The 135243-nt window shown below is 42.2% G+C and overlaps 1 protein-coding gene across 5 annotated transcripts; it reads right to left on the bottom strand.

The window, feature by feature from the left end:
* Window positions 1–19629: 19629 nt before the first annotated feature.
* On the bottom strand, window positions 19630–123411 carry PPP4R4 (protein phosphatase 4 regulatory subunit 4). Of its 5 annotated transcripts, none has more exons than XM_043556927.1 (25): window positions 123148–123411; window positions 121663–121736; window positions 87623–87725; window positions 67519–67666; window positions 66940–67013; window positions 64027–64133; window positions 63103–63210; window positions 56227–56348; window positions 53429–53551; window positions 52211–52380; window positions 51755–51874; window positions 49367–49444; window positions 48571–48654; window positions 47794–47976; window positions 44456–44561; window positions 42792–42939; window positions 38836–38980; window positions 36589–36630; window positions 36427–36501; window positions 30264–30333; window positions 29746–29832; window positions 29345–29438; window positions 28200–28270; window positions 23920–24067; window positions 19630–20778 (listed from the first exon to the last, which is right to left on the bottom strand). In XM_043556927.1, exons 1-25 carry the CDS (start codon window positions 123265–123267, stop codon window positions 20754–20756), a joined length of 2625 nt encoding a protein of 874 aa, XP_043412862.1. In that variant the 5' UTR covers window positions 123268–123411; the 3' UTR covers window positions 19630–20753. The 5 variants fall into 5 exon arrangements, with proteins under 5 accessions (XP_043412862.1, XP_043412865.1, XP_043412863.1 ...); XM_043556930.1 differs by lacking the exon at window positions 87623–87725 and adding an exon at window positions 70858–70960 and having other exon boundaries at window positions 123148–123175; XM_043556928.1 differs by lacking the exon at window positions 36427–36501 and having other exon boundaries at window positions 123148–123384.
* Between the last annotated feature and the right edge of the window lie 11832 nt (window positions 123412–135243).

The following is a 135243-nucleotide window of genomic DNA, read 5'->3' as shown; positions in this document are numbered from 1 at the left end:
CAAAAATAAATAAACGTTGAAAAAAAAAATTAAAAAAAAAACGAAGTCAAAAATCAAGATTTTTTTTGGGGCGCCTGGGTGGCGCAGTCGGTTGAGCGTCCGACTTCAGTCAGGTCACGATCTCGCGGTCTGTGAGTTCGAGCCCCGCGTCAGGCTCTGGGCTGATGGCTCGGAGCCTGGAGCCTGTTTCCGATTCTGTGTCTCCCTCTCTCTCTGCCCCTCCCCGGTTCATGCTCTGTCTCTCTCTGTCCCAAAAATAAATAAACGTTGGAAAAAAAAAAATTTTTTTAAATAAAAAAAAAAAATCAAGATTTTTTTTTTATTGTTTAGAGAAACAAAAGCTGAGAAAGTTTGCCACCTTCGCTAAGAAAATTTTTAAGCAGTTCTTTAGGCTGAAACAAGATTCTAAATGGAAATTTGGACCCATACAAAAGGGTAAATATGCAAATATATATAAAATATTGTTTAAACATCTTTAAAATATAATTAACTGTCAAAAGCAAAAATAGTTACCAATTTCATGCTGCAAACTCCAAATGCTCGCTTTATCGCGGCTCTGCAAAAATGGATCTGGACAGGATATTAAGCTTTGTCAGTAGAGGGCGCTAGAGAAACGTTGCCAGAGGAAGAGGTTTACCCTCCTGGTTTGGGGCAAACAACATTAAATGAGATAAAAGATAGATGATAGATAGATGATAGATGATAAATAGATACATAGATAGAAGACAGCTGGACAGATGATTGATGATAGATAACGAATGGATAGATAAGTATATATCTTGAGAAATAGGAATACTTCCTTAAATATGCATATTTATACCTTTCATATGCATATGGAAGGTATATCTAGACCTGAATCCTCAAGCCATCATCTTAATAAGAAAACACTAAAGGAGCACCTGGGTGGCTCAGTCGGTTGAGCATCCGACTTTGGCTCAGGTCATGATCTCACAGCTCGTGAGTTCGAGCCCCGTGTCAGGCTCTGGGCTGACAGCTCGGAGCCTGGAGCCTGCCTCTGCTTCTATGCCTCCCTCTCTCTCTGCCCCTAACCCACTCACATTCTGTCTCTGTCTCTCTCAAAAATAAATAAACATTAAAAAAAAATATTTTTAAGTAAATAAACATTTTTTTTTAATTTAAAAAAAGAAAAAACATGCCTACTTGCAGAAGGCATGTAATGTACCTGCATTACCCTAGTAAATCAGGGATAAAAGAAACTCACGTAACAAAAGAATTCAGCAAGCTGTCAGGATATAGAACCAACACGCAAAAACAAGCACCTTCATATACACAAATAACCAGTTAAACAAATAACAGAGGAGGAAATCCAGTAGCAACCAAGAAAATACAAGACTTAGAAATAAACAAGGGGCGCCTGGGTGGCTCAGTTAAGCGTCCAACTTCGGCTCAGGTCATGATCTCAGGGTCCATGAGTTCAAGGCCCGCGTCGGGCTCTGTGCTGACAGCTCAGCCTGCTTTGGATTCCGCGTCTCCCTCCCTCTCTGTGCCTCCCCCGCTCGCCCTCTGTCTGTCTGTCTCTCTCTCTCAAAAATAAAAACAAACACAAAAATTTTTTTAAAAAAGAAACAAGAGGGGCGCCTGGGTGGCGCAGTCGGTTAAGCGTCCGACTTCAGCCAGGTCACGATCTCGCGGTCCGTGAGTTCGAGCCCCGCGTCGGGCTCTGGGCTGATGGCTCGGAGCCTGGAGCCTGTTTCGGATTCTGTGTCTCCCTCTCTCTCTGCCCCTCCCCTGTTCATGCTCTGTCTCTCGATGTCCCAAAAATAAATAAAAAACGTTGAAAAAAAAATTAAAAAAAAAAAAAAAGAAACAAGAAATGTGAAGAATCTACACTGAGAAAATGATGACACTGCTCCTTAAAGATGCAAAATTAGACGTGAACAAATGGAAATAAGATGCCTCAATCACCCAGCTATCAGTCTTCCCGAAGTTAATGCAACAATTCAATGGTATTCCAAAAAAATAACAGCAAATCTTCTTTTTCCTGGAGATAGACAAGATGACCTTGAAGCCCATAGAGAAAGATAAAATGCGATAGCCAGGAAAACCCTAAAAAGGAAAGTATATGGGGGAGCAGGGGATGGGGAGCATAGGGGACCAGCTCGAGCAGAGATTACAGCAAACCACACGGATTCTCTAATTAAGTCTGTGGCACTGGTACATAAATACGTGGGCAGCCCAATGACGTAGCTTGGAAGGCAGGAAATAGACTCCAGGCCCCGGGAAGGCCTTTTTCTTGTAAGGATGGCTGTCATGGGAGTTAGGGCCTAAATCCGGGATGATCTGATCTGAAGATCTTTGCCTTAATTACAGCTGCAAAGACCCTTTTTCTCAATAAGGTCACCCTCACAGGTACCCGGAGTTAGGACTTGGACGTAGCTTTTTGGGAACCACTACTCAACCCAGGACATGTAACAAATATACAGATTTGCTTTTGATCCAGAAATTCTAGGGATTTAACCATAAGACAAACGTCTCACAACTTGGAAAAATAACCTGCACAAGGTTATTGATGGGAGCATTGTTTGTAATTGCAAGATACTGGAAGCTACTCCTAGAGGATGACCCTTCTCTCCGGGGACCTTCTTACATGATTTAGACTACTGGAATAATGTTAATGTTCGATATATTCAAAAACAAAATTAAGTGAGCCACACGAGGAAAGCCCTAAAAGCCAATGAAAAGAAAAACGAATGAATTCAGACGTATCGCAAACAGGGAACACAATCACACTGAAGGTGAGAAAAAAGGACTCGCCCAAGGAACTTCCAAACACAGTACTTGGACAATATCCCCCGGTCTGAAGAATAAAAGGAACACATCTTGAAGCCTTCTTTCCGCGCTTGTTTTTCAAAGTGGAGCGGGGTATGGCAAATATAACATTACGTGTATGTTTTGTAGGGTTAAGCAAGAAGAAAGGTGCACATATGGAATGGGGGAAGCCGAAAGAATCCTGCGGGCTAGGGTGTGAATTGGACGTATAAACTCATGGTTTCCAGTACGTTTCTAACATCTACGTATACCTGGGACAATTCGAACATCTAACTAAATACACACATGAATACATCTCCATATATAATAAGACCAGTACTGTATGAAAATGCATGGAATAAAACTGAGCCCGTGAATCTATCCTCAGAATGTTAATAAATATGAAAGGAATAGTGGATTTAGACTACCATCCTAAAATAACCGATTCGGGCAAGGACGTTCAATGGATACACATCTGGGGGCAGGAGGAGTCTGGCGAAAAGCAGGATATTTAAACGTGTTTCAAAGTATCTCCTCACAAATCACTTATTGCAGAAGGAGCCACGGTAGGTAGATATTGGGAGAAGTGGACATCACCTCAACCAAGTTACAAAAATAAACATGGCCGGGGCGCCTGGGCGGCTCAGTCGCTTAAGCGTCCGACTTTGGCTCAGGTCATGATCTCGCGGTTCGTGGGTTCGAGCCCCGCGTCGGGCTCTGTGCTGACAGCTCAGAGCCTGGAGCCTGCTTCGGATTCTGTGTCTCCCTCTCTGCCCCTCCCCCACTCACCCTCTGTCTCTCTCTCTCTCTCTCTCTGTCAAAAAGAAACATTAAAAAAATTTTTTAATAAAAATAAAAAAATAAACACGGCCAATTAGGGACACACAGACAGCAGGTGCCTCTGGATGTGATATTCTGAGAAGGACCCAACATTTTTTTTTATATTCCTGCCCCCAAAAATGTATCATCAGAGGCCGATCGAGGGGCTCCATGAGACCAACCCAAACTGGGAACCCGGAAAATAGCCGAACTGAGCCTTTCAAAATGTCAACATAATGAAAGGCACGGGGAGAGCTGAGGAACACTGTCCCAGATTCAAGGAGACCGAGACTACACGGCGCATAAAGCAGACAGCCCTTGATGGGCTCCCGCACTGAAAATAAAAATGTCACAAAGGACGTTGGGGGGGCACCCGATGAAACTGGAGTATGATGGCAGCTTCAGGTACTGTAACAATATTAAATGTTTTGGAGTTGATCATTTTGCTGCCATTTACATTAGACAATATTCTCCCTCTCCGGGATACCTAACCATTTCAAATGGTTCAGTATAAGACAGTGGGGGTGGGTCACATGCAGATACAGACATAGAGAGAGAAGAGAACCGTAAAACGTCCGTGGAAAATGTCTAAAACTCAGTGACTCTGGGTGAGGGGTTACAGAAGGGCCGTGTAGCTATTCTTGCAGTAAGTTTGAAATTACTTACAATAACTGCTTAAGTTAAAAACTGAAATAAATAAGTAACGGCCAGCAACATAACCGAAAAATACAACCAGACAGGTCACAGTCAAGAACAGGTGCGTGCCCACATACGTGGTATGTGTGCGTGTGCAGGGGTGGGGGGTGGAGAGGGGCCAGAATCACGGTGAGCACCTAGAAGTATCCTACTTTTAGGCAGTCTAGCTCCCGACCGACCTAAAGGCTCCCTCCTCCCCCAGCCCAGAGTCCAGCCCTGTGTCCCCGTGTCCTGGGTGCCGAAGGCTGGACCAGAAGCCATCCCCTGGATGGGGAACTTCCAGCCGCCCTGGGGAGAATGTCTGTGAGGTCCTGAGCCTGCATTTCTACTGAAGCGAGCTCCCTCAAGATCATTCGGTAACTAGGCAACCATTCCTTCCCAACTCCCACCCCCACCTTTGCACGTAGCCCTTGGACTCCTGGACAGGCTATCAGTCCATCCCTCTGCCCGGGGCCGGGCCATAAATCATGCCGACGGCAGTTCCCATGGCCATGCCAGGCCCTGGGCCAAGGACTTGCCACAGACATCCCATTTACTCTTAGAACAACCTGACCGTGAAGCCCGTCCTAGGATTCTCTCCATTCTTAAAATGTGTGCCTGTTCCCACAGCTGTTAAGATCCTGTGTTTGACTCCAGCCTGACTCCCAAGTTTGTGTGCTTCGTAACGAAAGCAAAACTCCATTTCCAAGCTGGACCCACCGCTGGGGTTTAGCCAGGACGCCGGGACGGGGTCACCTAGAGCTGACAGGCGTGTGCCGATCTGGGGAAAGAGGCGTGGGCAGAAGGAGGGTGAAGGAGCGTGGGCTACGAGCGTCTGCCTGCCTTCCTGGCACAGGACAGAGGCTCACGGGCAGGGACGGTGGGAGCTGTTCCAAGCACCGGGCGGAGAAGGAGGTTGAGGCTCAAACGACAAACGGCACCGAGTGGGGAGGGTCGTCCCCCCGCCTCAGCTGGACCTCAGGGTAGCAGCATCCCCATACAGACTCCAGACACCCGGCTCTGCATGGCACCCGGGGACTGGGAGCTCCGGGAGCACCTACAGATGGCACTTGGGCACCTGCACCCGTTTCCATGGTGGCAGAGCAGCTGTGGGGTGCCGGGGCATCTAACACCAGAGACCCCAAGCAACGGGAGACCTCACCGAAGGCAGACGGGGTGGTGAACGGGAGAGGGGCCACGGGGCAGACATCACAGCACAGCGGATGGTTGACAGACTCACGTGACACATCCCTGGGGAGAGACCTGGGACCGGAGCTGCCCAGGAGCAGGTGGGGGTGGGGCTGGTGAAACGTGAGCGGTGTCTGTCCGTGACCTTGACCAGCAAGGACATATTCCACCCCACCCAGCCATCTGCCCTTCTTCTCCCCTCTCCAACCTTGTTCTGGTCCCTCATCAAAAAACTTCTTTTTATTTCCATTCACAACCTAAAATCCATTATTTCCAACTCAGAAAATAAATAATAGGGCTTCCAGAATCAGATCACTGAAGCCCACCTCTGATCTTACTTCTCCCCTGCTCTAGAACCTTCAGTGGCTCCCTGGTGCTCCCTGCCCCCAGATCACGGCACTCCAGGAGGAAAAGGATCTTTCTTCCTCTACTTGCCTGTACCCTAGATCCCGCCTCCACTGGGGGCCCAGTTCAAACCCTACCGCCGGCACACAGTCAGGGAGCAAGTAGCCTGAGTCCTTCCCGGGCAGAAGGACCATTTTCTTGGTTGACGTGTGTTGCCACAGCAGGCGGTCTTGCTTCCAGCAAGACCTTGCCTTGGGAGACACAGCACTGCCTTTGGAGCCGGAGGTCGAGGTTCAGATCCCGAGCTCTGTGCCCTTGAGCGAGGTTACCGACCTTTCTGAGTATCTGTTTCTTGGTGCCCTATAAGAAAACGTTATTTCTCTCCTTCTCAAAGGTTCTTTTGATATCGCCAAAGAAAAGGCCCATCTCAAGGAGAGCCTTGTTACTTAGTCTCCCGGGCTGGGGTGACTGCGGGTGCGAACCAAACTCCTAGTTATCCAGAAGTGGCTCCCACCTCGCTGACCACCGGCTCGCAGCGCCGGGCTTCTTGGGGCAACGCTGCGGGCCTTGCCTGAGCCATCAGCTTTGCAGGGCTGGGGACAGAGCGGGTCCCTCTGCAATCTTGCGAGGCGTCGCGCAGCCGGGTGAGGCAGGGCAGACGATCTGGGGCAGAAGCAGGACACCAGAAGGCGGATGGGGATGACGGAAAGAAGCCGGTGGATAAGCGGCGGGACCCTTGCCCCGTGCGCATGCGCGTCGCAAGGACTGGGGACGCCTTTCCTACCTCGTGCTACCCCCCTCCCCGAGCCCTGCTCGTGATCTGATCCACGCACAACCACTCACTGCAGCCTCTCACTTCGTTCCTGAAGCCTGATTATGCCAACAACCGGTCTGCCTTGTTTTTCAGACATTTAGCCCCTTGGGTGCCAGCATGAGTTTGCTTTACAAGCCCCCTTGATCTGGCCCTGCAGGGTGACTTCTTGCCTGAGGGAGCTCAGGAAAGGTGCTACTGTCTCCTCTGAATTTACTCATCACCAGGGGACCAGGTCAGCTCTGGCTCCAGTGCTGGCAGGAAAGGCCTTGGGGGGGGGGGGGGGTGGGGGGGGTGGGGACTGCATTTCCTCCTCTGGAAAGTCCAAATCCCGGGGCTGCATGACCTCTTGACGTTTATTCTGGCTCGAACGTCGTCATGCAAGGACTAGCGTGTATCACAACTTCCTACCAGGCATCGAGCTCTTCATCGGCACCCCCTGTGTAATCCTTACCGCGGGGAGCCCGTTTTATAGATCGGAAAACTGAGGCCGAGTGAGGTTGGGGGGCTCGGCGGTCCACAGCTGGGAAGGAAGCCAAGCTAGAGTGGTAGGCACTGAGTTTGGCCTGCTGGGGGCAGCGCAGGACTCCTGTCCTTGCCGGCGACACAGAGCTTCTGAGCCACACTTCCTGGGGGCCGGAGCTCCCTGTTTCCACCTCCTTGCTGGTTCTGGGTGCTGCTGACATAGTCGCAGGCCAGAGGGCCATTCGGGACATTTTACTGGGCGGCGGGTGGGGGGGAAGCAAGCCTGGAGCGGCTGAGTTGCATTCCCCAGTGAATATAGTAGGGGGGCCCTCACGCTCTTCACCAGTACACCCCGCTGCCTTCCCTTCTAAAGAAAGATCCATCCTGAAATCCTGGCAGACGTTGTAAGAGCCTCACGGGTGGTCAAGTGCAACACAATGACTTCCACCCTGCGTCCGAAGCCTTCCGTGGACACCCTGCTCCAAGTCCGCTGGTTTCTCTCAGACATTTGGCGAAGCTGAACTCCCCCCCCCCCCCCCCCCCACCGACCGCCAGTCTGCAGGACTTAGCCCCTTCCTCTGCTGCTGCAAGACAAGGCAGATGGGAAGGTCAAGGCTGGCTCCTGCGCTAAGCCCAGAAGCCCATCTGCCCCCCTCACTTTGACCTCATCGGGCAGTACTTCTCCACAGAGCAGATACACAGCAAGGGAATGCTGTGGAATCTTGTCAGGGCACTTGGGTTTTCACAAAGATTTGAGGAAGTGCTATTGGCATTTAGTGCACGAGGGTCAGAGACGCCAGACCTACTGGACCACGCAGGACCGTCCCTCGCAATGAAGTGACCCAGGTCCCACAGGACAGATGTCCCACTCACTGCCAGTCCCCACGGGTGAATGATGCTCACAGTTCCGGGATGTTTGATTTCGTATAAAAATGCCAGCTTCCCCCACGGCTTTCATTCCCACTGGATTTTCCGTGAAGACAACCACCGTGTAAATCAGAGGAAGGTTTAGATTTTGTGATCTGGAACTTGACCAAGTCTGACTCACACTGCAGAAAACCTTACGGGGGGGACTGGTGGGGCAGGTCTTAATCATCTCTGCCCCCGCCTCCCACGTGGTGCCCAGCCCTGGGAGGGGGATCCAGATGGCCTCCGTGGGACCCACCATCGCCTTCCTTCACGGGAGGTGCTCAGCCCCTGGAGCAGCTCCATCCCACAAGGTGCTGGAACCTACTAGAGGGCCACCTTAGGTGGAGAAGAAGATACTCACGTTGGGGGGTGGGGGGTTCTGGTCACACCCTGGGTTGGAGAAGGAGCGGGGGAACGTGGGAAGCCGGTCTCTGTGTCTTTGCATTTCCAGAAACACCACCACCTCCGAGCAGGATGTTAATCAGCAACAGTCCACTGGGGGGCGTGCTTTGGAATAGCAAACATCTGCTGCAAACCTTAACCTTTTGCGTCTCTTCTCTGAATGAAGGGCCTTCTTAGGCACCATAGGGCCACTCACTGGTAAGAGCCAGTGGATCAAAGGCCTTCAAAGGTCCAGCCGGTGAGATGTGGGGGAGAGATGTTCTCGTTGGCTCTGGGTGGGCTCCACGGTGAGGGGGTGGGTGTCGGGCAGTGCTGAGCCCTCCCCGCTAGACCGAAAAGGGCAGGGGCGGGTCAGAGGCATGTTACAGACACGGGGCTCGGACTCGTGAACTGTGAGATCGAGACCCGAGACAGACACTTAACCCACTGGGCCACCCAGGCGCCCCACCTCTCAGGTTCTATTTAGGCTGACGCTTCCCTTGGTATACTTGAGGCACCCTGGCGCCTGGAGGAGGAAGGTGCCCCCGCATACATTCTGTTCTGTTCAGTAGGACGACGTGTGTGGAGAGCGTACCAGTGGCCTCCTCCGATTCCGCGGCTCTTTGTCAGCAAGGGACCCCGCCCTCAGAACATCCTAAGCAGCGGGCGGACGGGGGAGGTCACCCCGGTGCCCCTGTGGTCTCTGCTGACGCAGGGCCGTGCACCAGACCGAGCGGCGGTCAGGGAGACCCCCATGAGGGCAGAGGCGGGGAGAGGCCCCCAGCCCTCTGGAGGGCTGGAGTCCGCCCCAGGCAGCAGGTGTAGAAGGAAGTGGGTTGTTAGGGCAGCAGCTGGTGTGAGAGTGGATCTTGTTCAGGTCCAGAACCGTGAGGGACCGGTGGGAGACCCTCCCTTGCCTCCGTGTGTGATTGCCGTCGGGCCTGTGGGTGGACGCGTGTTTTGCCGGCCGGGGAAAGAGGCCCGGGAAAAGCTGGTCTTCGGGGGGCTGATTTCGCCTGCCTGAGCTTGGTCCAAGCCAGCCGGGGAAGGCCAGGACTCCCGTAGTTGGCGCCGGAAGGGGGAGAGAAGCCGGGCCCCCTACTACTCGAGCGGGCCGGCTGCTCTGGAGGTGGGCGGCTTCTGCAGGGAGCTCTTTTCTCGCCCGCCCAAGGAAACGGCTCCCCGCTTTTGACGCTCTCTTCACCAAGGTGGACGAGTACAGGCAGTCAAGTCCACGACGTACAGGGCGGGCGAATTTGCCTCTACCTTTGGTAAGAATTTTCTTATCTGCCCTAGGGAGGAAATGCCACCATACTGGTGGGCCTTAGGGGGAAAACGGGTGACCACCTCACCCTCGAAGGTCGCCTGCCCGCTGCCCCCGTGGACGTGTGCCCCGGAAACACGAAAACCAGGGACCGCTCTGCCCTCACCCTACAGGCGCTCAGCCTTCCCATCCTTACAAGTGCTCACAACCCCACAGTCCAGGGCCCGTGTCCCCCTCGGGGGGCGGGCTCCCGGAAGCCAAGTGCTCGTTCGTCCTGTTGTCCGCTCCGACCCCTGGCACTTACTTAAGGTCGTCCTACGTGCCGGGCGCTGTGATGCGTGCACGGGCCAGCCCTCAGGGCGCACAGTCTAGTGAAGGGAGGCAAGCAATATGTACATTGTAATAGCGCAGGGAAGGAGAGGGAGGGCAGGGGCCATCAGGGCAGAGCTCACGAAGGCGGGAGCCGTAAGCAAACCCCAGAAGATGAAGCGTGACCCTGGCTCTCTTCGGGGAGAGAAGGGTCACAGGCAGAAGTGAAAGTTCTGGGGGAGGAGGGTGCCTGGTGGGTTCGAGGACCCGCAGGGCAGCCAGGGGGGCTACAGCGGCGGGAGAGGTCAGGGATGAGCCAGGGGCCCAGTCGTCCAGGAGCTACGTCACAGGCCCCGGAAGAGTCTCTGGCCTTCCTGAGGAAGATGGGAAGCCACCGGAGGGGTCGAAGCAGAGGAGCAACGCGGTGTGACTTGTGTGCAAGGGTCACGCAAGCCGCTGCACTGAGAAAAGACTCGGGGCGGGGGTGGGTGGCGGTGAGGAAGCAAGAGCGGTCAGGAGGTCACTGTGACACTTGGGCACGTGGGTGGAGCAGGGGGCACGAGGAGCAGTTAGATCCTGGGACCGGCAGGAAGCTAGAGGTGACGGGGTGTGCCGTGCAGCGGATGCGGGCGGGGGACAGCGAGAGGGAGGCAGAGATGATGGCCAAGTTTTGGGCCTTGGCAACGGGAAGGCTGGATTTGCCGTTTCCCGAAATGGAGAGACCGTGGGAGGGACAGGTCTGGGCACACGTTCATAGGTTCAGTGCGAAACGTGTGGATCCGAACTTCTCTGCATCGGGGCGCCCGGGGGGCTCCGTCAGTTGAGCGCCCGACTTCGACTCAGGTCATGATCTCGCGGTTCGTGGGTTCGAGTCCCGCATCAGGCTCTGTGCTGACAGCTCGGAGCCCGGAGCCTGCTTCGGATTCTGTGTCTCCCTCTCTCTCTCTCTCTCTCTGCCCCTCCCCGGCTCGCTCTCATCTCTCAAAAATACATAAGCATTACAAAAACAATGTTTTGAAGAAAGATCTGTAGATGCCCAGGGGCAGCTGGGGCCGGAGCTGAGGGCCAGGTCCAGGCTGGAGAGGCACTTTTGGGAGTCACCAGCACATAAACTCAATGAGGAGGAGGACCCTGGACGGGGTGACCCAGGGAGGGGCCGGGCGCCCAGAGGAGAGTCGGGAGCACAGGGAAGCCCCCCCCCCCGCCCCCCGCCATGTTTGCGGAATAAGCTGATCTGCCCACTGGGGCACAAGGCAGGGGGGATTCCAGAGCGGTGCCTTCTGTGTCCGGTCAGGCCTCGGCCTAGCAAGGTCTCGCCTTCCTTCATTCCTGTCTTCCCTCCTTAGCGCTCAGCACAGGCCCTCGCGTGTAATAAGCCAACGAACATTTGAACACACCGAGGTAGAACTCAATCTCCGAGGCAGGTCACGTCCTCAGCTACATTCCTGTCTGACAGCCCAGCCCACCTCCCACGACCTCGAGAGAACAAAGGGGATGAAGAGAACACAAGGAGAGGAATACCTACTAAGCCCCTACTAAGCATCAGACGCGGTTGGGAGGACGTAACATAATTTCATTCAATCCTCTGAACAGCCCGGTGAGAGGGGTGTGGGTGTCTTGGGCTAGATTTCACAGATTAAGAGCCTGGGACCCTAAGACTAATTTGGTATCAATTCGTATGTTCACGCATTTCCTTTCTGAGCCACGGAACTCATTTTCGCCAAACAAAACATTCTGAAAGGAAAACGCCGATACATAAAGGAGGGAGAATCGGAGATTCTCTGGCTAAAGGTGGGTAGCGGGGGTTGAGGTTTCCTTCACGGCCCTCCTACGGTCCATCCCGACTCCTAAGACTCTTCTGGAATCCGGGGCCTGCAGAATCCAGACATCGCACACAGCCACCATCCTGGAGTCTGCAGGATGGCTGGGAGCAGCTACTCGGTTGGTCTGGGCTGTCTCTGCAACACGGAAGTGGACGCAAAGCGTGTCATTCTCTGCTGAAGCCAGTGGGCGTCACCGGCGGGGAAATAAAGCAGGAGCGGGCCGGCTGAGGCTGAAGCGCTCCGCGTTTGCTAAGTCCCATCTCTTGTCTGGGCTGGACGGTTACAACAGAATGGAATAAGCCACGTGTACAGTCAACCGAGAGACACTCGGGGATGGAAACAATCTTGGAGGAAGGAAGAGAGACATCGTGACCGTTTTAGTGTTCAGAGTCTCTGGCTTTCGTCTACATTTTACCACAGAAACATGGAAGTTTTCTTCCCAAAGTTCCAGCTAGATCAGAAGTAGGAGATGCGGCGCCTGGGTGGCTCAGTCGGTTGGGCGACCGACTTCAACTCAGGTCACCATCTCGTGGTTCGTGGGTTCGAGCCCCGCGACGGGCTCTGTGCTGACAGCTCAGAGCCTGGAGCCTGTTTCAGATTCTGTGTCTCCTGTCTCTGCCCATTCCCCGCTTGTGCTCTGTCTCTCTCTGTCTCTGAATGAATGAATGAATGAATGAATGAATGTATCTTGGGCGCCTGGGTGGCTCAGTCGGTTGAGCGTCCGACTTCTACTCAAGTCATGATCTCATGGTTGGTGAGTTGGAGACCCGCCTCAGGCTCTGTGCTGACAGCTCAGAGCCTGGAGCCTGCTTCAGATTCTGTGTCTCCCTCTCTCTCTGCCCCTCCTCCGCTCGTGCTCGGTCTCTCTTTCTCTCTCAAAAATAAACATTAAAAAATAAATAAAAAGTAGGAGATGTATGAACTGCTTGAGCAGATGGTAATTGGAAGAATCTTCCAACTCCAGGCTGACCTATGTGACCTCTCCGTTGCTTCCAGAAACTGGAAAGTATCCAAGGTAAGTCAAGATGCTTCATTAGGGCCCAGTCCCTAAGTATGAAAGGTGATCAAAACCAACAAATATTTTTGCACACTGTTTAACATCGATTAAATGCCACGCTGCAGGAGAAAATTAGATTTAAAATTACACAAAACTCGAAACAGCATTCAAGTTGGATATTTTGGTCATTTTGAGCTACTTTATTAAAACATTTAACTAAATTTAATTTCTCTTATGTGGATTTCTCCCTCTTCACACTCCCAACGCTCAAGATTTCCCCCTGAAATGGAAATTGGGTCACAGACTCATTAAAATTGCACGGAGTGACACCACTTTCAAGATGAAAGAATCCCCCAGAGGTCACCTGGCCCAATTTCCCACCCCTTGGGGAAGTGCCCTCTAGAATATCCCTACAAAATAGCTGTCTGGTTTTCATTCTTTCGATGCTTCCAATGACAGAGAACTCACTAATTCTTTGAAAAGCAGCTCAATCCACAAATGGCTAACATTGTTTTTGTTATACAGCCCCCCCCCCCCCATAACTCCTCCCTAAGTAACTCATGCTCTTTGGCCTCAGTTCTGACTCTGAAGCTACTACGAGCAGGGTTAGTCCTCTTCCACATGGAAGCCCTCCTGGTTTGGAGGGGGGGCTGTTGTTCAGAGGGGTTTCGTGCATCACGGGTAACCGGTTAGCATTCCTGGCCGGTGTCACTAATGCCAGCAGTAACCCCCGCTTGTTATCGCAACCAGGAAAACGTTCCGCCATCTCCCACTACGGTCCTTCGCAGGTCTGGAGTCTGATTCGTACTCTCCCATACAACCGCAGTTTCCAATTCTGCGAGAGATTTTAAAGGGCACCTAGTTGGCTCAGCAGGTTAAGCGTCCGACTCTTGATTTCCGCTCAGGTCATGGTCTCACGGTTTGTGAGATCGAGACCTGTGACGGCCAGAGATCGAGACCCGAGTCAGGCTCTGTGCTGACAGCGCGGGAGCTGCTGGGGATTCTCTCTTTCCTTCTCTCTCTGCTTCCTCCCCCCACCCCACTTGTGCTTTCTCTCCCCCACCCCCACCCCCGTCTCTCTCAAAAATAAACTTTTTTTTAAAGAAAAAGGTAACCACTTAAGCAGGACCCAGTAGGCTAACCATGGCCTGCAATCAGGCATTACCGTCTCAGGGAAAATAAGACAAATAAACACGACCACCCTGCAGACTAGCACCTCAAAGAACTTCTGCTGTAAACACATTTAAAAATGAAGACGTGTGCTGTTTTACAGTTTAAATCGCAAGCCATTAAATATTCTCCTCCTGTTTACTCTGGAAAGTAAATTTTCACTCCAAGAAATTAGAGAATCTCTAGGTTAACCACAGATGTCTTCACTATCTTCCCTTATAGAAGTTATGTACGTACATCATTTCCATCACAGGAGGTTTCTGGACAAAAGGGCTTCCCAAACATGACAGGCAGAGGGAGTACGGGCAACCGGAGGGACCCCAGGGACCGCCTCGGTGCTGCACCAGGTGCCGGGAAGCTTCTACAGAAGAGTAACCACGCCCCTGCCCCCGCTTTGCCTGCCAAAAGGAAGGTCAAAGTATCCCGCGGTCCCAGGCAGCTTGAAAACCTTCTTGAGGGGAGGCATCAGCCGCTCAAGAGTCAGCAGCACAAAGTACATGCTCTCCAACCATTTGTGTATGTGATGCATGTGTGCATGAACTGGCTGGGCAGAGTCCCCTGGGTGCACACCCACAATGTACCTCACACTTCGGGGTCCCTGGGGTCTCCCGGTATTGTTTCGGGCTTCTAGGCCAATCCCTGGTACCGCCTCAGACCGCTCCTCTCGGCACAGATGAGCCCTGTACCATTAAACCCCGTGCGTGGGACCGTAGCCAAAAACGTCAACGGGCTCAACCAGCTCCTTCCCCTCCACTGCCACACAAACGGTCTCCCGCATCATTTGCTTTCCCAGGTTTTACAAAGAGCTGGGATTGAAGTTGATGAAAGAGGAGCTGAGGCAGTGACGGGAACCCTGTTAGAAACGACTGCTGATTCCATGCCTCCCCATCATCCGAATAGACCAGCCACGTCATTTCATGATCTATGAAGAAACCTCTGGAACGCTTCTATTTCGGGGCAGGGTGGTGAACCCAGCTCTCCTACGATTTCAGACACGTGTGAGTACACGGTGCTCCAGGAGACGCCGGACCCGAGGTAGCCGAACCCACATGGGTTATTGGCACCTGGCGGCAGAATAGAGTGTCCCCCTCGGCCTCGGCTGGTCTGAGCCATCCTCAGATAAATCCGACTATTAAATTCACTGATTTTACATTTTTTTTTCAACGTTTATTTATTTTTGGGGGACAGAGAGAGACAGAGCATGAACGGGGGAGGGGCAGAGAGAGAGGGAGACACAGAATCGGAAACAGGCTCCAGGCTCCGAGCCGTCAGCCCAGAGCCCGACGCGGGGCTCGAACTCACGGACCGCGAGATCGTGAGCTGGCCGAAGTCGGACGCTTAGCCGACTGCGCCACCCAGGCGCCCCTAAATTCGCTGATTTTAAGGAGATGTCTGGACAGTCCGTCTGGTATTTTAAGCCTGTTTCTCAGAGCCTTTGTTATGGACTCAAGACGGGTTTGGTAGAGTATCTTTACCTTTCATTGTGACTCACGTATCAGGACTTTGAAAAATGGTACATCGGAACACTATTTCAAGACGAAGCCTTTGGGAGGAAGACACATTTTCCATGAGTCATGTGCTTCGCTCCCTTTACTTCCCTCTCGAGCCGCGTTTTAATCTGTCATAGAATCATTTCTTGGTGACTAAAATGAGAACAAAACAGCTGCAGTCAGTCCTGACCACAGCACTGGCCTCAGCGCGGCCCTGGCTACTCCATGGTGCATCAGATCATTTGACAGAGGCACTCAGTGAGACACAGATCGAGTTCAATACCTTCATTTCACGTAGGGAAGAAATGCGGAACAGAGACACGGGCATGGGCCGTGATGACATTCACAAGCCCCAGGCACTTTTGCCTTCGTGGCAAAAATCTCATCTCCAAGGGGCGCCTGGGTGGCTCAGTCGGTTAAGCATCCGACTCTTGGTTTGGGCTCAGGTCATGATCTCACAGCTTGTGGATTCGAGCCCCGGGTGGAGCTCTGCACTGACAGCATAGAACCTGCATGGAATTCTCTAGAACCTGCATGGAATTCTCTCTCTCCCTCTCCCTGCCTCCCACCCCTGCTCACGTGCTCACGCTCTCTCTCGCAAAATAGATAATAAACATTTTTTTAAAATCTCATCTCCAAGAAAGGAAAGCCCTTGCCCAAGGTCACCCACGTGGTGGGGCACGGCAGCCAGAGCCCTGTCTATGTTCACCCCTAACCCCCTGGCTCATTTCATTCTTTCTGCTTTCTACCTAAATCATCGATCTGAGTATTCAACTAAACAGGCAGCATGCATTCATTCCCCGTCGGGACCCATTTTGCTTAAACAGAACATAAGCATGGGCTTTGTCACAAAGTTAAAAGGAAAACAGCAAATACTGCCCCACCCCCCACCCCCATTTTCTTAGTCATTTTCTGTTGCAGAGACAAGATATTTTAGGAGCAAATTCAGAGAACCATGGATAGACCTAGCGAATCTGGAATATTCAATGTGTCGACTAAATGCCTAATTGGATTTCCATCTGTTTGCTACCCAGTGTTGAAATATACCTAAAATTAATTTATTGTTTAGTCCTCTTGACTATAAATATAAATCAGAGTAACGTGAATTGTACTTAAGGTAATACTATCAAGCAGCAGTCTAAAGACGGACTTTTTGTCACTCTAAAATCTGCAGGTTACTTCATTCCTACATTTTTTCCAAAAGCACTGGGTGACACTTGGTAAATGGCCAGGCAATTCTAGGACCCAGAATGAGGCAAAAATAGAGGACTAACTCCAACTGATATTCTTAACTGACTCGCTAGTATTCTGTCATTCAAGTGTGTTTATAGAAAAATAGTGGAAAGAGGGGCGCCTGGGTGGCGCAGTCGGTTAAGCGTCCGACTTCAGCCAGGTCACGATCTCGCGGTCTGTGAGTTCGAGCCCCGCATCGGGCTCTGGGCTGATGGCTCGGAGCCTGGAGCCTGTTTCGGATTCTGTGTCTCCCTCTCTCTCTGCCCCTCCCCCGTTCATGCTCTGTCTCTCTCTGTCCCCAAAATAAATAAACGTTGAAAAAAAAAAAAAGAAAAGAAAAATAGTGGAAAGAGATATATATAAAAGGGAGTTAAAATGACTCCCTTTTAGAGAGGATACCTAGAAAAGAAAGTCCATGAGAACATAATAGCCTCTGAAATAAGTAGGGCCAAACCCAGTTACTGAAAGCTTCATTATTATTGAAGGACTCCTATAACATGCAGCTCAAACTCCCCCCTCCTCTCCCCATATGTGTTGAAAACAGTAACAGCATAATAATTATATCTAACACATTACCCTTAGAAGCAGAAAAATGGCCCTATTCCTTACTCCATAAAAACTTTTTTTTTGGGGCGCCTGGGTGGCGCAGTCGGTTAAGCGTCCGACTTCAGCCAGGTCACGATCTCGCTGTCCGTGAGTTCGAGCCCCGCGTCGGGCTCTGGGCTGATGGCTCAGAGCCTGGAGCCTGTTTCCGATTCTGTGTCTCCCTCTCTCTCTGCCCCTCCCCCGTTCATGCTCTGTCTCTCTCTGTCCCAAAAATAAATAAACGTTGAAAAAAAAAAAAAAAAAAAACCTTTTTTTTTTTTTAAATAATCCTGCCACATATGCTTTAAGAAATTCCTAAGACACTAGAGGTTTCAGCTTTTCCAAGGATCTATGTCTGGTGAAAAAATGCAGACCAATGAAAAATGCAATAGATCTTACAAAAAAATTTCACAGTTTCAACGGGGGGGGGGGGGGAGGGCGGAAATCTGAACGTTGTAACAAGGCTTCACTATATTTGAGTTGTCAGGTTCAAAAACTGTTCCCGCACAGACACATATACACACACACTCACCCACATTCACACGTGCTGTAACAACTGAGAACAGATTACTGAATTGATCCAATTCACTTTATCTTGACTGCAAAACTCCTACTCAAGCTGAAGAGTCTGTTCTCCTTCAGTTTGAGTATTTCGCATACGCCCACGACTGCAGGGCAAACGGACCCATCCTTCCACAGGAAGATGTCTGAACTCAGGGAGTCAAATAATGGAAATGATTTTCAAACGTGTATGAGGTTACAGAAGAACAACTCTCTGTGTCCTCTCTAATAAGTAAACTCCTTTTCAGCCCAATCTCCATTTCTGCCAGCTAAACCGAGTTCTATGGGTCTGATATTTCACTTGTAATGTTAACTAGTGAAATTTTAGAACCTGTCCTTAAGAATGCAAGTTTCTAGGGGCGCCTGGGTGGCTCAGTCGGTTAAGGGTCCGACTTCGGCTCAGATCATGATCTCACAGTTCGTGGGTTCGAGCCCCGCGTCGGGCTCTGTGCTGACAGCTCAGAGCCTGGAACCTATTTCAGATTCTGTGTCTCCCTCTCTCTCTGCCCCTTCCCTGTTCACGCTCTGTCTCTGTCTCAAGAACAAATAAACATTAAAAAAAAATTTTTTTTAAAAAGAATGCAAGTTTCTGTAATTAAGAAGACAAGGGGGCCAGCCATCTCTGTATCACTACAGCTCCAGATGTCATACAACTGGTTTAAAAGATCTATTTGATGAATTGTTACCCTGAGAACTTTTACGAAGAGCATCAATTTTGCTTCTGGTGTAAATCGAGATATATGTGAATATTCGTAACTGTCACCAATTTGTTTTTTCACCCGCTTATTTCTTTTTAATTTATTTTTTTTACATATCTGTCCTTGGAAGTATAAGTTTAGCAGATATGTCAGTGGTTTTAGTAATCACGTTCTGTGGGAAAAAAAGTACTTCTTAAAAATTTTTTTTTTCAACGTTTATTTATTTTTTGGGACAGAGAGAGACAGAGCATGAACGGGGGAGGGGCAGAGAGAGAGGGAGACACAGAATCGGAAACAGGCTCCAGGCTCTGAGCCATCAGCCCAGAGCCCGACGCAGGGCTCGAACTCACGGACCGCGAGATCGTGACCTGGCTGAAGTCGGACGCCCAACCGACTGCGCCACCCAGGCGCCCCAATACTTCTGAAAGTAATGTTGATTAGCCGTCTTAACTGACCATTTCGTAAGTGGGACCAAGACCGCAGCTGACTTCTGCACACTCCTGACATTTACACGCAGTAGTGAGTTTTCTCTGGCAAAACACTTTACCCTTTTCCCGCATGCATGGTGGAAAATAAATCCCCTAACTCTGCTATTATTATTATGAGTCATTATTGAACAAATCAAGTGAAATTCTCCATTTTATTTAAAGCAACAGAGTCAATGCCGAGTATGAATCCAAGTGCAGGAAGAACGTGATTGGACGTCACACACCGCACACGTGCTCTCCTAGTCACGTAGTCAGGTTCACGTTAGAGATGCTAACAGAGGTCACGGTCGAAACAGTTACATGAGATCCACAAAGAATACTGAATTCACTGAGTCGATACCGTCCCGTCACTCAAACCTGGTTTTTACCCGATTTTTAAGGAGTTCAACAATTCCATTTACCTGACTGTCCTTCAGTGAAAGATATTAAGAATCACTAAAACTAGCTCCAAAGAGGCCATATGAAAGGAAAAGGGAAAATAAACGTCTTGGAGAAGTCTCACATTGAGTTGCTGCCCCGGAGTAATTTATACTTGATGTTGGGGTGGTTCTCAGCCATTCCTTCAAAATGAACGGTCTTACTCTATTTAATGGTGGAATACAAAAAAACTGCAGGTAAGTACTTAAAACTTTTCTCACAAACACAGGTATCTCATTAACCTATGTTTTATTTTGAGTCAATTCATTATTCATCATTTCACATTATAAAAAGTAACCACACGCGCGTATGCATTCACAAATTAGATCATCTTTATCATACATCAATGTATTTTAAAAAACAAATGTTTTCTAATATCAATAGAGTTAGATGCGGGTTGCATTTTGAAATAGGGAAGCTGACAATAGCTTCATACAGTAGATCTCAAGAACTGACATTTTAAAATTAAGAATTGTGTATGTTCCACAGGCAAATTTTGATGGGACTATTAGCATCAGGACAAAGGAATGCTGTTGACGTAGCTTAAGCATGATAGCTTAGAATAACAGCTGACTCAAACTCGGTTCATCATTTTAAGTTCAGTAAGGACAAGTACAATCTAAAGTGTAAACAAAGTATTTATAAAATAAATTCTTCTAGGAAATGAAATCATCAATCTATTATTTTTAAGGTAGTTGTACCTAAAGTTTTCAGAAATCTTTGTAGAATTTTCAATGCCAAATGGAAATCTCAGAACGTCCAGGAACAACACCGTCGCCACCACCATGGGACCGATAAAATCGCGGCCAGCTGCTCGTACCCTTTCCAGTGTGACTTTTCAATCGGGCCTGGAGATTTGTGAGAAAATGCAGTGCCTCTTACTCCCAAGGCCCCTTCAAGTGATCAGCTAAAGCAATTTCAGTCGATTTGGACTTTCATAGAATGTTTGAATGCTAAAACTCTAGAACAATTAAACAGCTGCTTTCCCGCACAGATGAACGCAGACTGGTCTCCTCTCGAGCAGTGCCTAAAACGGACACCGAAAGTTGGTTTTCGTTGCACTTCACTATGACATTGGAATTCTGTAACCACATTATTACTCAAGAAATACATATTATACCACCTAGGGAATCTAATTTCAAATACGGAAAGTTTATCAACATCAGCTGCCATTATGGGTCTCTTTTCCATTCATCAACCAAAAAAAAAAAAAAAAAAAACCAAAAAAAACCCAAAAACCCAAAAAAACAAAAACAAAAAAAACAAAAAAACGCCCCAGCCATTGCTTTAGCTTTTGTCCATCAATCACATTATCTCCAGTTGTCTTTCTTTTGCCTTCTTCATCAAGCGGATGATTTAAGGATTGGATTTTCTCGATTTTCTTTGTCAAGACAGAAAGAAGGGAGGGAGGGGAAGAGGCAGAAAGGGAGGGAAAGAGAGAGTGAAGAGAAAAAGAGAAAACATGAAAAACTGTATCCGTTCAATGCTTACAAAGTAAATAAGAAATGTAATTTACTTTAAATAAATCTAATATATGAGGATTCTGTTTAAACGAAAAAGAAATTCCACATTAAAGATTACTTGGAACTGTCTTTAATTACCAAATCCCATGCACATCTAACAAAGCATTCAATCCCATTCATACAGCTCTTCCTGCCTTTTTTTTTTTTTTTTTTGGTAGGACAACAGTGGAAATTAACACAGGCCCAAGCATATCAACTATCTGGCTTTAAAGGACGTACGATACGACGCATCCCGATACCTCCTTTAAGACACTGGTACTCTGAAATACCAGATGTATCATCTCTAGGACACGGAAAAGCTGGAGAACGTACCGCATGGAATTTTTTGGAGAAGCAAAACTGAGATAATTAATACCTTCTGAGATCACTTCATAAGCTTATTTTAAGGAAAAAGGAGTATTTTCATCCAGATGCAGCAACGGGCACCGAATTATGGATAACACTTCACAGAAACAAGCCCAGCGTAGACACCAATCACCTGTTCCAGTCACGCGGCACTGTGCACTCATGACAAAATGCAGACCAGAACATTCCACCAAAATACAGTTACGGACTTGATATCCAGCCTCCTGCTAAAAATGCAGCTGAAGGGGCGCCTGGGTGGCTCAGTCGGTTAAGCGGCCGACTTTGGCTCGGGTCATGATCACGTGGTTTGTGAGTTCAAGCCCTGCTCCAGGCTCTGACAGCTCGGACCCTGAAGCCTGCTTTGGATTCTGTGTCTCCCTCTCTCCCCCACTTGTATTCTGTCTCTCAAAAATGAACAGATGTTAAAAAAAAATTTTTTAATAAATAAATAAAAAAGCAGCTATAATACCAACATTCCTCCTTCTTCAAAACATTCAGAAAAGAGGAAACACATGATGGGATTTTTTAGAGTGTGTCTCCATTTATTTTTTAACCATCAATTGTATAATTTGATTATATAATTCTACAAATATAATTATATATATATTGAGCAAGAGAAAATTCAGTCTATAAAAAGTAAAAACATGCTCAACAACGAAAGAACAGATAAAGACAGTAATCTGAAATAAAGGAGAGCTGGCATAAATATTAGCTTTTAGCCATCTTTACGTTAAAAAATGTCTATGGCATTTAGAAAAATAAGTTGGGAAGAGAATGAATTACATTCTGATCATTAAGTATGTTCTTCGATAGAAGAATTCTAGGGCAAGCTTTTGAGAGGAAGAGGGACTAGGCTGACAGACAGGCAGGACCAGGGCGCAAGAACGGGAAGAAGATACCTTAAGTGATGAAGCACGAGCCCACCCTCCCATTTCACAGATGGGCACAATGAGGCCCAGAGTGCTGAAATGAACTGTACGCAGTAGTTAGCTGCCACTGGAACCAGGGCACAAGGCTCCAGCTCCATGCTCTCTATAGACCATTACCCTGTCCTGCCTCTATCCTCAGGATTTCTACATGGACTTTCCATAGTATAATCGCTTGAGCAGTAATTGCTGGGGCAAAGAACATTCTCCGTAAATAAAAGTACCCTTTGTATCAGTGCTACTAATCCGTAATATTAGTGGACGCCTGGGCGGCTCAGTCGGTTAAGTGTCTGCCCCTTGGTTTTGGCTCAGGTCATCATCTCACGGTTCGAGTTCGAGCCCCGCATCGGGCGGTGCACTGACAGCACGGAGCCTGCTTGGGATTCTGTCTCCCTCTCTCTCTGCCCCTCCCCCGCCTGCTCTCTCTTTCTCAAGAATAAACAAAACTAAACTTAAAACAAAAACAAACCCTTTAATATCAGTATTACCTTTTCTATTTGCTATTGCTTTCTTCTATGATACAGTCCTACTCTTTGCTAGAGCTCCATTCAATAAATTTGTTCCTAAGTTTTAAATGAATTTTAAATACATCCATATTTGTATACATACCAGTGGCCAATTAAAATTTAGACTAAATTAAGATATAGTTCAGTTCCTAAATGGGACCAAAGCATGAAGTTTCTGCAAAAAAGATGCATTCGAGCAACTTCGTTAGAGAATATTCATGAATTCAGTGAGATACGCTTAAAAGGAAACCTGAGTCCTGGTTAAGGTCCATTCTACTCAGAAGGTCCAGGTGTCCTATATGAAAGAGTACACCTTAATGATCGTTTGGGCATCTGGGATGAATCCGTTCCACCTTGATGTGATGTCTCACCATGGAGATTATTTTTTTTTTTTAACATTTATTTATTTTTGAGACAGAGAGAGATAGAGCATGAACGGGGGAGGGTCAGAGAGAGAGGGAGACACAGAACCGGAAACAGGCTCCAGGCTCCGAGCCATCGGCCCAGAGCCCGACGCGGGGCTGGAACCCACAGACCGTGAGATCATGACCTGACCCGAAGTCGGACGCTCAACCGACTGAGACACCCAGGCGCCTCAACCATGGAGATTTTTATAGTCTACTCTCCTAAATGTTTAAACTGGAAGTACCAAAGGCTTCCACAATTCAAACAGTGGATATAAATAGCGCACAGAAAGGAATCACAAAGGAGAAGAACAGAGGCCCTTTCTAACCACCACGCTGAAGGCCAGGTACAGTCTGTAGAAATCTCCAGTTTGCGGGACCCACAGCTCTGGATCACGGGCTGCAGTAGTATTTCTCCAGTGGCATTCGCTGTACCCACCTTTCGAAGCGCCGGGTGATTAAATACTGTGTACATAAGGTGGCTGCTCGAAAGGGATGCGGTTAGCACCCAGTGTCTCCTCAGAGAAAAATCCCCTAAATGCAAACACTTCACGGAAAAATAAATGCGTCTCGGATATTAATGGGAGCCGTCTGAAGTTTCTTGCTGATTCCCTAAGGCTACGGTGTCTTTGCCATATATAAGTCATCTTACATAAAGTCTCTGAGCCGACAGAGACACACGTGACAATAACTCCTTTCAATTTATACCATTTCCTCACTGTGGACATTGTCTGTTGTTCGGAAAGCATTTAAGTGGGAAGGGAAGTGCCTGAGAAAAGCCTAGAATGGTACGCTTCGCACAGCACTGGAGTACTTACAAGGTAGCCTTTCGTGGTGGTGTCTCTTTGCTCCCACTGCTCTTTGGATCGACGGAGTTACCTGTCCCACGGGAGGTGCCCGGCAGGGAAGCGTTGGGAGAAAAGGTGGTTGGGGCACTACAGGCATTACGAGTGCGGAATGAATCATCTGAAAGGAGTTCAAGTACAGTCAGACGTACTGAATAAGCAAAGAAAGAGGCTAACCTGGGGTTAATGACAGCTGGCTTTTTTTCTTTTAAAATCAATTTTATCAAGATACAGTTTACGGGCAATAAACCACGCAGATCAAGGTCTGACAGACGTACACAGCCATGAAGGCATCGCCACCATCAAGAGGGAACCCTGTTGATCCCCACCTCCCGCACTCTGGTCGCCCCGCCTCACACCGCAGGCAATCGGCCTCCTGTCACTAAAGGTTAGTTTGCATTTTCTAGAATTTTACGTAAACAGAATCATACAGTATTTCTGTCTTCTTTCACTCGGCACAATTCGTTTGAGATTCATCCTGGTTTTTGCGTGTATCAAGAGTTCATTCCATTTTATCGGTGACAGATACGCCATTGTACGGATATATCAAAATTTGCTTATACATTCTCCTGCTGATAGACATTTGGATTTTTTCCAGTTTTGACTATTACAAAGGAAGCTGCTATGAACAAGTGTGTACAAGTCTGTGTATGGATACACGTTTTGATTTCTTGCCAAGTAAAAGACTAGGACTGGAACTGCTGGGTCACACACCAAGTGCATATTTAACTGCTTACGAAACCGCCAACTAGTTGCCCAAAGTGGTTGTACCAGTCTGCATTTCCACCAGCAACGAATAAGCGTTCTGGAGAGTTGCTTTACATCCTCACACACACTTGATATTGTGAGTCTTTCTAATTTTAGACATTTTGCTGTCTGTGCAGTGGTTATCTCCTTGTGTTTCTCACCCCTCATTGCTTTTTTAAAAAAAATTCAGAACTTTAAAGTTCTTTTTTTTTTTTTTCATTTTTTTTAACACTTTTTATTTATTTTTGAGAGACAGAGACAGAGCACGAGCAGGGGAGGGGCAGAGAGAGAGGGAGACACAGAATCCCAAGCAGGCTCCAGGCTCTGAGCTGTCAGCACAGAGCCCAAAGCAGGGCTTGAACCCACAAACTGTGAGATCATGACCTGAGCCGAAGTCGGACGCCTAACCGACTGAGCCACCCAGGTGCCCCTACAATTCAGAACTTTAAAAACATTTTTTTTTTAAATCAGTATTTTCTTGGTTTAATGTATTTGTCTGGGTCCTCGGTCTACAAAATTTTTAAAAAATGAATAAACAGTAACATATCATCTGGCGTCAAGAAATGATTTACAGCATTAGCAATAACACGTTAATTCTTTCGTTACAAGAACCTATAAGCATTTTTAAAAGTGGAGAACACGGGGCCCCTGGGTGGCGCAGTCGGTTAAGCGTCCGACTTCAGCCAGGTCACGATCTCGCGGTCCGTGAGTTCGAGCCCCGCGTCGGGCTCTGGGCTGATGGCTCAGAGCCTGGAGCCTGTTTCCGATTCTGTGTCTCCCTCTCTCTCTGCGCCTCCCCCATTCATGCTCTGTCTCTCTCTGTCCCAGAAATAAATAAACGTTGAAAAAAAAAATTTTTTTTTTAAAAATAAATAAAAGTGGAGAACACAAAAACAGTATGAAAATAAAACTTATCTATAATACCATAATTCTAGCAACTGAAGCAATAGTCTTTAACCGTCCTAATATAATTTGCTTCAGTCTCTTTTCCCTTAGCAGGCTACGTACGTGCACGCCTATGCGTATAACTTACGCAAATAAGGACCTCCTGTGCTTCCTATTTGATACCATACTTTGTGATTTCGTAAATCTTTAACTATTTTTCTATGTAATCAAGTGGGGTTTTTTTTCTTAAACATTTTAAGGAATGCACAGAATTCTATCCGTAAAACTTTTTTTTTTTATGTACACTGGACACACAATTAGCTTCAGGGTACAACACGGTGATTCCTCTATGCGCTGTGCTGTATCCCTGCAAGTGTAACTGCCATCTGTCACCGTGCTACACTCCTACAAGGCCGCTGATGATACTTCTGACTCTGTGCCTTGCTCACCCACCCCCCAAAGCCTGCACCTCCCACACCCCTGCCCCCGTCTTGCCCATCCCCCCCCACCCGGGGCAAACATCCCATTTCTAGTGATCTGTCATGAAACAGTGAGATAAAATACATAAAATGTGGTAAAACATGTCACAGTGTGTACCTTGGTATGATGTGATGAAAATGGCACTTTACCTCTGTCACCCTTCCTCCAACCCACAACCTTAGTGTAATTGTAAGAAAAACATCAGATAAATTCTAATAGAGGGGCGTCCTGCAAAATATTTGGCCACTACCTCTCAAAACTGGGAATGTCACCAAAAACAAGGAAAGGCTAAGAAACCGTCACAGCTAAGGAAAGCCTAAGGTGAGCTGACAAGTGAATTGACGTCATGTTGTATGCTGGATGGGATCCTGGGTGGCTCGGTCGGTGGAGTGTCTGACTTCAGCTCAGGTCATGATCTCATGGTTCGGGAGTTTGAACCCCGCATGGGCTCTGTGCTGACAGCTCAGAGCCTGGAGGCTGCTTCAGATTCTGTGTCTCCCTCCCTCTCTGCCCTTCTCCTGTTCATATTCAGTCTCTCTCTCTCTCTCTCTTGAAAAATAAGTAAACATTAAAAAAAATTTAAATATGCTCATCTGAAGTCATCTCCAAGAGGCTAGATGGGATCCATGCCAAGTTTGAAGAACCACTTCTATATATATATATATACATGTATATATATGTATGTATATATATATATAACATATATATTATATGTATATAATATATATATAACAAAAGTTCACAAACCCTTAATGTTCCCTTAGTATCTCCTAAAGAAATCGCTGACTTGCAAAGATAAAAGTAATGAATAGTTTTATTATTTATGGCCCTCACTTCAAGAAGCATTGCTAATTTTAGTTCAACACGTTTCTGTTATCAAATTCTTTCAGGTTTCTTATGTTACTCATAGTCTACTATATATACGGTATATGAGTATCAGTGCTTTAATATTGGGACTATTTTCTCTTCTGGCAAATGAAAACATACTGTTTACAGCCAGTGGGTGTACATTCTTCATGAGAATAAAAAACACATAGTAAGAGGAAGACAGAATACTCAAAACACAACCTGAAAAGGACATGTGACCCAACTTTTAAAAGTTTCTGACCTCTTGAGTCGATTTGCTATTCCTCACACTAAAAAATTACCATAGCTCAATAACTTTCAGCCAGTATTTCTAAGGCAAAAAGTTACAACTATACAGTCATTAGCAATTTTTTGCAATATATTTTCCCTTATCCATGGTATCATTGTGTTCTATTATATAAGACAGAGGTAAGCAAACTACAAGTCTGTAAGCCAAATCTTGCCCGCTGCCTGTTTTTGTAAATAAAACTTTATTGGAACACAACCATACCTATCCATCATGTACTGTTTATGGCTGCTTCTACTCAACAGTAGAGTTGAGTAATTGTGACAGAAACCAATTTGGCCAAGAAAGCCTAGAATATTTACTATCTGGCCCTTTACAGAAAAAGTTTGCTGACCCCTGGTATAAATATTCAAATATGTAATATTGTAAATGTGATATTTACATACATACATATGATGTATGTAAATACATATGATCCACCATGAAGCCCTACTCTTTTTAGCTTCTTTAAAAATCACTGCAAAACTTTTAATCTGTGCCTCAGGAGGGCCTCAGACTACGGAAGAACCTACTTGATTATTGCCCTTTCTTTCTTTCAAAAGTATTGAACTCTGGGGTGCCTGGGTGGTTCAGTCAGTTAAGCATCTGACTTTGGCTCAGGCCATGATCTCTCCATCTATGGGTTTGAGCCCAGCGTGGGGCTCTGTGCTGACAGCATGGAGCCTGGAGCCTGGTTTGGATTCTGTGTCTCCCTCTCTCTCTGCCCCTCCCCTGTTCATGTTCTGTCTCTGTCTCAAAAATAAACAAACATTTAAAAAAAAATAAAAAAAAAAATTAAAAAAAGAACTCTGAGTCTTGACGGTGAAAACAAAATGGCATAGTCAAGAATTTTCTCGGTTGCTAGGGAAAAGTTTAACCATTTAGGCCTTTGATAAAGATACAAGTTTAGGGGGAACACTGTCTCCAGAAATAAAGAGGTCATGTAAAGAAAACAGTAATTCATTAAATTTAGCAATTATTTTTTTAAAGAGCTCAGATTTCTACTTACCAGTTAGTGAAACCACAGAAGTCTTTCCTAACCCTGAGACGGAAGGTGTATATCCTACTGTAGAACTTTTGCTAGAAAAGAACGTGAATTGGTTTAAAATACAAGAACATGGCTTCTGTCACCCTAGTCATTAGGCACTTGGTCCTTTTAAATCTCTTTAACGCTTTCCTCTACCTCTGGTGGAAGCACAGTTGCTACTTTTACTTCTCAATTTATTGCTTACCATGCCTCACAACAACTATTCTTTCTTTACCTTAAAAGCATCTCCTGAAACTTGCTACAGCAGAATCGGTTTTTCTGTTGATGCTCAACTACGACAGATAATACGGATACAAGTTTCCTGGAAATAATTTCTCTTCAGTTGTAATCTCTTTGCCCATCTCAAGATCATTCTATTGATTAGGAAGTCCAGAGAGATCTATTGAGAACGTCCAAAAACGTAGCTGAAAAGCTAGAGTAAGCTATCTTTCACAAAAGAAAGACATATCTTTCCCATGCCATGTTATCTTTCTTGACAGATGCTTTTAAAGACATTTACGTTGACTTAAAGTTACTTTCATTGACGGATACGCAGCTCTTACATACTGTATGTGTACAACATTTATAAAAAGTCAGGGTCGCGGAATTTATGCTGACTCTCTCCTCGTCTTAACTGTTGATCATTCAGTGCGTGGGGCCAAAGGGGAAACCAGACACTCATCTATCGTCAGAAGAATTGTTGTGATCACTTTGCCACAAAAACACACTAGTGCTTCTTTACAGAAGGAAACAGTACCAACAGCAAATGGACGTCCACCTCTACTTAGCGAATGGGACACGTCCGCAGCCACTTAGAAGCTGAGTGGTGCACATGACAGACAGAGCACCGCCTCCCTCATAAAACAGCGTATGGATTCCATGGCAGAAAGGCACCATGGCAGAAAGTCCTCCTAGAATGCCAGAATACCCATTGTTATACAAACTGGCAGGCTACAATTTTTTTCATATAAAATCTTTACAGAAGAACCCTTACAATCTATTGACCTATTAAAAAAAAAAAACAAAAGTAACCCTCATTTTATATAGTGTAAATATTTCACGTAAGTAAAGATAGGTAACTAGCAAAATCAAATTGGGTTAGAACACGAATAATTGACATGCCATACCTAGCACACTTGTCTAAGTTGCCGTATTTCGCATGAAAAGCTTGATTATTAAAAGACTGGCTTCGGATCAGTTTGGATTTCTTGATTTCTTTGCCTGGAGTAAAAAGCAGAAGGAAAACGCAGCTGTTCAGTCCATCCTTGGCTGCCCTACGCCCATCCCCTGGCCAACTCCCCCCGCCCCCGCCCCCTTTCGTGAGGCACGGATTTGTCCAGCTTCCTTTCCTCGGTTGAGCTAACTGGAGTATCTCTTACCCCTACTGCTCAGCAAGAACTCCCAAAACACTGAATGATAGAAGGTAAAAGGTGTTTTAGAAGAATACATCTCCTCTAGTGGCGTGGCTTTCCCTAGAACTGATTTTATAAAAGGGGAAAAGGAGACACAAAAAGAGGCTGTTTCCTACTTGTCGACGGGGTGCTGGTTCCAGAGGGTCCGGGAACAGAGATGGGGATGCTCTTGGGCAGAGTCGTCGGTGTCTTGGTGTCTCTACCTAAAACAAACTCTGTTTTCAATGCTGCAATTTCCTCTGAGCTCTTAATCTCCATAAGCACGCAAGACAACACAGAGAGTATGTGTCCTACTAGCTAAGAAGCGCTCTTTCCCAAATACGCTGCATTTATATATCTACATATTTCAATCTCAGCTGTCCAGTGACCGATTTCACAACGGCACTGCTGTTGTCAGACTTTAAGTTTCCCTGTGAAGGATCTGAACCTTCACACGGACTCCCAGCATTTATTCATGTATTCCTAAACCGGTGCCACATGAAACAGCCAATGTTTGAAAACTACCTTTTAAAAAATGAGAGAAAGTGGACCAATTTTCTGTCTCAAACTCTGAAAATCGGCGTGGTCTGTCAGCACGCCAGGACGCGACACCAAGCGTGTAACTTAGCGGTTGAGACATGGGAAAACTACTTACGTTTCTTTTCAAAGCTTTTCTCACTCATGGGCCTCCCATCGCTCTGTTGCTTCTCTTTCTCTAACTGTTCCTGTTATCAAAACAGTGTGTTAGCAGGAAATGTTAAGCATAAGTAGATTGATAAAACTCTTCTTTTTTTTAAGGTTAATTTATTTTGAGACAGAGACACAGGAGGGACAGAAAGAGAGGGAGAGAGAGAAGCCCAGGCAGGCTCCACGTTTAGCACGGAGCCCGATGTGGGGCTCGATCCCACAAACCGTGAGATCATGACCTGGGCAGAAATCAAGAGCCGGGCGCTTAACCAACTGAGTCACCCAGGTGCCCCAAACACTGTTCTGAGAAATTACCCCAAGCATTACAGATAAAAATACAGTTCACAAAAGTGCCTTAGCAAAGAATTCTCTTTCCAAACTACTGTCTGAAGAAGTCAAGGTTCTTTCAGATTTGAGTTCTTTTAACAGGTACAGAATTGTGCCCTGGGAGGTCTGTGAAGCTAAAACAATGAGTTTAGTATCATTGTTATAATGGGCCTTTCTCTTCTAGAAGGTATGTACCAATTCTCATTGGCAAAATGTTGCTTATTAATGGTCATCTCCATTTCTGATGGGTAATGGCAAAGTAATACTTTTCTTTAAAAGATTGAGACAAAAAGAAATGGTGTGTTGGGATATTTTTTAATGGTTTACTGAAGTATAACATATGTAAAGAAAGTGAAGAGCTCAGTGAATTTTCCCAAAATGAACACATATAACCACCTTCCAGAGCCAGAAACAAAATGTTACCAAAACTCAGTTTCTCCCCAAAACAGAACAAGGAGGCAGGAAAATCAATAAACATGCCAAGTCCTGAGCAAACTTAGCATAACTGACATGTAGAAAACACTACACCCAGGGTGCCTGGCTGGCTCAGTCGGAGGATCTTGATCTCGGGCTCATGAGTTCAAGCCCCACACTGAGTGTGGAACCTCCTTCAAAGTCAAACAAAAACCAAAAGCCAAAAGACAACACTACGCTCGGCAACTGGAGAACACGCATTCTTTTCGATTGCACATGTAATGAAAAGCAGGGAGAAACCAGACAACAGATTAAAAAATTTCTTAGAACCGGTCTCCATAAGAAAGAACCAAATGGAACCCTCGCAGTGCAAATGAGACGCATAAAACTGAAAAACAAACGTCATTAAGTGGGTTGCAAGTAGTGTTGGCTACTTTCCCCACCTTTCCCTCGATTATCTTGGTCACATTAGTCACAGCTGGCTTCAAGTCCGCTAACTCCAATGCCAGGATCACCTGTGGCTCTTCTATTGCCCGATTTTTGTCTTGGGTTCAGCTCACTGAGTTCTAAAACTCAGCATTTAGAGCCTGCTTATGCTCTGAGTTTCTACTGCTGGCCATCCTGAACTGTAATCTTTGTCTCCGAAGGCTGCTGAAGTCATGCACTTGCTTTTTCAGATCTCCACTGAAGTGTTTAATCTCACAGAACAATTCTCCACAGGGAGCAAATATAAGGAAGAAGTCAATGGGAATCTGAGAACTGAAAAATGCAGCACTGGGAATAAAAACACTGGATGGGCTCAGCAGCTCAAAGAGGACAGGAAAAGAGTCAGTGGCCTTGAAGACGCATCAACGCATCAACGGAAGTTATTCGCTCTGAATAACAAAGTGTAAGGAAAGAAAAAAAAAAAAAAGGAACAAAACCTCACGGACCAGTGGGGCAAGATCAAAAGATCTAACATCTGGGACCGAAGACCCAGAAGTAGAAGAGCGAACACATACTTAAATAATGGCTCAAACCTTTGCAAATTTGGGAAATGATACACGTTTACAGATTCGGAAAGCTCAGCAAATCCAAAACAGATAAATGTGAGGTAAATTATGCCTAAACACATCAAAAGCAAACTGCTGAAAACAAAGCATAAGAGGAAAGACATCTTCAAAGTAACCAGAGGAAAGCAACATTACACACAGAACGATAATCCAAAAGAGAGCTAATATTTTATCAGATGCTATGGAGACCAGAACGCATCTTTAAAGCACAGTAAGAGAAAGGTTGTCAACCCCGAATGCCATATCCAGTGAAAATGGCCTTCAGGGGCAAAGGCAAAAAACAATATGTTTCAGGTAAGGGAAAGCTAAGAAAATATGCCACAAAATACCTGCCCCCCCCCCCCCAGAACAACCAAAGCCAGTTCTTCAGGCCAAAGGGAAAAAAATAGCAGAGGGAAGTTCAGACACTTAGCAATGAATGAAGAGTACTAGAACTGGTAAAAAAATAAGAAAGTAAACACAGGAGTTTACGCTCTTAAATTCTTCAAAGATACAGATCACAACTTAAAGCAAAGATTATTACACTGACTCGTGGGGCTTTCAATACAAATATAATTCACATAACAACTGTAACATAAAGGGCAGAGAGCTCTGTATCATCGTTGAATGAATTAGTACACTATTAACACTTAGTAGACCTTAAAGGGTTAAGTGTATCGTAACCTCTCGATGAAACCACCAAAAAACAATTCAAAAAAAAAAAAAGAAAGAAAGAAAAGAGAGAGACAGAGAGAGAAAGAAAGGGGAAGGAGAGACAGAACACCAACCACTAAGGTAAGAATGAAACAGAAGTTATCACCATGGATCGTATATATATATTAAAAGAATAATATAAGAGTATAAACAACTTTATGGGAACAAATTTGACAGCTCAGCTAACAGAATTCTGGGTATGGGAAGCAAATTATCAAGTTTACAAAAGAAGAAATAAAAAACCTGAACAGCGTTGTATCTATTAGTAGTTGAATCAATCACCAAAATTCTTTTCAAAACTAAAACTCTGGGCCTTGATAATTTCACTAGTGAATTCTATCAAACACTCAAGGAAAAATTAAAACCAATTTTATACCAACTCCATCAGAAAACAGCGGAATTAAGAGGAAATGGTAATACTACACATTTCATTTTATAAGGCCCACAACTGTAATATGAAACTTAAAAGTCCCAAAAATGACAAAAAAGGAAATTATAGACCAATTTCACTGTGAATAGAGATGCAAAAGTCCCTTTAAAAACTAGCCAAGAATCCAACAATAGAGAAAAGGATAATATATCATCATCAAGTAGAGTTTATCCCCAAAATACAAGATTGATTCAGCATTTAAAAACCCAAGGTAATTTGGGGTGCCTGGTTGGACCAGTTGGCTGAGCATCCGACTTCAGCTCAGGTCACGATCTCTTGGTTCATGAGTTCGAGCCCCGCGTCAGGCTCGCCGCATGTCAGCGCAGAGCCTGCTTTGGATCCTCTGTCCCCCTCTCCCGCTGCCCCTCCCCCACTCGTGCTTTAACAATAACTAAACTAAACAATAACAATAACTAAAAATAAAAAAAATACAGTGGCTTAACAGGATGAAGAGTAAGCAAACATCATTTCTATATATGAAGAAAGAACATCTGACAAAATTCAATAATTCATAAAAACCCTCAGCGGACTAGATATAGGAGGCAACTTCCGCAATTTGCTAAAGGGCACCCACATAAAACCTCTTGGTAACATCATGCCGAATGGTTAAAGATCGAGCTATTTCCCCCTAAAATCTGTAAAATGACAAGGGTGACTGCTCCTGTCACTTTTATTCAATTGGAAGTGTTTCGTTATACTGCAGGTCCTACACTTTGCAACCAGACGCAAGAAATAAAAGGCATAAACACTGAATAGAAAGAAGTAATCTTGTTGTACCTAAAGAGGATATAATGGCTCATGTAGAAAACCCTATTAAATCGAAAAACAACTCTAGAACAAATACAAGGTGAATATATAAAAATCAACAGTAATTGACAGCAGTGAAATTCTAGGAAGTAAGATTAAAAATTATAATTCCATTTATAATAATGCCAAAAACCATAATATGCCCAGAAATAAATTGAACATAAGACCTCCTTTAACTCTACACTTAACACTACCAAAATTACATGGAAAAGAGTAAAGATTAAATAAATGGAGTGGTAGACAATGTTCAGAGATCAGAAAATTCATCGTTAGGATAATTAACACAATTCTAACAAAAATTCCAGTGGGCTTTTTATGTAAATGGATAAACTGATTCTAAACTTTATATCAAAATGCAAAGGGCCTAGATTGGTCAAAGCAATTAAAAAAGAACAAAGTTGAAAAACTTAACCTACCTTATTTCGAAAATTACTATAATGTCACAGTGATAAAGACAGTTTGGAATTGCCAAAAAGATAAATGTGTAAATCAGTGGAACAGAATAGGGAGTCAAGAAATAAACACATACGTATATGGACATTTTTTTTTTAAGATGCTAAGGCAATTCAATAAGGAAGTTTTCGACAAATAGTGCTACAATAATTGAATACTCAGATGGGAAAAAATCATATAAAACTAATTGAAGTGGACCACAGACCTAACTGTAAAAGCTACAACTAAAACTTCCAGAAGAAAACACAGGAAAAAGTCTTTGTGATTTTGGGGTAGACAATGGATTCTTGGAACAAACAGGCATAAACAGTAAGAGAAAAAAATGGTAAGTGGAACCTCATCAAAATTTAAAACTGCTCTTCAAAATAAAATAATCTTTCACCATTAAATAAGTGAAAGATAAGCCACAGACTCAAAGAAAACATTCATAAAATGCATATCTGACAAAGGAGTAGTACTGAGCATATAAAGAACTCTTGCATCTCAATAAGAGGACGACAACCACCCATTTAAATATCTGAAGACAGGGGCGCCTGAGCGGCTCAGTCGGTTGGGCATCCGACTTTTGGTTTCAGCTCAAGTCATGATCTCTCAGTTGTGGGATCAAGCCCCGCATCCAGCTCTGCACTGTCAGCGCAGTGGATTCTCCCTTGGAATTCTCCCTCCCTCTCTCTCTGCCCCTTCCCTGTTTGCATGGGCATGTGCTCTCTCAAAATGAATACGTAAACGGAAAAAATCTGAAAACAGACTTCATCAAATAAGAGATAAGGATGGGCAATAAACAGAGAGATGTTCAACATCCCTAGACATCAGGGATATACAATTTGAAATCACAATGAGACACGATTATATACCCGGCCTATCGAGCTGAGAGGATATGGGGTAATTGAAGCTCTCCACCACAGCCGATGGGGACGTAGAATGGTACAGCAACCTTGTAAAACTGTGTTTTGTTTTGTTTTGTTTTGTTTTAAATTAAGCAAGCCCTACCATCCAATCCAGCCATTCCATTCTTAGGTATTTCTGCAAAAGAAGACTTCTTCATAGGCCCACCCAGAGACGTCTTCATAAATGGTCACAGCAGCTTCATTTCTAATATCCCCAAACTAGAAGTAACCCAAGTACTCATAAGAGGTGGATAAACACGGGGCGCCTGGGTATGTCAGTCAGGTCAGCATCCAATCCTTAATTTCAGCTCAGGTCATAATCTTATGGTTCATGAGATCAAGACCTGCGTTGGGTTCTGCACTGACAACATGGAGCCTGTTTGGGATTCTCTCTCTCTCTCTCTCTCTCTCCCTCTCTCTCTCTCTCTCTCTCTCTCTCTCTCTCTCTCTGCCCCTCCCCTGCTCACACGCTCGCTCCCTCTCTCTCTCTCTCTCAAAAGAAATAAACATTTCTTTTTAAAAGGGGTTTCTAATTTAAAATAAAAAGAGGTGGATAAACAAACGGTGGTAGGTCTGGAATGTGGACTACTACTCAGAGAAAAACAGGAATGAACGACTGAGAACATACAGCAGCGCGGATAAATGTCAAAACAATTATGCTGGTAAAAAGAGGCAGGAACAGAAAACATTATATGTAAACAAACTTCTATAAATTCTAGCTGCTAGCTATTTATAGATAGAAACTAGATGAATGGTTTTGGGGGAGCTGAGTAGAACGTATGGATTTCCAAGGGGCCCGGGGAAGCGCCTGAGGGAATGGAAATGGCTGGCATTTTGATTGTGGTGATGTTTTCATCAAACTGTACCCTTTCAATATATCCAGTTAATTGTATGCCAATCATACTTCAATAAGGTAGTTGATTTTTAAAGGTTCTCAGATGTAGTTTTCGTTCTAGTTCACAACAGAGATTTCAAAAACTCAGGAAATTATTTATTGGGTTGCATAACAAAGCACGGCTAACACTGGTCAGAAAGAAGTGTGTGTGTGCCCACGTGCAAACAACGTACCATTTCCATAAGTAGTAGTTCTTCTCTTTCTTTCTCTTGATCCAACAAATCTTTTTCATAAAACTTTTTCTGAAACTAAGTTTAAAATGAAGTTACGAAACACTACGATGAGTTCCTGCCAATTTTTATATTCTTTGAGCATAAGGTAAAGCCTGGGCTTACCGCATCCATAGACATTTCCATCCTGTCCAGCTCTAACACGGTCTAAAAGCAAAGTTGTGAAAAATTATTCGACAGTAATTAAATTAAGCCAAACAATCGTCTCTCCAAAAGACTCCTTTTCCAGAGGGAGGTTCAAAGAGGAGACTTCTCCATTCTATGGGAAGGCTACATTAGAAAACCTCTCAGATTCTTCCCAATTTTACATGGTACTTTTCGCCAACCTCCTAATGCCAGGCTCCATTTACGCTGCTTGTAAAAGACTTTAACCTTAAAGAGAGCAAGTCTAGAGGGACACGTGGGACACTAAACACACACAAATTAGCGAACTTCTAATAACCCCAGGGCCACTCTTCTCTGAATCTTCAGAAATACAAGATAATTTTTGAATTTTTTAAAAGAACTTCCAGCTAAATATATATGAAGCAAACTCTCGTTTGGGTTAAAATCCTTAGTTCCTTTCCGTAGAAATGTTTGATCATTATGACATTCTAACCATTAAGGAAGACTTCGCCCTGAAAGTACTTCTCAATTTAGCATTTCTCTTTCAGAACACATTAGTCTGAAACAAATCATTTTAATCAAACAGCGGTCCAGCTGACCCAGCATTCTGACTCTGACAGAGGACTGTACTTCTCACTATGATGGTCCAGATAAAAGTCTATTTATACAGACTCATGCCCAAAGCCAGTGTTGCACACAGAATATTTATTTGAAGATTTTTACGCTGAAATTCAGGAAGATATTGTAATTTATGCCATGAAATTATCCCTTGTAAATAAAATTGCTTCCCACCTTAAAAACTGACTAGCATAAGCCATGCCATTTTTATCCCGAAGCTTTGTAGAAGAAGCTTCCTCGGTGGTTCCCTTTCCAAGCCCTCAGTTTGATAAGCATTATACTATAGAATTTTCATGGGATTGACTGACTTCCTCATGTAACACACACTTACAGTAAGCTCTAGTCTTGTAGATTAGTAATCCATTAATTCAATCATTTTTGTGCCTATTTACGGGGTTGGTTTATCTTTTGAGTTAATAAATTCTGCCAAGAAAGTCACTCATGCTCTCATGTTTATTATTGTGAAAGTTAATTCTATTGCCTAAACTTCTGTAATTAAATGGTAAGGACAGAAATATCTGATAGAAACAAATATCTGATAGAAACATATACGTATGTACGTACACGTATGTATGTATACGTATATACATACACGTGTATACGTATACTATATATAATATGCTTTTAGATTTAGGCGCGTGTCCAGACCCTGGGTATTTCTGGTTAGTTTAGCTGGTAAAAGAGGAATTCACACTTCAGTAAAACAAGAGTATACTAATTAATACTAAATTATCAAATCACTGTATTAAAAAGTTCCTCATGTGACATCTGGCAATGATCTCTAAGAAAAAAAACGGAAAAAAAAAATAAAGGATTCTTTTTTTTCCCCTCACCATCAATGCTAAGTTAAAAGGCATTAATAAATTAATTCCTCTCAGTATAAAGAAATGCTCAGAAACTATGTATCCTGAAGTTCACACTCCGACTGAGAGTAACCACTTAAATTTGACTTAATCTTACAAAAATATGAGTTACACGTTCAGCAAAAAGTTTTGAAAGACTACCAAGTATTTTCAGGCATGACTTCACTAACCCCAAATTTTTGCTGTTTGCATTTTGTAACATCAGCAAACAATCCATGTGAGCCCATGCTAAAAACAAAAGAAACAAACAAACCCATTAGACATGATGTCACATTCCTGAAAAAAGAATGCACTCGGGGTAAGAGATCCATATTCCAGCCCCGGCTCAGCCACTTGCTAATATGATCCCAAGCAGACATTTACTATCTGTAGGCCTAGAGTTTCTGCAAAATCAAACAGATCTTGAAGGCCCTTCCAGGGCTAAATATCTATGAAGTGTGACTTTCCCAGTTGGATTATAATCACTTATAAATCGAGTCTGGTGGATGAAGTATTCATTATTAGTTGAACAGTATTTATTAAGCACCTCAAATGCGCCAAGCGCTCTCATGGTGCTTATATTACTAGTAATACAAGCTGAATGTCTAACTGCCCCACGAAAGGAACTTTACCAGCTGTAGCAACACATCGGCCAAGTCCGTTACCAACACTACTCTGGCAACGCTATGTTACCATGTTGCTGTCGTGTCAAGCTAAAACACAGAAGCTGTGATGGACACTGTCTTCACGCAAGAAACGCCCCTGGTGCGGCAAGAGCGATACTTACTCTCTTTACAATAGCCAGAACATCTTTATCTTTTTCTTGACAGAGGAGTTTCCTCACACACATTTCTAACTGCTGAAGCAGATGCTTATCTGCAGGGATCTTCAGAGTAGATTTCACTTTGGGCAACAAGTAGCAAAGTTTCATTCTGTAATAAATTAAACAGTACTTACTTTTGAATGAGTTCAATAACTAAGAATAACAGTAACGCGCGAAATGGAAAGAAAATTCAAACGTCGGAGAGCCTGGGAATTTAGCCTGTAGCAAACGCTTACGGGGTGGCTGTTAGGAGTCAAGCATTCGTTATTCTGGGTGCTGAGACACACAGTGAAAAAGACCAACCAAATTCTTTGCTCTCCTGGAGCTCACCCTGTAGTATGGGATAAGGAAGAAAGAATAAGGAAACAAAGTATCTGTCAGAGAGAGGTAAGTGCCATGGACAAAACTAAAGCAGGAAAAGAAAAGGGAGAATCAAGGAGGGGCGTTAGTTTTAAAAGATGAGGTCATAGAGAGTTTCAGCGAAGGTTTCGCTGAAGAAGACAATATTTAATCAAAGACTTATTAAAGAAAATTAGGGAGTAAGTAACGTGAACATCCAGAGAAGAGCATGATGGACAGGAGCCTGCCGTATGTGCAAATGACCTATAGGGGGAGCCTGACTTGGGTGTTACCCCAAATTGGCAAATTGACCCAAACTGGCAAAGAGGCTATAGTGGGTAGAGCTGAGCAAAGGTGAGATCATCAGGAGACCTCAAAGTGGCAACAGGAGGCCAGCTCGTGCAGGGCCTTGGAGGCCACTGCTCGAAGACTAGCCTTCACTTTGAACACCGTAAGAAGCCGTGGAGAGTTTTACACAGAGGAGGGAAGTGATCGGGCTTAACATGATGGAAGGATCACCTGACTACTGGTTTGAGAGCAGACCGTAGAGGGTCGAGGACAGAAGGGAAACAACAGAGGAGGCTCTAGCAGTCATCCAGGCAGGAGACGGCGGCCGCCTGAACCAGAGTGGTAGCGGTCAGGCAGCGAGAAGTGTTTGGATTCAACGTATTTTGCAAGCAGCAGTGTGTGCTGAGGAACTGTGGTGGGGTGGCAGGAAGGAGGTAAGGTTTTGATCCAAGCAGGTGCCAAGAGGAGATGGTTATGTGCACGGATGGAGAAGACCTCAGAAGAAGCAAGGGCAGGCGTGGGTGCGGGACACGGCGGGGATTTACTTTCGGGCAGACCGAGTCTGAGGCGCTTGTTGGACAAGCCACGGAAATGCTAAGTGGGCAGCTAGCTCAACGCGTCTCCTGTACAGGAAGGACACCCGTGCTGGAGACATACAGTCAGGAATCTTCAGCACACAGATGACATGCAAGCCAGGAGACTGGAGAGCTCGCCAAGGCCATTGAGTGCAGTCTGAGAAGAAAAGGCAAAAGGACAGAGCCTAGGCGCCATCCCAGTCTACACCACGCGGATAAGGCAGCAACACACAGGCGGAAGAATGCCAGAGAGGTGAGAGGCAATCCGGGGCAGCACAGAAAACCTTGCCGGGAAGAGGCAGTGCAGAAAGTGTTCTGCTTTGCTAAGCTACTAGTCTAGTGCTCTGCCGGGGCTGCTTTCACAGAGCGATGCCAGGCAGTGGCCTACGTTTGGGCTGCTGTATTCATTCATTCCTCTGAGTGCTCTCCAGATACTATCGTTTTTACTTCTACGCCAAGCCCGAGACAACCAAGTCCCATTCCTAGAGTTTCTAGGCCGACCTGTCCGCTGAGCCCGCAGTCGAGGATTCTCCACATACAAAAAGTTTGCTTTCTATTCAGGCGAAAAGGCGAAGGAGGCTCTTCCTCTAGAATATTCAGCTCCATTCATAGCTATAATGGTCTCGAACTCATTTGAGCTCACCATGGATCCTGGTGATGCTTTCTCTCAGTTAAGGGGCCCCAGTTACCCCAAAGAGAATCATTTGCATTTCTGGCAAAGGGGAAGGCTCCGTTGAATACCAACGGTCTTTCCAGCCTCCACATTGTCTAGGCTCCGTGAATGCAAGTTTTAAACATTGACGTAAGGAAAAACAAAGACAATCAACAGTCTAGGCACACTTCATTCTTCATAACTCAAGGCAAGTCTCGAAAACATACATTCAACAAAAGCTACAGAAGTAGTGATTTAACTCTGAGAGTCCTGGGTCCGTGAGATTATAAAGATTTTATTAGGTATCACATGCCCTTCCTGGTAAGCTAAATTCTTCATGTACATTATCTCAGGTATTTATCCCTTGGAACCCCCTATGAATTAGGTGCTAAGGAAATCCATGTGCAGAGAGATTATGTAACTTGCCCAAAGACACACAGGTAGTATAGAGCTGGAAATCAGCTCAGGCAGTGTGGCTCCAGAAACCCCTGCCCTAAGTGCACGATCCCACCACTCTTGCCTGTGATGGCTTTCGTTCTATCTACACATCTCTGCAGAGCTGGGCAAATGCTTTCATCTCCAAAAGCCAATTAGTATATGTATTAGTATTGCTGGACCCGTTTGTTTGACTGGCGGTTACCCAGGCAGAAGAGTGGAAACCAAAACAAATTGCTATGCAATGATCTCTTACCCCCAAAATAACCAAAATTCACAGAGCAATGTTCAATTAATCTTCATTTGGTTTTTGAATTGACAGGTTGCTTTCTCTTAGGGTCAACTCTATGCTTTCAGTCTCATTGACCTGGGTTAGAGATGATTTCATTTCCTTTCAGGTTTGTGTTTTTGTTTTAAAGTTTTTTTTATTTATTTGAGAAAGAGAGCGAGAGAGAGAGCAGGAGAGGGGCAGAGAGAGGGAGAGACAGAATCCGAAGCAGGCTCCTCGTGAGCACAGAGCACAACGCAAGGCTCAAACTCGTGAACCGTGACATCACGACCTGAGCCAAGATCAAGAGTCAGGGGGCGCCTGGGTGGCTCAGTCAGTTAAATGTCCAACTTCGGCTCAGGTCATGATCTCGCGGTTTGTGAGTTTGAGCCCCATGTCGGGCTCTGTGCTGACAGCGTGGAGTCTGGAGCCTGCTTAGAATTCTGTGTCTCCCTGGGGAGCCTGGGTGGCTCAGTCGGTTAAGGATCCGACTTCGGCTCAGGTCATGATCTCGCAGTCCATGAGTTCGAGCCCTGCGTCGGGCTCTGTGCTGACAGCTCAGAGCCTGGAACCTGCTTCACATTCTGGGTCTCCCTCTTTCTCTCTGACCCTCCCCCACTCACACTCTGTCTCTCTCTCTCCCAAGAATAAAAACATTAAATAAAAAGAATAAAAACATTAAAGAATGTTTAAAAAAAAGAGAGAGAGAGAGAGAGAGATGCTTAACTGACTGAGCCACCCAGGTGCCTCTCGTTGCCGTTCAAATAATTTTTGTCAACTGCTTGATAAGTTACAATTCATCACAGTGGGAGCTGCTTTTCTAGGGCCACGACTCCGATTTGCAACATGTTTGCAAGTTAGATTCATTAGTTACTTAGCCCAGATAAGATGCACAAAATACTGAAGCCAATGCAGTGGCATTTTCTGTATTTTCTTACACTAAAAATATAAAACAAAAACCAATCTCTTGAATGCCTCTAAAAATGGACAGATCTTTGCCCAAGCCAACTTGGAATTATTTTTTCTTTAGTCTTAGAAGATCCATAAATTATGAATATCTGCTCAAATCCTGATGCCAATGTGTGTATCCAAGCGGCAGGAGGAGCCTGCCAGGCTGGCTTTGACTACTGCTCTCTCAACCCAATAAACAAAAGACCTGAGACACCGTGAAAAGCGTCCAAGTCTTACTGAGGCTCATCAACTAAGACTCCTAGGAATTTCAAAATAAGTATACATTATTTACTTGTTTTCTGACTATGAAAAAGATTTTGCATGTTCTTTACAGTTGGTAAGTAGATAAATTATAGTAGATAAATTTAAACATACAATTTTTTTCAAGTATTTCCTTGGATTGGTAGCATACCTCACATTTGCCACTGGATCATGTGTCAGTTCAATAGCGGGTAGAAAGAAGTATTTACAGAAAAATGATTTGGAGAAGATCTCTATAATAAATTCACAGGTATCCAAAAATCGAAGTCTATTCCAATAGCTTTTTCCTTGGCCCAGTTCTAGAAACGACAACAAAAAAGATAAGTTTAATCTTTCCTACATGAAATTATATGTGGCAAAATTAGACACGCAAAACCCGTGACAAGTTTTTTTATAGCCACAATTTGCTTAGCAAATACAAGAGATAAGAGAAAAAAAATCATATATACTAAAGATCTGTGGACTCCCAAAAATAAGGACATCTCAAAACATCTCAAAAACCAGAAAAAAATGTATTAAACATTGCATTCTATTCCATAAGCATTTATTAAGTACTAAATAACTATATCTACTATTTTTTGATCACCCATTACGTGCTAAGTACTCTATACATATTATCACATTTAATCCCGAAAAACAATCCAATGGGGGAAGTATAGATTTATCCTCCTGAGAGGAGGTTCAGAGGTTAAAGTCACAGAGCTGGTAGGCGTAGTGCTGGAATGCAAATGAAAGTCTGTGTAACTTCGAACTCTGAACTTCTATTTGACCAATCAAATTAGTTGTTTTCTTCATTTCCATAGAAATGCTCTGAATTGATTAAAGTCATATGTAAATACTGTATTACTGACAATAATTCAGGTAAACATTTAAAGGATTGTTTTCTCCCTTTTTCTACAAATGTTCAAAAGCAAAATTCTTAATATTTAAAGCCAAGCGGAATCTCCTTTCAAAATAAAACTGATTCTGAATGTGAGATCGTACCCCTGAAAAATGAAAATTAAAACAGAGCAAAAAGAGAAAGCTTAAAGTGTACTGAGCATAATTTTTCTTAAGTGGAATTTGATACACTCTTAATTTTTTGAAAAATGGTGATCCAACTTCAAATGGTGAAGTCCAATAACCAGAAAATCCCATTACCTACTACCTATGATGGATAACAGAGTTCAATAAAAGCATTAAGACACTATGGTCAAAATAAGTATACAATAATTAAAAACTCACTAAGTATATACAAGTATGTGACACTCTTTCTAGAATTAACACGTTAACTAAAGGTTTTTCTCTCGATTTAGCCCTTAGCAAATTAAAAAAAAAATTGCATTTGTTAACTGATTTCATTCTTTAAAACATTATGAACCACACAGGCTTACCAGATTCATAGTCACGTATGCATCAACTCTATTCAAGGGAACTAAAAAAAATCCTTGCATTCTGCTAATATTTAATATAAAAGCATAAAATGCTACATTCATGGAGACTCAACTCGTATTTTAGTTCCAAATGCTATTTCATCAGGGTAGAAACTGGACTTTCACCATAAAGTAACATTACTTTCATTTTTCAAGTGTAGAAACTCACTAAAAAAGACCCAGAGTAATTATGACTTTCGTTCATCGCAGAATAATCCTCTTAAAGATTTCTAAAACAACCCCCAAAAATTAACCTAGAAAACTCAAATACAAACACACTCCAGATACTTACCAACATCAGCCTAACTATTCATGGCAAAATGATACATGCAGTAAGTCAGAACTAACTAAGGCCATTTTGCTTACTTTCCGTTTTTCAAAGTGAGAGGCAATGATTACTTACGTTCAATTAATTTTTGAATGACCTCATGTCTCTGTTCTTGTTTACGATTATAACGTAGAAAAATGCATAGCGTTCGTGAAGCTGCCTTTTGGACAGGTAAGACATTCTTAAAGAAATAAGAAAGACAATTAAACCAATATAATAATACACTTTTGCTCCACAAATCAATTTTCGATTGCGGCTAAAAGTAAGAGCAGTGTTGGGGCGCCTGGGTGGCTCAGTCGGTTAAGCGTCCGACTTCAGCTCAGGTCATGATCTTGCGGTTCGTGGGTTCAAGCCCCACAAGCCCCGCGTCGGGCTCTGTGCTGACAGCTCGGAGCCTGGAGCCTGCTTTGGATTCTGTGTCTCCCTCTCTCTCTGCCCCTGCCCCCTCGTACTCTGTCTCTCTCTCAAAAATAAACATTAAAAAAAAAAGTAAGAATAGTGTGGTCCACCTCTCAAATCACTGTGGAAGTGCCCTCATAATTTAATGTCAATACCACTCAGGCATATCAACTAATGTATCATATTACAAAGTTAATTCAGTTTGGCACAGTTTCCAAATCATCCAAATCTGATTTATAGGATGACTCTCGTTTCTTTGCCACTTCATCTTAAGTGACATTCTCCCCAAATACATCTCGGCCACCCATTCTCTTAGCCATTCCCTGGACCTTGTCACTCATTTATTCAGCAAATACTTGCAAGAACATACCCTGTGTCAGATACATCATCCAAAATGTGCCACTTCTAAAATATAAATTTAGAGATCCCATGATCAGATATACTTTGCAATCCTTCTGGCTTGCTTCTGACTCTTCGAACTCAATGTCATCACTGAGATCCCTGGTCCACACCACAGATGAAACTTAGAATCAAAGGGACACCACGTCCGTAACTCTTACTCATGTTCTATACTCCTTTGTCCTTTGAATTTCTGTCACACCGCTGGGCAGAATTCATTCATTTTAAATGAATTCAATCATCTGTCTTTACTGGGTTTGGGTTCCAACTACGTATTAGAGAAAAATCTCTCAACCAGATCTATTATGCCCAGTATAAAATTCACGTACACCATCTTGGCTTACGTATCAATACTATAATATTTAAATATTAAAGGTTCAGACTAGTACAGTGGGGATCCTTGAAATTCAAGTAGAATAAAACTGCACACTGCTGCCTTTCTCTATCTTTAAATATTTTTCACAACAAAAGTAGGGGGAAAAAAGCTTATGTCATTGCTCAAAACCTTCCAAAGACTTCCCCTGTTTCAGAGAATACAACCTGGATTCCACATCATGGCCCTCAAAGTGTGCTGTGCTGTGGACCCAGCCACCCCTCTACCTCACGTCTCTACCACTTTCTACAATGGCTTCCGTCCTCACGCAACCACACTATTCCCTTTGCCTGGACCACTTGTCCTTCAGACATCCAGAGAGTAATTCCAGTACTTTGTTCAAGCCTCTGCATGAAGCACACTTGATCAGAGAGGACTTTTTCCTGACCGCTATCTCCACAACAGATCCTACTACCCTCGGTCACATTCCTCGCCCTCTACTCTGCTTTCCCGGTCTTCACTATACTTTTCATCCCTGACATACTATATACGTATGTTTGTTTACCGCCTGTCTCCAACAGAATCTAAGGCTCTGTGATAATAAGTTCCTTATCTCTTTTGTTTGCTGCTGTATCTTGGTACCCAGAATAGTGCTTGGCACATAGTAAGCTCTCAATTAATTCTGCTGAAGGAATGAATACTATGACCATTAGTATGGAATTAAAAATACAAATTCTTTCTTTTCTCCAGAGAATACTGACACAGAATAACGTGTCCTCTTTGATCATGGAAAACGTGCTATAATAATCACGTATCTCCTTTTAAGTGTGGAGTTACTGTCTTGTAAGAGAAAATAGTAAAACGAATCTCTCAGGCTTCCAAGTAGTTTGTTCACACTCTATGTTGCAACTCGTCTCTCCTTCCTGATAAGAGAAGCTAAAACTATGGAATAATTATGTATTCTTGGCTTTGGAAACACAACACGCCTACTGAATAATCAGATTGAGGTCAACAATTAAGATCAAACTTCACAGAACTTATCGGCCCCTGTTAATAGATTTACTCAGCCTGTCTTATTATCCACCTCGCCGCCACCACCGTAGAACGCAGGCTCTGTTAAGAGCAGGACTCGGTCTTATTCACTCCTTTATCCCTAACTCTTGGAACAGGGCCTGACACATAGCAGGCACTCAAATAAGTAATTTCTGAATAAAATAATTAATAAATTCTGCTCAATTTGATGTGAAATTTCCTATGTAGCACACCCACGCGTTGTCCTCTGGTGAGAAGTCATTGTTGCCAAAATCATTTCTTAAGACTGTTAGTCTATAACATAACCTTCATCTTCTAGGCGTTGCTTTGATGAATGAAATTAACTTGTAGAAGAGGTAGTTCATGAAATGTCTGTTTTTTTTTTAACTTAAGTTGAAAATGACACCGACCATGTTATTTTTCTTTTTAATCTTTGAGGCTAAAACGGATTTGGGGTTTCTGAGACGGCTATTAGATTTCATTATCTCCCTTTTATTGAGAACAATGAGAACATAAAGCACTTTTTTTAGCAGCTTCTAAAACATATACGATATATGGAAATTTAGTATACTTCAAAAATGGTAGGAAGACATCATATTAAATGTACAGTGAACCGGGGGTTCAGCAGACCTCTCTGGAAATTTTTGTAACAAAGGTCAACAACTCACTCTCTGGGGGATTTGAGTACAAATCTTTTCTTTTTTTTCCTGCTTTTGACTCTAATTTTAAGGCTATCCGTCATAGGCCACCATGGTTTTAATATAAGCTTTATCTGTTACATAGCCATCTTTCAGAGGTACTTTAAAAGAAAAAGTAACTCCTCTAAGAATGAGGGGCTTACAAGATGCCTTGGCAACACGCCATAGTTGAGGCAGGCTCTGAGGCCAGGACACATAAAAGGTATATTATCAGAGCAGAAGGTATTTAGCAGTCAAGATCACAGTCTCCTGCCAACCTGCCTCTTGAGAAGAGCTACATCAAGTTTGAAGTGAGTCTGTTCACACTCTCCTTGGTGACATATGGACAAAGGGTAAGTGAAGGTACCACCTGTTCATTCTTCATTCCAGCTATACAGACAATGTTCAAAAGCGTCAGTGGAAAAGCACAGAGAAACTTAAGTTCCCCCTTCAGAGACCTGGCAAAAGAACATCCTTCTAGGACAAAATGGAATAAATGAAGTTTGTCGTACTACTTTGAGAATGTGAAGAATCTGGTAACTCCAAAATCAGGTGAGAGTTCAAAAGCATTAGATAAAAGGTACCGGGCTCACATTTGTCATCACGATCGTGAACATTCTTTGCAAGAAACGATAATAAATCTGATCACTGGATATGACGTGTGGCAGACAGGCATATTTCTGCAGTAGCTTCTCATGAGTTCTCCATTTTAAGGAGGCCGCAGCTCGCTGCTCGGCGGCTGTGAGTGCCGGAATCAAGTCAGGCAGAGATGACAACTGAAAAAGAAAGCCCATCAGAGGATGGATGATAATAAATCCACCACAGCATTCCAGCGAATTCTTCAGTCTTACAACACACTGGGGAGAGGGACATTCTCGCTCACTTCACAACTTAGGATCTCGGTTGTCACAGGGAGACCGTTATCCGGCAAATTCAAGTATGTATGTTTTAAAAATTCCGTAAGTAAAATGAACAGTTACTGGAAACGAAATTCTGAAATAGAGAATGGGCTCACAATCCCTCTGACAAAAGTAAAATTTGTTCTACTTCACTGTTGGAAAATTGTGACCTTCCAAATTCCTTCTCTTCTGTCCTCACCAGACGCTATTCTTGGAATAATAATTAATGCTAATAAAAACTGAAAATGTGAACGTAACCTCCAAGGGCAGGAAGAATCACGGTAATACAAGAATTGGAGAGGAAATTCAGGCTGTTGAAGCTCCAAGAGACATTTACTAAGCACTTGTTAATATGGGGCAGACGCTATTTTAAATATTTTCCATCCGTTCTCTCCTTGTTCCCTACAACAACTCTGCGGAGTGAGATCATGTTTGTCACATTCAGGAACTTCTTTGATACAGGACGTTTACCTTATTTTCTTGAACACTGCTTTCTCCACCGGTAGACATAAGTTCAAGGATTTCTGGAAGATGATCTATGAGAGCATCTAGTACCTTTTAATAGAAATATTGGTTACTTTTATGGCAATTACTGTTTTTCTAGTCTTGGATTCGTTTCATACGTCCATCTCTGCATCTGTCTCTCGATACTGTTCAAATAGTCTAGACTGGAGACAGCCACTTCTACACAACCAACATGCTGAAAACCTGCCTCTCGGCTTTTAAAAAGCAACTGAAGTTAGATAACACCCTCTGCAATGACTAAATATTGAGGAGCTGAGCTTTGACAAGCCCGTACTCATTTGAGTGAACGGGATATACTGAATGCATCATCAACATAAAGCACTGCAAAGTTTCCACAAGTCTACTCCCCAAAGAATGCTAAGAGAAAAAGAGATAACATTGAATGTACGATTCCGATGGTGGAAAATAAAAACCTCTTCACAGAAAAAAGTGGGAAAATTTTAAACGACAACAAAACAGTAACAGTGACTGGAACTAAAGGTATTCTTTTGTCTGTCTACTTTTTGGCATTTCCTAAATTTTCCTTAATAAGCAAATATATGGACGTATTTTAAAAACCTAGTATTTTTTTTTAAAGATCTCAATTTCCAGTCTATGATACGATGGTACATTGTCTTAACACTTTTGGGGATTGCCAGCTAGAAGAATTCATGCAATTCCTAAGAAGAAGGCGGGGAAAGGGCATTGAAATATTCAGACTTAACATAAAAGAAGTAAAAACCAAGGAGTAAGAAGATATTACCTCCAGTGATTCATCTTGTAATAATGTTATCAGTTCTTTATGTATTAAATATACTCCAGAATTCAGAAGTTTAGAGACCTAAAATGCAGCAATAAAGTCTCTCAGATTTAAAACTACTAGACATCTAAAGGTTATAATAATAATTTTACAAAATACATCCCTGTTAGATACTTCTTCTGAAATGAGACTAGGTTACAACATACATATAAAAATTAGATTTCTAGAAAAATTAATTGCCTACAAAACCAGCTTTTTAGTCTCCTTTATGACACTCTGGAGCGTGGACACGTGAGAATCGGCAAGTAAGTGCCCACACGGGCGCAGCAAATGTAGGAAGGATTTATCAGAGTCATAATTTCCGTATCATAAGCAATAAGCCCATGGATGGCTCCAGCTCATATTTTAAAGTCTTACAGCGGCCAACAAGGTCTCCCAGGGTAGTGTAGGCACATGAGCATTCGCCCTGGCTCAGCACCTCCTAAAGGGGGCAAGTTCTACGGAAGGTCTGTGTGACGCAGGGACAGAGGGGAGTCCCAAGCAAGCAAGACATCAAAGACTTTTCCCATCAAAGACTTTGATCAGCACAAAAGGAGCTGGAAGGGTCTAAGCTAAACTCCCCTGTGAACAGGTGTGGGTTTTTTTCCTCCTCCAGACAAAAACAGAACTCACAATGATAAATCCACCAGTTTCTACTTCTTTCCTTCTTTCTTTCTTTCTTTCTTTCTTTCTTTCTTTCTTTCTTTCTTTCTATGTATTGGGCTTCTGGGTAAGATTTCAATGGGCAGGAGGGGGTGGGGGGAAGTATTTTAAAAACCTCTGCTCTACAGGGTTTCTGACTCGTTCAGAATATTTTCAAAATACTATTTTTCTGAAAAACAAGAATAAAGTTACGATATAGGAAAGTAATTATCAGAATTTAACAACAACCCTGTGAGGAACACTTAAACTCACCAGTGGATTTTCACTGCTCAAAAGGACAAACCCAGGCTAACAATTCATTTTTGGAATAGAGGATCGTGAACAGCCTACCTACATGGTATGACTGAGGGAACATGGCAACTAGCCACCCAGCAAATAGCTAGATCAACAACTGCCAGACTCACGCCTACCAGTGAAATATTTTTATGTACCCATTTCAAGATGTTTCTCTCTCTGGTGCTAACATGTGATGTCCACTACAAAACACAAATAACGACGAAATTTTAAAGGGATAAAGATAAAAATAAGTAAAAGCTCTAATATTACATAAACATTGCGTTCTCAGACACGAACCTCATGAAACCGTCTCTGGACCATTAATCTAATAACTACAAGCATGCACGGTAACCAAGACTAAATGCTCACTTAAGGCGCACTGGAGACAGAGATTTCACTCAGCCGGCCAGTGCCCTGTGTCCCGTCCCATCCTCCAAAACATACTGTGCAACACTGGAAGTATTTTAATTAGTTACACCACCGAAAGACAATATTTCCTAGATTTTGCACAATGAACGTTTCATTCACCCCAGAAAAAGTGTTATTCAAAAGAATACTATCACCCAACAATCAAGAGTCTCAAGCAACATAATCATGATGCTACGGGCTCCTCGTGCGCTTATAGCTAATCAAACAACGCTCTGATGTAGGAACCCAGTGCAAGGAAGGGGCTGAAATATTCTCATTGAGAGTAAGAATATTTAGATACCTCTTGTGAAGACAGGAAATATTTTATTGTGCCATTTACAAAGAGACATTTATATTTGGAAGTTGATAACTTACAGTTTATACGTGCCTACTGCAACTATGTAAGCATACACGTGCTTCCTGGGATCACCCAAGACACGTATCGAGATTTCAACCTCTAGGGTTAAGAAGTTAATTACATCCATCGGAAATGTTTAAATTCACTTTTGCTTCTTCCACTCAAGAGAGTCATAATAGCTGAACCTAACAGGTATGTTCATAAAACGTGATCCATTTGCACGAAAAGCAATAAATAACCTGTCGCTCGATTTTCCGTTTACTCTCAAGTTCTTGAGTTTAGATGCAAAGTTAAATATTAATATTGTAAGGCATATAAAACCTGGTTTTACTTCCAAACCAAAGATACCCATATTCACACCACAATGTCTGGCTTAAAGTCAGCACTTAATAGAGGTACGCTGAATGAATGGATCAATAAATGGTAAATGAATATAATGTGCTTATGTAAATGACTTCTGTCAACATACTAAAAAGAGAATTATGGAAATTTTAAAATAACAGTTAGGGCTAAAATATGAAAGCGATATGGAGCCCATATCATATAATAAACCTTTATAAACAGAAGTGTACAAAATATCCAAAACTCATCTAGCATACATAGGTGGAATTAACAAACGTCAAGTGCTAACACTTCTTCACACTTACTTCATAAAAGCAAATGGCAATAGTGTATCTGACTGGTACTTCAGGGTCATGACAAAGGCAGAAGAATGTAGAATAGAGTTCCATGTGGAAGTTTTTAGGATCAACAAAAACAATCATGGCCTGGTGGAGGTGGAAGGGAGAAGATGAGTGGGAAGGAGAGAAAAACGTGCATCAATACCTAATATTACAATCATTTCATTTCAATTGAAATCATGTCCTCTACATAATAATTTAGGTGGAAATCACATTTGGAAGATCCAAATGCATGCATATGGCTCTACTTTATACATAAAGTTATATATAAGTTATACTAATATTACTCAGGACCTACTGTCTACACCACACATAAGGCTAAGCAGCAGGGTCATAAATGGCCATGGTTTTTAATGCTATCTATTCAGATATTTTAAAGTTATCATCAAAACCTTTTGTCAGTACAAATACATAATCTATTACCGGAAAGTTATAAGCACAGTTCTTCCGTACTGAAATATATTTCTTCTCCTGCTCTAGGATTTGGGGTGGAATCTGATTTTCATTGTGTCCATTTTCTTGTTGCAAACCCAGCGTACACAGCTTCTTATAAAACTCCAAAAATCGCAAGTGTTGATCTGGAGTAAAAATTCCTAAAACAAATATAAAACCTTTGTTCAACATTTTCACTGAAAACAAAAAGAGAGAGAGAAAAGCAAAATACAACACTTACGTAACGGGAACCAAATACTCAAGTAAACCGTTAAAGACCACAAATAAAAGCAACAGTGAGGAAAGAGTACCTCTTATGGAGAAATTCAATGGGCCTATTGTTTCACCTTATGTTGATTTTAGGAACACTTTAATTTTAACAGTATAAACTATGCCATGCAGGAATGATGACTGAATGTCTGCAGCACGTATCACACTACAGACCACTGACGAGTCACTACAATAATAATATATAAGGACCATTACTGCAATTTACTTCTGGTAAATATTCTAAAATTGCCTGCAGAAAAGACATGTATGTGTATCTGCAGAGAAAAGAGTTTGAAAACTCAACCTAAAAGACGGCAAAGTAAACTCTAAATATTTTTGATCCATAGACTCGTTCCACATTAATAAATTATCTTAGAGAGCAAGGAACTCATCATATACTGCAAACCTTATTTTCAACGGCCAATTAAAATTCTATAATATACCTGCTGAAAAATGTTTTAGTATAGCAGATGGCTATAACTCAATTTATGCTTACATTCTTATAGGAAGCTAAGAACTGAGTAATATGTTCAAAATGCCAGGTTATGAGTATTATTCTAAATTCTAAGCTGAACTGCTCACATGATATATTAGTTACCCAACAAATAGTTAATAAGTGTATACTTGCTATGCACCAATAGTTAATATAACTACATCATATGCCAACCGATACCATATTTTATATGAATACAAAATATTCAGAAATTTAAAGGGCCATGACTACTTCTTTCGGTCACTGTTCTTTCAAATAGGTTCTGTTACGGAAAAAGTCATTCTTAAATGTGCTCTAGCTTATGCTACCAAAAATCTAAGACTTCTTAAGATTTTACACCCTTAAAGGATAGGTTCCACAACTGAGGAGCTGCAGTCTAGTGGCTGAGGCAGAAGACAAAGGAAAAAAATTATCCACGATCTTGAAATTCTCAGGGTATATCATACCATAGAGTCCATGGCATAGTTTTCCTAAATGGAAAGATAAGGAAATAAGAATGGATTCGTCCGCTTTGAAAGATTTTTCACAAAATGATTTCACTAAGGGAAGGATAGTTTGACTTCTGTCATCTGGAAAACAAAACAAAACAAAACAAAACAGACTTTAGATCTAGTTGCCCACGCTGCACATGGAGAAATGCATACATACAGATTCCAGAAAGGAAAGTCGCTGGGTTGGCCACACGGCCACGGAACACGTCGGCAAGCCCTGGTCGCAGAAGTAGCAAGAAGAGGGCTGAGATCGGCAAAACCTTTTCACGCCAGACTCAGGGGCTCGGACTCATGGAGGGCCACCGGGACCACATGTCAAGAGTGCTTACAGACTAAAGGGCTTTGAGGATTGAGGCTTTGAGGCCGAATAACTACAGAACCCCAACACCGCGGACATGAACGGAGGACCAGCAGGCTCAGGCCGCAGGTCTCACGTGTTAGCGCATAACTCACGCCAGGGGGCAGCTTTTTCTGACTGAAAGTGTTAGCTTCTAATATGTCCTGTTTATTGAATTTCTCCACTTTTACTTATATGGCACTTCCTTAAGAAGTTCATTGATATTGTGGGGGCGTCTGGGCGACTCAGATGGCTGAGCATCCGACTTCGGCTCAGGTCACGGTCTCACGGTTTCTGAGTTCGAGCCCGGCATCAGGCTCTGTGCTGACAGCTCAGAGCCCGGAGCCGGCTTCGGATTCCGTGTCTCCCTCTCTCTCTGCCCCTCCCCTGCTCGCGCTCTGTCTCTGTCTCAACAATAAACATTAAAAAAAAACTTTTTTTTAAGAAGTTAATCCATATTTTAAGTGTGTCTGCTTAGATTATAAATTTCTCATCTACCCCACCGACATTTACATCTTGATTCTAAATACTCTGAATTTCCCATAATTCTCTTGAACTGTCAGAAAGGAATCGCTATTAAGGGTCTGACAAGACTAAGCAAAATGCTGCAACAGGTTTATTGGTATTATTATGACTGTTACTATCATTACATTTCAGGACCACATCTACCATTTTAACTAAATGACATTTATTAGACATTCACTGTAGTCCGTACAGAACACGCGTTATCCTAAGTAGAAGTAAAGGGATGAGTAATAAACGGTCTGAACTTGAGAAACTCACACCAGCAAAGAAGCCAAACACACAAACTATCACAAGACGACGTGATCGCTATTCTCATAGTTGGTATAAGGCACGGGTCTGCAATTTTTGTAAACGTTCTAGGCCTCACAGTGGATCTGTCCTAACGACTCTGCCGCTAGGGCCCAAAATCAGCTGCAGACAATACAGAGCCACGTGGGCATGGCTAGGTTCCAATAAACTTTATTTACATAAGCAGGCAGCAGCAGGCTCTGGCCTGCAGACCACAGCTGGTGTACCCCAGGCATAAGACATTTACAGAGATGATCAGAGAGGAGACTGTATTTGCGATGAGCACTGAAGGAAGTTGGTTAGGAGGAAAACAGAAGGGAGAAAAAACAGGGAGAAAAATGCATATGCAGAAAGGCTGGAGGTGTGAGCGAATTTCACGTGCTAAGGGAATGACAAGTGGTACTGGAATGACATTCCCTGAAGGAATGGCAGAGAAAACCGTGAACATAGGTTACGCCCAGATCTGTTCACAACCGAGTGTGGACAGTGAGGGGAGAGAGCAAGGAGGGGGCCAAGGCTCCTAGACTCAATGCCCAGGGGTGCCCCATCATCAGGACAAGGAGATTCACTCACTCATCTATTTTCACGTATTATAGTTCTTACTCCTCTGGCTCATCATATAGGCTGAATGATTATTCTGGAACAATCATACATAATTATTGGCCACACTGCAATAATCTTTAAGAGGCTCTCCTAGTTCAGGGTAAAATGTTGTTCATCCAAGTAAACATAATCCTATAATTACACAATAGAGTTTCGTACCCAAGTACTTGACATTTACTCCTCCAAATTTTACCACATCAAAATGGTTAATGTTTACTGATAAATTAATGTCCAGCATTCGGCAAAAGTCTAGTCATATGCTCACAGAGGAGCTAATTGTCTCTGTGATGTCTTTGTGATTTGACTGGCACAACACGAAGAAATACCTCCTTACCCATTCCCACTCAAACACCTCATCCCAAAGTTTTCCTCCCCACGGCCATGAGATTTCTAGCATTAAAATATTAAGGAAGGGGGGCGCCTGGGTGGCGCAGTTGGTTAAGCGTCCAACTTCAGCCAGGTCACGATCTCACGGTCCGTGAGTTCGAGCCCCGCGTCGGGCTCTGGGCTGATGGCTCAGAGCCTGGAGCCTGTTTCCGATTCTGTGTCCCCCTCTCTCTCTGCCCCTCCCCCGTTCATGCTCTGTCTCTCTCTGTCCCAAAAATAAATAAATGTTGAAAAAAAAAATTTTTTTAAATATTAAGGAAGGAATACTACTGCTTTAGTCAACATCTTTCCCAGGGTCAATTAGTTAAGCAAGTTAAAGGCTAATTACCAAACCAATTCTTATCTCCCCACACAAGGCAGTTAAACATGGATGAGAGAAAAGAGAGAGGTATGGAACATGCAGTAACACAGGGTGCCAGGAAGGTAAAAGCAGCCACAGAGAAGGTGCCACAAGAGAAAGAACCAGAAAGAGACAGAGAGGAAGGGAGGCTTAATGTTCATCATAAAACAACATAAGGAATTCTATCCCTTATCTTTCTTCACTCCCTATCAGTTACAAAACAGGGGAAAACACTGCTTTCAGAAGCAAAGGTGCGTCCGCGGGAAGATTTACCTGTGTCAAACACGTCAAGCAGATTAACCAAAGTTTCGAAAGCAGCAAGCCGCACACTGCTGCCTTCATCCCTGGAGAGTTCTATTAGCTCAGGGAGCACCACGCTTTTTGTAAGTTCTGTCCTGCACAAGAAGCAATAGAAGAAAATAAATCAATTCAACGAATTATAGCAAGAACTTATGAAGTGAAAGTCATGGGGCCAGGTACTGCAGAGAATAGGAAAAATCATAAAGATTCGGCTCCTGCTCTCCAGAAGCTTGCAACCTGGCTGGAAAGCATGATATAAACATAAGAAACATTAACAGTAATTGTCTAATTACTTAAATCAATTCTACTTCCACCAGGATAATATTATTACCTGCAGAGATCTTAATGTCTAGAAGTTTATATTAAACTTTATATATTGTAAAAGTTTTCCATTTTAAGCAACTTCAGCAAATGATCTGGACTAGCCAGAAAAACCTAACAGTAGCGACCACAGAAACCTTCACAAAATCTTTTTATCTAGATTTCAAGGGATGCATTATTTTTTCATTCACCTAAAATACAACACTACAGTAACTAATTCCTACATAGAAGAATGATACAGGACACTAGACGCTCTCTCTGAAAGAATGAAGCACAATACCCATGCTTTCAGGACATATACAACATTTATAATACAATCGCCAATGGTTCTCATTAGATACTTTCATCAGCCACTGCTTATTCACCAAAATGAGATGCTACTGCAATGACCCGTGCTGATAAGGGAGACTTATAATGTGATGCATTATCATGTGTCCTTCCTAGACACGTGATGGAAGACGGCACGAATTATAATTTGATAGAGAATGAGAAAGTCACTGAGAGTTGCAGAAAACCTGAGAAGATTTAGGGCAGAGCACAAAGACTCTAAAAGAACGCTGTCAAGCAGAACTTTCTGCTATGAGGGAAATGTTTACAAACTGTATCGTGGCCACATGTGGCTACTGAGCATGTAAAATAAGGTCAGTAGGGGCGCCCGGGTGGCTCAGTCGGCGGAGCGTTCGACTTTGGCTCAGGTCATGATCTCACGGTTTGCGAGTTCGAGCCCCGCGTCGGGCTCTGTGCTGACAGCTCAGAGCCTGGAGCTGCTTCGGATTCTGTGTCTCCCTCTCTCGCTGCCCCTCCCCCACTCATGCTCTGTCTCTCTCTGTCTCAGAAATAACATTAAAAAAGATTTTTTTTAAATAAATAAAATAAGGTCAGCATAACTGAGGAACTGAGGTTTTAACTTTATTTTACTGAATTTAAATAGCCAAACATGGCTAGCGGCTACTTTATTGGAGAGCACCGGCTCTAAGGACTTGCGCGATCAGAGAGCCAAAAACTGTTTCTAAGAAATTAATCTATGAAAGGGGGGAAGATGGTCAAAAGTACAAACTTCCAGTTATTAAATAAATAAGCCATGGGGATGTGCTGTACAGCATAGTGACTATAGTTAACAATACCGTACTGTATATTTGAAAGTTGCTAAGAGAGTAAATCTTAAAAGTCGTAAGAGAAAAAAATTCTGTAACTGCGTAAGGGGACAGGGGTAGCCAGACTTACTCCGATAATCGTTTTGCAATGTATACCGACTCATGTTGTACCCATGAAACTAGTATGTTTTATATCAATTCAGAACGTGTTTGCATGCTGTTGAAAACCTTGAGTTTATTAAGAATGAAAGACGGTAGTTTAAGATAAAGATCTCATCCCTATTTACAGGCAAAAGCTACTTCCATTCAGTCTTTCAAATGACTTTTCCCCCCAAGAGTGGTATATTTATGCAAACCCAACTTAATTATATCTGGGTATTTTTTTTTAATTTTTTTTCAACGTTTTTTATTTATTTTGGGGACAGAGAGAGACAGAGCATGAACAGGGGAGGGGCAGAGAGAGAGGGAGACACAGAATCGGAAACAGGCTCCAGGCTCCGAGCCATCAGCCCAGAGCCTGACGCGGGGCTCGAACTCACGGACCGTGAGATCGTGACCTGGCTGAAGTCGGACGCTTAACCGACTGCGCCACCCAGGCGCCCCTATATCTGGGTATTAAAGATAAAAACAATCAGAATCAAAAGGTCTTTAATAGCTGCACAATGATTTCTTAATGCTGAAAAGGCAAAGTGAAAAAATCAAATCTGTGTATCATCAGTGGTAATAAGCACATGTCAGTTTCAACCTACCAACACCAACGGGGATTTCTCATTTTCAACTACGTTAAAGCCACTAAACACTATGGCACTATGTATTAAAAGAGCGCTTTTATATGTTATCAAAATTTTAAAAAACGTAAGAGCTATATAAAAATAGATAACCTATAACCCTCTACTTAAAGAAACTTTGAAAGTTTCTGATAATGTACGGCCTCCAGGCTTCTATCCTGTTGATGTTATTATATACATCCTCTTTGGGCTTCAGCTTCCTCATCTGTAAAAAAGGAACAATTACTATCCATCCAACAGATGATTGTGAGGATATTAAGCTCACACAAGTGCTTAGAAGAGTGTCTCACACATGGTAAATATTATCTAAGTGTATACTAATGTTATTCATAAATTGTGATATACACTGATTCTTTATACTTATCTCTAAAAATGGAATAATACAGGTAAAATATCAGCAAAAATTTTGTGTATATTATAGAATTCAAAAAGATTCTAGGTTTATGCTTCTCCCAGTAGGACACGAAGATGTTTCCTGTGCCTTTGCTAGCACTAAAGATTTATCATTAACTTTTCTGATTTCATTGGTAAAAGGAGCATTTCACTATTGTTTTGTAAATATCACATATTATTCAATAACTGTCTGTCTACTTGACTACATCTCTGGTCAAACTCCAAGCACCTGGACGACAGGACTGTATCTTTTTCATTATTACATCATCCATATGTAACCCATAGCTTATGGTAGGTGCTCAATGCATATTCATTAAATGCATAGATCTCTCTACAACTAATGAGGTTGAACAATGAGATTGACTACATTTATTGGACACTTACATTTCTTCTTTATGAAGTATATTATTTGTTTTCTTTGCCCGTCTGTCACATTATAAAAGTAAAAATAAGGGGCGCCTGGGTAGCGCAGTCGGTTAAGCGTCTGACTTCAGCCAGGTCACGATCTCGCGGTCCGTGAGTTCGAGCCCCGCGTCAGGCTCTGGGCTGATGGCTCAGAGCCTGGAGCCTGTTTCCAATTCTGTGTCTCCCTCTCTCTCTGCCCCTCCCCTGTTCATGCTCTGTCTCTCTCTGTCCCAAAAATAAATAAACGTTGAAAAAAAAAATTAAAAAAAAAATAATAAAAGTAAAAATAAGGCATCGTGGCAGACCCACACATGTAAGATGCAAATATTCTCTCATTAGTTCCTCTAAACAAGCTGGATTAGGGCTGAGTACCTTCTTCAAGAAGCAGATGTGGGCTATACACTGCCTGTGCTGGTATATTTATGAGAATATCCTTTTCTTGACTTCATATGCAAACTCCACTCTGGCTAGGGCAGAATTGTAGGTCATTATCCTTTGTACTAAAAATGTCTTTGGCATATAAGGATTCGGAACAAAAATCTAGGGACGGCCTGATTCTATTATTTGTGTAGGAGTCCAGTCTTATCAGCCAACATGCTAATAATTATAACCTAACCCTTCCGTGACATCAGAAGGCAGGGTATGTAAAATACAGGGTGAGGGATAGCAAGATGAATGAAATAAGCAAGCTTGCCCAGATGGCCAACCTGGAATTCTGGGGTCTCGCTGTGTGATCCAAATCTACCCAGGTGCTGGCCATGATTTGGTGCCACCTGATGGTAGCAGCCTGATCAAACTAAGCACCGATGAAGGATGATCCTGAGTTCCACGGTTGGCCCGGTCAGCAACAGCAACTCAAGAAAACTTCTCATCTGTTTGTGCCTTTTCCACCGGCCTTTTTAAGGAGCCTAAGCTGAAAGAAATACTGGGGACCCAATCATCTCCATCTCTTTGTTAAGGAGATAAAGTTGCTTAGCCCTCCCCTATATCAACGCCCTTCCAGTCTGACAGAAGACGAAACTCATGGGCAGAGGACAAGAACCAATCATCAGTCCCATTATGTCTGAATTCTACAATCTGCCTCTGACAAAAGCAATCATGGATCTGCTTTGTGTCACTGTAGTTTGTATTTATCATACAGTATATACTCCTTTTGTATCTGGCTCGCTTCCCTTAACATACTGATTCTGAGATATATCCATGCTGTTATACTGCATGTATCAGCATGACATTCCTTTTTCTTGCTAAATAGTACTCCACTGTATGGACATACCGTATTTTATTTTTCCTTTCATCGGTCAGTAGACATCTGGATTGTTCCAGTTTGGGTGTTACAAATAAAGCTACTATAAACATGTGTATCTAACACAGCTCTTGTTATGGATATATTTTCACTTCTCTTGGGTAAATAATTAAAAGTAGAATGGCTAGGCCGTATTAAAGATGTCTAGCTCTGAAGTAAATGCCAACTAGCAGTATTATATCATGGGAGATTGGAAGGTTGTTGATTTGATAATATTCAGGAATGTGATAAGTTTCAAATTAGTCTTTATGTACAGTGTGAGATAAGAATTAATGTTCATTTTTTTTTTCTCTCATGAATATCCAGTTATCCCAGTACCGTGTTTTGAAGAGATTTTCCTCCTTGAACTGCTTTGGCATTCTGTTGAAAGTCAATTGGCCACATATATATGTGTGTCTATTTCTGTACTCTCTTCTGTTCCACTTATCCGTATCTATTTTTGTATGTATCCTGAAATATCTTTAAATCCATTAATTAGTTCTAATAGTTGTTTTGTAAATTACTGAGGATTTTCTATGTAAACAGTGATGTCATCTACAAGTAGAAATCATTGTAAATTACTGAGGATTTTTCTATGTAAACCGTTCTGTCGTCTACAAGTAGAAATCATTTTACTTTTTCCTTTCAGATCTTTAGACCTTTAAGATTTTTGTTTTCTTGCCTTATTTCAATAGCTAGGACATCCCATACAGTGTTGAACAGAAGTGATAAAAACTATCCTCGACCTGTTCTTACCTTAAGGAAAAAGCATTCAATATCTACCATTAATTATGACGTTAGCTGTAGGTTTCTCATACATGCCTGTATCAGACTGAGGAAGTCCCCTTCGCCCCTAGCTTCCTGAGAGTTTTTATCACGAACGGATGTTGAAATTTTGTCATACGTTAATAATGGGGGCATTTTCAGGTTATCTTACTTGCCATGCCACCAGAAATTTGATCAATTTCTTCAAAAGTATATTCTTCCAGGGCACCTGGGTGGCTCAGTCGGTTAAGCGACTGACTTCGGCTCAGGTCATGATCTTGCAGTTTGTGAGTTCAAGCCCCACGTCAGGCTCTGTGCTGGAGCCCATTTCGGATTCTGTGCCTCCCTCGCTCTCTGCCCCTTCCCCACTCACTCTCTGTCTCTCAAAAATGAATAAACGTTAAAAAAATTTTAATTCATTTACAAAAGTATATTCTTTATTTCCTATCTGAGCACTGTATGTTCTTCCCCTCCAACACTGAAGAATCTTTTTGTAGATTCCACATTTGTTTCTTTTTTCTCTTTAGTCATCCCTGTATAAAGAGAGGTCTATTCCATACGGTTGTTTTCCTGCAAACACATGTGCACGACCTCTTCATTATACTATTCACTATCGATCTGATTACTCTAAGAACTGTCCTCTTTGATCCCAAGCTAGTGCACAATCCATAGTTAGTTTTCTAGTGTTATGCAGACTTCAGTTCTTATGGATATGCCAGCTGGACAAGAATCTCTTAATTTTTCTTCCTGATCATCTTATTAAATGAAGAACAATTTCTGGTGCTCATTTCTGATTAAACTAAAGTGGTCAGGAATTGCTCCCCTGCCAGCCACAACAAACACAAAACTACAAACCCAAGTCTGTACTGTTCTTGGGCCCTATTCCCAAGTGCCTTAGACCACAACTCCCAGCACAGTAGTGGGCAGCCTCTCTCTTAAATCAGCAGCAGTCTCAGAAATATCTCTTCCCACCTCCTTTCACTCATCTCAGGGCTTCTCCTAGCCTTGTGTGTAGAAAATTCCTGTTGGTGGTTATCAGAGCTCAACAAAAGTCCTAATTTCCAATGCCAAAAGAAAAAAAACTGTATACGTCTCTTTAGTTTTATATATTTATCAAAGAGAGAATAAAAAATATGAATCAGATCAGAGTAGTTTCTAGCCATGACACCATGAAAATCCTATGATTATATTCTAATAGTACATGAGAATTCAAAATTAAATGAATTTAATCAGGCAAATTAATTTTTTGAGTGAATTCTAAATTAACAAGGTAGGTAGATTCTAGCTTTGCTTTTGTAAATGAATCCTTAAGCAATAATTCTATATTAATTTTCAGAAGGCAAATGTGAACACATCTGACCAGCCTGTTTTTAACAGTGGCAAAATGTCAGATGACAAAACATGGAATACAAAAAGACAATGATATATTCTCCTGATAGGTTCTGATCGTGATTAAGGAGCACAGAACTGGGCAAGACTGAATTATTTATGGTCCACAAAAGCGTGGTTTATATTGGGACATTTTCCCTTCTCGGATCTAGGTATCTGGATGCTAACTAAAGCCAGTGAAGGTGAGAAAGAAAGAAATTAACATGAAGTAAATGCTAAGCAACTTCACTTTAATCTAATCTCTTTTAATCCAGACACATCAGGAGGTACTTGTTGTTACAATCATTTTTAAAGCTCATATAAATTTTAGCCCTTCAATAAGCATGCTTTCATGGAACACACAGGCACAGCATATGCATGTCTGACTATCCAGAAATAAGTATATGACACAAGGAATTGAAATGATACTTACCCAATGCCCTGAGCTATGTTCTCTAATTGCCGACACATACAAGATCGAACTTCATATTCCACATCTTGACAGAGTGACTTTACCAGGGGAAGTATCTCTCTTTTAATGCTTACAAGGCAAAGAAAGGAACGTGCAAGTGGGTATTTTAGACGAAAATTTTCAAACAGTTATCATCAAAATCTTAGCTTACCCTAATAACAAACATATTTTAATATAAAGCTTTATAGTCCAGAATGGATTTTCACATGTCATTAAAGTTTGGAGGTTATCTCCTGTTACTTGCAAATCATATACATGATTGGATCTTTGTAAAATAATGGTTAATTTTGGATTCACAATTAAACATCTTAGCTAAGATAAAAGGTTACACAGGCAAGTGGAATATCTAGCAACTATCTACCAAGATACTCTTCAACTTTATATTTTATTCTGTGCCATAATTATATAACATTCCAATCTTTCCACTTGGTTATTTATCATCTGGGCAGAGAGGAGCATATACATTATACACATTCCCCATAAAGCCTCAAAATAAGAGAAATTATCCAAAATAATGAATTTATAACAATAATGGAAGAAATCAGAAAGTCTTATCTTTATGTACGGTTGGACAGTTTTTGACGTCTATAGAATAATACCATTTTATGCTCAAAACTACACTCAGTGTGTGACAGAGAAGGTTAAGATGAGAAATAGAAAAAGTTAACCGTGTTGATTTGAAGAGCCATGAGATCAGAAGAAATGCATCTGAATAGTAGACTAGGTAGACTATAAGAATTCTACAGAATTAAAACAGCTAAACTTGTATGTAGTATGGAATAACATAATGTAAGTCTAATATAATAGTAAATCACACGACCATCATACATTTTAAATCGATTTAATTGAATAAAGTAGACAAAAAAATTATATACAAATACTCACGTATGGGCATCAAATTTGTTGGTCATTTTTCCTAAAATTTTACAACTAACTAAACGAGACTGGACAGTTTGGGAAAGTTGTGCCTTGGAAACAAGTGGGTTCAAAATCTAAAGAGAAAATATTTAGAGAACAAATTCACAAAGTTTTATATATTCTTGCCACTAATGTCAGCTATTTTCCTCAAGGAATTATTTTAAGATGCTAAGTGTTTTTAAGAAACCTGAGTTATAATTTGAGGTGTCTCATAACCTGAATCACCTTGTTGACCTTCTGTGTTATTAAAGGGAAGATGATGATAAATTACATAATTAAAAAACAACCAGGCCCGGGGGGGGGGGGGGGCGGGGAGGGGTGCCTGGGTGGCTTAGTCAGTCAAGCATCGGACCTCGGCTCAGGTCATGATCTCATGGTTTGTGGGTTGGAACCCTGCACCGGGCTCTGTACTGACAGCTCAGAGCCTGGAGCCTGCTTCAGATTCTGTTGTCTCCCTCTCTCTCTGCCCCTCATCCATTCATGCTCTGTCTCTCTCTTTCAAAAATAAATAAAAACGTTAAAGTTAAAATTAAAATTAAAAAAAAAAAAACAACAACAAGCAGGTACACAAAACCTGAATTAAAGCTTATGATGAATTCTGTAATGATCTGTGTACACATAAAGTGTAATTACTGAAATGCACATCTTCAAAAGAAAAATAAGCAAATTACCAGACAGCCTGAAATTTGTGTTCCATACAGATTAATTTTTATATTTACCCTAAAGGGATACAAAACATTATAGCTTCAAATAGATTCTATTAAGTAATTCTGACATCGGCAATAACCCAAGTGTGATACTGTATTGCGTACACGCCGGGCACCCAAAAACTCAACAGCATGACATATTATAAAGAACTATGAAGATCAGATCCTGATTCTGGACCCTGCTCTTAATCTGTCCAAGTAATCTTGCTGTTTCTTATTTCTCATCCCAAGATTTCTCATCTACTTAAAATGGAAATTAAACTGTCACCCTAAGGTCCCTCCGAGTTCTGAAACTCTATGACTCTAATAAAAAGGTCAACTGGTTTTTTTCCTCTCCACAAAGAAGCCAGAAATGCTGAATGCATAATGATACATATAATTTAAAACTCAAAGACCTGAAACAAAATAAACTGCATGCTTAAAATCGTAAACATCACATCAAATAATATATGGCATTCGGGAGTAAAAACTGCCTTCTACCACATAGCAGTCTTCAAAAAATAGAAGCAACAGGGGCGCCTGGGTGGCGCAGTCGGTTAAGCGTCCGACTTCAGCCAGGTCACGATCTCCCGGTCTGTGAGTTCGAGCCCCGCGTCGGGCTCTGGGCTGATGGCTCAGAGCCTGGAGCCTGTTTCCGATTCTGTGTCTCCCTCTCTCTCTGCCCCTCCCCCGTTCATGCTCTGTCTCTCTCTGTCCCAAAAATAAATAAACGTTGAAAAAAAAAATTTTTTTTTAAAAACAAAAAATAGAAGCAACAAATGTCAACATTACGTTCAACATTTAAATATCTGTTAATCACCGAGATGTTTGGCACTAAGTATACAAACATCCTCATAATGGGGTAAATCTTCCCATTTTCAAGCTAGTGTTTTGGCACTGAGATAGGACCGCAAATTGTACGAGGGCAAAGGAAGGACGAAAACACTTCATGAAATACACAGAGGACATTTCCTCAACGGAGAGCTACTTTTTTCAACCAGGACATGTTTGAAAAGAATCTAAGGATGATGTTCAAAGAGTGAAAAATCATTTCATTACAGAATAAATTTCCTTTCTAACTTTCTTATTCTCCCATTTTAATTTACTAGAACTTGTAGATGAGGACATATTAAATAATGTTAAAAATTAAAAAGCAAACAAACTAGTAACAATATTTGCAACAAACATAACAAAGGATTGGCAACCTTGAAAAATAGTACATATAAATCGTGATCAAATGATATGACCCGACAATTCCAAAAGAATAGAACTGACATAAACATATGAGAAAATATTTAACAGCGTAATAATCAAAAAAAATTCAAATTAAAATATAATCCCATTTTTGGGCTCATCAAGTTACACTGGAATGCTATTGGTAAGAACAGTCCAGAGACAGGCATTTTCACATATTGCAATAAGAGCCTTAAGAATCTGAATGCCCTCTGACCCAGTAATTCCACTTTTTTGGAAGCTACAGTTAAGAAAATTATCTGAGGGGCGCCTGGGTGGCTCAGTCGGTTAAGTATCCTACTTCGGCTCAGGTCATGATCTCACAGCTTGTGAATTTGAGCCCTGCGTCGGGCTCTGTGCTGACAGCTCGGAACCTGGGGCCTGCTTTGGATTCTGTGCCCCCCTCTCTGTCCCTCCCCTGTTCATGCTCTGTCTCTCTCTCAAAAACAAACATAAAAAAAAATTTTTTTTAAGACAATTATCTGAAAAACAGAAAAAGCTCTACAGAGATGTTTACTAATGCCTCATTTTATTAATAAAATACTGAAAACAGGTTTAAATGTTTAACAAGTAAAATTTTTTGTAGCTACTACCAAATGAGTTTAACATAGGAAAATAATCCTAAGTGAAAAACAACCACATATACATTCAACATGATTATGAATATGGCAAACAAAAAACATATACAGGGAAAAAATCTGAAATGATTTTTCAGATTCTGGCTAAGTACAGAACCACGATTTTTCTTCCTATTATTTTCTGTGCTGCTCATACTTTCTATAATGAACATGTGTTGCTTTCAGAGTAGGAAATGACCTTATTCTTTTTTTTAAATACCACTTTTCAGTAAAAACAAAAACAAAACCCCTGGAGTGACTTACTTAATAGCACTTACCAAAATATGTATGTATGTGTGTGTGTGTGTGTGTGTGTGTGTGTGTGTGTGTGTGTGTTGCATTACCTCATGTTTTAGGGTTTCTTTGGGCAATACTTCTATTACAGAGAGAAGAGTTTCCAACCATGCATTGCTGACACCTGATTGACACAAGGAAAAAGGAAAAAAAAAGTCTCACAAATTAGTTTTAACTCAGCCATCAAGTAACAGCACTATTTAATAAAATGGGGTATAATTATTTTTATTACTATTTTAAGAAGTTCCTCTATTTTCTTTTTTGCTTTAGCCAACATCTAGAAAACATTTATATCTTTAAAAATAATATGGAGGAGGGAATACCCTTCAGCCAAAATGTGTCATTTTTGCTGTACAATAATAACACAAACATAAATATCGTAAAATTCAAAAATTCTAAGAGGTAAGTACAGATCATAAGATAAATTAATGCGTCTTCAGCTTTCTAGGATCCTAAACTTTGTGGGCTTTGTAAGGAAACAGCCATGGCTATTTTTAGTCATACTCATGGTCAAATCTTGGGCAGGATAGCCTCATTCACTTATGCTCATCAGGCTACCAAGATCCCAAAGGCCTTATGGCCACCTCCAGGAAACAGTAAGCACAGAACTAACAAGCCAGGCTGCTGACCTGCATCCCTGTGCTCCAGATGTAGCAGAATGACTTGGAGGAAGGAGTGGGCATATGTATGAATTGACACTGATTCTTCCTGTAGAATGGTCCGGAACGACACCGCAGCCGTTAACTGCATTTCCACTCCCGCCACATGCAGGACTTCCTGTGTAATCAGAAAGAGTTCGCTATTACACAGAGGCGAGATCGGAAACTCTAATTTTTAAAAATCCAAGGTCATAGAAACCAAACACAGTCAGAGTCCACAAAATAACTATATATGACCTTTAAGGATATGCACTTCCTCTTATTACTTTAAGAAAACTATTATTAATCTGCTCCTTACTGTTTAATTCATTAGACCACCAAAAAGCTTAAATGTTGTAGGCACTCACAAAATAACATTCCATTGGTTTTTTTAAATGAAAATTATAAATGTATATAAACCTTTTAATAATGGAATAGGGATTTTTGATAGATTTCAATTTCTATTTTTGCATTGCATTGTACAGTTCACCATCATACCTAGAATAGGAATGTCAAAGGTCAAAGGTTTTCATTCCCTGTATTTCTATTTCAAAAAATAAACATTAAACATTCTACTATAAAAAAGGAATACACTTAAGATTGTGTAAATGTGTCTTCCCCTTTAGATAACTGACAAGAATATAAATTACCATGAAGTAAACTGTTTTTAAAAGAAGGAATTTTTTAAATATAAGAATGTTTCTAAAAATTAATTATATCCATAGCCACTCCTTAAAAAAAAAATTGTAACGTATGTTCAAAGTTAAAGACTACATGAGATACTAATTTTCAACACATCAAAAAGTAAAAACAAAAAAAACAAAAACAAACTTTCATTTAAACCTCATCAAAGATACTACCTCTACTTCTCTATAAGAGAGAGAGAGAGAGAGAGAGCTCGTGTGTGTGTGTGTGTGTGTGTGTGTGTGTGTGTTAGCTAAAAGCATTACTTTGCTGCTTAATCAGTTATGTCAATTATGGGAATTTCCCTTAAATGCCTACTTTCTAACTAACATAGTAAAGTTCGTAGAATAACGTGGAACAGATATGAACAACAAGGTTTCCTATCTGTGAATTTTCCTAAGAAAATCGATCTTTCCGTATTATTTCCTAATCTAGAAAATGTGAATTCTAGTACCATCTTCTCAGAGATTTAAATCATTTAAACAGAGCTTGCACGACTTACCAACTTGTGCACACTGGGCATTTAAGTAATGACCACTGGCCATCCACGGGGCTCCCCTACACGAGGCCACCTAATAGGAATCTCATCTTGTCCACATCTGAACTGATTTCTCCCCCAAACCTGTTCCTCCTCCCATCTTTACCTCCACAAACAGTGAATGACAACTCTTCCCTTCTGGTGGCCGGCCCCAAAACTCTGGGGCCGGCCCTTAGCCCCTCTCAGCCTCTCACTCACCACAGATGGCCAACCAATCCTGACACAGAATCTGACCACTTTCCACCATCACCTCCAGCCTGAGTTACCCCAGGAACCTGTTAACTAGTCCTGGATGCCATCATGGCACCTCTACTGTCTAGTCTCTAGACAATAACCTGAGAGATTCTTATAAGACACGAGTCCGATCACGTCACTTAGCAGCTCAAACTCCCCAGTGGCTTCCATCCCACTCAAAGCAAAAGTCAGTCCTTTCAATGACTTCCCAGATCTGTTCCCACTGCCCACTTTTCCCAGACTTCCACATGACTGGCTCCCTGATCTCTCTCGAGCCTCTATTCAAGTATCACCTTTCCAAGGAGCTCCTCCCTGAAGACCTGATTTCATACTGAGAGCCACTCCCCCGCTCAAGCTCTCATCACCTCCTTTATATTACAGGTCTATTATCGCCACTGTCCAACATGCTCATATGCTTGTGGTCCGTCTCCCACACCTGAATGCAAGCTGCAGGACCGCAAGAGTGTCTGGCTGTTGCGCTCACCGCCGCACCCCACCTCCTAGCACACAGCAGGCATTCAGGAAGCGACTGCCAGATGACGGAGTATCCCTTACCCTTTCACCTAAAGTTTCTGCTCTTGGCGCTCTGTCCTTTCACACACATTTTCCACATCTCCTAAAGGATGACTTCAAGAGATGCTGAGGTGAGTCCTAAAGATTAGGGATTGGCAGAATTAGACACAAGGCAAAGCAAAAACAGACCACTAGAAATGCATTCTCAACCCTCCATCGTGTCCATAAGGGGATGTTCCTGCCATCTTCTCCCCCAGCATCTGTGCAACCAGGATGCAGACCAAATACCCAGCCTTCTCGATTCACGTGGTGGGACCACGGCCAGTAATCGTTCTGGGAGATAACATGTCATCCTACAGCAGAAGAAACCGACTCAGAGTCGCCAAGTATCCTGCTGAGGGCCAGCAAGCTAGCGATCGGCACCTGTAAGACTTAACCCTTCCTTGTCTGCCTGATGCCAAAGTTAAGTACTCCACTCTTCCTCATGGACTCTGCACTTCATTCATCATCCCATTCATCGGCTCAAATCAATCCCGAACCTTCATGTGGGAAATCTGGCAGCGGCTTCACTGTGGCAAACGTTTAAGCGGTATGGTTAATTCCCAGGAAACCTACAGCACGTTCAAACTTTTGTATCACACACACCAATGTCATTTTACAAGTTTCCGCGGCCAATAGTCAATTATGTATCTTAAGAGTTTTTGCATAAAAGAATAAGAGAGGGAATGATAAGGCGTAAAGCAAAAGCAGCGACTGGTCTCTGAAATCAGCCCTCCCATATCCCCTCGTCTCACTGTTTCCAAAACGAACACGTGTTCCACACTAACTATTCGGGATTTGGAAAACACTCTTCCAAGATTTGACGTGGCCGGTATACATCACTTACAGGTTTCAGAACGCACGGCTTTTATTTAGCAACAGAAACTACTTTGCAAGGAAATATCAACATGTATTGTGAGGGCCACCGTGTTCATTCCGGTTCACGTGAGTCTGCTGTTTTAAGTTCCAAGAGATGTCATCCTGCCCCCTCTTAAAGTCATTAGAGTCTTGGGTTTTGTACGTATGCAAACTTTATGCAAAAGAAGAACGCGGGAAGCTCTCCAACTTCGTATCTTCTTACTGTATTACTTAGTCTTGACTCCCGCAGCAACATTTGCCCCAACTATTTTGCATTTAATTTTCGAAAAATCCTCAAGTCTTATCAGGATTTGGGTGTTTCTCTTGTTGTGCTGACTTCAACATCTGGGACTGTCCACTGTTAAGAAACCAGCACAGACTAAGAGATTTTATCACTGCTAAAAATCAACGGACTCCTAAGCATATTTTTCTGAAACATAATACAATAAGCATTTGATACTTACCAGTAAGTGTTCTCCTCCACAGAGTCACACCCTCTGGACAAACATAGTGAGATCCATACTCTCTGGGTAAATAAGTGTGCATCCTCATGGACCTTGGAAGACACTGAAAAGTAAATTCCTCTATTGCTTAAGTGCATGCCTTACTGGCAGTTACGTTCCTCTTATATACTACTGGTATGGCTGGCATTCCAACTTGAATTCCTCAAAAATGAAATGAGACATTTTATAAACGAGTTAATGGTACATTTCCAAGTTTAAAAAACTATTCCCGCTTAAGGAAGGAAAATGTACTAGACACTTCTCTGCTCAAGGTAGCATGAACTTTAGTCCTCTCTTTGGTTAGCATCAACGGTACGAGAAAGCGTTTTGTACGACATGTTACGGTCCTGGCCTAGAGGGAAACTGCTCTGTCTCCAATAAGCCCACATGGTATATACCTCAAAAGATATTGCTCTTTATTATATACAACACAGAGAAGCATTACACAAATCACTGGCTTATTCCAAAAGAACAAAATATTTTGGATTCACACATTTGGAAACTAAACTTACTGAATTAAACTGGTAAACATATTTACCACAAATGGCGCTGGCTAAAGGTAAAGGAGAACTAAAATTACAAATATCTTTGTAGATTTTTAGAGACTATCACTGATCATTTTGAAGTTAAATAATAGGGATTTAAATATTAAAACACTGAAGACCTAGGACACATAAAATATCTGGGGTTCCGAGGGTCACAACCGTGAGAATTTTCAGTGACTGACAGTAACGGTAAGCAGCTCTTTTCACTATAAAAATGGTGACGTTTATAAGACTTTAAAGCTGAGTTAAGTGTGAATAACTGGAACGTGCCAACTCAGATACCTTTAACAATTCACTATACCTCATTTGTTTCCCCTATCGCTGACCGCCAGGCTCTACACTAAAATAAAGGGTGAGGAGAACTAGTTGGGAATCCTGAAAGTCAAAATCCGAGAGGGAAAGGGGGAAAATAAAGTGGAGACAGGAACAGGAACAAAAGGGATGTGTTTTATCCTTCTTTCAATCTGTGTTTCAGTGATTAGCAAGGTTCATGAGGAGGTACACATAACAATATCCCAAAGATCTCTTTCCATAAAGGAAATACCAGTGGTAACTATCATACCACTACTGTAGATGTGCAATGAAGTGTCCTTCCATGCAAAATCATGACAACACCGGGGCGCCTGGGTGGCTCAGTCGGTTAAGCGGCTCAGGTCATGATCTCGCAGTCCGTGAGTTCGAGCCCCACATCAGGGTCTGTGCTGACAGCTCAGAGCCTGGAGCCTGTTTCAGATTCTGTGTCTCCCTCTCTCTGACCCTCCCCCATTCATGCTCTGTCTCTCTCTGTCTCAAAAATTAATAAACGTTAAAAAAAATTAAAACAAAACAAAACAAAACCATGACAACACCAAACAAATAAATACATTTCAAGACAATGGTTTTGAAACTGAGCTTCTAATTAAGACTACTCTGCCCAGTCATTTTGACATATAATATGTTAGAGTCATGTAATCTCATGATTTAGGCCGAGAATGTAAATAAAAAGCTATATATATAACACTGCAAAGAAAAGATATGCTTATCAAAGAAACATCTATTTGCTCGATATAGCACTGAAAGTAACCATATCAAACGATCCATTGTAGCCATATTTAATTAGTTGAACACATTTTGATAAAATGATAAACTGTTTTCTTGGAGGGGCAATCAGCGTTGGAAAGCACACCAAATGTCTATAACCAAGTGGAAATTGGGCTTTCTTTCTAGTCAGTCTGTCCTAATCTAGTCCCTTCTAATCTCTGTCTAAAGTAGCCCAATGAAGATCTAATTTTGATCATTTAATTTTAATTTCATTCACAGCTATTTATTAAGCATCATACTAAGTGTACTGGGAAGCTGGAGAAAAGTCAAACATTGGTCCCTACCTTTGAGGGACCCCCGCTGCTTCCATATATTTAAAGATTCAATAAATGTTTAGTTACATTCAAGGCTGTGCCAGGTTCTGGACCCTTAGCAATGAGCAGGACTAGCAGTGCACCTGTTAGTGCCACAGTTAAGACTGTGATAGGAGCCAAGGGTGAGAAGCGCAGATGGCGTAAGAACACCTGACAGGGGACCTGATCTCTCCCAAGGAGAGAGGATCACGGAAAAGTGACACCCAGCCTGCGCAAAGAGAAAGAGATAACGAGACAAAAGCTGGATAAGCACGACGAGTACGAGGGCAAGCCTCCTGGCACTGAGAAATAAGAAGGAGCCTGGCGGACTCGGGAACCAAAAGGCCAGCGAGACCAGAGCACACCGCGAGAGGAGGGGCCGAGGCTGGGGAAAACAGAAAGAACCCCAGTTACGCAGGGCCTCAGATGCACTAAGAGAACACTCGAATGGTAGTCTTAAATGCTTTGCAACAGCACGCAGACCACTACGATGAAAGTGAATCAGAAAGTAGAGAGGTGGGTGGAACGGGAGGGAGGCAGTGGGAAGGGACCCCTTGGAAAACCATGACCCTCATCCGAGCAAACCCTCACGGTAGCCAGGACTAGGGTGAAGGGGGTGTGGTTGGAGAGAGGTGGGTGGATTCAAGACATATTTAAGACATGACATAAACAGGACTGCATAAGCGAGGAGCAAAAGAAGAGATGGGATCAAGGAGGACTCCCCACATCCTGCCTTGGAAACCAAGTGGATGATAGTGCTACACATTAGGACAGGGGGACACTAAAGGAACCTGAGGTGTCGAGGGGAAATAGCAGGACTGAGTTTTGGACTTGTTAACCCTGAGAGGCCTTTGCGGCATCCCAGCGGAGATTACAAACAGAAAACTGCCCATACGGATCTGATGCTCTGAGAAGGCATGCTGTAAATAAGAAAACTTACATAGAATACATGCAATTTATATAGATAATATATAAAGACCTGGGTGTAGATGAAATGGCCTACACAGAAAACAGATCAAAAGTGGCAATCTGCCACCGTAAACGTAATTTTACCCCAACAAAATAAGGGGGTTGAAGAACTCAAAGTTTTAAAGGAAGACATCTATCACAAATGTTTTGGCAGAATATTTAATTTAAAATGCTAAATTATTCCTAATACATGAGTAGAAAACGATCAGTTGTTTTGTGTGGGGATAAGGGTGATGGTAGGCCACGGTGAAGGGGTATATGTATTTTGGGCTAAAATCGTTCCAAAATTAAACCAAGAAGAATAAAATAAAAGGAAAGGGAACTTACCCTCTCAGTAACGGAAGACTAGATAATCCTCATCAGCTCTCCTGATGGGGAGAATTTACAAAACCGGACAAAATACAAAAGTCATCTGTGTAAGAGCATATGGAAACTAACAAGGCTACACATCCAAAACTAAATAATTACCCATCCATGATCTAAGAGACAAAGGCATTCCAGAAAGGTAAGCATGTAATCTGGGGCCTCTTTTTCCTCTGAGGCCATCTGCTAATTCTAGAAAAGACTCCTGAGAGGCTGACAGCTTAAGTGACTTTTTTTTGACAGTCTTGCAGAGGGTCCCCAGTAAGACCCCTGGGACAGGATAAGGGTGATCCTGAAGCCGACTGGCTTTTGCCAGAGGAGCAGCCCGGCTTCACAACATCCAGCACCTGAAACTGGATTAACTGAGGCTTTACTGCCAATGCAGTTAAGTGGCTCCCAGAAGAAGAGACCACCCTAAGGCTCAATCTATTTCTACAAATAATTTATCAGATACAAGGTCAAACATACAATCAATAATATGCAGGCACACGAAGGGATAAGAAATTACGAGTGAGATCCAGCAGAAGCAATATAAAACAGAAGTGCACCACGCTCCGGGTTTTGGTGTGATCGGATGCATACCTGGTTCAAGGGGACATGGTAGATTTTCAAAAAAAGATTAGAAATTCCAGACCAGAAAAGTAGGATAATCAAAATCAGATTACGTGGGGAAACAGGTTTAAAAAGATTAGGGTGGAAAGCCGCCACCACCGGGCAAATGCACCCAAGGTCAGTTAGCAAGACACACTGCAATGAGATCACGAGTAACTTGTATCACCTGCAGGAAATTCCTTTCCATCTGGTGCCAATATGCTATTGAGCTTTGATCACAAACTCCACTTGCCCCCCCCCCCCACCCAGACCCTTTGCTTCTTACACAAGTTAACAATTACTGTCTGATTGGTTTCTCCACGTTCACCACGTGTGTAAGATCCTGAGAGCTCAATAAATATGGAGAAGAAACCCCTGTTCAGGGCTCTTGTCTCCTCCCGGACATTAGCCTCTCTAGTATTCAATTCTGCATTCACTCTCTTGCTGGACAAGAGGAAACTCCGCACTCTTGGTCTGCGGCAAGATTAGACATAAATGAATCGGTAAACTGTAATATGATCAGGATAAATCACTCAAAATGAGTCACAAAGAGAAAATAAGGGAAGACATAGAAGATTAGACATTAAAAGGTCTAATATATGTGAAATTAGAGTCCTAGAAGAAAAACAGAGGATCAGGAAGAAGCACATTAGAAAAATATCTGAAAAGATAATGGTCAGGGTTTTTTAATGCAAATATTCTGACAAGTGTATAGCCTTATTTGTATGTATCTAGTGACTAATGATACTAAGCATCTTTTCTTATGCATACTGGCCATCCACAAATCTTCTTTAGTGAAACAGCTGGTCAAATTGTTGCCCATTTCTTAAAATTGTTTTTTTTCTCCCTTATTCTTGAGTTTGGAGACCTGTTTACATATTCTGAATGCATGTCCTTCATCATATATGTGATCCACGAGTATTTTCTCCCATTCTAGGTCTTCTCTTTTCATTCTCTAACAGTGTCTTCTGAAGAGCTAAAGCTTAAAATTTTCATGAGGTCAAATACCAATTTTTTTTCTTCTATGGATCATGCCTTGGTGTCATATGTTAGAAACCTATGACCCAAGGTCACAAAGATTTTCTCATTTTCTTCTAGAAGTTTTATAATTTTAGTTTTTAACAGGTTTACAATCTATTTTGAGTTAATTTTTGTGTATGGTATGAAGTATGGACTTTTTTCCCAATTAACCCAGTACAATTTGTTGAAAAGACTATCCTCTCTACACAGAACTGCCTTTGCTCTTATGCTGAAATCAACCGGCAATGTATATAAAGGACTTATTTTTCCTCTGTATATGTCCCACTGATTTGTCTTTATATAAATATGACATAGTCTTGGGGCGCCTGGGTGGCGCAGTCGGTTAAGCGTCCGACTTCAGCCAGGTCACGATCTCGCGGTCCGGGAGTTCGAGCCCCGCATCGGGCTCTGGGCTGACAGCTCAGAGCCTGGAGCCTGTTTCCGATTCTGTGTCTCCCTCTCTCTCTGCCCCTCCCCCGTTCATGCTCTGTCTCTCTCTGTCCCAAAATAAATAAAAAATGTTGAAAAAAAATTAAAAAAAAAAAATAAATATGACATAGTCTTAATTGCTGCAGCTGTATATTAGGTCTCAAAATCAGGTAGCAAAAAATCCTCCAACTTTGCTTTTCTTTTTCAAAGTTGTTTTGGCTATTTTTGGTCTTTTATATTTTCATATGAATCTTAGAATTAGCTGGTCATTTCCTATCAAAAATAAAGGAACAAAAACAAAAACCTAACATGGTGGAATTTTTATTATTTTACATTGAATATATAGATTGATATGGAAAGAACTGACATCGTAACAGTATAGAGTCTTCTGATCCATGAACATGGTATACCTTTGCATTCACTTAGTTCTCATATTATTTCTCTCAGCAATGTTCTACAGTTTTCAGTATACAGACCTTACATATCATTTATCAGATTGAACCCCAAGAATTACATATTTCAATGCTACTGTGATAGTTTAAGAAAAATTTCAATGTCCAATTGTTTGCTAATATAGAAATACAATTGACTTGTATATTGATCTTATATTCTCCAGACTTTCTATATTTACTTAGTAGTTCCATTATTTTTCTTATGTAGATTCCAGCATAGATAATAATGTTATCTGACAAAAAAAAAAAAAAACCACAATTACTTATTTCCTTCTCTGCAAGTGAATGCCTTTCGTTAATTTTGTTGCCATACTGCATTGGCTAAAACGTTCAGTATAATGCTGAACAAGGTGGTATCAGTGGACACTCTTGGCTTGTTCCTGAACTTAGGGGAAAGCATTCAGTCTTTCACCTTTAAGTATAATGTTACCTATGTGTTTTTCAAAGGAAGCTCCTCTCTAAGTTTGCTAAGTTTTGCTAAGCTTCATTTTGTTTTTCAGGAATGACTGTTAAGCTTTTGTCAAATATTTTTCCTAAATCTACGGAGATGATGAAAAGGTAGTGTTACTTTTTTTCTTTTTCCTTTTTTTTAGTTTGTTGATAGGGTAACTCACATGGATTCGTTTTTAAATGTTTAACAAACCCTAAATTCCTGAAATAAACTCCAACTGGTCATGATGGATTATCCTTTTTTATATGTTGCTTGATTTGATTTACTGGTTTTCAGAAGATGTTTTCATGTGAGCTCATGAGGGATATGCATCTGTACTTGTTTGTTTTGTAATGTCTGTGTCTCATTCGGGTATCAGGGTGATGCTGGCCTCATAAGATGACTTGTTCTTACTTCCTCTATTTTCTAAATGAATCTGTGTGGAATTGTTATTTCATTTACATTTACCCTAATTTTTACCATTTCTGGTACTCTATTTCTTCATGTAAACCCAATGTCCATCTCTTATCACATCATTTCTGCCTCAAATATCTCCCTTAGCATTTCTTGTAAAATAAGTCTGGTACAAAGAATCCTTTCAATTTCTCTTTGCCTAAATAGTATTTTGCTTTCATCCTTGAAAGGTATTTTCACGGGGTACAGATTTCTTATTGACATTTTTTTTCTTGCTTTTAGTACTTCTAACACTCCATTGTCCCCTAATCTGCACTATTTCTGGCCAGAAGTCTGCTTTACTCTCACCTTTGTTCCTCTGTTTGTAATGTTTCTTCCATCTCTGGCTGCTCCCGAGATTGTTATGTTTTACTTTCAGCAGTTTGATCGCAATGCGCCTGGTGGTGGTGATGGTGGTGGTAGAGTGTGTGTTTATCCAGCTTCAGGTTCTCTGGGCTTTTGGATCTTTGGTTTGTTGTTTATTAACTTCAGAAACGTCTTGACTATTATTTCTTCAAATAGTTCTTCTTTTCTCATTCTGAGACTCCAATTGCACATATATTAGACCACCTGACATTGTCTCAAAGCCATGTGATGCTCTCTCCTGTTTTGTTTTGTTTTTTCTACTTGGTTCTATCTTTGTGTTTCAGTTTGGATAATTTCTACCTTCAAGTTCACTGATTCTTTCCCCATCTGTGTCCAAACTGCTGATGAGCCCATCAAAGGAATGCTTCATCTCTGATGTTATCTTTTTTTAAAAAAATAAAGATTTTAAAGTAATCTCTACACCCAACATGGGGCTCGAACTCACAACCTCAAGATCAGGAGTCACGTGCTCAACCGACTAAGCCAGCCAGGTGCCCCATCATCCTTTTAATTTTTTTTTCAACGTTTTTTATTTATTTTTTGGGACAGAGAGAGACAGAACATGAACGGGCGAGGGGCAGAGAGAGAGGGAGACACAGAATCGGAAACAGGCTCCAGGCTCCGAGCCATCAGCCCAGAGCCCGACGCGGGGCTCGAACTCACGGACCGCGAGATCGTGACCTGGCTGAAGTCGGACGCCTAACCGACTGCGCCACCCAGGCGCCCCTTATTTCTAGCATTTCCAGTTGATCATTTTATAGCTTCCATCTCTGCTGAAATTCTCTGTGTGTCCATGCAGATAGCCTGAGGCAATGGGCAGTGTTGCGTTCCCGTTCCCTTCCCCAAGCAGCAGCCATTCATCACCGCACTGGCATCAGCAAGGGAGAGTCTCTCCAATCTCCCGTCCTGACCCCTAAGGCAAGGAGGCTTGTGGAAAAGAGACTGCAAGTGGGTGCAAAGTTCCCTTGTGTCTGGAGCTCCAAGTTATTCTAACCTGATATGCTGCCCACGCTCAACCTTTCAAAACCTGTCACAATTTCAGCTGATTTTTTTTTTCTAACAACCTTATGTGGTGGTCACTTCCTCTATAGTCAGTCAAAAGTCAGTGTCCCTGTGTCCCATCTTTTCTCAGAGGAGCTGCTGCTCTTCTGAATGTGGTTTTCTTGGTTGCCTTGTGACCACTTTCGACAGCCTCAAAAGAACTGGTGACTGAATGGACTCTGTGACTAAGCTATTGCTGTTGGACAGGAGTGATGCTTTCTTGCACACTTCCACACCCTAAGTACAAGTGGAACTGATGGCTTTTGTGTTTGAGCCCTGAGTAGTCCTTCCTCTCTTATAAGCTTACCTAAATATTTAAATGAATGCTTGCTGTACTTTAGAGTTTCTAGATGTTCTGATTTGAGAAATTTCTAGGATATTTAGTTCATCACTGCCAAAAGGTTACTTAATCCATAAAGCTTTACATCAAAGATGACACACCTTTATTACAGTATAGTATGGAAATACCTGCCTTGTTTTATAATTTTGCAAGGACTGTAAACAAAAATGTCTATACATGATCCTTCATATCACTCAAATGCCTTACATCAGAAACAATATCCAAGTAGTAACAGAGGTTGCACTATCACAGAAATAAAGGATCTTCTAATTAAGAATTTCAAAAGTTCTGGCTGATTTTTATGGTAGGGTAAAAATAACAAATGAATGACTAAGAAGCACATGGGAGAACACTGGGTCTCCAACAGAATTCACTGAAAGGAAATATCTTCAGGTATTCGGAATATTAGCTAATATAACATTTTATGCATGCCCAGAAAAACTATGTACTCGGTAAATGTTTCCACTGAATTTAATTATTGTAAAATAATTAATGATGTTAACCTGTTTTGTCTGTAAGCATAAGTAGATAAAAAGACATAACATAAATATTATTTTCAAAATGCATATGGGTCAATGTACTTTTATTTTTGAACTACAAACCACAGAAGAAAAAGTAATTTGTATCATGTTCATGTTCCCTAATTCCTTTAGTTAATATTGCCTCTTTTTTTTTCTTTCTTTTTTTTTAGCGAATTAGAAAAAATATTATATAATTTTATGCTTCCTAGCCCATAAAACCTCCTAGGTAGGTCAATCCTAACCCTTATGGGTTGTTTTTCATCAGCTTCCATTACAGGAATTATTTCATTTTCTTTCTTCACATTAGAGTGTCCCTAAATCCTTAGCCTGTCAATAGAGTACTAACAGTGGGCTTTGTAGGACCTGTACGGTATCTGGAACACCATGTTCTGATTATTTATAAACGTGTTGCTTGCACAAAATCCTTTTGCTTTTCTCAGGAGGGAACTTTTAACTTATCTCAGAAAACATGACCTACAGTGAGGAAGACCCGTACTTTTGCTTTCGAGCTGCAAATGAAAGAAAAAAGTAACTTGTATCATCTGTTTATCCTCTTTAATACCTTTAGTTAAGACTCTCTCTTTTTCTTGGTGGACTGTACAAATAAGTTATGTAATTTCATGCTTCCTAGAGACCTCCCAACAAAATATTCATAGTCATACGTTGACTCTTTTAAGCCTGCATTTTCTCAACTGTGAAATGACAATAAATATACCATGTAGAGTTGTTATAAGACGTTTAAAAGGATGTGTCTAAAGTATTAAGCACAGTGCCTGGCCCACAGAAAGTGTTCCTTCTAATTATCATTGGCTATCCACACATCTGTACCTCCTGAAATAAGACTTGAAAAGGAAGTAAAGCTAAGCTTTTTTTTTTTTTAATGTTCATTTATTTTTGAAAGAGACAGGGACAGAATGTGAGTGGGTTGGGGGCAGAGAGAGAGGGAGACACAGAATCCGAAGCAGGCTCCAGGCTCTGAGCTGTCAGCACAGAGCCCGATGTGGAGCTCGAACTCACGAGCTGTGAGATCATGACCTGAGCCGAAGTCGGACGCTCAACCGACTGAGCCACCCAGGGACCCCAGGAAAGCTAAGCTTTTTATTCACATACATCTATATTTACACAGAAAAGGTTTATTTAAAATTTTGAAAATGAAATCTTTTTTTTTTTTTTTTTTACATCTACCTATATTCAGGGGCACCTGGGTGGCTCGGTCGGTTAAGCATCCAACTTCGGCTCTGGTCATGATTTCACAGTTCCTGAGTTTGAGCCCCACGTCGGGCTCTGTGCTGACAGCTCGGAGCCTGGAGCCTGCTTCAGATTCTGTGTCCCCTCTCTGTCTGCCCCTACCCCACTCGTGCTCTGTCTCTCTCCTTCAAAAATAAATAAACATTAAAACAAAATTTAAATCTACCTATATTCAGTAGATATAAAATAATAATCACATTGGCAAAAACTTGTATTTTTTCTATTATTTCCATTAATGAAAATAATGTCATGTAAAATAACAGTAAAACTGATAAATCTTTCGAGAATCAGACTGGTAGACCACATCTGCTAATCGCAAATGACTAAATTTCATACTGATCAATTACGTCTTTTTTTATCCTTTCATTACTATGCAGCTCTCTCCCACTCCCCCAAAAAAGCTCTCTCCAGGACCACAAAGCAGCATCATACCATTCCACTGACAGTCTGTTTTTACTTCTCATCCAAGAATGCCATCAGTGGATCAGGCCAATATATCATTGGTCTTTCAGGCAGGCACTTACAGTCTCCGAATATGAAGTTCAATCAATGCTCATTTTTAAATCACTGTTGGGTGCCTAATAGTTTGCCAAGCACTGTTGCAGGTTCTGGGGGTACCATGATAAATCAGACTGTCAAAGTTTCCACCCTTAAAGGAAGAAAGAGAAAAGAAAGGCAGGTGATGAGTTCAGAAAGCTAGATGGGATCGGGGCGCCTGGGTGGCTCAGTCGGTTAAGCGTCCGACTTCGGCTCAGGTCATGATCTCGCGGTCCGTGAGTTCGAGCCCCGCGTCGGGCTCTGTGCTGACAGCTCAGAGCCTGGAGCCTGTTTCCGATTCTGTGTCTCCCTCTCTCTCTGACCCTCCCCCATTCACGCTCTGTCTCTCCCTGTCTCAAAAATAAATAAACGTTAAAAAAATAAAAAAGAAAAGGAAGAAAGAAAAGAAAGCTAGACGGGATCACTTTATGGAATGGTAAGGAGTTTTATTCTAACCTGAAGTGAGAAGTTACTTTTATTAGTTTCTTGTGGCTGCTGTAATAAATTACAACAAACTGGGTGGGATAAAACAACAGAACTGTATTCTCTCACAGTTCTGAAGGCCAAAGGTCCTAAATCAGTGTTATTTAACCAGAATCAAAATGTTGGCAAGGCCACGCTCCTTCTGGAGGCACTAGGGTAGAATCCATTCCTTGCCTCTTCCAGCTTCCGGTAGTTGCCAGTATTCCTTGGCTTGTGGCCACATCACTCCAGTCTCCACCTCCTTCACATGGCCTTCTGCGTGTCTGGGTCAAATCCACCTCTGCTTTCCTCTTATAAGGATACATGTGACGACATTTAGGACCTACCCAGATAATCCAGGATAATGTCCCTATCTCAAGATGCTTAACTACATCTGCAAAAACTCTTTTTCCAAATAAGAGAACATTTTTAGGTCCCGGGGATTCGGACCTGATCTCTTTGGGAGGCTGTATTCTGCCTACCACACCCTTAAGCAATTTTCATGCAAGAAGATATGATTGATGCTTTGAAAAGATCTCTCTAAAGAAAAAAAAATAACTATGTCAGATGATGGATGTATTAATTAACTTGACTGTGGTAATCATTTCTCAATGTACACATATATTAAATCATTTACGTTGGTACACTGTATATATAATTCTGTTTGTCAAAAAAAAGTTGTAGATTGTTCCCAGAATAAATAAATAAATAAATAAATAACCTCTATGGCTGAGTGGGCTGGGGGTGGGCAAAGTAGAAACAATAGGTCCAGCAAGGAGGCTGATGTGTAACCAGATGAGAGCGGACTGAGGCTTGAGAAGTAAAATTATATATTATATACCTGCTGCAATCATGATAAGCTAATGAGAAGGTTGTGTAATAGTTAAGAGGGGGGACTCGGCAGCCAGACTTCCTGTTCAAACCCAATTATGCCACGTGCTAGCTCTGTGACCTTCGGCAAGTTAGTCAAGTAAGGTGTTTCCTCTTCTATCAAGTGATCCTTATAGAATTGCTAGGAGTCATCAAAAAACTAAAAATGCACAAAGTGTTGACAGAGTACAGTGCCTGACACGCAGTAAGACTTCAGCAAATGTTAGCCATACTTATTTTTATTCGTTCCTGATATTGCACGTTTTCTAATATATAATTTTATGCAGTAGATTTTTGGGTCCCCAAATGAGTGGAAAAACAAAAGAATTCAATAACTCAACAGGCAGAGGCATTTTTTACAATTCATTATAAAAAGAGTCACTAGTAATTAGCCCATGTAATTATTATTATATGGGGTAATTACATCACTACCACTTTAATTTTATAGAGGACCAGAGCATTTTAGAAATGTATCCTAACAATCAAATTCTTTCACTTCTAGCTAACCAGAAGTTTAAGTCAAATATTGAAATCTCACATTTAAATAGATCCCAATTTATTGTGGGAAAGACTTAATCAATAAAGACCACAGACAAAAATTACTGGTTTTCAAAAGATGATACCCTAGGAATGAAGGCGTATAACGTGAATATATTGTAACAACTGTATTTAAAAGTGTCTCCAATCTAGGAAATTTAAGTTGGAGGTCGAAATACTCTTTCTTTCTGGATTCTTACTTAAATTTAACCTTGAGGGGTGCCTGGGTGGCTCAGTCGGTTAAGCATCTGCCTCTTGGTTTTTCAGCTCAGGTCACGATCCCCCCAGCTTTGTGGGTTCGAGCCCCACTGACAGTGCAGAGCCTGCTTAGGATTCTCTCTCCTCCTCTTTCTGCCCCTCCCCCACTCACACTGTCTCAGTCTCTCTCAAAATAAACATACATCCCTACATAAATACATACATACATATATACATACATAAATTTAACCTTGAGATAAATAACCTCATAGCAGTATCATTTGTTGTACGCTTTGGATAAAATTTACAAAGTGAACTGTAAAAATACTACAGATCAGCTCAATTCAAATCTGATTGTACTTCTACCATTTTTAACCTACCTTCATCCCTAAGACAGTGAAAAGAGCAATTATTTTAAAAACTATTTTGCAGGGGCGCCTGGGTGGCGCAGTCGGTTGGGCGTCCGACTTCAGCCGGGTCACGATCTCGCGGTCCGTGAGTTCGAGCCCCGCGTCAGGCTCTGGGCTGATGGCTCGGAGCCTGGAGCCTGTTTCCCATTCTGTGTCTCCCTCTCTCTCTGCCCCTCCCCTGTTCATGCTCTGTCTCTCTCTGTCCCCAAAAGAAATAAACGTTGAGAAAAAAAAAAAAAAAATTTTAAAAACTATTTTGCAGTGAATATATTATTGTAAGGAGGAAATGCAAATGCAATACAACAAAAAGAAATAAAAATATCACTGGTAAAATGTTGTATTAAAGAAGACCAGAGAAATCTTCATTATCACTGTATCTGATGCTCTTTATGGTAAAGATAAGGTAAAGGGGGAGCTCTAAAAGTTTATACTATTTGTCGCAAACGTGCTAACAATCTCAGGAATGATTAGTTTCTTACACAGAATATTTATTGTACTTATCTTTAAATTCTCTAAAAGTAAGTCATTCATAGATTAATATTAGTAAGTATGTAAATGACTCTTCCCTGTGGATTTAATGAACGACCGACCGAGATACGCAAACCCAGCAGAACCACACAGATGCTCAAGCCAGAAATCCGGAAGGTATCTCTCACTTCCCACACCCAACTCGTTAGGAAGTTCTGTTCTGTTCATTCTACCTAAATCATTGTGTCTCAAGCACAGCCACTACTCTCCTCTGTCCCAGCTAGCTGGCCTAATCCAAGCCACCTTCACCTATCATGAGGACCAGTGCTATACTGTCCTCGTTCTCCCGCTCCAAGCCACTCTCCACACGATTATCAAAATGATCACTGTGAAATGTAAATGGGACAAGCCACCGCTCTGCTCAATGGCCTTCCACTGTCCCGAGGAAGAACAGCCCTTACGCGCTCGGTCGCTGACCGTCTCTCTAACCTCTTTTCAAGTCACACCCCACCATCACCCACTGCCTTCCAACCACACGTGCCTCTTCCAGCCCCAACCAGTTCCTTCATCTTAGGGCCATCTGCTGCCTCTTCTGCCTGGACCACTCATTCCTGCCTCTTCAAATGGCTGCTTCTTCCGATCCCCTTGGTTTTCAGCTCCTCAAAGAGGCTTTCTTTGACCTCCCAATCCTGTCTCCCTTTACCCTGTTTTTCATAGTCACTTACTTGTTTAATGTCTGTTTCCCCCCACTCTGGACTGTAACTTCCTTGAGGGCGAGTTCTCTGTTTTGCTCACCTCCATTTTCTCAGGCCTTAGAACAGTGCCTGGCACATGGGAGGGACTCGGGAGATACTCGGGAATGAATGAATGCCATTATTACTAATTATTATTAGTAGTAATATTATTATTATTATTATTATTATTGCTCTCATAAAGCCCAATATGCTTAATTCTTCACTAGTTTTACATAAAGTCAGGATCACACTATTAAATAGTCTCCTATGATTGTTCTTTAATTGTTCTCCAGAGTCTTTAGGCCCTTCTGACATAGAATCTAATCTGGGACTGTCCACCACCCTTTTGGTATCTTTTTTAGGACAAAACAGGATAAATGAGAGTCCTAAATAAATGGCCACTTGTTGACTAACGAAATGAGTGAACGGGAGCCTGCGTGGCTCAGTCGGTTAAGCGTCTGGCTCTTGATTCCGGCTTGGGTCACGATCTTGCAGTCATGAGACTGAGCCCCACGTTGGGTGCAGAGCCTGCTTGGGATCCTCTCTCTCTCTCTCTCTCTCTCTCTCTCTCTCTCTCTCTCTCCCTCTCTCTCTCTCTCTCTCTCTCTCTCTCATTCTCTCTGCCCCTCCCCTCCTCCCTCAAAAGAAATAAACATTTTTTTTTAAATAAAATCAGCACTAAATAAAGGCTTTCTTATTTCTTAGTACACATTCATTAGTATACATTTTCTTTATATCCATTTATTCAGTTAACCTTCTATATTATGGATTAACTTTAATTACCTTAAAAGCTTATTATAATCTTACCTTCTATAACTCAGTTATATAGTTTTAGCAGATTTGATTCTTTGTATAAATACACTGTATATATGAGTGTGCGACATTTTTTGTGCAGTCCCACGAAATTAAGACTTTTCAGGAGTTACTACTTGACTTTACTGTGAACTCATTAACAAAAGTATTTTTTCCAAAATAATTTAGAGACCTCTAAAGGTCACTATTCTCTACCCTTCATCTTTTATTCTTGCTTTATGAAACCGTGAATGCTCAGTATGCTGTCCGTGAACCAGATTTAGCATGCTCAACACAGAGTGAATTGGATGCTCGATATTTTTAGCTTTAAATCTAATTGACTTACCTACAATAATCTCTTAGTCAAGGCCCCCTAACCACCCGATCCCTTCTACCATAGTTTAGTTGCCACCTCCAGGTGTAATGCTAAGAAGCTTAGGTAGTTACTGTCACTGAAATTGAATGTGAAATTAAACTGGGATGGTGCAGACTTGATTCCACTGAAATTACAGCATGATTCTGGGGAAAATTGCTATGGAAAAGTCTGATTCATTTTTGAATCACATGCAAAACCAAAATAAGCATTTTCTCAATTCACCACTGTACCCAGAAAAAAAATTCATATTGCCTGCACAGAAATGTGGGCATCTTGTAAAAATAACATGCTATATCCCTGACCTAAATCACAGCAACTAGAACCACGTTATATATGCCTAAGAATAAAATTCAAGAATACACTAATAACCGCAGTATTTTAAATACATATAAATTAATTACAAAATTACAAACAAGTTATAAACCAAACAGAAAGCCAAAGTATACAAAAGTCACTATTAGCAACCATAGTCCCCATTGGTATATAACCTCCCTGACCCCATGAATAGATAAGCTCCCTGAGGACATACAGGCTGTTGTCTGTTTTGCTCATTCCGGTTCTTACAGATAAGAACAACACTTTGCACACAGCTACAGATAAATAACAAATACTATGCATCAAATATTTAATATTACATATTAATAATCAATAGATATTAGAGAAAAGAATGTTCTGATCAAAGATTTTTGTTTAAAGCAGGAAAACTTTTTTCTGAAGGAATATAGGAAGCAGTAAGTATAAAACTAAAAATGTGATGGCCACAATTCAATCTTTATTTGGTGATTCTGCAGAAGTCACCAGAAGGTAATTATTAGGAATAATAGTTAAATGACATTTTCAGTGTTGTAGGAATACTATGAATATAAATTTAAGTCAACAGAATACCAAATGAGACAGCTATGATTTCATAAGACTAATTAAGGTATTTTTGAGCTACTGAAAACCTAACTTTATTAAATAAAATGTCTCTGCTGAGAAAATAACTAAGAAACATTTACAACTTAAGGTCTGTATTCCCCCGTTTTCATCAGTTAATTTCCCTAAACATTGTCGTCATAATTCAAAACGTGTATATTAATGCGTCCTCCACTCCGCGATCAGGCACAAAAGATCAGCCATCCAAAGCTCTGAGATTCCCTGACAACGACAACTGTGCTACTGGAAAAATGGTAAATTCGAATCTTATTTTGTACCAACTTACTCTAACTTTCGGCAAGACTCTCCGAAGTGTCTCGGCAGGATTCTGTCGCGCCAAAAATGGAAGATTTGCAATCACACTTGTTCCTTGGATATCTTGACCAGCACTTACAAAGAAAACACAGATTCAAAATTTGTAATTACAAGCCAAATGCCTGGGTTACAACCGTAAAAGGCAGGGATTAATCTGCTTTTCATGATAGACACTCAGACATTTGACAAAGTTTTAAACTTGAAACACAGCATTTAGTTATAAAAGTCAAACCAGACCGAAATTTCATTAAGCAAATCTTATAACAAACGCATGAAGATATTAATCACGCTTATGCTAAAACGCGATTCTCTCTCTACATACATGTCTTAAATCTAAAAGTCTTGAGGCAATTTTTAAATACTTACTTTAAAATTCTACCTCATTTTTCCCTGTGATCTGCCAGTTTACTTTCTAAAAAAAATACAGAGATGTAAATTTTCACCATGGTTAAGTATTAACCGTAACCAGAGCAGGGATAGCAACAAAATAGACTACTGCAGATTCACACAACTTTTTTCCGGCACAGTGAAGTCACTGTTGCACTAGGCTGACACTAAGAGTTGCCAGAAACTTCTGAAAGATATATTCAGTTTCCTTAAAAGTCAGTGAGATGTATTTATACAGTACCTTTTAGATATAACATTCATTAGGTCACTAAGCCTTTACCAAAATAATCTCAGTGACACTCCACGGGCCTAACTAGCTTGTTAAGGGTGTTCAGATTCTTCTGAAAAACAATTTCCGTGCAGAAAAGTCTTTGTTTTTAAAGCATTAGCTACGCAACATGTGCATGTACCTGAAATATGCATTAAAAAGATACTAGTAAATGCGGCATCACCTCATATGGAAATGCCCCTTTTTCTTACCCGATACCAACTGACGTGTTAATTAATTGCTGATGCCATGATATTCATGTTAATTGAAATGATTTTTACTTATCTCTTCAAACAGAACTTTTTTGATTATCTGTAAGACCTCAACATGGTTTCTTAAAGGACTTCTTACAGCATTATATTTATGGGCTGCCAAGTTTAATAAGTTCTGTTAAGAAGAAGCATATTCTGATTCTACCCGGAGCTGCCCCATTGTGAAGAATAGCTTTCCCCCTGTAGCAATATGGGAGTGAAATATAGGTCAGCACAATCCTTTCACTATCCTTGACGCTCTCAAAGTGAATACTTTAAAAGACAAAAAACCAAAAAGGAAATGAGTAGCGAGTGAAATGGGGGACCTAGGCCAAGATGAGAAGATCAAAAAAGGGAAATTAAAGTTGCATATACTACAGGTGCCCCTTGAACAACATGAGGGCTAGGAGTGCCCTCCCCCAACACAGTCAAAAATCGGCATATAACTTTGACTCCCCCAAAACATAACTACTATTGGCTGGAAGCCTTACCAATAACATAAATAGTTGATAAACATATATTTTGTATATATATTATATACTATAATCTTATAATTAAGCTAGAGAAAATAAAATATTCTTCATAAACTCATAAGGAAGAGATAAATACATTCACAGTACTGTAAGGTATGTACTGAAAAAATTTTGCATATAAGCGGGCCTGTGCAGTTCAAACTCGTGTTGTTCAAGGATCAACTGTACTTCTAGTGGGTCAAGTGGTGGCCTTCCATAAGACATGTCTGCAGCCTAAGCCTGGAACCTGTGAATGTTATCTTAATTTGAAAAAGGATCTTGAGACCAAGAGACCATCCTGGATGATCCAACTAGGCCATAACCCCAATAACAATTGTCCTTAAAAGACACACTCAGAGAAGACAGAACAGGAGAAAGAAATCTGATCACAGAACAGAGACGGGAACAATGCCACCACAAGTCAGGGGATACCAACAACCCCCAGAAGCTGGAAGAGGCAAACAACAGATTCTCCTTAAAGCCCCACTGACACCCACATTTCAACTTGGTGATAGTGATTTCAGACTTCTGGCCTCCAAACCCATGAGAGACTAAATCTCTGTTGGTTTTTTGTTTGTTTGTTTGTTTGTTTAATTTTTTTTAACTTTTTTTTCAGATGCAAAAACTTTTTTAAGTTTATTTATTTATTTTGAGAGAGAGAGAGAGAGAGAGAGAGAGAGTGCATGAGTGAGGGAAGGGCAGAAAGAGAGGGAAGAGAGAATCCCAAGCATACTCCATGGTCAGCACATAGCCCAATGCAGGGCTTGATCTCACGGGCAGTGAGATCATGACCTGAGCTGACATCAAAGTTGGACGCTTACTATCAACAATAGCCAAATTATGGAAAGAGCTCAAATGTCCATCAACTGAAGAATGGATAAAGAAGATGTGGTATATATATAAAGGAATACAACTTGGCAATGAGAAAGAATGAAATCCTGCCATTTGCAACAACGTGGATGGAACTGAAGGATATTATGCTAAGTGAAATAAGTCAGCGAAAGACAGATATCATATGTTTTCATTCATATGTGGAATTCAAGAAACTTAACAGAAGACCATGGGGGAACGGAAGGGGAAAAAATAGTTTCAAACAGAGAGGGAGGCAAACCATAAGAGACTCTTAAATACAGAGAATAAACTGAGGGTTGGTGGTGGGGGGGGGTGACATGAAGAGGGTAAAATGGGTGATGAGCATTGAGGAGGACACTTGTTGGGATGAGCACTAGATTGTTCTAGGTGAGCGACGAATCATGGGACTCTACTCCCAAAGACAAGAGCACACTATATACACTGTATGTTAGCTAACTTGACAATAAATTATACTTAAAAAAAAAAAGAGTTGGACACTTCACTGACTGAGCCACCCAGGTGCCCCTCAGATTCAAAAATTCTTAACAAAATATTAGGAAACAAAATACAGTAACATGCAAAAGGAGAAATTATAAACCATGATCAAATGGGTTTTACTCCAGGGATGCGAGGCTGGTTCATTATCCAAAATCAGTGTAATCTATTATGGGTTAAAGAAGAACAATATGCATGATCATATCAATCAATGCAGAAAAAAACATTTGACCAAATTCAACACACGAACACTGAAATTATAAATACGTTACATTTGGAAAATGAAAAACAAAAGTATGAGTTTAACACAATTTATATCAAAAATCTAAACAAGATTTTTGGGAGACATAGACAAGATATTTCTAAAATTTATATGGAAAGGCAAAGTAACTTGAATTCTTGAAAAGACAAAAATTACACAAATGGAGAACCAGATTAGTGGTTTCCAGGGTTTGTTAAAGATGGGTATAGGGTAGGAGAGAAATGAACATAACTATACAGTGATAGAAATCTTACCTATCTTGATCATATCAATATCAGTATCCCGGTTGTGATATTGTACTATAGTTTTTCAAGATGTTCCTATGGGGGAAACCAGGTAAAGGGTATGTGGGGATCACTGTATTATTTCTTACTACAGTATATAAACCTGTAATTATCTCAAAATAAAAAGTTCTATTTTAAAAAATCAATCGATGCGACAGAATTCTTTAAACACATGAGCATCTCAAAAGATGTAGAAATCTGACAAATCTAGCATTCATTAGTGATTTAAAACTATCAGCAAACCAAAAAATCCTATGAAAGGAAGAACGCCCTTCAGATAAAGGGCATCTATGAAAAACTTACAGCTTACATCATACTCAATGGAAGAAGAATGAATGCTTTCTCCCTAATCGGGAACAAGAGAAAGATGTTCACATTACCACATTTATTCAACATTGTGTTGGAGGTTTGTGTTGAGCCACGGCAATAAGCAGTAAAAAGAAATTAAAGGCTTATGGAATGCAAAGAAAAAAGTCAAATTGGCTTTGTTCACAGACAACATGATCGTCTACAGCAAAAATAAAATTTATACGGAGATGCAAAGGATCTGAAATAATCAAAGCAAATTTGAATACAAACAAGGTTGTAGCAGAGCTAATACTATCTTATTTCACAACTTATTCTAAAGCGACAATAAACAAGATACTACGGCACTGGCATAAAGATAGTCATGTAGATCGATGAAAAAGAATAGAGTGTCCAGGAAATAGACCCAAATTGAAATAAGTGATTGATTTTTGACAAAGGTGACAAGATGATTCAATGAGGAAACTGATCATCTTCTCAACAAATGATGTTGTAACAAATGGATAACCATATGTACAGCATAATGAAACTCTCCCCAACCTGAAGAATATATAAAAAATTAACTCAACGTGGATTACAGGCTTGAATGTGAGAGCCAACACTGGGGCGCCTGGGTGGCTCGGTAGGCTGAGCGTCCGACTTCGGCTCAGGTCACGATCTCGCGGTCTGTGAGTTCCAGCCCCGCGTCGGGCTCTGTGCTGATAGCTTGGAGCCTGGAGCCTGCTTCGGATTCTGTATCTCCCTCTCTCTCTGCCCCTCCCCCTCTCGTGCTCTGTCTCTCTCTCTCTCTCTCTCTCTCTCTCTCTGTCAAAAATAAACAAACATTTTTAAAAAAAGAGCCAACGCTATAAAACTTCTAAAGGAAAACTTAGCAGAAAATCTTAGTGACCTTGGGTTTGACAAATACTTCCTAAATAGGACACAAAAGACATAAATTATAAAAGAAAAAAATAAAAAGAACTTCGTCAAAATTAACAACATTTGCTTTTCAAAGGCACTGTCACAAAAACAAAAAGGCAAGCCACAGACTGGCATAAAATACCTGCACGATATATCTCCAACCACAACTTCTACCCAGAATATACAAAGCACTCAAACTAAATAATAGTAAGAACATCCAAAACAAAACAAAAAGAACATCCAATAAAAAACAGACAAAAGGTTTCAAAACTTCACCAAAGAAACTATACAAATGGCAAACAATCACATCAAAAAGGTGCTCAACAAAACTAATCACTAGGTAAATTCAAATTACAACCACAAAAGATACCACTGCACATCCACCAGAATGACTACATTTATAAAGACTGAACATACCAAACGTCAGCAAGAGTAAGAACTCTCATCTACTACCAATGGAAATGGGAAACGGTACAACTACTTTGGGAAAGTTTGACAATCTCTTAAAAGCTTACACGTACGCCTACCAAACAACCTAGATTTTCCACTCTTAGGTATTTACACTCAAGAGAAACAAACGCATGTATTCACAGAAACACCGGAACACGAATACTTCTCACGGCTTTATTTGTAATAGACAAAAACTGAATGAAACGACCCAAATGCTCACTAAAAGGGCAGGCAGATAACCAAATTCTAACATATCTATACAGCAGAATACTATTAGCAACAAAAAGGAATGAACTATTGATACACACAACATGGATGAATTTCAAAACAATTATGCTGGATGAACGAAGCCGTGTTAAAAACAACACATACTACTGTATGATTCCATTCATATAAGATTACAGGGATTGCACATTAAACTATAGGGACAGAAAGCAGATCAGCCATTGCTCGGACAATGGGGGAAAAAATGAAGTTGGGATTACCAAGGGGCATGAGAAAAGTTTCAAGGGTGACGGACAGTTTTATCATCTTGATCATGGTGAAGATTTCATGGGCACATACCTATGACAAAACTCATCAGATTGCATTTTAAATATGTGCAGTTCTTTGCATGCTAATAATACTTCATTAAATCTGTACAAAATAAAGGATATAAATACAAAAAGACTGATAGAAGGCCACCTAGGAAGACGGCAGCAGTAGACACATAGTTTTTAAAATTTTCCTGAATTCACCATAAAAACAGAGCAACTAGGAGACTAAAATAAAAAAACTCATGCACAACAACATAACCAAGTGATAAGATTTCCCACATAAACCCAAGACACATGCACATATGGACAGCAGCTAAAACTATGAACGATTTTGAATAGCCAGTACCTAATGAGCTCAATGTGTCCATAATAATGCCTGAAAGAGCTCACCCAGTCTTATCCTTATGAGTTCTCAAAACATCTAGAACAAAGGCCCACACTGAAGAAAAATTCTAGGAAATAGAATCTGAACTCAACAAAATAGAAACAGATCACAAAGAGAAGACAAGGTCCAAATAAACGTAGAGACATGGAGCCCAGAAACCTCAGAAAGTAAGGCATCCTATTTTGAACACAAGCTAGAAATATATGAGGGAGCTCTAGAATCCTGAAATTAGAAAAACTACCCTAAGGGTAGTTCAGCGGCTTAAGCATCCAACTCTTAATTTCAGCTCAGGTCATGATCTCGAGGTCTGTGAGTTTGAACCCCGCATCAGTCTCTCTGCTGTCAGCGCAGAGCCTGCTTGGGATTCTGTCTCCCTCTCTCTCTGCCCCTCTCCCCCCAACTCTGAAAAATAAACAAACATTTAAAAAAAGACAGTGAAAGACAGACATGCCCACAAACAGCTAACTATAAACTACTATTTCTCTGCAAGCAAAAAAGAAAAAAAGAAAGAAAGAAAACATGTAAGATATGGGGGGAAAAAAAACATGTCATTCATAATTATGAAAACTCAAAATCAGGTGACAGAACTCAGGAAAGAAATGAAAGAAAATATTTCAAAAAACACTAAACTAGAAAGAACACAAGGGTGCATGAATACATTAGATAATGCCCTCAGAAAAATACAAGGTAGAAAGAAGAAAAATTTTTAAGTACAAGAAGATGAAAAAGATTTGAGAGAAAGCAATATAAAAGATAGGCAAAGAAGACCCAACTCCTACTTTTAATAGGAGTCCCCAAAGAAAAAATCCAAAGTGAGGGATGTGTTTCAAAAATAAAAAATTATAAAACTTCTTTTAAACAAAAAAAAAGATTCAAAAGAGCACACCATTTACCTGAGAAAATCAATCTAGCATAACCAACACTGAGATGTGCCGGACTTTAAAGCAAAAGAAAATCCTTTGGCAACATCACCAAGCTACTCAGAAATAAAATCAGATTGCCATTACATTTTGAGAGCAGTGAGGTATTAGAAAACCAAATTAACAGCCTACAGGTAACACGGCTTACCGTAAATAGGACGTGAGAAAACATACATAGAAAGTGACCCCCCCATTGTCAGCACCATCATCTCTGACACACATAAAATCTAAATTTAATTTCTACAGATAACTTATGTCTGCCCCTTCTCCCGCTCAAAGAGAAAAATGTGTAAGAAACCCTACTTTACACAAAGTAACTATTAGCTGAGCCATACGAGGTTGCCAACATTAGATATTACTGACTTCCAACACTGGCGATTTCATGTCTCCAATTTATACAGTGAGCTCAGCAGGAATATATTAAGTCAAACACCTCGAGGAAGTGTGTACGGGTTGGTAACCACAATATGCTAGAGCAGTGGTTCCCAAACTTTACCGTGTACCAGAATCCCCCTGGGGCACCTGTTAAAACTAAGCCCTACCATTCAGGGATGAGGATTCAGTAGATCCTGGTGAGGCCTGAGAACCTGATTTCTAACAAGTTCCCAGGTGATGCTGATGCTGCTGCTCTGGAGACAAAACCAGGAGAGCTACCGTGATAGAGAAAGAATTAAAAATTCAAAAAAATAATAACGATAAAAAGAGGACACTGCAAAATCCTTCACATTTTTTAGACTCGCTGAGTGAAATAAACCAAGGGCACAGCCGCGGTCTGCCCAAAGGAAGCAGAAGGCCCGCCTGATGTGGAGTAATTTGTTCACCGCCGCTGTCAGTCCTGGCACCAGGGCTCCTCTTCACAGTAAGAGTGTTCCAAGTGACGTGGCGGCCAACAGCCGCCGTGGAGTAACATGTAGTCTACTCAAATGCACATTAGAGACAAGCACGCGGAGAAGTGTGGGACGGGGATGTGGATCAGACACAGGAGACACAGCCAAGAGTAGACTTGGCCAGATACTGAAGTGAGACACTGAGCTTGCATGCCTGGAAATGTCTTGGGTGCTGTGCACCTGCCACTGTCCCCTGCTGACTTTGGTCACCGGATGAATAAACCACATATGCGTGGATCTGTGCGAGCCTCACTGATTGGAACGAGCCCAAAGACAATCAGATTTAAGTCACCAGCATAAAATTCAGTTTATTGATATAGGATAGGTAATTTTAAAATAAATGTTTCATCGATGTTATAATTTTTTTTTTTTTTACAAAGTAAGATTCCTAGACTTCAAAACCTACAACTTTCAACTGAAAGGCACAAGGAACCATCATCCTGGCTACAAAATGAGCTGTTCCTCCTTGGCCCAGTTGTGCTATTCTTTGGCACATGTTCCCTTTCTAGAATACTCACTCCGAAACAAAGAGGACACAAGCCCACTCAGCAAACCATTCCCCTAAAACTAAAAAGAACTGGGTTAATCATCTATTATATACACTAGTGGCTAAAAAGGAAAGAGGAAGGAAAAAAAAAGACTAGTTAAATAAATGAATTTAGGACAGCTATCTTCTAAATGCTAAATTAATGTTACTAATTATCGTAGTCCCACTGGGAGATGCGCCTATTATAAAGAGCCATTTATAGTCCCATCTTCAACCAATGAAAAACAAGCCAATCCACTCAAGCATTTTTTGGTGTAATAGTTTCAGTCTTCCTGGTCACCAAGCTCCTGCCATTGTCATGGGTAACCTTAGCATTCAGGGGAATAGCAAACAGCCAGTTCTTGACCCCCTCTAATCCAATGAGGTTCCGCCCAAATTTTACATTCTCCAATTCTTAGCACAATATCTAGCACGCAGGAAAATCTCCATAAATATTTGTTGATTTAAACTGAATTTGTCTCCACTTCACATCAGCAGCCATGGTCACAGGCTGGATCTTACACCCTTACCTAGAAATGCCCGTCTCTAAGAGAGTCTCAAACCCTGGGATCTCACTTGCTGCCCATAAACTCTTACTTTTCTATATCTCTATTGCTAAATCCATTTTTCACCCTCATCCCACTTCTAACTTGTCGATTCCTTCTAATTCTCCAGTTTCTAATATTTCTCCTAGTGTCTCTTTCTTTCTCCCCAGCCTGAACCTGCCTGGCCATTACTCCAACTACGTACACTCTCACCAATCACCTCCTTCTTCAATTCTCCTCCTCCCTGGCAGCAACAACAACAAACATAGTATCTAATACTCTGCCTGCCCCCGCATTATGGTCAATGAGCTCCTCACCCGCAGTCATATTAATTAACTCTTGCAATCTCATGAGGTCAATTAGGTACTTTTATTAGCTCCATTTTATAGATGAGGTCAGTAGGATTTAGAAAGATTACCGCACAGAGTTACCCAGACTGTACAACTCCAAAACCCACGCACGACACTGCCTCTCTCTTCCAACCTGTGCCTCCAGCCAATACCAAACTCATCCATCCGTGTTCTCCGTCCCATTCCTGCCCCTAAGCTGTGGAGAATTACTAGAGAAACTGTATAACTAGGTTGTGTAATGCTAATGCTTTTTAAAACATATGATTTCAAAAAAAGCTGATCCTCGATGATGCTGGAGGGAAACAGAGTGATCATCTGTGGGAAATCAAAAAAAAGGACCATGGCAATGCAAGCTGGTGCAGCCACTCTGGAAAACAGTATGGAGATTCCTCAAAAAACTAAAAATAGAACTACCCTACGACCCAGCAATTGCACTACTAGGCATTTATCCACGGGATACAGGTGTGCTGTTTCGAAGGGACACAGGCACCCCCATGTTTACAGCAGCACTATCGACAATAGCCAAAGTATGGAAAGAGCCCAAATGTCCACCGATGGATGAATGGATAAAGAAAATGTGGTGTGTGTGTATATACACACACACACACACACACACACACACACACACACACACACTGGAGTATTACTTGGCAATCAAAAAGAATGAAATCTTGCCATTTGCAACTATGTGGATGGAACTGAAGGGTAAGATAAGTATAATATAAAAGATAAGAGGAAGATAAGTATAATATAAAAACAGGGAGGGGGACACAACAGAAGAGACTCATAAATATGGAAAACAAATTGAGGGTTATGGGAGGGGTTGTGGGAGGGGGGATGGGCTAAATGGGTAAAGGGCACTAAGGAATCTACTCCTGAAATCACTGTCACACTATATGCTAATTTGAATGTAAATTTTAAAAAATAAAAAATAAAATTAAAAAAAAAAGAGCAGACATGAGGCAGCACTTCTGTTTATCTTAGCTAGCCTAGAGGATGAGACAGATATGAGGAGTAACCTCAGGGTTGATAAGGCAACTTTTCTTTCATTTACCATCTCCACTCTGGGCTGCTTTGCCTGCAGCACAGTGGTCCATACTCCAATTCACCAATTTACCTAACCTGGCCCTATTCTCCTGTGAAAGCAGCTTTTCTGCTTTAGTACTAAATTGGGGGTACCTCCATCTTGAATATCTAATCTTGTTTATTTCATATACCTATGTATTGGGCACCTTTGTGCCATTTATATTTTAGGCCTTTGCCTCTCCCTATTTTAGGGGCTCTGCAACCCCTCTATTTTGGAGTGCCATTGCACCCTAATCCTGGCACCTTTGCACGTCCCTATTCATGGGGTGCCTTTGCACCCCCCTATTATTGGGGTGCCAATCTGGTTTACCTAAACTCAGGTGTGAGCATTTTATGACTTTATATTTCTTTATGCCTTATCAACCCACTGGTTTAAGCCCAGGGGTTTCCTAAGCTTATCTCCCACAGATTTTATGTTATATAGGAGAAAATAAAGTTTGAAAAAAATGTATTTCCTCACCATTATAGAAAAAAAAAAAAAAAAAGGTCCAGAAATTCTTAATATATTGTATTGCCCAAACCACTTTCATGAACATTATCTTGGGTCTCCAAAAATAAGACTATCTGTGCTAGTTTAAGAAACACATGCCCTGGGGCACCTGGGTGGCTCAGTCAGTTAGGTGTCTGACTTCAACTCGGGTCATGATATCACGGTTCGTGGGTCTGAGCCCTGCGTCGGGCTCTGCGCTAACAGCTCAGAGCCTGGAGCCTGCTTCGGATTCTGTGTCTCCCTCTCTCTCTGTCCCTCCGCTGCTTACACTCTGTCTCTGGCTCTCAAAAATGAATAAACGTTTAAAAAAAGAAAAAGAAAGAAAAATAAACCCATACCCTTCCACAAAGAATAGAGCCACATGTTTAGAAGAGATCCGGAGACTGACAATACCACCTTGCCTCAACCTTCTAAGGACTCAAAATCTAATGAGGAAGACAGATGCACACACTAAGCATTCTGACAATATAGCAAAAACTCCTATCTCTTTTCCTAGCTGGCCAACCCTCACTGTGTATTTGATCCTAAACCACTGGAGAAAGGGAGAGGGGAAGGAAGGGAAGCTATCCAAAAACTGATGACATAACACGATCAGTCACTACTAGAGGAAATTAATCGGAGAACTCTAGCTTCGCTGCTGTTAAACTTCGTGTAGGATCTTAAATGGTTTGTATATACACAGTCTGTGATCCTAATCCTAGCAGCTCTCATTTCAAACTCAAAAATATAACACAGAAGCTGTCGATAATGTGTTTGAATTTGTAACAAGGAAGCAGATGCTTTACGGGCCTTGTTTTGAGTTTGCAATGAAAAGTAAACTTCACGTAGTTGACATGTAATTATTTCTTTACCCAAAGTAAATCATTTAACGATTTGTTTCAAGGAATACAGCAAAATAAATTAAATGATGAGCTCAGGGAATTAAACTTCCAAGAAAGACAAAACCTTCTTTTAAGACAAAGATGACTCAGGAATCTAAAGCAGAAGATGCACAATACCAGCCCACAATACCAGTAATCTTCCAAATGTGGCATATTTTCATATGTTACCACCATAAAATTGAATCCTTAATAATGTTATACCTTCAAAGTATCAATCTAAAAGGTTTATATAGTTAGGGAACCATTCAACCTTGCTTAGTCATTATGCTTAGAATCATAGAAACATATTGTATTTTTTAATAGCGCCAGACAAAGAGTAAAAGTAAAATTAATTTTTAAGGATCTACTATGTGCCAGGCAAGACACTTCACATAATCACAATAATCTTCACGATGTAGGAGCAATATATTTCTATCCTTACTTTACAAATGAGGAAAACTGAGGCCGGGGGGTGGGGGGGCGGGGAGTGGCCGTGGATGGGAAGCAACCTACCCAAAGTCAACCAACTACTGAAGATTAGAGCCAGGTCAGATTCCAACCTACGACTTCTAAGCCCAAACCTAACCTATGGCTACTAGACCCAGGATAACGTCACATCATAAGAAGGGGCTAACCCGTCAGCCTAAAAATGTCTCCAAGTTGATAATGCTGCAAGAGAAAAAGTCACGTGGTTTACCGAGCAATACTCATGTTACAATAAATTCTTTAACTGACAATTTCCACTCTCTTTTACGATCACAATGTCACATCAACAGAGCCTGCAGAAGGTGCGTGTTCAGTGCGAAGAAGAGACAAACTCCTCTCTTGATTGAACCAAGTCCTACCAGTTCTACAGAGAGTACTTCCTTTTGAGTGGCTCTCCAGCTTCATGTATCAACAGAGTTCCCTTCCCCTTGGTCTACCAACAGAGGGACAAACAGCCGTCTGACTCCTCAGGTATACATCTTGGGATTACACTCGCTTTCCCTTCTCCCTCACACCCCACATCCGATCTCACGCAGTTTACAAGATGAGCATTATCCTTACTTGTCCTGGTGGGGAAAGAACTTACTAAGGGGCAATTATTAACTAGATCAAGACTATATATGACATTAACTTTGGCACGTTTTTATTTTATTAGACATAAATATTATTAAAATTTAGGTTGTTTTATTATATACACACACGCACACACATGTGTATATATTAATACGTACACACACAAAAACGTGTATACATGCCAGGTCACAAATTTAAAATGTATTTCTTACTATGGGTCATGTTAAAAAAAAAAAAAAAAAAAACAGTAGAAAATGATTGCTCCACAGAGGACAGATTACAAAGGTCTGCCCTAAATAAATAAGCTATAGCAGATGCGTTGAAAGGTATGCAAAATAGGAGTTCAGGAATAACTATACAAACTTGAAAGACTTCTGGGAACAATGTAATCTCACTAATTATTTTTTAATCGGTCTTTCTACTTCTCCATTAACAGAGTAGTAAAAATCTTTTTAAAAATACTTTTAAGGAATATATAAACATAACAGGACAGAGCAGGGGAGAAGGGATAGCGGAGAACCAGCTGGTTTCTATAGCTGCCAACCCAGTAAGCAAGAAACCAGAGAGGGAAAACAGAATAGTAAAAGGAGACAAAAGCAGGCCAAATCCCTAGCACCTAGAGGAAGAAAAGATGATAAGCAGCCATCACAGGAAGGGGAAGAGACCTGATTCCTTAACCTATAGAACACAGGAGGACTGATATGCTCAATAATTCAGGAAGTACTTATAATCAGGACCTGCTGGTTCCGGATTCTCCAACATCACCTAATGACGCTTTCTGCCTCGCCACAGACAGCGAACGCTAAGTGCTTATTATACACTGGACAGTGAACAAAGCCCTGGCAGGCATATGGTGGGTACAGGAGACACGGCCCTTGCCTTATTAGAGCTTCGCAGTCAGAGAAGACAAGTAGTAAACAACAATCAATTCAATCATCTCAACTGTGTCAAGATCTATGAAGGAACAGTACAGAGTACTATTGAGAACATCACTTAACTTGGAGGCCAAGGGGGAGCTTCCCTGAAGAGGTGAGACCCCAAAAATGGGTAGAAATAGGTAAAAGAGAGAGTAGAGGGAACGGTATATTCAAAGGTTCCCTGCTAGATGGGATTCATTCAATCGTTTATTTATAAAGATGTACTGAACACTTACGATTTGCCAGTCACCGTGCTCTGGAAGTAGAAAGAAAACAATAAAAACCAAGCACTCTGATTCTGTGTAGCTAAATTAGAGTGGAAAAAGAAGAAATGGCTTCTTGCAGAAATAAGATCAACAGGACTTGAGACAAAACCAATTGCTGAGGAAGAGTACAAAATCATTCCCAGGTTTCCCTCCAGTATGATTTAAAAGGATGGTCAGGCTCCAGTAACAAGAGAAGGCACATTCAGATAAAAGATGATGAATTCAGTTTGGGGCATGCTGAGTTTGAAAAGCCAGCAGGCCATTCTGGAAGAGACATCCTAGTGGACACACTCAGCAAAGAGACCCGGCCTATAGTTCACATGAAAAGCCCAAGGCTACAGCCACAGATTTGGAAATTACGTCATGGAGAGGATCACGGAAATCTAGGGGTGGATAATATGACCTGGAAAGAGAGTCCCTAACAATATACAGGGGTTCCTGTTGGCTCATTTGACTGATATTACAGCAAATGAGGCACCAAATTGGAGGAAATGTAACACAAACAAGTCAGTTATAAAATTTAAAAGCTCCTCAGTCCACCCAAAATCAATATGCAAAAGCTGCCTGAAATGCTGCCTTTTCTCTAATGCTAATGATAGGACTGAATGGAGTATGTTGGAGCGAAGAGGGCCTAAAGAAAGTGAAGAGGGCCTAAAGAATGGAGTATGTTGGAGGGAAGAGGGCCTAAAGAAAGCAGTGATCACCCCCAGGACATAATTTCCAAATCTGTGGAAACATAATTCACCTCCTCACACTGTGACAATCAAGAAAGCAACATCTATAAAGACTATGGAAGACGTTCAAGTCAACCAGGTATCACTGTCAGGGTCAGGACAGTATCTCTATAAAGCAAGAATCTAATTTAAATAAAACAACAATTCTAGCAGTTTTTTGGTGGAATCTTTTGGGTTTTCCATATAGAGTATCATCTCATCTGCGAAGAGTGAAAGTTTGACCTCCTCCTGGCCGATTTGGATGCCTTTTATTTCTTTGTGCTGTCTGACTGCAGAGGCTAAGACTTCCAATACTATGTTGAATTAACAGTGGCGAGAGTGGACATCCCTGTCTTGTTCCTGACCTTAGGGGGAAAGCTGTCAGTTTTTCCCCATTGAAGATGATATTAGAGTTGGGTCGTTCATATATGGCTTTTATGATCTCAACGTATGCTCCTCCTACCTCTACTTTCTTGAGGGTTTTTACCAAGAAAGGATGCTAAAATGTCAATACTACCCAAAGCAATCTACATATTCAATGCAACCCCTATCAAAATAACACCAGCATTCTTCACAGAGCTAGAACAAATAATCCCAAAATTTGTATGGAACCAGAAAAGAACCCAGAAAAGAAAATTTGTATGGAACCCGAATAGCCAAAGCAATCTTGAAAAAGAAAACCAAAGCAGGAGGCATCACAATCCCAGACTTCAAGCTATACTACAAAGCTGTAACCATCAAGACAGTATGGTACTGGCACAAGAACAGACACTCAGATCAATGGAACAGAATAGAGAACCCAGAAATGGAGTCACAAACATATGACCAACTAATCTTTAACAAAGCAGGAAAGAATATCCAATGGAATAAAGACAGTCTCTTCAGCAAGTGGTGCTGGGAAAACTAGACAGCGACATGCAGAAGAATGAACCTGGACCACTTTCTTACCCCATACACAAAAATAAACTCAAAATGGATGAAAGACCTCAATGTAAGACAGGAAGCCATCAAAATCCTTGAGGAGAAAGCAGGCAAAAACCTCTTTGATCTTGGCCACAGCAACTTCTTACTCAACACGTCTCCAGAGGCAAGGGAAACAAAAGCAAAAATAAACTACTGGGACCTCATCAAAATAAAAAGCTTCTGCACAGCGAAGGAAACAATCAGCAAAACTAAAAGGCAACCGACAGCAGAATAGAAGATATTTGCAAATGGCATATCAGATGAAGGGTTAGTATCCAAAACCTACAAAGAACTTATCAAACTCAACATCCAAAAAACAAATCATCCAGTGAAGTGGGCAAAAAACATGAATAGACACTTCTCCAAAGAAGACATCCAGATGGCCAACTGACACTTGAAAAAATGCTCAACATCACTCATCATCAGGGAAATACAAATCAAAACCACAATGAGATACCACCTTACCCCATCAGAATGGCTCACATTGACAACTCAGGCAACAACAGATGTCGGCAAGGAAGTGCAGAAAGAGGATCTCTTTTGCATTGTTGGTGGGAATGCAAGCTGGTGCGGCCACTCTGGAAAACAGTATGGAGGGTCCTCAAAAAGCTAAAAATAGAACTACCCTAGGACCCAGCAATTGCACTACTAGGCATTTATCCACGGGACACAGATGTGCTGTTTTGAAGGGACACATGCCCCCCCATGTTTACAGCAGCACTTTCAACAATAGCCAAAGTATGGAAAGAGCCCAAATGTCCCTCGAGGATGAATGGATAAAGAAGATGTGGTATATATATATACAATGGAGTATTATTTGGCAATCAAAAAGAATGAAATCTTGCCATTTGCAACTACGTGCATGGAACCGGAGGGTATTATGCTAAGTGAAATTAGTCAAAGAAAGACAAATATCATATGACTTCACTCATATGAGGACTTTAAGAGACAAAACAGATGAACATAAGGGAAGGAAAAGAAAAATAATATAAAAACAGGGAGGGGGACAAAAAAGAAGCGACTCATAAATATGGAGAACAAACTGAGGGTTATGGGAGGGATTGTGGGAGGGGGGATGGGCTAAATGGGGAAGGGGCATTACAGAATCTACTCCTGAAATCATTGTTGCACTATATGCTAACTAATTTGGATGTAAATTTTAAAAAATAAAAAATAAAATTAAAATAAATAAATAAAACAAAACCAAAACTATTGCTCCTACGGGATTTCTTACGAGTTCCTCAATAACTATTAATTTAAATTAATTTCATGTATATATTTTCTCCTTTAAGAGAGAGAAACAAAGTCAATTTTCTCCCTGCTGTCCCTTAAAGAATTAATGTAGACATTCCTATCATTCCTTCTAGAAACGTATGAATTACCAGTCCTCTAGGTATTTTAAAAGAAAAATATTGTAGGGGCACCTGGGTGGTTCAGTGGGTTAAGCATCCGACTCCTGGGTTTTCAGCTCAGATCACAATCTCAACAGTTTGTGAGTTCGAGCCCTGAATCAGGCTCTACCCTGACAGCGCAGAGGCCACTTGGGATACTCCCCCCCTCTCTCTCCCCCTCCCACTCGTACTCTGTATCTCTCAAACTAAATTAATTTTTTAAAAATTAAAAATAAAGGAAAGAAAAATACTGTCTAAGGAAATATAATTATACCACACGTAATTGAATGAGTAAATATGGATACATGTGAGTCAATTTACTCATATATATGAGTAAATAATGATATAGAGCTTACCTAAAGTATTTTAATATGTTGTCCATAAACTAGGTCCACATGCTATGTATGTATGTGGGAATCATCAAGACACAAGCAGTATAATGGACTTTTTAAAGCACAGTATGTAATGATTTTTACCACAAAATAACGATCTGATGAAATAACAAGTCATTGTAATTTATAACCGTTTACCTGCACAAAAGGATTTTAAAGAAGCACACATTTAAACGTGCCATATTGAACACTCTAATATATTTTTTAATTTTTTTTAACGTTTTTTTATTTATTTTTGAGACAGAGAGAGACAGAGCATGAACGGGGGCGGGGCAGAGAGAGGGGGAGACACAGAATCCGAAACAGGCTCCAGGCTCTGAGCTGTCAGCACAGAGCCCGACGCGGGCTCGAACTCACGGACCACGAGATCGTGACCTGGCTGAAGTCGGACGCTTAACCGACTGTGCCACCCAGGCGCCCCATCTAATATATTTTTTAAATACAAGTCAAAAGAATCAGAGCTGACTAGTATACCTTGAGCTTTTTTTAAACTAAAGATAAGTAAATATTTTTGAAGGAGTCGAAAAATGGAGGTAAGTTGGTAACTGCAGTGAGCACTAGATTAAGTATACAGTCACAGCACAAGAAAGGGTCTTAACAGCATGACTAGTAAGTACATCTCCCTCACTTCACTAAGAGAATAGAAGCTAAATGATGTTCTCAAGGTCACACAGCTGGCTAGAAGCTGCGCCGTTTCTTAGCAACCAGGATTAAAAGAAAAACACAAGTTTTATAGCTCTCACTGCCTAATGAAAAGAAACAAAACTAGTGTTGGCTAATTTTATATAAATATATATACATATATATATTTCTATATATGTGTGTATATATATATATATATATATATATATATATTTCTATACAATAAATAAGAAACCAGAGCTGAGATAATAAAATATATGCTGTTTTAGAACATTAAGAGAATTTCTCCTGAAGGAGAAGGAGGGGGAAACAAAAAGGGCCACATCTATTTACCCACTAATGTACCAAAAGAAATAACGAAAACACTGGAATTCTGACCCTTCGGCAGGTTTCTACTAATCCAGTATTTGAGAACCATCTTGAATAAACAAATGTGGGGCTTTTTTTAATATGTATGTCAGAAAACTACAGAAATCTTGTGAATATTTCTATTTTGTAAGAGGAAGATTAAATCTCTTAAATATCAGAGATGAGGAACAGGAAAAATTGAGGATATTCCCAGGTTTTTAACCTGTGACATTAAGCACATGATGGTGCCATGTATCTGAGATAAACAACCAACCCACGTATGAGTAAAGACGTGAAGGAAATAGTAGGCCTAGCAGTGCAGATATCTGAGGAAAACATTTTGAAATCAGAAGGAAAGCAAGTGGAAAATCCCTAAGGTAGGTGTGTACCTGGTGTGTTTAACACACCAAGCAAAGAAGAGAATAGGAAATGAAATGAGAGCTGTCGTCGGGAAGGAGGAGGTCACAGAAATCAGACAAAGTACATTCACAAACCGTAATGAAACTAAATGAGAAGTCGGTAACCAAAAGATACCTGGAAAACCTCCCAGTATTTGGAACTCAAACAACACACTTCTAAATGACTCATAAGCCAAAGAAGTCTTGAGAGAATTTCTTTATTTCAACTAAATGACAGTGAAGACACAAAATATCAAAATTGTATAGCTAGGCAGCCACAGCAGTGCCTAGAAGGAAATATATAGCATTAAAATCCAAGTATTAAGACAGAAGCAAGGGCGGCTAGGTGGCTCAGTTGGTTGAGCGTCCGACTTCAGCTCAGGTCCTGGTGTCTGAGTTCGAGCCCCTCGTCGGACTCTGTGCTGACAGCTCAGAGCCTGGAGCCTGCTTTGGATTCTGTGTCTCCTTCTCTCTCTGCCCCTTCTCCACTTGTGCTCGCTCTCTCTCTCTTTCTCTCTCAAAAATAAACATTAAAAACATAATTTTAAAATTAAAAAAAAAAGATGGATCATGGGCATCAGGAAAGACTTAAAAAAACAAATAAAATAAAATAAAATAAAATAAAATAAAATAAAATAAAATAAAATAAAACAACAAAAATTAAGAAAATAAAACAGAAGATCAGGGCACCTGCGTGTCTCAGTTAAGTGTCCAACTCTTGATTTCAGTTTAGGTCATGATCTCACAGCTCGTTGAGTTCGAGCCCCAAGTCAGGCTCTGGGCTGACAGCTCAGAGCCTAGAATCTGCTTCAGACTCTGTGTCTCCCTCTCTCTCTGCCCTCCCCCAACTCACACTCTGTCTCCATCTCTCTCTCTCTTGAAATATAAAGAAACATTAAAAAAAAAATTTAATATCATTAAAATTGATAAACCTCAAATGTAAACAAGAAAAAAAGTGAAATAAACAAAAGCAAGAAAACACAAATTATCAATATTAGGAATAAAATAAGACATCAGTACAGAGCCCACAAACATTAAAAGAGAATACTAGCATAGCATAATTCAATGCCCATAAATTCAATAATTTAGATAAAATACAGTTAAGAATTTGAAAGACAAAAACTACCAAAACCTACTCAAGAAGAAACAGATAACTCAAATAGCCCTATTATCTATTAAATAACTGCATTTTTAGTTAAAAACCTTTCAAAAGAGAAAATCTCAGGCTCAGGTGGGTTTCCCTGGTGAATTCTACCTAACATTTAAGGGCAAAAGATGGGGTAGAGTTTACTTAAAAAAAAAAAAAAATTTTTTAACATTTAAAGGAGAAATAATACCAATTCTATACAATCTCTTCCAGAAAATAGGAAACCACTTCCCAAGTCATTTCATGAGCATTCTCCTAAAACCAAAACTGGGAAAAGATGTTACAAAGAAAGAAAACTGCAGATCAGTATCTCTCATTACATTCTAGAAGCAAAAATCCTCAAAAATATACCAGCAAACAGGGCCCAGAAATATTTACATCATGACCAAGTAGATTTCATCCCAAGAATGCAAGGTTGGTTCATCATTTGAATATTGATCAATGTCATTTAGCATAATAAAAAAAATATGTTAGAAAAGCCATACGTCATATCAAGAGACTCGGAAAAAATAGTATTTGACAAGATTCACCACCTATTCATAATAAAAGCTGTCAGCAAATTAGGAATACTCACATCATACTTAATGGCAAGAGACTGAATGCCTTCCCCCCATGAGATCAAGAACCAGGCTCAGAGGTCCTCTCTCACCACTCCTACGGGGGAGGGACCTGACAGATACTACTTTAACCAAGCGATCAAGACTATCATCACTGGTGATAAATCGTGTTAATGGCATGTACCCCTTGAAATGATGGGATGAGAAAGGTATTTCACCTCTGTGGTATTCTTCCCAAGCCCATAACCTCAATCTAATGATGAGAAAAACGTCTGACAAATACAACTTGAAGGACATGCTACAAAATACCTGACCAGCACTCTTCAAACCTATCAAGATCTTGAAAAGAAAAGAAGACTAGGGTAGTGTCGAAGCCAAGAGGAGACTAAGGACGTATGACAACTACATGCAATGTGGTATCCTAGAGTAAAGGGACATCAGTAAAAGAACTGGTAACATCCAAATAAGTCTATAGTCCCATTAATGGCGATGTACCACTGTTAATTTCTTAGTTTTGACAAATATACTAAGGTTATGTAAGATATTACTTTTAGAGGAAACTGGTGAAATGTATGCTGGAATTCTCTGAACTATTTTTGGGACTTTTCTGAAAACCTAAAGTAATTCCCCCAAAGTGTATTTTTTTAAAAAGCAAAAGGGCAGGAAATGATATACCGTGTAAACACTAACCAAAAGAAAGCTCAAGTACATTAATATCAGATAAAGTACACTTCAAGTTCTATTTCTAGGGATAAAGACAAATATGACATAACTATAAAGGAGTTAAATCACCAAGAAAACGTAACAACCCTAACTGTATATGCACCTAACTACAGAAATCAAAATACTTGAACTACTAGTAAAACTGATAGATTTGAAAGAAGAGACAAATCCACCTTTGTGGAGACTTCAGTACTCTACTCTTTGTGATCACTAGAATGAGTGGATAGAAAATAACTTTAGAGATACAGAAGACCTGAAAAATATTATCAAGCAACCTGACCGAATTCACATTTACAGAACATCACACCCAACAGCAGAACACACATGCTTTTCAAGTGCGTATGAAATATTCGCCCCAAGATCAACCATTTTCTGGGCCATAAAACAAATCTCAGCAAATGTGAAAGAACTGAAGTCAAACACAGTACGTTCTGTGGCCACTACAGAATTAAACTAGAAACCCCTAACAGAAAGGTATCTGGTAAAATCCCCCAAATAACTGGAAAATTATGTGAGGTATACATATACACCACCCACACGTAAACTATCCCCCATCCTCCTCCTCCCCACCATTATCCGAGCAGCAAGGAGAGGTGTCCTCTCGCCGACAAGCCCAGGCTGTGGACTTTTGTGAATCCTTTCCCTCTTCAGACCATCCACTTTTCAAGCAAATATAGTTTATAATTTTATTACCAAGAGAATTTCGAAATAAATACAGTTTATAAACTTATCACAAGAGAATTTATAGGACAATTCTAAGTCAGCCAGACTTCTCAGTCTGATTTTTTGTGTGTGAACATATAACTCTCATCCTGCCCAAAACATATTCAAACCAAATCCACAATGTGCAAAACTCTCTAGAGAAAAGATATTTTCTGATATTTTTTAGTCCCGCAAGAGGAACAGTATTTTTTAATTGTAATATTATTGCATCCAATCCTTAATGAAACACAGGCACTTGCTGAATCATGGCCATTTACTTTACAAGTTACCCTTTTTTTTTTTTTAAAGCTGTGAAAATGGGGGGTGCCTGGGTGGCTCAGTCGGTTAAGCACCCAGCTCTTGATTTCAGCTCAGGTCATGATCTCCCAGATTGTGAGTTAGAGCCCCGCCTCGGCCCGGTCGGGCTCCACACTGTCAGCTGGAGCCTGCTTGGGATTCTCTCTCCCCCTCTCTGCCCTTCCCCCACTCGTTCTTTCGCTGTCTCCCTCTCAAAATAAATAAACTTAACAAAAAAAAAAAAAGCTGTGAAACTGTTCACCTCTTCAAGGAGTTTCTGCCCTACAGGGATGCCCATTAGCACCACCTAGTGGATGAAATAATAAACTGGGATTCAACAACTTCCCTGTATCTAAGAATTGAGGCTACTCGGCTAAAGCAGGATGGAGCCTTCAATTCTATCAGGCCCAACCCATTATATTACATGAAGGGAAGAGGGGGAAGCGGCGCCCGAAGAACCCAAGCGACTTGAATACGGCCACAAACACAGATGCCACATCCCCTTATTTTTAACAATACAAATTGGCCCTTTCTATTGCACGTTATAGCCATGTGCAACCAAATTAACCTCAACCATCTGGAAAATTTATCTGGAAATAGATCACAGACTTAAAATTAGGAGCTAACACCTTAAAACTGCTAAAAGAAAACAAAAGAAAAAATCTTCATGAGCTAGAACTTGGCAAAGATCTCTTAAACAGAACACAAAAAAATACCAATTATAAAGGGGAAAGAAATCAATAAATTAGACCTCATCAAATTAGGCCACAACAAAGCAAAAAAAAAAAACCAAAAACCTTTCCTCTTTAAAAAATACTTTTTACAAAAATTAAAAAAAACCACAGACTAGGAAAAAATGTCTCCAAAACATATATCCAACAAACGGGCAAAAGCTTTGAACAGATACTTTACCAAACAAGACGTATGGCTGGCTTATAAGCTCACATAAAGATGTTCAATGTCCACTGGTCATTTGGGAAATCCAAATCCCAAATTATTGGGAAATCCAATATACAATGAAATATCATCACATTGGACCACTAGAAATACCACTAAATACCTTGGAAGTAAAAAGGCTGTCATACTCTGCCTGGAAATGTTAAATTATTGTTTTGGAATAATTTTGGTTAGCAGTTTCTTAAAAGCATAAGTATGTACCTATTACATGACCCAGCCATTGCTCTCCTAGCTGTATCCCAGAGGAGGAAAGCACACGTCCACCAAAGATTTGTACGTGAATGTTCACAGCCACTTAAGTCTGTGGTAACCAAAACCTGGAAATTACCCAAGTGTCCATCAGTGGATGAACAGAGAAGCACAATAGGTTATATTCTTAAAATGGGAGTAATTATCAATAATAAACCGAAATAAACTGTTGACACATGCAACATTATACATGAACTTCACAACAATTAAGCTGAGCAAAAGAAGCCAGACCAAAAAAAATAGATATTCTGATACATTTCTATAAAATTCTAAAAACTGCAAACTAAGCCATAGTGACACAAAGTCGATCGATCAGTGGTTGCCTAGAGTGGGAGAGAGGATCAGAGGAAAGAGAGAGGGTATTAAAAGGGGACACAAAGTTACTTTCTTTTATACATACATAGTTATATATTTGTCATATATGCGTGTGTATCAAAATTCACTAAATTGTACAGTTAAAATATGTGTAGTTTATTGGCAATCAGTTATACCTCAAAAAACTATAAAAATGGAAATACATGCATTCACCATATAACCCAGCATCCCGTGTTTAGGCATTTATCCAAAAGATATGAAAACATATGTCTACATTGTAAAGCAGATCAATGGTTGGGGCGCCCAGGTGGCTCAGTCGGTTAAGCGTCCCACTTCGGCTCAGGTCATGATCTTATACTCCGTGAGTTCGAGCCCCACGTCGGACTCTGTGCTGACAGCTCGGAGCCTGGAGCCTGCTTCAGATTCTGTGTCTCCCTCTCTCTCTGCCCCTCCCTGCTCACACTGTCTCTTTCTCTCTCTCTCTCTCAAAAATAAATATTAAAAACAAATTTTTTAAAAAGAGACCACCAACAGCTACCCTTTCCTAAACACCACTCTGTGCCAAGCATTGTGCCTTCTACATTCATCTCCTCTAACCTTCACAATCCTACAGCGTAGGTATTATTGTTCCCATTTTAGAATAGGAGGCTTGGACTCAGAGAAGCTAAGCAATTTGCCCAAGGTCTCTCAGTAAGTAAATGAGTGAGCCCCAGCTTCCAAGAATAAATCTGGTCTGACACTATAAAGTATTTCTGACATAATGTCCCGCCTTCTCGACACCCAACATACTTATTAACTGGGGATGACCTCTATCTTCTACTGAACTCTAAGAAAAATGCATTTGCTTCCTTAAACGGGTACTTCCCTGAACATAAGTATCTGCTGGTATAATGTCATTCATTCCCCAGGTGATGCCTAACGTATAACAAGGACTCAATAAATATTCTGCATGTTTTAACTTAAACTCCTAAGACTTATTCTCAAGTAACTATTAGTTACGTTACAAATCTTTTCCATTGTTAGTATCTCGGCCTCTACTTCACAAGATAAACACGGCCCAAATCTTGCATAATCACGTTAGCCAGTTCCAGATCTTCCCCCATGACATGATGGGGGTCACTTTTACATTGATGACAATAGTTTACTTTTTTTTAAAGCTTTTTCTACAGTTCCCATGAGAGCCTTCTGCTTTCGACTGATGTCACAGAGAGAGCCTTCTGAAGCTTCGGTAAATAGGAAAAAAAAAAAAAAGAGTAGATGCCACTGTTATTCTCACGACAAAAGACAAGGAAAAGGAGATGGAAATAATCACCAAACCCCTTATATTCAGTGACCCAGTACTTTTCCAAAACAGGGAATTCAAGGTTTGCCAAGGACTGATGTGGCCTAAGCAATAATGTAAGACATATATTTAGCTGGAATCCATTATATACCTCTCTTGATATGTGAAACACTGATCCCTCTATCCCAAAACATGGAAGTAAAGATGCTTCCTATTTCTATGCAGAAGTCATTTGAGCATCACCTTCACAGAGGATGATTATTTGCACAATTTTTTTTTTAATGGGACCTCTTGGAATCACTAAAAGGGCACCAACTGAAGGTGGTAACTTCCAGAAGACCTTCTAACCAAACAGTCTAGTAGCATAAGGACTAACTAGAAAAACTTACAGAAACACTCTTGTAAGGAAAGAAAGATGTTCAATGGCACATGTAAATCATGCACAGGAAAACAGAAACCTCTTCAGGCTATTAAGCAGGCAGTTCTTAATCAAAATGCTAGAAAATTTACATACTATAAAGTTTGACACTTTGTTTCCTAAAATATAAGGGTTGGGACCACGCATACACTGCTGACAGTAGTTTAAATTGGCACAATTTAGAAAACTTTTCAGCAGTATCGTTTAAGCTAGAGATATGCATATACTGATGACCAATAATTCTACTTCTGTGAAAATAACTGAAAGAAATGTGTACATGAACATTTGCAGCAGCATTAATCGGAATAGCCAAAAACCGAAAACAAGCCAGATGCCCATCAACAGTGGAATGAATAAATAAATTGTGGCCTATAATGGAATACTCTACAGCAGTGAAAATGAACAATCTATTTCTCCATGTAATAATACGGACAAATCTCTTTTTGAAAAGGTTCAGTGAAAACTAAGCACAAAACAGTACATTCCATGGTTCCTACCATACAACATTCAAAATCAGGCAAACTAATCTATGATGTTAAAAGTCTGGATGGTAGGGGCGCCTGGGGGGCTCAATGAGTTAAGCATCCAACTTCAGCTCAGGTCATGATCTCATGGTTCACGGGTTCAAGCCCCACATCAGGCTCTCTGCTGTCAGCACAGAGCCCACTTTGGATCCTCTGTCTCCCTCTCTCTCCCTCTCTCTCTCTGCCCCTCTCCTGCTGGTGTTCTCTCTCTCTCTCTCTCTCAAAATAAATAAAGAAACTTAAAAAAATACATTCTTTTAAAGGGATGGTAGTTACTCTTTGCAGGAAATATGAGGAAATTGGCAGGCGTACAAGGGAGGCTAATATGATAGATTATGTTCTATTAATCTGTGTGCTGGTTACATGGGTGTGTTCACTTGTGAAAATTCAACAAGTTACATATTTATGATATGTGCACATTTCTGCAGATGTCCAAGAAGTTTGTTTTAAAAAACAAGGGGCACATGGGTGGCTTAGTCAGTTAAGCCCCAGACTTCGGCTCAGATCACGATCTCACAGTTCATGGGTTCAAGCTCCACGTCGGGCTCTGTGCTGACAGCTCAGAGCCTGGAGCCTGCTTCGGATTCTGTGTCTCCTTCTCTCTGCCCCTCCCTAGCTCCTGCTCAAAAATAAAAAAATTTTTAAAAATTAAAAAAAATTTTTTTTCATGTTTTAAAAAACCAAAAAAGTGCCTATGAAAAAGTACTTCTTTAACTGAGATTCCTAGCTCACTAATTTTTTTTTTTTTTTATATACAAAAGTGAAGGAATAACAGACCAGACCATCGGCCAAACTGAATGCAGAAACAAGGGGAACGGCCTGGGTATCCAAGGACAAAACAAGGTGATCACAGTGCCAGCTTTGAAAAAGGATAGTGTCTCTCTCAGCATGGTGTTAAAGATTTTCCCAACTAAACAACACTCTCCACTTCCTTGTCAAAGGCAGGCTGAATGCTCACGGCTAATAGGCTGCTTTCTAGAATGCTCACAGGCTTCTGCTCGTCTAATTGAGTTGTAACCAAGAGTCACCTACATTGCATTTGTTCTCAGATCAGTTTATCCCAATTTCACTTGCCATTGCAATTACATAATTTAATTAAATATTGCATAAAAATACAATGCCGAAAGAGTCATTTCTATGAAAGCTAAATCGTAACTTTTAGAAACACTCAATAAAGATAAGTTCCCAAAGAAAGTTGCTATTGAAATAGAAAGAATAAGACACCTTGCAGAAGATGAGTAGAAAATCACAAAAATCTAGGACCATGCTTTCAAAATTCTTCATAAGCCAACTTTGTGAATTCTCACTCAGCTTTAAAGAAACATAAACTTGACATTTTAAGTGCATTATGGGGGTAATCTATACAAAAAAGCAGATCCTGTACAGGTGGGCTGTTTCAAAGGGGCACATGCACCCCCATGTTTATAGCAGCACTATCAACAATAGCCCAAGTATGGAAAGAGCCCAAATGTCCATCGGTGGATGAATGCATAAAGAAGATGTGGTATATATATACAATGGAGTATTACTCAGCAATCAAAAAGAAGGAAATCTTGTCATTTACAACTACGTGGATGGAACTGGAGGGTATTATGCTAAGTGAAATTAGTCAGAGAAAGACAAAAATCAGATGACTTCACTCATATGGGGATTTTAAGAGACAAAACAGATGAACATAAGGGAAGGGAAACAAAATAACATAAAAACAAGGAAGGGGACAAAACATAAGAGACTCTTAAATATAGAGAACAAACAGTTGCTGGAGGGGGTGTGGGAGGGGGGATGGGCTAAATGGATAAGGGGAATTAAGGAATCTACCCCGAAATCATTGTTGCACCATATGCTAACTAATTTGGATGGATGGATGGATGGATGGATGGCTAGACAGATAGATAGATAGATAGATAGATACATAGATAGATAGATAGATGTAGACCCTGAACTGTAATCAGACCTATACTCAAAGAAAAGGCAGTAGACATACAACAAAAGACTGGTAAACAAATTCGAATTTTTTTTCCCTAAAAGAAAACGTTGAACGTAGGCACCACATTGATGAGTCCCCAGGTTGACCAATTGTTTTTTGGATTAGCTAGCCAACAGACTACTCCAATTGTGAGGTATTAAAAGGCTCTTCTGTACATCACTCAAGAAAACTGGGCAAGCAAACTAGACGTTCAGGTGCCCACCGCACATATACACACACAGTCTCTCTCAATGTACACACACAACCCTTCAACACCCACCTCACTGAAACAGTACTAAAACGCAGAAAGGCATCCAAAAAAGAAATTAATAGTGAAGATGAAAGAAGTCTGGGGATGTAGAAGATCTTAGAAATAAGGACACACAAAGGAGTTCTTCACACAACTTTTCACATTTGCACAGCCAACAGGATAGGTATTTTGAAAGACAAAACAACCAGGGACACTTGGGAGGCTCAGTTGGTTAAGTTTCTGACTTCAGCTCAGGTCATGCTCTTACAGCTCATGGGTTTGAGCCCCGTGTCGGGCTCTGTGCTGACAGCTCAGAGCCTGGAGCCTGCTTCAGATTCTGTGTCTCCCTCTCTCTCTGCCCCTCCCTTGCTCCCACTCTCTCTTTCTCTTTCTCTCTCTCAAAAATAAATAAACGTTAAAAAAAAATTAAAGATAAAACAGTCAAACCCTAGCCATAGCCAAGCTCATCACTGAAGTTCTTCCCCCCCATCCTACTGCTGTCCTGTTCTGGTCTTGAATGGGAGAGTTCCCACATGCGATCAGCGGTAGCCAGAGTTTACAGCACTTTGGTTCTTTTGTTAATTTCTAGATTTGGCGGCAGAAATCTCCTCTGAGTTATCACTAGGGGGAGCACTTACTCCTTTAAAAAATAAAAAAAGGTGGGGGGTGGTGATTAGGAAGGGGAAAATTTCCTAATTAAAGACGCACACTTTAGGTGACTGTCCCTGGAAGACAAAGTGCAAAATGTTTTAAAACTCACAGTGTAAAGTGACTGGAAAAGCAGCAACATAAAAGTGAGGTTAGGGGGGCGCCTGGGTGGCGCAGTCGGTTAAGCGTCCGACTTCAGCCAGGTCACCATCTCGCGGTCCGGGAGTTCGAGCCCCGCGTCGGGCTCTGGGCTGATGGCTCGGAGCCTGGGGCCTGTTTCCGATTCTGTGTCTCCCTCTCTCTCTGCCCCTCCCCCGTTCATGCTCTGTCTCTTTCTGTCCCAAAAATAAATAAACGTTGAAAAAAAAAATTTAAAAAAAAAAATGTTTAATTAGAATTCGACCTTATCACTCAGTTTAAAAATGTTTAATTAGAATTTGTGAAGGTCCTGGTTTCTGATAAATCCTATTAGTAAAGGAAGTTCATAGGTATCTATCACAAACTTCAGTCGACATACTTTACTTGCCAGATACTTTACTAAACTATTGGATGGCAAAATTCATATTGTTATCCTTTCTTAAAAGTTTGAAATGTACCTTGAGAACCTACGTAACAAGGAAGTAAGGACTGGGAAAAGAGACAGAAGGAAATTAACATTAAATGGGTACCTATTCTGTATCAGGGCTCCCCACATTCCACAACCTTAGGAAACAGGGATTGCCATTTCCAATTTACAGATAAAAAAAAGATGGGGCGCCTGGGTGGCGCAGTCGGTTAAGCGTCCGACTTCAGCCAGGTCACGATCTCGCGGTCCGTGAGTTCGAGCCCCGCGTCGGGCTCTGGGCTGATGGCTCAGAGCCTGGAGCCTGTTTCCAATTCTGTGTCTCCCTCTCTCTCTGCCCCTCCCCCGCTCATGCTCTGTCTCTCTCTGTCCCAAAAATAAATAAACGTTGAAAAAAAAATTTAAAAAAAAAAAAAAAGAGACCACAAAATGTGTTCCTGGTCAAACAGATAATAAACAGTAGAATAAGCTATAATCTAAATCTGTCTGATTCTACCGTCCACAATACAAAAAAAAGAATCAGAAGTTGTTTAACTCATCTGGCATTTTGGTCAACTTAAAATAAATAAATACACTTTATGAAGAGGTATATGTTTATATCACAGCACAGAACCAGAAAGAATGAAACAGCAACAACATAAAAGACGGCTTGCCCTCTGGGAGCTTACAATGAAAGAAAATGTTCACACACGCAGGCTAAGGAATACAATGTAGTGATTAATCACCGCTTGAGGGAAGCCATCAATAAGGGATAAGGGAGCTCACAGAAGCCTGGGCTCCACTTGGTTTCAGCAGTCAATAAAGGCTCTCCGTTAGAGGCAAGATCATAGCTGGATCCTGGGGATGGAAAATGTTGAACCGGTATAATGAAAGGTACCGCAGGACAGGGACAAGCAGAGCTAAGGACGAAGATGATGACTATGAGTGAGAGCGAAGAGGCAGGACTGTTTCAAAAAGTAAAGGACTGAGTGGAAACCACCCAAGTGTCCATCAACCGATGAATGGACAAGCAAAAGGTGATACACCCACACGATACAATACTCCTCGGCAACAGAAAGCAAGCAAGCTCTGATACGCGCTACAACATGGATGAACCTTGAAAACATTACGCTCGGTCAAAGAGGCTGGTCACAAAAGGCCACATACTGTGTAATTACATGACATGTCCAGAAGAGGCAAATCCATAGAGACAGGAAGTAGACTAGTGATTCCCAAAGGTGGGAAAGGGGGGGTGGGGGGGAGAAGCGGGGAGTGACTGCAAAGAGGTATAGTTGTTTCTCTGGGGGATGATAAAAATGTTCTACAGCTGATTGAGGTGATGGCTGCACAACTCTGTGAAAACACTAAAATCCACTGAACTGCACACTTGACATGGGTGAACTGTAGGGCAAATGAACTGCGTCTCAATCAAGCCATTAAAAAAAAAAAGTCGAGGGCCTGGTGGAACATCACATTGCACAGCTAAGAGGGAGCCACTTCTGCCAAGTTTAAGGGTCTAGAACTGATCTGGAGGCAATTAGAGGTATTTAAGTAAAGATTTACCAAATGAAAGCACAGTGTACTAACTTAGGGCTCTTCTCTAGCAAAATTATTCACATATTTCAAGTACGTTTCTAAAATATATGCCAAAATCACGAAGAAGACAGAGAACAGGAAAAAGATGATGTGATAGGATTTTGACTAAGCCACAAGCTGTGACAATTAGGAAAGCTGTTTTGCTTCAGCACTAAATGCCACAGATGGATGGATCAGCATCGTATTTATGCAAAACCACAAATTCATCTGTGTCATGTCTTCAAATACCGTAATGTTCTAAACTTAATTACGAAACTGCATTAACAATTGATCTAACATATTTTAGGGTAAGATAATGAACAGTGTGATTTGTTTTTCACTGGATGACAGTCCTCTGTATATAATGTTTCAGATATTAGATTCAATCCCAATGCTACCAGAACCTCCACGGATATACAGCTCGTGTGATGCAAAAAAACTTGTCTGAATTCTAATGTAACATAATATTCCAAAACAGTTTTTTTTTTTTTAATTTTTTTTTTCAACGTTTTTATTTATTTTTGGGACAGAGAGAGACAGAGCATGAGCGGGGGAGGGGCAGAGAGAGAGGGAGACACAGAATCGGAAACAGGCTCCAGGCTCCGAGCCATCAGCCCAGAGCCTGACGCGGGGCTCGAACTCCCGGACCGTGAGATCGTGACCTGGCTGAAGTCGGACGCTCAACCGACTGCGCCACCCAGGCGCCCCCCAAAACAGTTTTAATATACAAAATAAGAGAGCTGAAGAAACAAAACTGATATTCAAAGACAGAGAGGGAGGAAAAAAAATCTGGATATTAAAGATCCAATACAAAGGGTAAAGTACTCGAAAATAAAGCTGAAAATCAAAGAAAAAACAAAAAAAAAAAAAACAGGTCTCGGTAGGAGGTTCTATACCACTGGAAAGTACGATGAAAAAATAAAAGGCTCAATATAAGCAGATGAGGCTGTAACAGAACTTATCTATAACACAATCCCACACCCTCCCCTGAATCCTAGGGAAGAAAGAAACCTTTCAGGCAGTGTGCGGTTATTCCTTCAGAAGCTGTCCTAAAGGTGAAATCCCACTTTCCCCCAGGGGGTGGTAAGGCCGTAGGAATCCAAGAAGAAGTCGGAGGGAGAACCTATACACAACCAAACCTGTGTTCGCCTTCCGAGTCACCTTGCAAACCTCCTTCAAGGTAGATGAGCCACAAGAAACTAAAGGAGACATCAGATCTCTTTTAAAACTTTGTCTAAGAATGAGAGGACCCATCTGTCTCTAAAGGGCTTTGTAAATTCCAGAACTGGATGAAACTTACGTTCTGTGCCTAAGAAATACAGACAACTTAAGACACCGCGGTTCACTAACAAACAATAAAAGCAACATAGAAAACAAGTACAAGTACGTGCTCCTAAAAAAGAAGCCTTGTCACTGATATCTAGAGTAAGGTATCTGCTGTCACAAGTAAGTAGAGCAAGGCTGTCCGTTTCTTAATGTAAGCCAGAAGTTATGCGAAAGAGAATTCCGTAGGAGAGAAGTAGGAAATTATTACAAATCATTAACTGCTATATGTTAACAGATACTTAGGCAAAGTCTCCTCGATTGTCTACCTACTCTAAACAAAAAAACCGTGGGAAAAGGCAGAAGTTTACAACTGTTGTTCACCATATTGGACATGTTAATTACTAAGGAATAAAGTACTTCAACTATAACACAATCAAGTATCAAAAAAAGGTTAAACATGGAATTATTCTGTGTAAACACCAAAAACACATAGTTAACTCATACATAAATGAAAGTTTTCTTTTAAATAAATAGGAAGAAATAATGACAGCATGCTACCAAAGATCACCAAAAGAGGGGAAATAACACCAACATAAGGTCTAATATCCAGAAAGATTTTCTTTTTTTTAAATTTTTTTTTCAACATTTTATTTTATTTTTGGGACAGAGAGAGACAGAGCATGAACGGGGGAGGGGCAGAGAGAGAGGGAGACACAGAATCGGAAACAGGCTCCAGGCTCTGAGCCATCATCCCAGAGCCCCAAGCGGGGCTCGAACTCCCGGACCGCGAGATCGTGACCTGGCTGAAGTCGGACGCTTAACCGACTGCGCCACCCAGGCGCCCCAAGATTTTCAAGTGATAGCATTATTAGAGAGAACGTCTAAATTGTAAGCACGCTACAATTCTGACTGAGTGCAGAAACCCAAGAGGCCATGAAAAGGCTAAAGAATCATTAAGAGAATGAAAGTCATAGGGAGGGATTTTTTTTTTTTTTAAACAGGATCCTCCACTGAGTAACATGGGACCAGACACATGACCTATAAATTAGAAAGGAGAACGGGAAACTTGCCAGCACCTGAAACTGGCAAAGCTGACCTAAGCTAAGGAAACAAGGATGATAAATATCTGGGCAGGTAAATAACACCAGGTTTCAAAATCTGATTCTAAAAAACAGAAGTGAAAACTCACTTGCCAAAGGGGAAAACATGTCACTGCAAGTTAAAGAAAAGTTTTAAAACAAATGGACACAAACTACCTTAGGAAAATTTCTGCTTCTAAAGTATTTTCACAGCTAAATTCATTAATGTTCACTGCATTAGCTTTTAGGAAGCTAAATCCAAAGTGTTTGAAACAGTTGAAATTTGGTAAATATTTCTAATAACCATTTGCATTGAGCAATTCTGCAGAGTTTGTGAGATTAAACTTAAATGAGAGTAGGCTCAATTACATTTTAAAATCTTTCAGACAAAATGACGAAGCTTACATAGCAAAAGTAATATAAAACAAGATATCCTTAGCAACCAATTGAACTACCCTATGGGGGGAGGGGGAAAGGGGGGGGTTCTATACAGCAAATAGCACATCACAGTCCTACTCTATGGGTAACTTAAAATTAATCACTGGACATTCTTTAAGTCTCATCTAAACTTAGTGGATCTGTGGGAGAACAACCAAAGCCAGAAAATAAGGATGAGATCAAATTCAAACCCTTGGCTGTTCTATTCCTCCTGCTCCAAGGAATATTCTGTAAGTTGGTTGTCTTATTTGATCTCAGTTCTCAAATGCGTTAAGTCCATACCAAAACCGTATAACATAATCAAGTGCTACACATGCCAAAGTACCCTGTTCAAGTAAATCTGAACAGAACCTGGAACCTGACATTTCACAACGGCATTCATCCACGCAGCCACAGGGAAACCGCAACAATTTCACAGAAAGACTTCGGGAAATACCTGAGCAGATAAACAGCCCTTTCAATATCACTGAGGTCTTCATCGACTGTCAATCTTTCTATTTCTTCGGGTGTCTGTCAAGCGTAAAACACAAATAAAATACAAATTATGCACACAAACATGGATCAGTCTCGCCCCCCCAGTGACCCTCCGGGAACCCCACATGAGTAGAGAGGAACGAAAAAGTTTCACAATTAAACATTATCACTGAAAACTAATCAAGGACTCTACATGCCGACCTCAACCACAGAGGTCTCTAATTTTCTTGAATTGTTGGGTTTGGCTGGTGGAGTTTGAGGTTGTTTTCGTTTTTTCTGTCGTTGTTTTTTTCTTTTTTTAAACTCTTCTAGCTTCTAGACTGAAGCTTGAGAATTACATTGTGGCTTTAGAACATTGCTGTTTAATTGAGCTTAATCGAGTTTAGAACTCGATTTTATATGCATATCTATACATACTTTTAATCTCTAATACCCCAAGGCGGTTTCTCCAGCATTTTCCACCCCACAAAATGCTCAAAGGGGGAATGGATGCAAACTGCAGCCGAGTGAGTATGAAAAAAGACGAAATGTGGAGTGGGGGAAGGGAATAAACTCCGGGGCTGGAAGGAAATCAAAGATTCGCGATATTGCGGCAGGTGGGAGTGAGAGGAGCTAAAGGGAGCTACTGAGAGGACGGCTGGGGGAGGGGGTGGTCCGTAAAGTAGGTCTGCCAGCAGCGAGGGTTGGAGGCTGGGACCAAGATGACTCTGCGGGGTGGGGGAGAAAACTGAAGGCTGACTCCCCAAAGGCAGGTGGGGATCAGGGTCCCAGCTGGAGTCCTGGAGGGGCTGGGAAGGAAGGACGCGCAGTGACTCAGGATGGGGGCCAAGGGTCGAGAGGGCTCTGAAGATCGGTAGCAGGACGACTCCAGCATGGGTGCTGGGTGGGAGGTGAAGGGAGGCCTGGCTGACTTGGGGGCACAGGCGACCGAGCTTGCTCGGATGGAGGAAGGGGCGAGCGGGATCCGGGGTGTCTCAGGGAGGGGGGGCAGGAGCTGTGATGACTGAGGAGTGGGACGGGGACAGGTGGGGGGGGCACTCAGGAGGGGACCAGGAGGCGGCTGGAGGGGCAGCTCCCGCAGGGCGGAAGGATGAGGGGCCAAGGCTGTCCTAGAGGGGCGGCTCGGGGGACACCGCTGGGCCGGCCGTTCCTGGGGCGGCTTGGGAAAGGGGTCCGGGGCGGGGGGCTGGGGAGCCCAGTGCGTGCGAGGGGCCAGTCCCTCGGGGATTGAGGTCCGAGCTGGGAGAACCGGGGCTGCGTCGAAGCACGGGCGCCGGCAGGGGCCGGTTTAGGGTGACACGGCGACTGGAGGAGGACTGAGGGGCCAGCCCGACTCCGAAAGGGTCCCGGGTCGCTCGGGAAGGAAAAGGGGACGGGACGGGACGGGGTCGGGGCGCGGGCCGGCCGCCAGGCGCCCTGCGGGCACTTCCTCCTCCCCGGTGCGCACCTTGAGGCTCCGGCGGACCGGCCTCTCGATGATGGTGAGCTCCTGCAGGTCCTCCATGTAGCCGAACAGGCTGTTCTGACTGAAATCCATCGCGTCGGCGGCGGGCGGCGGCGGATGCATGGACCGCCGGGCCCCCTCGCCGCCCGGGCCAGAGCGGCCCCGGGATGCCGGACGCTCGCAGCCCCGCGACCGCCCACCAGCAGGACTTTCTCCCGCTCTCGGCCGCGGGAGCCCGGCGGGAGGCTGGCTGGCGGCGGGAGACGGAGCGCGGCCGCCGGGGGCGGGGCGGGCAAAGCGAGGGGGCGGGGCGGGGCGCGCGGGCGGGCTGCGGGGGCGGGGCCAGGGGCGGGGGAGGGGCCACAAGCCTGCCTCGGCCCCGCCCCCCCCCCAGGCGCCGGGCGCTCGCGAGCCGGACGCAACTGCCGCGCCAAGCTGTGGTCGCCCCCACCGCCCTTCTGCGCCCTCCTCTCCCCGCGCCCCGCCCCGTGGCGCGTGCGCAGAGCCTTCCACCTCCTGCAGCCTGCGGAGGTGGGCTGGGGGCGGGGACCCGGAGCGGAGAGGCGGAACTGGTGACCCCGACCGCGAAAGAGAGGGAGGTGGGCTGCTGTGGTGTTCAACGTGATGGAGTAACTCGAGTGATCGCTCAAGTGATCGCCCACTCCAGCAGGCGAACTATGGACTCGGAGACCATCCTAGCTCAGCTGTAGCCCTGGGGGAGGGATGTGTACCCAAAATGAGCAGTTACCACGTGGGGTGTGCCCGGGTGATGGGGTGATGGGGGAATACAGTACTGGAGAGTCTAACATTTGGGTGGGGCAGCGGCCCAAAAAGGACTCCCGGAGGGGAAACGAACTGAATCTTAAACGATCAGTAAGACTTTCCTAAAGAAATAACAGTAAGCCCATTTCGGATAGAAGTCTGGGCGTGTTTTGGTTGTGGGAGGTAAAGCTGGGAGTGCAGGGGAAGCGACTGCTTGGCAAAGTGGGTGGAAGAGAGAGGCAGGTCCCTTATGGAGAAAGGCCCTGCTCTGGCCAGGCACGTTTGAGTCGCTTGCATTTGATTCTGTTAAGAATGGGAAGCCATGGGAAAGGGATCGGGGCCATTTTTTGGACTTTGGGGGACAAAAGTTGTGTTGATCAGGCTCTTCAGCAGCAAATCCCCTCTTTTTAATTTTATGTGATTTTCCACCCATGTCCTGTCCACACTCCCATTTCTCCATCCCCCATATGCAGCCTCTCTTTTTTTTTAATGTTTATTTATTTTAGAGAGAGACAAACAGCACAAGTGGGAGAGGGGCAGAGAGAGGGAGACACAATCTGAAGCAGGCTCCGGGCTCTGAGCTCTCAGCACAGAGCCCCACGTGGGGCTTGAACCCCCTGCAAGATCATGACTGGGGCAGAGTCCTGATGCTTAACTGCCTGAGCCACCCAGGCGCCCTGCACCCTCTCTCTTATATTTAAGATATGTTCCCATATATGTATATATCCCCCAAAGATACTGTTCGTTTATGTATTATGAAAGATACTCTGCTAAGAACTCTTTTTCTTGTTTTTTTCTCAACATAACGTGTTAGAGATTTATCCATGGGGCTACCTATGTATACTAGGAGTTCGTTAGTCCTGACCACTAACAACATTCAGTTTGTACATCTAACTCATTTTACTTAGCAATTCCTTTAAAATGGACAGTTAGGTTGCCAGCCGTTCCTTGTAACCACAGACAACACTGAATGGTATTAGACGCGTCCCTGATAGAGCATAAGATAGAAATGAAATTGCCAGGTCATGGAGTCGACACTGCTTGTTTTCAGTCTGCCCGGTTGCCTTCCAGAGTGGCTTTGCCAGTTCGCAATCCCAGCAGTGGTACATGAAGACAGAGTTCTGTTTTCCCACTTTGTATGCTAACCTTTGGTATTATCCAATGTCCTAATTTATATCAATCTGATATCAGCAAAGTAGTATCACACTGAGGGGCGCCTGGGTGTCTCAGTCGGTTGGGCGTCTGACTTCGGCTCAGGTCATGATCTCATCGTCCGTGGGTTCGAGCCCCGCATCGGGCTCTGTGCTGACAGCTCAGAGCCTGGAGCCTGTTTCAGATTCTGTGTCTCCGTCTCCCTCTGACCCTCCCCCGCTCAAGCTCTGTTTCCGTCTCTCTCAAAAATAAATAAACATTAAAGAGAAATTTTTTCTTAACAAAGTAGGATCACATTGTAATTTCATTGAGTTTTTTTGTTGATAGGTGATGTTATCCATTTTTCCATATACTGAAGAACCACTGAAATGTTTTCCTTCTGTGAATTACCTATTTGCAGCCTCTGTCTATTTTTCTGCTAGGTTTCCTATTATTTTTCTGAATGAATTGAAGGAGGTTTTTTTTAATCTGTTCTAAATATTAATCTCTTGTCAGTCTTAGACATTGTATGTCTTTGTCCCAATCTTTCACCTGTCCTTTTAGCTTGGCCTTTCCCATCCTACGGTGTAGGGCAAATCCATATTTTGATATCAACAAATGCATCTCATTTTAGCCTTGTGTAGTGTGTTGGGCCGGGGGGGGGGGGTCTTATTTAGGACTCTTTTCCCGCTCAGAATATTCTCCTGCATCTTCCCGTATTTAATAGCTTCACGCTTTTACCTATCACGGTTACGTCTTAATTCACCTGCAGTTCACCTGACATACGGCACGACCAGGAATACGATGTTATTCTCCCTGCATAGTGAGCCAGTTTGCCCAGCAGTACCCACCAAACAATCCGTCCTTTCCCCCACCGATGAGTGCTGGCGTCTCTGTGCTACGCCAAGTCTTAACAGACACACGTCTCTGTTTCTGTTTTTGTGGCGTGTCCTAATATACGATGAATCCTCCCACGCTTTGCTCTTTTTTTGTATTCGACATCGCCTCTGAAGTTCGAAGCAAAAATGGCCTGTGGTTACCCAGTGGCTAAAATCCAGGCATTCTGATCCCTGCGCCACATCAAGGAGGGATGAAGGGGAAAACGGAGCTTGAAGAGATCAGGAGAAGAGGCAAAGACGCGGGGGGTGCCGATTTTCCTGAGCAGCACCTGGCAGCCCCCCTTTCCTGCCGATTCCCAAAACCGTCCTCTTTCCCCCTCGTTTACAACCGATACTGAATAATATTTGTAAACTTTACCCTGCTTCAGCAAAGTATCATCTCCTATTTAGATTTTGTGCCGTCATCGTTTGAGACTTGATAGCCTTCAGTGAAACATTGATGGAAGGCACAGGCATAGCTTTGATGTTGGCTGTTACAGGGTAAGAGACCGGTGAAGGGAAATTGTTCAGTTGGGTGACTAGAATCTGTAGCTGTAGTTACCACCCTGTAGGAGAGATAGCCTGCCCCAGCCTGGCCGCCGGGAGACCTTCGTCCCAATGCCAGCCCTGCCAGTGACATGCAGTGGGCGGAGTCTTGGAGCCCTGTTTTCTTATCTGAACTGCTTTTCCTGTCTCAATGACTTGTCTCAATGCATCCTAGAAGCACTCCTGTGGAGCACAGGAGAAATGCACCACTGTTCCAATTTTACAGATCATGAAATTGAGGCTCAGAGAAGTTGTATGGCTCAGGCGTGAGCACACAGCTAAGGGAAGCTAGATTTATTCATTTCATTTATTCATTCAACAAGAACATGGTGGTTAAGTGCATGGACTTCGGAGCCGAACTGCCTGATTGGCCCTGGCCAACTGCCTGGAATCCTGGCTCTCCTACTTCCTATTGTGCAAGGTACTTAGCCACTCTGTCCCCCACTTTACTCTTCTCTAAGATCAGGCTAAAAGTAGTACTCAGCACAAAGTCTTTTTTTTTTTTTTAACGTTTTTTTATTTTTGAGAGAAAGACAGAGCATGAGTAGGGGAAGGACAGAAAGAGGGAGACACAGAATCTGAAGCAGGCTCCAGGTTCTGAGCCGTCAGCACAGAGCCCCACGTGGGACTTGAACTCACGGAACCGTGAGATCATCACCTCAGCCGAAGCCGGATGCTTAACCGACTGAGCCACCCAGGCGCCCCAGCAAAAGTCTTATATGAATTAAATGGGATAATATGCCCACGATGCTTAGAGAAATTCCTGGCACATAGCAAGCATTATTACTACCAGACCAGTGTTCCCTGTACCCAGGCTCAGAGAAGATTCAGGAAATTATGCTGAATCTGTTGATTCTTGTGGTAGCTAAAATAATGTTCTCCCAAAGAAGCCCACGTTCTAATCCCCTGAAACCTGTGATTTTGTAACCTAACTTGGCACAAGAGATTTTGAAGATGCGCCTAATTTAAGGGCCTTGAGAGGGAAAGATTATCTTGGATTATCCGCTAAACCCAATGTGATGGTCAAGAGTCCTTATGAGTGGAAGAAGGAAGCAGAAAGTCCAGCATCACAGTGATATGATGCAAGAGAAACTCGACCAGCCATTGTGAGCTTTGAAAACGAAAGGGCCCACAAGTGGACAGGCTTTAGAAGCTGGAAAAGGAATAAAAGAAAGAAAGAAACTCTACTAAGGCTTCTTGATGGGAATGCATCCCTGATGGCACCTTGATTTCAGCCCACTGAAACCCAGTTCTAACTTCCAGAACCCTAAGGTAATAAATTTGTGTTGTTTTAAAGCCACTTAGATGGGTGGTAATTTCTACAACAGCAGAACTAAAACTAAGCAATTCTCTCTATGAGAAAAATATTTGCATGAGATTACTACCTCAGACCACATAAAGATGTCAGGGGCACCTGGGTGGCTCAGTCAGTTGAGCATCCAACTTCTACTGAGGTCATGATCTCAAGGCTTGCAAGTTTGAGCCCCGCATCAGGGTCTATGCTGACAGCTCAGAGCCGGGAGCCTGCTTCAGATTCTGTGTCTCCCTCTCTCTCTGCCCCTCCCCCACTCATGCTCGTGCTTGCTCTCTCTCTCTCTCTCTCTCTCTCAAAAATAAATAAAAACTTTTCTTTGTTTTGTTTTTTTTTTTATTTAAACAGGGCTTCTCGGGGCACCCCGGTGGCTCTGTCAGTTAAGCTTCTGGCTCTTGATTTTGGCTCAGGTCATGATCCTGCTATTTGTGGGTTCAAGCCCCGCATCGGGCTCTACACTGACAGTGCAGAGCCTGCTTGGGATTCTCTCTCTCTCTCTCTCTCTCTCTCTCTCTCTCTCTCTCTCTGCCTTTCCTGTGTATTCTCTCTCGCTCTCAAAAAAGTAAGTAAATAAATAAATAAATAAATAAATAAATAAATAAATAAAACAGGGCTTCTTAACCTTGTTACTATGTGGGCCCTGATAATTCTTCATTGGGGAAAGGGAGGGAAATGCTGTCCTGTGCATTGTAGGATATTTAACAGCACCCCTGGCCTCTACTCACTAGATGCCAGTATCCTATCCTGACCTCTCCCCGCCCACCACTATGCAGTGGAAAATGGAATTGTCTTTAGATGTTGCCACATGTCCCTGGGGGCAAAATGTCCTTTCGCCCCCAATTAAGAACCGAACCACTGCTCTAACCTCTGCAATAACTCCCCATGTCACACAGAGGATGCCCTCCCACATCCCCCACCCCCGCCCTGCCTCTCATCTCGTCCTCCTGTTTTCTCTCCCCCTCCCACTCTGCTGTCTTCATGCACATTGGCCTCCTTACTCTTCCTCAAACACTCGAGGTCTCATCCAAGTCAGAGCCTACTGCTCCCTCTGCCTAGAATGTTCTTCCGTTGGATTTTCAGGTAACTCACTCTATCACATCCTTCAGGATATTACTCACATGTCACCTTCTCGGTAAGGCCAGCTCGGAACACCTTTTATGAAATTGAGATCCCACTGTATGAGTGAGTCTACTAGGGCCGCCATAGCAAAATACTACAGATTCAGTGACTTAAACAACAGAAATGTATTGTCTGTTGTTTATTGAAGCAGATTTGGTTTCTCCTGAGGCTTGCACGTGGCCGCCTTCCTGCTATGTCCTCACATGGTCTTTGCTCTGTGTGTGCATCCCTGCTGTCTCTGTGTGTCCAAATTTCCTCTTTTTAAAAAAAAAAAAAATTTAATGTTTATTAATTTTTGAGAGACGAGCGTGAGCAGAGGAGGGGCAGAGAGAGAGGGAGACACAGAACTCAAAGCAGGCTCCAGGCTCTGAGCTGTCAACACAGAGCCCAATGTGGGGCTTGAACCCACGAACCGTGAGATCGTGACCTGAGTCAAAGTCAGATGCTTAACCAACTGAGCCACTCAGGTGCCCCTCCTCTTTTTTTAAGTTTATTTCTTTATTTTGAGAGAGAGAGAGAGAGAGAGAGCAGCAGAAGGACAGTGAAATAGGGAGAGAGAATTCCAAGCAGGCTCTGCCCTGTCAGCATGGAACCTGAAACAGGACTCAAACTCATAAACTGGGAGACCATGACCTGAGCCGAGATCAAGAGCTGGATGCTGAACCACCTGAGCCACTCAGGTGCCCCTAAATTTCCTCTTTTTATAAGGACCGCAGTCATATTGGATTAGGGCCAACTCCAATGGCCTCATTTTAATGTAATCACTTCTGATGGCCCTATCTCCAAATACAGTAGCATTGTGAGGTCCTGGGGGTTAGGGCTTCAACATATGAATTGGGGGGAGGGACACAGTTCATCTCATAACACCTACCATCACCACCAGCAGCACTTACTAGTCTAACATTCTGAATGTTTTACGTCTTCATCTCATTTATGGTTCTTTTCTTCTCCAATCTTCCATTCAAATGTTGTGTTCCATAAAGGCAGAGAATTTGTCCATTTTATTCACCCCCACTTTCCCAGTGCCTAGAATAATGCCTGCTGCCTGGTGGGTGCTCTTTAATTACTTGTTAAAATAATGAATAGGCATAAAGTAATGAATCTCCATCAACTGGTTGTAAACTTGGTGAAGTTACCTACCTTCTCTTGGCCTCGGCTCCCTCTGTCAAATGAGGGAAGTAGGCTAGATAATATAGAACAAGAATTCTGCTCTATTTGAATCTTAGTGCCAACTTAGCCCAGATTCCCTAGGAAAGTCTGAGGGGATGCATAAGTGCTAACACTTCCTTGAGAGGTGCAATCTCAGGGCAGCCAGAGTGAGAGAGAGGGAGGTGAGGCGGGACAAGATGGGAAGCAAATTCACGGACAGCACTGTGCCCCCAGGCCGGTTCCCAATCCAGGAAGAGGCCCAAAAGGCCCCATCCAGGGCATCTCCGGACAGGCTGGGCAGAAGTCCAACCTTGGGAACTGTTAATGGGAAGGAGGTACTGGGAACTATCCATGGGAAGGAGGCACTGGGAACTGTCCATGGGAAAGAGGCACTGGGAGCTGTCTATGGGAAGGAGGCAGTAAGGCTTCCTCCTGCCTTTTGCTTCCTATTGGTCAAAGTTGGCTTCTTGGGGAGTTAACTCTCTTGCACTTTTAAGGGTCTCAGCTGGCTCTTTCAGCAGCCTCTGGGGGAGCCAGATCCCAAGCCCTCAGGAGGAAGGCTTCAAATGGGTCAGGAGTCTGAAGGGGGTGGCCTCAGGCTGCAGAGAAAGGAGAAAGGAGGGTAATCAGTCCCTAGGGCTCAGCAAGTGGCTCAGAGCCTAGGAGACAGGTGAGACAGGAGGGCTGAGGGAAGGAATGAGTGAGGAGGGAAAAAGCTGGAATGTCTGGCCAGAGGCCAGGATAGAGCTGGTGGGAAACTCTGATCAGCTCCAGCAATTGAGGAAGGAGCTCAGAGGAGCTCGGCCTGACAGGCAGGGCACTTGGGAGGGCCCCTGAGCCCAGGATGGAACCCGTCCCTTCGAAGTCCTAACGGGGACCCAAGACCCCAGCAGCCCCGCCTCATGAAACTGTTCTGATGGGGTCTTTGAAGAAGGACACCCAAATTCATCACCCACAGGGTCAGACTCCAAGTGTCTGTGGTGACGGGAGGGGGTCGGGGGCTCTGTTGTCCCAGGCAGGGATCCCCTGCGCTTGGCAGGCAGGGAGCTGCTTCATCAGCAACAGGTTCTGGGCACCCAGCTCCCCTCGTCCTCCCTAGCCACCGCAGCCCCTCTCCTGATCATCACTTGGGAAACTATTCCTAAATTCCAGCTGCCCCCTCAGCTGTCTCTGGAGGGAAAGAGGGCGTTCGCTGCCACAGCCCCCTTCCTCTGGAAGGGGGTGATTTTCCTCCTGTGTGGGCCGTGCGCGTTGGGTTGTGTCCCAACTTGAGGGCAGATTCCTCCCTCCAGAGGTGATGATACACGCTGAGAGCAGATTGTATATTTGTCTCCTGGGAGGCAGTGGGCGAGGAAAGCAGAATTCGGCGTGTGAGCGTGGGGAGGGGTGTCTCCAGAGCTGTGATGGGGTGACGGGCCCAGAGAGCGGGGAGCCGATGCTGCTGGCTGTGTGGAGAGGCAGCGGGAGGCTGATTATAGGGCTGGGTCCTGTGGCCCTGGATGTGGGTGCGAGAAGCTGTGTACGCACTTGACTGTCAAGGTGGGAGTGATGGTTACCCTGGTGACCGGGCTAGGAAGTGGGTTGGCCTCGCAGGCAGAGATGCTGGAAAGAAAATAGAATAAGCACCAGTTAGGGCTTCTCGCTCTTTCTTTTCCTTGTCTTGATTGGCGCACCGCTCAGAGGGTACCTTGTCATCACAAAGGAAGGACAACTTTTTCAGTGGTTGGGCCCACCGTTTCCTCTTCCAGGTCTCTGTGCACGCACCCCCTCCGCACCCCTAGGCTGGCATAGAAGACCCGGCTCCTAATCCCAACTGGCCCTGGGACCTGGGGCAAGTCACTTCCTCTCTGGGCCTCACGCAGACCAGGCAACCTCCAAGAGCCCTTTGTGTTCTGATTCTCCGGTGTCCCCCCTCCGCCACCGCCACCAGACATTTTGATTCAGCAGGTCTGGAGCTACGCCTGGGAATCTGCATTTTAGCCACGCCCACAGGTACTCTGCCCTCGTGGTTCAGAACCACCGCCGCTTGGCGCTGAGAGCACAGGCGTGGGAATCAGACAGACCCAGATGCTCACGTTAGCTCTGCTCGTCTGAACCTGCTTCCTTGCCTCCACGATGGGGGGAGGACGCAGCGGGACTGTGAGAATCAGCTGAAATGAGGCCGCAGCATATAGCACGGTGCCTGGCCCGCGATGAGTGTTCTGCGTCTTAGCTTATCGTGGTGTCTCAATCCGTAGTGTCTCTACTCTCCTCTCCCGTCCCTGGCAGCCCCCTTCCATCTGCTTGTTCTTCTCCAGCCAAATTCCACATGCAGGAAGACGATGCCACCCCAAGCAAGGACTCAGGCAGAGGAGGAGACGGTGGTATACTCACAGCTGGGGCGCGCACACCCAGTTAATCTGTTGCCATGGCAACTCCTAGCTTACCAACCTCTGTGGGGCGAAGTGACTTCCTTCAGCGTCTGGGGGCTCTGGACGTGCACGGTCATTTCACCACCAGGAAATGGGAGGTGGTGCCCGCCCCGATCCCGACCACCAGGTTTGCATTTCAGGAGAAACTGAGGGCTTCCCCAGGATGAGGATTTAGCTGAATTTCACTTCAAAGCCCCAGGACCCAACACAACGCCTGGCATACAGTAGGCGCTCGGCAAACAGGGGTTGAATGAATACGTACACGTGATATAAACCTGATTCTCTGGAATCTCTTTATCAACAGTGAGCTTCATTTAGGAGCGAGGCAAAGTGGAGGCGCCTGGGGGGCTCAGTCAGTTAAGCGTCCGACTTCAGCTCAGGTCATGATCTCGCGGTCTGTGTGTTCGAGCCCTGCATCGGGCTCTGCGCTGACAGCCCGGAGCCTGCTTCGGATTCTGTGTCTCCCTTTCTCTCTCTGCCCCTTCCCCACTCACGCTCTGCCTCTCTCCCTCTCTCAAAAATAAACATTAAGAAAAAAAAAAATTTTTTTTAAAAAGGAGTGAGGCAAAAGGAAATCGGGACTTCAGGCATTGGTCTTCCCCACCTACCCCCTCTAGGAAAACTGCAGTCCAGCCTCTCTCCAAGGCATTTATTCACCTTGGCATCCATACGCAAGAATGCCCAGGGCATGCAGGTACAACTCACCAGCCCCTCAAAGTTTTGAAGTGGTTTTGCCCCAACAAATTTGTTCACGGCGGTGTGAGAATCAGCCGAGATGGGGCTGCAATATTATAGCCCGGTGGTTATTAATATATCAAATTCTATACACCACGAAAATTAATCTTGCCTTTGCAGGGACTTGCTTCCCCCAACTATGAATTTTTCATGTCCCATCAATTCCTGCCCTCTTCTCTCTTGAGGACCTCTTCTCTCCAGCAAAGAACAGAATTGATTAAACAAATCTGCTCGGTATTGCAGCTGGTGAACAAATGTCATAAAAGAAAAAGAGATTAAAACTCTGGGCCGAGAGGTCCTTTTTAAAAATTATCCGAGAGACTAATATTTCTATTCCGGTCTGCCATTAAAAGACGCTTGCGAGTTCTTGGGGATTGTACGCATTGGTCTCTCTGCCCCTAGCTCCTGGCACAGAGCTCCTAAACCCCTTGTAAATTCCTCAGTGATAAGAGCACTAGAAGCCTTTTTTGTTCTATTCAGGTGACTCTGGGTGGGCTTCTGGAAAGCTCTCGGGTGGGAGCTGGTCCCCAGGAAGACCAAGCCACGGTTAGAAGCTTGGAATTTTCTGCCCCACCCCTCATCCTCCGGAGAGAGAGCAGAAGGATAGAAATGGAGTTAACAACTGATCACGCCTAGGTGAGAAAGCTTCCATAAGATCCCATAATCGGGAGGATCAGAGAGCTTCCTGGTTGGCCAACAGGCGGAGGAGTTGTAGGGTGACTGGCACAGCCAGACAGAGCCTGGAAACCCCGGGCCCCTTCCCATACACCTTGTTCTACTCATCTCTTCCACTTGGCTGTTCATCTGTATCCCTTATCACATGCCTTTGCAATAAACCCCTACATAGAAGTAAGCTATTTTCCTGAGTTCTGTGAATCTCTCTGGCAAATGAATCGAACCCGAGACGGGGCTCGTGGGAACCTCCGATTTATAGCTGATCGGTGAGAAGGGCTGTGACAGCCTGGACTCGTAACGGGCATCTGAAGTGGAGAACTGTCTTGTGGGACTAAGCCCCTCACCTGTAGGATCTGATGCCACCGCCAGGTAGATAGTGTCGGAACTGAGTTGGATCGTAGGACACCCAGCAGGTGCCGCGGAGAATTGCTTGGTGGAGGTATGAGGGAAGCCCTTGGCCCCCACTATTGTAACTGGGTCCTAGAACAATCTCAATAATTGAGCTTTGGTTAATGAGGCCTGTGCTTGAGACACAACATTCAGGGGCACCTGGGTGGCTCAGTTGGTTAAGCATCCGACTTCAGCTCAGGTCATGATCTTGCGGTCTGTGAGTTCGAGCCCCATGTCACAGCTCAGATTCTGTGTCTCCCCCCTCTCTCTGCTCCCCCCATGCTCATGCTCTGTCTGTCTGTGTCTCTCAATAATAAATAAATGTTAAAAAAAATTTTTTTTTAAATCCGATGACACACCAGAGCACATGCACAGGAGCAGAGCAGAGCAGATAAGCCGATACGTCGTGTATGAAGTCAAGCTTCCCTCATACGTTGGTTTCTGAGGTCGGGGTTCTGTGTTTGCTGGCCAGCACAATCTTTTGTTTTGTTATTTGGATTTCAAAGCTACGCAGGGAAGCAGGACCAGCCACTTGATTCGTCTCGTCACTCCCTGTGGGAGGGTAGCTGACCACAGTACACATTTGTTACTGGGCTGTGTTTTTACCTCAGGTTTATTCCTTCAACAACAGAGTTGAAAGCGGGTTTTGGTGCCTCTCCTGCATGATCCGCTCTGTTGCATAAAAGGAAGTGATTCCTTTATTCAAATACCCAATGTGAAAAATGTGTTTGATCCAACAGGAACACATAGAAAGCAACTCTATACTCGTCTAACACCATGTTGGGAGCTAAAAGAGAAAGAAAGGGGTGCAAAACAGATGAAGCCCCTGCCTGGATGAGCTTATGATCTAAGAGGAGAAACAAGATGTGCAAACCACTAAGTGCAGCTTCATGTAATGACCATGATGATACGCTTTAAAACCAAAACTGATTGTAGTCACTCAAGAGTCATTTCTTTTTTTAATGTTTATTTACTTTCGACAGAGACAGAG

Source organism: Prionailurus bengalensis, chromosome B3 (assembly GCF_016509475.1).
Source record: "Prionailurus bengalensis isolate Pbe53 chromosome B3, Fcat_Pben_1.1_paternal_pri, whole genome shotgun sequence".
Taxonomy (NCBI): Eukaryota; Metazoa; Chordata; class Mammalia; order Carnivora; family Felidae; genus Prionailurus; species Prionailurus bengalensis.
Note: the sequence above shows the minus strand (reverse complement) of the source record. Positions and strands in the feature narration are given on the sequence as shown.

What these genes read in the sequence shown, in the direction of transcription:
- PPP4R4 (XM_043556927.1), bottom strand. Translation starts at nt 123,267, where the DNA reads ATGCATCCGCCGCCGCCCGCCGCCGACGCGATGGATTTCAGTCAGAAC. An exon ending in TTGCCATTTGCTTTTATGAA is followed by an intron (nt 49,445 to 51,754) that starts GTAAGTGTGAAG and finishes GCTGCATTTTAG; the next exon opens with GTCTCTAAACTTCTGAATTC. An exon ending in GAAAAGCTTTGAAAAGAAAC is followed by an intron (nt 29,833 to 30,263) that starts GTAAGTAGTTTT and finishes AGTTTGTTTTAG; the next exon opens with GTAGAGACACCAAGACACCG.